At 27.8% G+C, this 121,896-nt stretch overlaps 1 protein-coding gene and 1 long non-coding RNA gene across 2 annotated transcripts; both read right to left on the bottom strand.

The window, feature by feature from the left end:
- Positions 1-211: 211 nt before the first annotated feature.
- Positions 212-55,641, bottom strand: LOC123296041 (LIM/homeobox protein Lhx2-like). Its single transcript, XM_044877502.1, has 3 exons — positions 55,010-55,641; positions 23,103-23,317; positions 212-436 (listed from the first exon to the last, which is right to left on the bottom strand). Exons 1-3 carry the CDS (start codon positions 55,635-55,637, stop codon positions 212-214), a joined length of 1,068 nt encoding a protein of 355 aa, XP_044733437.1. The 5' UTR covers positions 55,638-55,641.
- Positions 55,642-60,547: 4,906 nt separating this feature from the next.
- Positions 60,548-68,157, bottom strand: LOC123296716. Its single transcript, XR_006535192.1, has 3 exons — positions 68,144-68,157; positions 67,581-67,586; positions 60,548-60,604 (listed from the first exon to the last, which is right to left on the bottom strand). It is a non-coding gene; the product is annotated as an uncharacterized LOC123296716 (long non-coding RNA).
- Between the last annotated feature and the right edge of the window lie 53,739 nt (positions 68,158-121,896).

Here is a 121,896-nt window from a genome sequence, read left to right as displayed (position 1 = left end):
ACTTTTTTCTATCACTTTATAAAATTTTGTCTATAAGATTTTTATTCTTAGTTTTTTTTTTTTAAAGAACTTATTAATTAAAGCACTTGGAATAGTAAATTTAAATATTTTTTGTTTTTTTTTTCGTCTTTAAAAAAATTCTTTTAAAAATATATAAATAAATTAAAAAAGTATATTATTATATTGATATAAATTTGTTGTTGTCACTTTTTTAAGTACAATCTAACGAATTAGGACTTCCTGGACCTAATAAAAATTGTGGACTATGTGGTGGTAATGATTGAATACTGCCTGTTAATGAACCAGGTCCACCATGTGGATATAAATCTAAATCATTTATACCACCAGATTCAGACCCAGAACATTTATCACCCGATTTACCTTCTTGTTTTTGCATCATACGACGCCATTTCGCTCGTGCATTTTGAAACCATACCTGTAACCAAAAAAATATTTGTATTAACAATTTAAAAGAAGAGTAGAAAATTAAATTTATCGCGATTCGAAATATATCGTCTCGTTTTTCCGAAGTAAACTTTATCACATAGTTTTTGCTCGACTTGTGATAAGGTGTACCTTGGACAAATGAAATAATAAACTTTAATTCGGGAAAAAAAAAACGTGATATCATTTAAAAATAATGTATTATGGAGTAGATTTTTAATAGGGAATACAAAATTCTACGAGCAAGCAAACGAAGTTAAGGTTGGTAACACTCAATCAGGCCAGAGTGGACATATCCCCATCCTTGATTCTGAATGGATAAAAAAAATTTACACATTAAAATGGTATGAATTTATTTTTTCGACTTTTTATGAATCTTTTATATAAAAAGTTTTTTTTTTTTAAATAAAAATTAAGATAATAATCGTATCGATATTAAAACAATAGTATTAAGAATATGATAGCAATAATAAAAATTTTCCAAGAAATCAAAACAGAAATCAAAATTTTATGTTGTATAATACATTATATATTAAATTATTGATTGGTATCACTTTACTTTAACATAAAAAAACTCCATGAAGCAGAGGAAAAAAATGAAAACCAAATAAAACAACGAAATATCTTCCGTATATCTTGGTTGTCATGGAAATCACTCATACAGGGTTAAACAATAAGAATTATATATCTAGAATGTTGCTTGTATATATAAATGTACAAAGGTTAGAAATGCGCAGAAGCCATATTGTATTTTACCCATGAACTACGTAAGTTTATATCACCACCCACACAAATAAGGAAAATTTACTACACGTACAGGCATTTACATAAAAGGAAGTCATATTTATAGGTTGATTCAAAAGATATGCGATAAAGAAAGAAAGATATGATCATGATAGACCAGAAGATTTTGACGCATTCAGGTATCTCATTTTACCAACTCGGCCTCGATGGGAGTAGTTCGAACTAAAATTTTGTAACGCCAGAAATGATTGACATATGGAGAGCAAATTGCATAAAATTGACCTAAGGATGTAATAAGGTAACATTGCCCGTTTTAGAAGTTTTTTCCAGTCAAATTTATGAACATGGATATCAACATGTCCGAAAATATGCTGAAAATGCCTAGAAATCAGTAATTTGATTTTTCGCCAGCCACCAATTAGCTCTCGATTTAAAACCATCATACCCGTTGATTTTTTGTCAGTTGTTCAAAGTATCTAAGTTATATTTATCGCTTGCCTTCAAACAATAAATATTTTAATTTAAAAAACATTTTAAAACACTCTATATATTTTTACCTAGAAAGTATAGGAGAAGGAATCGTTAAAATATACGAAAACATAAACTTAATACTACTCAACAATACTATCTTAACAATAAAAAACCCCAGAGGCAAATCTGAAAATATTTTCCGTCAATATTAAATTTCCTTTTAGTCAAATAGAATATAGGATAGATTACAAATATCTATATATAACGAAAATGTTTAAGATGTTTTTTTTTTTAATATTATCATGACGTCTCACAAATATGATAATGCAAAGATTTATTTCTTGTAAAAGTTGTTAACGATTAAGTGTCTCAAGCGTGGTTTTAAACGTAATAAATTAAGAACTTTGATTTCTATCCATAATCCATAACTTTAGTCTCTCTATCTAAGTTAAAAATACGTTTCCTAAATTTTTTCCTTTATGAGAAATTTTTTCCTGGAAAACATTCTCATAATATACGATTTTTAATGAGATGTCTTTGTCATCAAATATACTTAAATGATTTAATTTTAGTTCTTCGAGTTTCTCGAATTTGTAGATCGTATTATAATAAGAGAGATTTGTAAACATACATCATTTTTAAATTGAATAAAATTCCGAGTTTTCTTACAAAAACACCACGACGTTGTTTTAATCTAAATTATATTAACATGAACTTCTTGCACAATAGAGAAGTTATATGATTTTTTATTTAATTTTTTGTTTTGAAAGTTTACTAAAAATTACTAAGAAAAATTAAAAAAAAACAATTTTTTTATATTGATTTTTCATGTAATTTTAAACTTGAAACTGGTTTTGGAAAACTATAAATTCAAACGCCAGTGATGTCAACACATCGTTTTACAACGCCACCGTACGAAGAAATAATAAAATAACATGTAGAATGATATATGGTTTATCGAATTAAACGTAATTTTCCATAGAAACAAACTGAAAATGTAAATTAGTCGTGATTCCGATTGTCTCAATGCCTTTTCGGGTGTTAATACTCCACTGCCGTTTTTTTTTTATTCAAAAATATAACTCTGTTTTATTAATAATTAATAAAAAAATGAAATTATCAATTATAAAGATAAAAATTACTTAAATATATTCGATGATTACTGTTTCATTTATGCAGTGAACTTGGTAGAGTTTATCAGAGATATTTCATTCCTTGTTTCGAATTGGAAGCAAGAAAATCAGGAAATCTAATCTATCAGCAACTTATTGCTTACATCAAACCCTTTCAATCAAACCCTCTAGCAGGTGATGAATGTTTTAAACAAAGACAACTAACCACGTTTCACTTAACTCAAAAAACAAAGTATTTTTTTTCAAACCAAGCAAAAATTACAAAATTACTAATTGATGTGCGTGTATTTAATTTATTTTCATGTTTTAAAATGAACAACAACAAATTTTTCTAAATGGGTTTATACTTTTTGAAACAAGTTGGCCAATGATCATGTGAGATTTGATTATTATATTATTTCTCGTCCGGTGTTTTTGTTTGATATAATTATTATTATAAATCTAATATGGTAGATGAGAAAAACATAATTATATTTATAAACAAAATTCTAAGAAAATTAATGTGTGTATATTTGAAACATCACGCTTCATCAAATAGTATTTTAAACTTCCTTGTACATGTATTTTGAGGAAGTATTATAAAAGTTAAAAATTTTCAGTGAAAGTAGGTTTTCAAAGAAAATATTCTTTTTTAATATTAACCGATTGTGATGAGTTTCGGTGTGCCATCTGTACGAACGTAATGGATTATTTATTAAATACCAAAAAATGTTTTATAACTGTTGTCACGAGATTGAACAGGATTGGTATTCGCTGTCGTTACGAAATTATTCAAGAAAGAGTTAAGACAATTTAATTTGTTTAACCATATAAAGCCTTATCTAAAGTCTACGATTGTTTATAGATTTTATACTACCATACATCTATTTGGCTGAAATTAGCGACAGTTTCCTAAATCACCCTTCATCAACTGTAATATTTACAAATATTAAACAATATTTTTGTGATATCAACAATTTTAGTGCATAAATAGGGGCAAATATCATTTAGACGGGTTATTGAAATCGTTTTAATTAACATAAAAAAGATACTAGTAATCGAAACCGTGTCTCTGGGATTCATGTCAAGAGCACTAGGCATATTGTGTGATTTTTACACCTCAATGAATTTTTATTTTGAACATTAACTTATTTAATATTTTTGGTTAACTAAATACCATCAAATAATCTGATATACTTTCCAAAAACCGGTAAATTTTAGTGTAACACTTATATTCTTTGATGTGGCTCGTCCAAAAATCCATGAACCGTAACTTTCTGTTGCGTGGTAAATAAGCTCCGAGTCGATATGGAGCATTTTCTCTCATAGGGCATATATATGGCAGTGACGCTCGACATTTATTTGTTATCGTACAAGGAAGTCACGTGGTGTAGCATCAGATATTTTTATTATTGATAACGTACCTTATAATTATATTAATTTTTTCAATTATATAAATAATAACTTATTTTTATATAAACTGCTACATTTTTGTGTTAATAATGATGATTCTGAAATAAATTTAGTGTATTCTCTACATTTCTCATCTCTGAGAAATGTACTTTATAAAGTCTAAGACTGTTAAATAGTAAATTACCATTGTTTTCAAGAAAATTCCATAACAACGCATATATGTTCTAGAAATGTTAGCTTGAAGAGATATACAGAAAATAATTTAAGTTGCACATCTAATTATGTTTATAAAAATAAATCAAATTTTTAAATAAACCCAGAAAGGTGAAACTTATGGTTTTTGGACTTACATTACCGCCTTCTTATTTTCATCAGGAATAAAGATATTATAAAAAGTAAAAATTAGAAAACCAAAAATTATTTTTTACAAATTAAAATTAAAAAAAAAAACAAAAAAAAAACAGTTTTAAAATCTAAATGATTAATTGTTTTTTCGAACATTATACCTGTCAACTTGAAAATTTTAATTTCAAAATTTATTACACTGTGTATATATAAATCAAAAATAAAATTTCTATATATTTTTTTTTAATTTCATTTTAAAATCAACATTGTTTGTCACCAAAAATATTTAAAAATCGGACATTTTGTCAAATATTATGTCAAATATTGAATGAAAAATATGCAGTTAAAAATATATTAATCATTATGTTTTATAAATATTCAAAAAAGAATTAATTTCTTTTTAAACGATTAGTAAATACATTAATATTAGAATTTTGTAATCAGATTTCAAAATTAATTATTTATTTATTTTAAAGTTTTTTTTTTTTTTGAGCTTATCAATTTTTTTAATTTTAATACTAAAAGTTTTACAATTTGGATTTGGATTTTTTTTGTTTCGTTTGATACGAATGCCAATTTAATGAGGAGTTTTATTAGCTATGTTTCAACTTCGAGTTTAGAGGCTTCTGGCTCTTAATTCACTCCCATTTACGAAATAAAATCTTTTTGGATAAAATATCTGCCATTTCTATGGTAACATCGTATTGAACAATCCTGTACATATACAGTTTCCATGTATATTGTGTAAAATTTATATTTATTTTGTCAATTTAAAAGAGTGTTATTATTGTATACACTTTCAAAGATAAGTGACATACACATTCACCACACTTAGTTTAAGTAACCAATGTTAAGTGTTATATGTATAGCAGTATATAAATAATGGTGTTGAATAATTCCTGTGGTATGCCTGCTGTTCTGCTACGTCTTAGAAAATAAGATACAGGAAACTAATTTGCGCCCTCACGGGCAAACAGTGATGTTAACGAAAAAATGTTTCAAACAAAAGTTGTTTATTTGATAAGGAACATTTTCTACATTTAAACTTTTGTTCTATCTCTAACGGTTTACAAGATGGATCCTACGGACCCAAGACCCAATTGACCTATGATGCTCATTTACGAACTCGATCTCACTTTTTACGTCCTGAGTACGCTGTAAAATTTTCAGCTCGATATCTTTTTTCGTTTTTGAGTTATCGTATCCACAGACGGACGGACGGACGGACGGACAACCGGAAATGGACTAATTAAGTGATTCTATGAACACCTATACCAAAATTTTGTGGGTAGCATTAATATTTTAAAGCGTTACAAACTTGGGACTAAACTTAGTATACCTTGCATATTACATATATGCATGGTATAATAATAACAAATGATTTCTAGGCGTATGGGTTTCTAGTTAGATTTTTCGACAAGTCTTCCTCCTCGTTTTATATTTAATACTGTACCTAGACTATAGGTATATATTTTAATGTATATCTACTATGGAAATTATAATGCATAAATGGTGCATGGTTTTCGTGAACATCAGTGAAGTCACGATATATATGTTAAGTTTGTTTGCATTCATATTATAATAGTGTACGCTATACATTGTACAATAAATATTTATGCACATACATGGATTGTATACCACAAATACTCTCTCTTTGTCATTAAAATTGCACCATTAAAAGCGTTCTAAGTGTTACTACTATAGCATTATGCATGAAGAATGTGCTTAGAATATTTCAATTGGTACGATTTTAAGGACATAGAGTGTACCTTTTATTTGTACCGAGAGTTTCACGCGACTTAAATTGAAATCACTTTTAGCTATTTACACAAAAAGATATCATAAAAAACTCTACTTAAGGCAAGTTTAGACTTGTCGTTGAAATTATTTGTACTTTATTTTCTATTTTGATGATGAATTTTGTTTTAACTTTAAAACTAAAATTTTCCGATATTTGCCTTGGTTTTCGAAATATCGAAAGCTAAATAGCTAAACAAAATTTTCAATTTTTATATTTTGAAAATTAATCCAAATATAGAAAAATATTATTCTTACTTTTCGTCTTATATTGCCAAGTTACAACATAATTCACCCTTGAAATTGAAAAAAAACAATATTTTTTTAAACTTGTGTCCCCACTATTAATTAATCGGGTACAACGACTTTTTTTGTTTTCAATAGTTTATGAAATTTCAACTTTAATTTAAAAAGTTTTTTTTTTTTTTAAATTTCCACCCATAGTAGCCTATGTCCTTTCTCAAGCTCTAGATCTATCTCTGTAGGAAATATCATTTAAATCGGCTCATTAGTTTAAGCGTGATTGCGTAACAGACAGAAAGGCAGAGTTATTTTTGGATTTATAATATTAGAAAGGATTAAATTGCATGTGTACATATTTCGAACATCTTCTTAATATTTATTCATTCATTCTCAGAAATAGTTATCTGATTTAATAATAATGAAATGGTTTCGCAATTATAGCTAAAATCTGGATATTTATTTTATGCAACGACGCTTAATAAAACAGTTCTAAAAATATACCAATGGAAAATATAATGAATAACATTTTTCCACGAAAATACATTTCCACGCATTATATTTATAAAAATAAACCAAGTACACTTTGAAGTTTTTTTTGTATATTTATATATATTATAAAAATCAAAGGAATAGACGGAACACGAAACAAAAAATAAAATGTTGGAAAAAAATGTATGCTTCTATTGAAAATTACAGAAAAAAAAATCTTTCAATTCGACCACTTTCATATAATATAATGATATAATACAAAATGGCGTATACCCTGTATGCTTCTGGTATTATTTTATTTGATGTATCTTTGAACATTTTATAACAAAGTGGCTATCAAAAATAACTAGTGTTTTCAATGAAATTTTGAATTCTACATAAAAACGAATAAGAACTTTAAGTAATCAAAAATATACTGAATATATTCTAAAATGCAAAAAAAACTATGCGTAAAAGCTTGAGACGCTCCAAATTATCCATGGTATTTCAAATTGAGTGCCTTCAGCTATTCACATAGTCAGGTGTGCGTGACTCAAAATAGAAATAATTATTTTCTACTTTTTAGTACAGTGAGAGTTTGTCCTTTAAAAAGTATATTGTTTAGTTAATTTATATTTAAATACAAAACAACCATATTCGCACCGTTCGTGAGTTTTATTGGAGGCGTTTGCATGGTAACGATACACTACTTTATTTATGGAATTGTATGGATGCATATATAATTGTATGGATTACATTTATGACTTACATTGAAAATTTAATATTATTGTCCTACAAATTTAAATAAATAATTATAATAATTTACTACTGAAAAATAATATTTGTGCAATTTGATTTCTTATTTTCACAATTTTTAATGCATTAAGTTTAACTAATTTGTGTTTTTCAATAATTTTAATTTGGCATTTTCTATAACATTAACATGTAAAGAATTGAAAATTAGTCATAACAGCCTCGTTTATCGCCAAAATTTTTCACTGGAAGGGCTGGCAACAATTTTATTGTCCCTACCATGACTACGAATAAGTTTCTTTATACGACTTTTTAAACTAATGAAAACTTATAGTCTGGGAGCTCATTAGTATACATTGTAATTAATACATAAACTTCTCGAATTAGAAAATTAAATAATCTTACTTAGACGAACAAGGTTTAAGCAACAATGAATCATGTAGACAATTTTTATTATGTATCGAAAGTATCTCGTTCATAATATAGAAAAGAAACAAAAGCTAAAGTTAATGAAGTTAATAAGTTTAAGTTAATAAGTCCATTTTTGTGAACCATGGTGTCTAAACACACAGACAGAGATATATTCTTTTTCTTTGAGAGAAAAGAAACTGAATTATATTATTTGGGGTTGTTGTACAGAACAAGGAATATAAGGATTAAAATTTTTCAACCGATAAAATATTATAGATATGTACATGGACGTTTGAGAATGACAAGGAAACTTGAAACATTGGTGACGTTTCGAATGATCGTTTTCTATGTTATAGATGTTGTGTAATTGGACGTCGGTTTTTATTTTATGGGGGAGACAGATTATCATTTATTTTATTTTAATACATTTTTCTCTGTCTAAAAATATAAATATATATTCGAGAATTTTCTTATGCATTTGTTTTTCTTTCATATTATTTGAAGCTATATTTTATAGGGTTTAAACTTATTACGAAGGACTTAAAAAATAAACTTTATGTATGTTTATACCATGTATATATGAAATATACATAGTATATTAAGTTTAGTCCCAAGTTTATAACGCATGAAAATATTGATGCTAAGAAAAAAATTTTGGTATAGGTGTTTATAGAATCACCTAATTAGTCAATTTTCGGTTGTTTGTCTGTCCGTCTGTCATCACGAATACTCAAAAACGAAAAGAGATATCAAGCTGAAATTTTTCGTAAATGAGCAACATAGGTCAATTGGGTCTTGGGTCCGTAGGACCCATCTTGTAAATCGTAAGAGATAGAACAATAGTTAAAATGTAAAACTTCTTATAAAAAAATAAACAACTTTTGTTTATCAAACATTTTTTCGTAAACATCACTGTTTACCCGTGAGAGCGCTTATAGGCGCAAATTGTATAGTATGTATTATATGGGAATATCAGATATATATGTGTGACATGTATGTATGTGTGAGGTGGCAGAGAAATCAACACTGTCTATACATGGTATTTCAACAATTAACTCTGTCAATTGTTTGTTTTCACTTGTTTTTACTTAAATCTTGGTATTCATTGAAATTATAATTAATAGTTTCTTTACCAATGTAAACTTTTTTCTTCAGAAGGTTTTAATATCTTCTTATAAATATTTATCCACAAGTTAGTTAAAACTTAAATTAGAACTTTAGTCCTCGTTTCTCGTACACTTCTGACTGGTGTTCTACCCATTCCAAATGTTATCGAGATCTTAGAGGCAATAAACAGGATGCCTGAAATCGTGGGAATAAACAACAAATAAATTCCATACAAAATCTAAAAGGAAAAGTCATTTGACGTTTTTCGATCTGATATACCGAGTTTAGGTAAGAAGCAAAGTTATCCTTTTGGTAAGTTTAATACTTACAGAAAATTTTATATATAAAGTTATAGAATATAAAGTTTGAATTATAGTAAATTTCATTCTCCAAAAATTTGATTATTATAAAAAATTAAATTTTTCTATCCATTAATTGTCAAAGGTGCTTCTGTTTGGTCCTGTGATTCAAGGACATCCTGTGTATTACATAAAAGAGCTAGTGCATACTATACTGTATTCAAAAATCACCTTGTAAACGGTAAGAAATACATCGCGTACACTGATGATTTGGTATAGAGACAGATACTATAGTATGTATGTTAGCACAAGTAATATATCAGAATTTTATAGGGCTACCCGCCAGAAGTATTGGGGTTATCACTAACCAGTATATACCTGACGCCCATACTGAATTGACTCGTCTGCCATTACTATTTTTATTGTTAATATTCCCTCAATACAGTAAAAAGTATGCTCCATAAAGTATACTCAACGAACAATGCCACATTCTGAATAAAAATTATTGATATCCCATGATTATAAAACTGCATGTCTCAATAAAGTATATCCTTTATCAAAAATAAGTTTCGACTCAATCGAAAATTTTGTTTATAATATGGTGTGATTATTATCAATTTGTAAAGTTCATTCAACTAACAAGTTAAAAAATTATGGTATAATTTGTAAAAATAAAAACCACAAAATTGCGAAATCTTATAAAACATTTATTGTATTTTTGTATTTAAAAAATAATAAAGGGAGACAGAACTAAAACGACATTTATTAATTACTGCTTTTGATCTAATTTATTTAAAGATATTTGGTATAAAAGATACGAACATTTCAAATGTGACATAGTGAAATTTCAAAATACGGAGTGTGATATACAGAATAATATTGTGTAAGAATATTAATAAAAGAAATATATTTATACAATTTAAAAAACTCCCGACAAATGTTATTTATTCCTTGTAGACCGATTTTTGGAAACTTAGCTATAACATGTTCTCAATTAGGGCGGTTTGACCGTTTAGGGGCTACGATGCCACTGAAAACACATAGATGCGCAGACAAACACTTTAAACTTATAACACTCCTTCTTAAATCATTATCAAAGTGATGGCCAAGGACATCAGATGAGATGAAAAGGATACTTAGAGGCCTACCAGTTTTTGGGACATTTTAATTGAAATTAAAATATTTGAGTTTGTTCTTTTGAATTATTGTTTTGAATTACCTAATTATTTTACCATTTCACTTTTCACAATAAATTGAGCCAGGTTTATTTGACCATTCATTTCCATAGTAATTATATTTATATGTTAAAACTTTACGTCATGCCCTTTCCAAACTGAATCGTTTTTGAAGATCATTGCCAATTTTATTAGTTTTTTCGAGAACGGAACTCTAAGCTCGCACTTCCTTTAAATAACCTTTCAAATGAAACCAATAGGCAAACACACAGACACACACATAGCGGTAAAACTTAGACCATCCCTTTTTTTAATTCGTGGGCTAAGAAAGCCTACTTTTGAAGTCATTTATTAAATTTACAAAATTGATTAAGACTTAGTCCAACTTTCATATTCAAAAAAAAATCAAGCCTTTAATCAAAAAATGCCTGGTGCTCTTATAACTTCAATAAAATAAATGATGTCCAAATCAGAGGGCCGAACCATTTTTTAGCCTGTATATTGGCCTATTACTTTCATCAGGTGAACCAATTTTCAAAAGAGAACATTAAATCTACAAAATTTACGGTATCAAATTCAATAATATACACTTTGTATTTAGAATTATAAATGAATAAAATCCTTAAAATTTTTTCGTTACGTATTAAAAACATATTCAAATGTTGAATACAAATTGTTAAAGATCAGTTCTCAGATGAGAAACTTAGTGGTTGGCGTTTAGTTTTTAAGTTGATACATATATAGATGAATAAATAAATTGACTATAATATATTTAAGTCAAAATTAAATTTACATCATTTATTTTAAATAACTTACTAAATACAATTTGACTTTTCATTTTAAATACATCATATATTTTACAACAACAATTTTCAATTCATGCATGCATGGAAATATTTTAAATCGTTCAAATTAAAAATGTTTTCTTTGTAGTTTTCAAATTTAATATTTACGGTAATATTTTATATTAGTGTTTTGTCATATACATAACATGCTTAGAAATATTATTATACCATGTATATGAAATATACCAAGTTATACTAAGTTTAGTCCCAAGTTTGTAACGCTTAAAAATATTGATGCTATGAACAAAATTTTGGTATAGGTGTTCATAAAATCACCTAATTAGTCCATTTCCGGTTATCTGTCTGTCTGTCGTCTGTCCATCTGTCAACACGATAACTCAAAAACGAAAAGAGATATAAAGCTGAAATTTTTATAGCGTGCTGTGGACGTAAAAAATGAGATTGAGTTCGTAAATGAGCAACAATGGTCAATTAAGTCTTCGGTCCGTAGGGCCTATTTTGTAAGCCGTTAGAGATAGAACAGAAGTTTAAATATAAATGTTCCTTGTAGAAAAATAAACAACTGCTGCTTGAAATATTTTTTCGTAAGCATCACTGTTTACCCATGGGAGCGCAAATTATGGGCAAATTGTATAGTATGTATTATATGGGAATATCAGATATATATGTGTGACATGTATGTATGTGTGATGTGACAGAGTAATCAACACTGTCTATACATGATATTTCAACAATTAACTCAGTCAATTGTTTGTTTTCACTTATTCTTAAGTTAATTTTCATGGATAACCTGAGTGTTTCAACATGAACTATGCTAAAATACACACAAAAAATAAGAATTTTATGGATATGTCACATAAAAACAGATTTTTTCTTAAAAGTTTGTCATCCTTTATCTAGGAAACGAAGCGTTTGCGGACTTGATAATTATTATCATATTAATGTATTCAGAGTTTGAATTGTAAGGCTATGAAGGATTAAATTGATGCTGTGTTTGATTGCAAGCTGAAAATGGTATTATTATCTTCATATGGTCCTTAATGCGTGTAATACGAATTTGTCCAATTTCAGGAGGTGTGCATTAATTTTGGAAGCACAATAAATGCGAAATTTGAAGGAGGTATGCAATTTTTTACAAATTACAAAAATACTATGCATAAAAAAAATGTAATGTCGTGTCCAGTTTTGTTCTTCGACTTTCTAGCTTCAAAATTGACCGAAATATGTCAATTTTTAAATGGTACAATGCTCATTCAATTTTGCTCATTCAATCAAATGAAAAATGATCCACCTTGCAAACCGTTAGAGAACAAAAGTTTAAGTTATTCGTTATATAAAAATAATCAATTTTGCTAGAGAAATTTGATCTTAAACATCACTGTTTACTCATATAAGCGCCAATTAGGAAAAAACTTTGGTGCCAATTTTCTCCAAAACTATAAAATATAGAGACTTGTAAATTTGCAGGTAACTTCAACGATCAGCGGTCTTGTAAAAAATTCTAAAAGAAGAAAACAAATTCTGGAAATTTTCTTGTTCCAAAATTGCCCAAATAAGTTTTTTAATAGTTTTCAAAAAGAAACTTTATGAAACAATTTTATTAAATAAGCGTCTTGGTACTATTTTCAACACAACTTTGAATGCAACTAAAACAGAAACGTAATATTAAGTCGCGTAAGGTACTGTCATAATAAAATAACAATTATTATTATCCAAAAAAAGCAACTTATCGATCCCTTAAAGTTCACGTCTTCTTTTAAATCGATTATTTTGTCATTCAAAAAACCAGAACCTTTAATCGGTTGATATTAGTCACAAGATAATAACAAGAAAAAAACTAAATATAGCATGTTATTCAACCAATTTAGTCACACATTAAATTTTTTTTGATCAAAAATTATATGAAATATTAAAAAGTAAATATGCCCGCTTTGTATAAGGAAGTCATGTACACACACATACATGAATTACCTATTGCTTATTATTTACTATGGCAAATTTTTTGTTAATGGATTACCGTGTGCGGCATAACTTCTGAAGACAAATCAACCATACGGCGATGGCGATGACAGTCTATAGAATATAAAAATTTTGTCTTTAATAAAATTCATGAAACATTAACAAAAAAAAAAAAAAAAAAACAAGCCAAACAAATTCAAATAAAACTAGTTATATTACTTTCTTCAAAGATGTTAATTGCAAAAATGGCAATGACCTAACAATACAATTCAAACATTACTTCATAAAAAAATGTCATCATGGCGTCATGTTCGCATCTTTACAATAATCATTCAGTAAAAATCATTTATATAATTAACATTTATGTTCGATGATTTCTGTCTTATGTCTCATTTTTCATGTTTGGTCAAAAAAGCATGTGTATAGGTAAAAGTAGAATTTTACTTTTTTTTTTTAAACTAATTTCATATTGCCTACTTAAATAGAACTACTATAAGATAGTTGTACGTTAAAATATTTCAATCATTATTTATTCCTTTTAAGAGATAAACTTTCATTAAATTTTACTCTAAAAAAACATTAATTAATAAAAAATTCTCTAATATTTTTTTACTCTAATATACTCATGCTCCCAAAGTTGTATGTCTACGTTTAGAATTTCTGCTTTGAAAGATTTATACTTTAAAATAATTTTACTTTCAACTAAATTTGATTTTAAAGAAAATCCTCCAAATTTTAACCTTTTGAGCTCAACTTAAAATTTACTCATCTCCCATTTTTTGTGTTCTTTCCATTGAAAGTAGAATTATTTAAAAAGCATTCATCACAAAAAGGAGAAATACTAAACACTATAAATCTTTGAGAGAATATTTTTTTTTTGGGTAGAAAAATGTTAAAGTTAGTTGTTTAGTAGTACTTTTTAGGAGTATAATTTAACTATAGTATATTTCTTGAAAAGCAGAAATATATTTAACGTAGAACTACTTAAAAATAGTTTTATTTGAGTAGTAAAATTGAGCATTTTTCCGCGATTATAATATCCTTGACTTTATAAAAAAATTGAAGCATTTTCGTCGAAAATGATTAGTGTCGCCTGTCTGTCGTATATGTATAGAAAACGAAGATTTTAATTTTTGTCTCCGCAGCATCATTTGAGTCGAATATTAAATACAGAGAATGTATTAATTAGGTTTGCATTTTAACCTAAATGAAATACTTCGGCAACCTAACAATAAGCTAAACTTTTTTTTTAATGATTAGTCAAATTTTTATTAATTAATATATTTAAGATCGAGATCAATTACCTGCAAGCACATAAAAGGTACAAGTCTATGATATAAATTTTTTTTAATAGTGTGATTGTGTTATTCAACAGGTTTCAACTAGTACACTTAATATTGATGAACATAAAACAATTGACGACACAAACAGTTGAATATTAAAAACAAAATGCTGTTTTGTTTTATAATCGAAAAACAAGTTCGTCAAGAAGATGTTAGTCAGTCATCAAGTTTTACTAAAGTTGTTTTTAAAAACGGAATGACATCGACGAGAATTTATTTTCAAAAAGAAAAAAAAAACGAAGAAGTTAAAATAAAATAAAATGAAAAAAAAACCAGTGAAATTAATTCAACGAATAACAACGATTAATAACAATAAAATATTCTCCGTTATATTGTGATAGTAATTATATAAGAAAACACGCTGCACATCGTGTGTGCGTTTGTGTGTGTGTTGTAATATGTGGATTGTCTCCTTGAACGATTGATCCACACATTTACACGCATAAAAACACATAAACAATTCCATTGTTGTTATTTGATTCGTTCATTTCAGCAGCATACAAGATGGAATTTTAAATGGTCTATTATCATTATTGTTTGTTTCTGACTTTGCTGTGCGTTTGTTTGCTGAACGTTTTGTTCAAAACATGATGTTTCTTCTAAAATGTCCACATTGAAGAATGTTGTAATACCATGAAAAGGGAAAATAGAGTCCTAATTCAATTCTATAGACGTGGTACACCCACTCAATCTCTGAATGATCTCAAAAAATGCAGACGTATTAAGAATCAATGAAAAGACATTAGTACGGTAATATATACCTAATAGCATTACATAATTGGAAAATATAATAGGGGATAATCCTGATGTCGAATTATGTCGAAATATTACCCATAAAAAAGTAAAACTAGACTTGATACCATGACAAAATTTGAAAGTGAAATTAAAATTGATTAAAAAACGAAGAAGTCATAAGCATTTACATTCAAGGAATGTCCATCTTCTTTTAACAAAACAAAATATGTAATCCCTATGTCGATATCCACGGACTAGTATGTATCTTTCTCTTTTTTTAGTTGGGAATTTTAAACGTAAGAAAATAAAGATTTTTAAAAATCAACTCCACTTTTCTGCACGTCCAGTAAGAATTTTTCACCTAAAGTGGTAAAAAAATTTAATGTGGTCCCTTATTCGAAAAAAAAATTTCTTTGGTGGAGGTCATGGAAAGATAAAAAGTTTTTAGTTTTAGGTAATACATAAGTAGGAAATTACGAAAGGATTGATTTTACATGATGATTAAATCATACACAATAATTTCAATTGTAGATAATTTTAATAAATTAGTTTTCTAATAATTATTCACAAATATAAATAAAATACAATGTGAAAAAGCGTGGGGTGTTCTTTACGTGTATTATTGTTATTAGTTATTGTTTATAACAATTAAGTTGACGACGCATTAATATGTGACCTGTCATCTGGTAGTAATTATAGTATATGTCCATGGCAATAGCATACAAAATATAAGTCATTATTACCATACATTATGTCAACAAGTCTGACTAGCCACATACTATGACGTCACGTCAGTTTTAAAATATGAATTTCCGTTTCGTAAATTTAAATTTCTCCCACTGAATTAGTACTTTTATTAATGAATTTTAAGGAATTAAAAAGATATTAATTACTAAAATAATGGTTTAGTTCAAACGACCAGCCAATAAAATTACAGAAAAAAAATATTTGAACCAAATTTAAATTTCATGAATGAATATTCCCTATTGTTGAAGATCTGATCTGATTGAATTGTTATAGTCTGTATTATAAACACTTACTACTTCCTGGTACGAAATAAAGGAAAAAGTTTTCCATGAATTTATCGTTTACGCCACTATTTGTTTTACACCATTTGAGGTTGGTTCAAAAATTTACTCAACAGCTTATATTGCAAAAAAAAATATCATTCAAAAACAATGCCTTGCTCTAAAACTTATAATCAAAAATTTACTTTGATCTACAGTAATTAGTTAAAAAATTATCGTTCTACAAAATAAAGATTATACTTGCTAAGCAATAATACCGTAATTGTGAGCCATACGGCTATTTGATAGATGATTCGTATTTATAAGATGCAGCTATAAGAATTGCATGAAGATAAAAAAGAGGCAAACGATTCATTGGCATTAAAATTACAACATTCATATGAAATTCAAAAAGATGATCTTTCATGAAAAATAAATGATCAACAAAAGACAAAGAATAAAATAACAGATGCACATTTCATACATAATACATTTTATATAACAAATTTTTCAATTATTAATTAATTGCTGCGTAATAGTTTTTTGTTTACAATTTCAAGTATTTAATACAGATGTTTCTGCATTTTTAAAGAAGAAAAATTTACCTACAGCACTTTTTGGCTGAGCAAAACTTTTTAAAAATCTTCTACAAATGACATATTTAAATATTCTTCAATCCCTAGAAAATCCTTTTTTTATAAATCATCATTCGTGCGATTACTCAGCTAGTTAGAAAATGATTGAGCGTTTTTTGATCCTTTCGTACCAAAAATTTAATTTCAGAAAAGATGTATCTATTTGATATCTCATATAACAAGAAAATAAGCTGAAATTGGTGGATACCGATAGATAAAAATTGCATTTTTCCTTAATTTTTTTTCAATCCTTGATTTTGCAATTGATCCCGTTATTTCACTTTTTATGTCAGCGCTTTAACAATTAAATGCTGTCAGTGTGGGTTAGAAATGTGTCCTTGCGCATTTTTCTACAAAGTAACAAATTTATTGTGGATAACACTGTGTCAGTACCGTTGTGAACCCATAGTGTGTACTCTATTGAGGGAATAGTAACATTATCAATAATTATGGCGGACGAGTCAATGCAGAATGGACGTCAGTTCCATACTGGTTGGCAATGTCCACAATACTTCTGGTAGATAGTTCTATTCAATACTGTAATATTATTTATGTAAACGCAGATACTATAGGTTCTGTCCCGGTTCCATACTAGCATTGTAAACAAAAAACATTAAAAACTACCCCCAAAATCACTTTTTTGAAAATATTTCGAAATATATAAAGATATGGAAAATTTAAATAAATAATGTGGACATCAAAACTTTCGTTATAATCATTTCTAATCACTTTTGACGTAAAAAAAATTTTGCTATATTATTTTTTTTTATATCTTCGTATGTTTTCGAGACATTTTCAAAAAAATGATTTTGGGAATAATTTTAATCTTTTTCTGCCCCTTAATAGAATTCAATTCTATGGTAACCTAAATCTGAACAACTCAAATTACCGATAATTGAGTTGCAACAACTTGTTTATTTAAAATATTGTCGACACGAAAAAAATGCAGGGAGATTGAAAAGTTGAACTTTAAGACAAAATTTCTTTATATTTTTCTGCATACATAAATTCTTAGAAACAACATAAACAACAGGTTTTTTGCCTATTAGCGTGTAAATGACAATGACATTTTTTTTAAAATTATATTAATTTATGACGTAATAATAGCTTTATAAATTGGGCAGGTACTATAATTTTATGTTATTCAAAAATGACACACAAAAACGTAAATATTCAACAAAAATGGCCGTACATAAATGGAAATACATTTTTTGTTTTGTCAAAAAATAAAAAATAAAAAATTTAAATGCATATATATACAAGGCAACAACACACAACCAGCCAAACTTATAGCCAGCAACAATTCAACAATAACTTTAGAGAAATCGGCTGTCGATGACAATAAAACAAAAACAAAAAACCAGAAGCGAAATTTTAAAATGTACAATACAAAAAAAAAAGCAAAAAATAAAACAATAACAGCTCCAAACAAAAGCTGTTTTAGTTGATTCAGCCATTCCGTTGTTCATTTGTTCTCATATATGTGTATTCGTTTTTTTTTTGTTGCTGTTTTGTTTTGTTTTATTATTATTATTTGGGTTTTTTTTTGTGTATAATTTTTAGTGTTTCATATTTTGTATTCTTCGTTTCCATTTGTTTTGTTGCATGTCACTAATAAATTCCCGTCTTGTAAAAATGGCGAATTCTATTGTGTGCAGTTTTTTATATAATTTTTTTTCAGTTCTAGTATGTTATTTGGAAAAAATATGCAAAAATAATTCAAACTTGCATATTTTGTGTCGAATCACCTCGGGGAAAAACATTTTTATGTCATTGAATCACTTAAGGCTATTCGACCACTACTGTCATACCTTCTATAAATATATAACTGTGAAATGTAACAATCATATCAGACCCAAGTTAATGATTCAAATTTTTGGAGGTTGAAGGATGTTTATAACAAAAAGTAATGATTCGGACAAGTTGGTTTCAAATTCAATTTTCGGAATTTTTGGAATGAATATAAAGGCTTCATTTTTTCGACATTTTAATTGAGATCGTTTTTAAAATTAATATATAGACCATTTGGTCCTAAGTCATTAAAAATTCCTTCTCTATTAAAAAAAAAAAGAAGATAATTCTTACATTTACTACCACAAAATGTTTTAATTAATTATAATAATAATGCATACGAGTAAGACACTGACAACCAAAAATACGAGTAAGTCAGAGAGACAACATTTTTTCTACCTATCTCATTACTATAAAAGAAAATGAGATAGGTAGAAGAGTCGTATACCCGTCTCACTTCCTTCCCTATGAGCAGTGCTGACTTGGATAAAGAGACACACAATAAAGTTTATGGCACACAATAAAGTTATAACAATGGTTCCGTAGATACCTTATCAATTTTTCAAGAATATTTTTTTTTCACAAAATAGACTTTTGAAATCATTTAACAACGTAAAAATTTCTTACAATTTTAAATGTCTAGATGTCAATGGGTTAACAAGTTATTCATTGAAAAATTATGGGAACACGGAATATTTGAATAACTCGAATAATGATTTTGCGTAATTGGTTTAACAAGATACCTTCTCGGAGGAATCGACTTTCTTTTTTTATCTTTGGTAGTTTTTTAAAATTTCCTGTGCTTGAGAAAATGTAGGAAACCTAGAAATCTTTGATAACACATTTATGATATTAGATCTCATAAAACATCAGATCGCAACATTGAAACGGACTTCCGGTAGATATCATCTATTTGTAGTGAAAAAAAAAACTTTTCTATTTGCACAATTTTCAAATAATGAAGAACGTTCTAGAATTACATGATGAAGAATATAATTCGAAAAGAAAAAAATAAAACATAATATACAAGAAAATTTTATGAAATTGATGTTTAAACAACACGTAGAAAACTAGAAAAATTTATAATAGAATCTTGCTAAAACAACACTCTACAACGTACACAGAACAGTACCTTAGGTATATGTAGTACGAACACTCCATGTTGAAAATATTTTTCTATATAAAAAGGCGTAATTCTGGAATATACACTTAGAAAACTGAATAGGTTGTCAGATACGATGTATACGATATAGTGAGAAATAAAAAAGAATATATTGGGTGTCTAAAAAAAAATTTTACAGGCAAATCTAATCCAAAAAATTGAAATTCATGTAATAAAATCAGTATTTTCGTATAAAATCAAAGATCTTTTCAGGTAGGTTTTCGGTCTGACGTTTTTATAAAGATATTTCCGCTTAGAATGAACAAAATGCTACTTATTAATATAACATTGAATAAGTTGTAAGGTTATATAAATTAGATAATTTTAAGGTTTTAATAAATAATCAATATTTTCACGAATTAAAATAAAATTTTTATGGATTAAATATCTGAATGCATGTCTACATATGAAAGTTAAATTTTTCAAATTACCTTTCACCTACTTCCGGACGTCTGAAGAAACTAGAATTAACAAACGCATCTTGAACATTCCAGAATAAAGGTTCAAGATTGCGTGTTAAAATTAAAAAAAGTTTAAAACATATCTAAGAAAACAAAGAAGTGAAAAATAGTATAGATGTTCATTAAATCACCTAATTAGTCCATTTTCGGTTGTCTATCCGTCCGTCCGTCCATCCGCCTGTGAAGACGATAACTCAAAAACAAAAAAAGATATCAAGCTGAAAGTTACAGCGTACTCAGGACGTAAAAAGTGTGGTCGAGTTTGTAAATGAGCAACATAGGTCAATTGGATCTTGAGTCTGGAGGACCCATTTTGTAAGCCGTTAGAGATAGAACAAAAGTTTATATGTTCCTTATAAAAAAATAAACAATTTTGTTTGAAACATTTTTTCGTAAACATCACCGTTTACCCATGAGGGTGCAAATTAGGCGCAAATTGTATAGTATGTATTATGTAATGTGATAAGAGTCATCAACACTGTCTATACATGGTTTTTCAACAATTAACTCAGTCAATTGTTTGTTTTCACTTTTTAACATTGAATCTCACATAACAATTAATAATATCTTAATAAATCTTGCATTTAAGTTTGTTTTGAAGCTTATTTTCTTTGCAAATTAAAAGCTTAAAACAGAATTGTTTATCTTTCGTAAATTTATTTGTTAAACACCCTGTATATACATTTCCCCTATTTGCTTAGTACTATATACAATTTCTTAACAAACTCTTCACTCGTTTTTTTAAATAAAAATGTAGGTTTAGTACAGCACTACCGAGTTTTACGCTATTCTATTTTTTTTACTCTGCACGTTTCCATATAGAATTTCTACTATTATGAAAACGTGCCGTATTTGCAGTGAGCATAACCAAACCAAAGCACAACCAACCCCCCTTTATAGTATTAGATTCTATAATGCTTTTGAGTAGAAATTTGTTCTTCGTTCAACATTAACACACCACCATTAGACTCACCCCTTTTCATAATAAAATTGAAAAACAAACACGTGTCCAGTCAAGTGAGAGATTTTAATAGTCCTCCCAGCTATAATATAAAAACGTATATAAAATTTTCTTTGTTTGAACTTATTTTTCACAGAGAGCAATTTTCAATATTCGTTCATTTTTTCCTCTTTATTTTTTGAGTACAGTTTATTTCATAGAGTATGTCATCAGAATTGAGGGTAAGGTTTTTAAATCATCTTTTCAAAACAAAAATATCAGAAAAATTATTTGTTAACTTCCCAGTGGGATAGTTATTGTAATGGGTCCGATTTTGCAAATTGAAAATTTAGACATATCTCCACGTTTCAAGGCCTTTAGAGTTGAATAGTATGGTTTCTAAATGGATGTCCGTGTGTGCACATGTATGTATCTATGTATGTATGTTCGGATTCAATTTTCGTCTCGCATATCTCGAAAACAAAGGATGATATTGGCATGGAACCAGTTTTATTTAACGGATAATTATGTAACTTGTCCACTGGGAAGTTAGTCGTGTGAACCTTTCGGGTCGCACCCAGACCGCTTTTTTTTTATAGGAACGACATTAGCATTTTCTATGAAAAAACGAATTCGTTTCAGGAACTGTTGCTTGTGAATAACAAAATTTGTTGTATTTAAACAAATTTTAGGGAGGAGCAAAAAGCCATTGGATATTTTTTGGAATAAACAGCTTGGTGTTTTTTAGTTAGCTGAACAATTGGTTCTAGTTATGGTTCTCTATAACCCTTAACAAATAAAATCTGAAAAGCGAAACATATAAACAAATTAGATGGTGACAAATTCGGGTGTCTCATTTTTGCACTTCTGGAGGGCACTAAAAAGTACTTCAGAATTGTCATTAAAATTATTTATTTCTCTACCTATGATTTAATGATGTTGGATTCTAGCATAGAATTCATTAAATGAAAATGACAGAGTCGAGTCGTACATGGCCAAAAGAATTACTGGATTGAAGAAAACACATTTGCTTCGCTGTTGATTCAACTTGTTACTTAATTCAAGAAAATAAGTGTATAAGATAAGAGTTTTGAATCAACTAGCTATACGATCTCAAAATGTAGGCCATGGGTAATTCAAACAAGCTTTTCAAGAAAAACTTGAAAGGTGGTATCTTTAATGTGATAAACTATAAAACATTTTTTTTCGATGCAAGCAAGTACTTATACATATACTTAATATTAAAAAAATCAGACTTTAAAATAAAATATATACATATTTATTTGGCTGCTGCTAAAAAACCACTTTTAAATTTGCATATTCATCTAATCTTATTGTTTATTTTATTGTTAAACAGTAAAATTTTTGCTAAACATATTTCAGCATTTTAAATTTTTATATTATTTATACAAAAAAAAAAAAATCATAAACAATAGGCACAATTTTAATAATAATAAAACAAAAATAAATAAAATACTTACTTGTAAAACTCTTTTGGGAAGACCAGTCTTTTGTGAGAGTTGTTTTAAATCTTTGGCATCAGGATTATGGTTAACCGCAAAATACGATTTCATTGTTCGTAACTGATGATGTTTAAACGATGTACGCATACGTTTTGTTCGTGAACTAGAACCATGCATACCAGGTGTACCGGGTGATCGACCAAACGGCATATCCAAATAATCTGAATTAATATCTGAAAATTAAAAAGAAAATATTCTTAATATTTCCGTTAAGTATAGAATTCATATTACGTCGAGTTGCAGTAGGTCCTTAGTTCGTATACCGGAACAATGAGTATTCTTATAATTCAATATTACTAATAATAAAAATGAAGATATTTTTAAAGTGTGTCCTCACATGAACGCCTATTGAAATCTTTTATTGTTTAATAAACAATATTTACCGCCCACAAAGATCATAAAAATTAATTAATTATTAATTTTTAATATGAATATTCATTTAAATAAATACAAAAAACATAATTTAATTTATTTATTTAATTCCAAAAATTTTTTTTCCTTTTTTTGCTTTTTTTTTTAATAAATAATGGCTTTAGTTTAAAATTTAAAATACTAATAATTTCCAATAAAAATATTAAGAAACTATAGAGGAGCCCTGTAAAAATCTTTTATCTGAAATTCAATTCAATTTAAAATTTTCGAATTATCTAATTTTCCCAAGAATTGCTAACAGCAATATTTAAAAAAATGCAAATTATTAAAAATGCTCCCAAATTTTTTTGTTGATACCAAAGTTGATTTCAATTTAGGCGCCCGTTAAAATACAATAAAAAGCGGTCTAGGTGCGACCCGCAAGGTCCGCACGACTAACTTCCCAGTGGAAAGGATACAAAATTTTCAAATGTCTTATCTTCTTTTTTTTAATTTGTTTTCCCTTTTTCCGGTTACCCCCCAGCGGGGGCCTCGCCCCCTGCATCCGTCAGGGGCTTCACCTCTTGCCACCTCAGCAGGAGGTTTTCCAGCTGCACCCCCTATGACGTAGGTATAACTATAGGTATAAATGATAAGTGATAATAGTAACAATTATACAATTTTTCATTCGGTACAAAAAACGGCTTGACCGATTTTGTTCAAAACCTAGGTCTGAGTTACATAATTATGCGTTAAATGAGACTGGTTCCATGCCAATATCATCATTTGTTTTCGAGATATGCGAGACAAAAATTGAAGCCGAACATATATACATACATACATACATGTGCACACACGGGTATCTTTTTAAAAACCATACTATTCGATTCTAAAGGTCTTGAAACGTGGAGATATGTCTAAATTTTCAATTTGCAAAATCGGACCCATATCAATAACTATCCCACTGGGAAGTTAATAATGCAAAATTGGAAAAGTTTCAAACTCATATTTTGATATTTATAATCGTCCAGACTGAAACGAGCAAATATCAGACAAAGAGTAAGTACGTATGTGGTAGACATCAAGTAATCGCTTAGACGAATAAGGCTCAAATCTTGCTTGTGAAACGGAGCGTTTAATAAATCATTGTGAAATATTTTTCAAATAAATAGAATCATTACTGCATAAATATAAAACGAACGCTTTTAGATCATAAGGATTAATGGAAGTAAAAATTATACTTCACACCAAAACCAATTATAGCAACGATAAGCTGATAAAATGAACAAATTTTTATTGTATTTTGAAGGCTAAGAAAAACTACAATATTTTTAAAGAGAGTGCGAACAAATTATGACGAAACTTCTTGTCTTGGTAAATTCACAAATCAGGATGTGAGTTTTTAGTAAACGATTGTGCATCAAAATTTGCAATACTTTATTGTCAAATTACCACAAATGCTTTGAATAGTGTGGGAATACCGAAGAATATGATTTTAATCCGATTTCCTCTATTTTTAATTCGTACAATGCCTACTACTTCTTATAATAAAATTTTTGTAGAACCTACATATTAAATATTAATTAAATATTAAAATAATTATTATTTAATTAATTATATTTTATCTGTTTTATTAAACAATTTTAATCAAATTTATTATTATATTTAACTGTTAGGTTTAAGTCAAGATTAATATCAAAGTGGTTTTTTTTAATCGTAAAGATTGTTATCTTGATACAGAAAATTTTTTTAAATGCATCAGTCGTTCTTTTTATGAGTGATTTGGGTATTTCTTATAAATATTTAAGGATATATCCACGGTAGAAATTATGTAAAATAAATTACAGCAATTTTAATATTTAATATAATATTACGTAACTTGTAAACAAATACTCGTCACATGATGTGTTAGATTGTCGTTTTAGCATGGGCACTAAGAGCGTTGTAAGGTGGAAGTAAACGATGGGAATAACAAGAGGTTAGGAGTAAAATAATAGGTCTCTGCCAAGTCTCAATCTTTATCTCCCAAAAAACAAATGAAACTTGTTAAAGTGTGTAAAATCTGCTCATTTGCATATTTTGCGTATCAAAGTTTTTCTAATTAGTACTCTACAATGTAGGTTCTTATATTTCAGTCATAGACATGGCGGTAGTTACCTTTTTTCATGATGAAGATAATTTCCTCGAAGTATTTCGAGAGGATGGATGAACTTTGGTTAACACTATATTACATGTGATAAAAAAAATGTTAAATGAACTAATTCCTTGATACCAAAAAATTGTTTTGTTTCTTTATTTATTTCTATATTTCTATATTTCAAATGTTTTATTTTTATTAAAACAAAGCATACTTTTTTCACGTTGGTTCTGTGCACATAGTTTGATGAGTTTCTCAGCAGTATTTGTAATCGTTTATTAAAGTTTAATATTTGGATTTGTATTCTTGGAAGAATTATATTTGGTATCTATTATTTTGCAATAATTCACTAATAGCGGCATCGTTATATTGTAGGTATCGTAAATCATTTCAATTTCATATTAAAATATTTGACATAATTTACTAACATATCCAAGCAAGGAAACATTTATCAACAAATAATAAACGTTTAATTCATATTTAAATTAACTTTGCTCCATTTCGTCTTGATTGACTATTTATAGTAAAATTAATCAATATAAAATTTATATGATTCATAATTTAATATTGATTAGAAATTAAATTTACGCAATGAGACATTAAATAACCAGAAAATTATGTTATGAACATACAAAATTTGGTTATTTTTATGCATGTATTGTGGCGTTAAGTCTTAATCGCTTAGCTGGTTTTTATTCATTATTAACATTTTTTTAAAATTTATTTAATATTTATTTATTTTTATTTATTTATTTATTTATTTGATTTGCCAATAAATGGCTTATCACTCTTTACATGATAATAAATAATAAACATAAGTGCTTTTACAAAATTCAAAATAACAACATATTATTGCTTCAATAGCACAGAAATTTAACAAAAAGACAGAAAATAAAAAGATACTGTGTTTACTACTACTTTTCTCCTTGATTAGCTCATAAATTTGCTTTACGCTTTTTGATGATTAAATCCAAGTAATCGCATATCGCCCTTATATCCTCTTTACTGTTAACCTCCAGCATAGCCATCGCATTTTCGTATCCTCTTTGACTGATTCCCTCCCTCTCTTTTCCCTCAGTTCCTTGGCAGTGCTCAATCATGTGCCTTATGGATTCAATGCCCCATCCACATAAAACGCAAATTTTTTCTCCGTTAGTGTTTATTCTTCTGTTCTCCCAACCGAACCTATACATTCTGAAGTTTGCGAGCATTCTTCTTTCGCTTCTATTTGCTATGTCGATGTACATTGCGCCTCTATCATAATGGTTTAACATCATGAAAAATTCCAAAGAATTTTTTGTTTTGGCTTCTGCTAAGGTGTTCACTAGGCATAAATCTCTTACTTTACTTTTAATTAATTTTTGAACTCTTTTGTAGCTCCCTTCTTGCATTTCATTTAAATTAAGGCCCAGTTCACAAAGTTTAGCCTTAATTATGCTGTCCCATTCCCCCTGCATGCAACTTTTTTGTAATGCTTTATTTGAAAATGCTACTCTAAAGTAAAAGTTGATTGAATGTTGCAGCACAAATCCTTCAATGGGCATTACACCTAATTCTAAATCTATTGCGCAATTAGGGGTTGATTTAGATACTCCGAGAAGCTCTTTGTAGAAGTTGTAGGTAAAAGAAACCAACTCTTTTGAACAACCTTCAATTCCCCAAACCTCTCTTCCATATGTCAGGATCGGTGTGATAATAGAGTTGAACATTTTTAATATCAAGCTTACTGGAAACTGTTCATATTTGTATATAAACTTTCTTAAAATCATGAGTGCTCTACTGGCTTTTGTTATCATCTCGTTTTGGTGTAATTTCCAACTGCCATTGTATGATATCATTACTCCTAAATATTGGAAGCTTGAGACATTCTCTATTAAGTTGCCATTGATCCTAAAAACTTCGTTCCGATTATACTTCCTTCCCTGACAAACTCTAAGCACTTTTGTTTTTTTACGTTGATGGTCATTTCCCAAGTAACGCAGTAGTTTTCTATTGCTGCTAAGGACCTCTTCATTCCCCCAATAGATTGTGAGAATAAAGCTACATCATCGGCATACAGCAATATCTTCACTTCTTGGCCTTTTATGCATGGAGAAAATGTTTCAAAGTTGTCAAGGCAATCTGGTAAATCGTTTATAAACAGAATAAATAAGATGGCAGAAAGCTCACATCCTTGCCGGAGACCTTTATATGTTTTAAAGGTTTCTGTAGCAAAAAATCTATCTATGCGCACACAACATGTAGTTTCCTTATAAATTGATTTCAATATGCTTATCATATGCGTTGACATTTTTAGTTTTGATAGCTTGTTCCATAAAATGTTTCTGTCAATTTTATCAAACGCTTTTTCGAAATCAATGAAGGCGCAATATAGCTTATTTCTTTTAGTCTTTAGTGTTTTATTGATCAGTGTTTTGATGACAAGTAAATTATCCATAGCCTCAAACCCACCTCTGAAACCAGCTTGGAATTTACTAATGATGTTTTCGTTTTCAGCCCATTCCTTTATTCTTATCGATAGAATTTTTGTATAAATTTTACTTAAACTAGGTGTTAAGGTTATACCTCTGTAATTATCAGGGTTATGTATTTCTCCTTTTCCTTTATATATATTGCAGATTACAAAACAAGATTACTTAACATATTTAATAACTATGTTAAAAATTAATAATTTTATACTTTATTACCAATTAATCTACTTAAATTAAAATATCTCATTAATTTTTACTTGTTTTCGAACAAATGTCGTTCCTGTTAAATTTTCTTGGATTTTCATAAATAGTACAAATTTTCATGTGTAATATTATTGAATTTTATCCATATGTAAGATTAGTCATGTGGCAGCTAAATCTAAAGTACCTCAAGGGTCGCACTAGACCTTACCCACGACTTCTTTTAAATTTTATTTACTTCGAAAATAAATTCTTAAAATACTACTGAAAAATTAATCATTTGGTTCAAGTAAATGAATCAAACAAGTTCGTTTTCTTGGCTGTTGATATTCTCTAAGAAAACATTTACTTTGCCAATTTAATATTATATGTTAACTAATTTTTTTTTTACAGAACAAAATAAAAGAGCAAAAAAATTTATAAATATACATTCAAAGAAAATAAACGGTTATTGATAACTATTATCATAATTTTAGGTGTGGTGGCATTTCATGAAATAAAAAAAATAAGCCAAACAGAAGACATTTCTAAAACTATCTATATGTTTTAAATACATAAATAATTATGTAAATCTTTTTATTTTTTTAAATAATAATAATAGTAATAATATTATCTTGTCAAAAATAAACATAAATTATTGTATTATCAGTATTGTACATACTTTATTATATTAAAGTAGCACTACTCGACTATAATGCCACTGGTTTTTTTTATAACTATTTTTTGTCTCTTGAATAAATACATATAAAATATACTAGGAGTTGCAAAATTGTTTCATAGTTTAAGAAGATGATGAAACCAAGATCAGAAATTAGCTTTGAGTGAATGTAATCGATCTACCAATATTTTGAAATACCATAGAGGAAAAAATAAAGCAATACATTCAACAGAGAACATTCATGTTTGATTTTTTTTTCTCGAAAGTTAACTAAAAATTACTAAGAAAATTTAAACAAACAAATTTTTTAAATTTTTTTTTTCATGTAATTTCACAATTGAAAATGATTTTTTTAAACTATAATTTCAAACGCCAGTGACGTCAACACATCGTTTTTAGCAACGCCACCGCACGAAGAAACGATAAAATAACATGTAGAATGATAAATGGTTTGTTTCTAAATTTGCTGCCATTATATTATAACGTAATTTTCCATAGAAACAAGCTAATAGTGAATGATCAACATTTAATTTAAAAATGTGTCTCAATAAGGGACACAGCAATAAATTTACTATTAATTATCCAAGTAATTATGGTTTGTATAACCTATCATTTTATGGTACGTCATATTCAGGATTGCTGCTTCAATTATGTTTACATGGTTACTTGTTATGTATGAAATAATAAATCCAATAGTAAAATCCATACTTTTAAATTAGTTTTGTTATTTCGCGATACTTTGGATTTTTAGAAACAGATATTATCAGCTATTATATTCGCATTTCTAAAAAATAATGGAACGCAATTTTGCAGCACCCGATACTAACGTTATAATCTATATCAATATGTTAAAAAAAATTAAAAATTTGTTATTATTTATTTATAAATCAATATGATAACATCGGTAATAAACATTTCCTCAATGGTGTTGTGTCAATTTCTAAATGATATATATTGAAGTTTATTTTTAAATTAATTCATACAAGATTTTAAAACAAATTTAAATACAGTATAATTACTTTAATGTTGTGGAATCTGACTTCATCCAACCTCTTTCTATAAGTTTATATGAACCAAAAAAAAAACTGGGACAACATTTTAACTCATTAAAAATTCACTCATTTTTGCAATTTTCTCACAGATCTCACAGAGAGATTTCCAGGAGAGAGAGAGTGAAAAATATCATCTTCGACGTATTTTTGGACGATAAATCTAAAGGTGGTCTTGAATTTGACCTTGAACATAGCTTCATGGCTACAGCGAACCAAAAATCGATTTTCAAATGGGAACTCTCATTTTTTATTTCATATTTGAAAAAAACCAAAAATTTTACGCAAAATATGATCTTGACCATGACCTTGACCATGATATTCAAGGTCTTTCCAAGGTCCAAATTATTTTTTTAATGGTAACTCCTGCATAGCCACCATATCTGACATATTTTTCAACAAGGAATCCAATGCTGAGCTTCGATTTGACCTTGAACAGAACCTTAAAGCTATAGCGAAAATATGTCTTTGACCATGACCTTCAAGGTCATTCTGAGGTCAAAAATCGTATTTATTTGGAAACTCTAAGGCAAGGGAGATAATCATGGCTAATAAGAGCAAGGAAATATCACGGCTAAATTAACTGGGTGTTTCCATACTTGCTTTTATTTATTATTTCCCTACCTTTACAAGTCCTTCATTGTAGCAATTGGTATCAAGATTATTCCGATACACCAATTCCTCTGATACTTTCATATTCAAAGGAACCATACTATAAATTTGTAAATTCAAACGAATTTAACATTATGATTACGTGATATCCACCATCCACCATCATTTACAATATACGGAGTAAGCTATTCCATGAAAACTTTTTTTTTCAAATTCAGTAGGTTACATAGGCTGCCCATGAAGGACGCACTTGGGCTATAGCCCATTGTGATACCATGTATGTGTCTTACCACCCATCATGAATTCACCTCCTTCATGCATATACCATACACTACACCAGCCCATCACAACTATTAATTAAATTAATTTTTTGCTACGGCGGGAATCGAACCCGCTACCAAAAGCATACCGCGGTTACGCCTTAACCAACTGTGCTAATAGGGTTCAAATTCAGTAGCATGTATCAAATTTAATTCACACTATTACTATAAAAGTAAGTAGGTATTTATTGCACAATATATCCACTTACATACCATTTTCTCATAAACAATGGTATGTATAAATTAAATTAAATATTCTTATTATTTATGTAAATAAATAAAAAATAAAACTTACATGGTAGATTAAATATTCACAGATTTCAAATAAAGATAAGATCCTTTAAATATGTTATCCTCATAACAACAAAATATGATTCTACCTATCTATCATTTTAAATTACGCATATAATTAAAATATATATACACATTTATACAGGTGAGTTCATAACAAATACGCATTCCAAACTTTTGTGTTCCAAAAAGGAATACTTTTAATTAATTTAAATTTTTTAATCCTGTTTAAGAAATATACAACGTGTTCTGTTATTGACTGCAGAAACCTAGCTTCCGAAATAAGCTCATCATTGCTTTTCCAAATCTAAGGCCTCATTTGGGAGATACGGGTATGGCGGAAATTGATACATTTGTTCATTAAGATAAAATGATTTGTTTTTTAATCACTCTACTTTGTTTGAATTTAAAGAAATTATTTGCTACGTTTTACTTCAGCTAGATACAAAAGCATGTTTTACAGTTTTTTAACTACTATTGATTTATATGATGGAATCTTATCTGCGCTTCCACCAGAATTATTTATCTTACAAAGTCATCGGCTCTTGATAAGTGTGTGAAGATTTCGTTACATAGATACATAGGAACATACCAAGCTAATAAAAGTGTGTTAAAAGTGTAGTTTTTTTTATCGTTTATAAAATTTTAATATCACTTTATGCATTGTAGATATTATAATACAGGGTTGTTCAAGTAGAAATAATCACGTAAATAAAAGACATTTTGTTAATAAAAATTTATTAGGTAGTTCTGCACCTCTCTCATTTAGGTGGTAACATCTTGTTGAACATAAATTAACAGTAATTATGTAGGCAATCTACATACAAAACTTTTTATCAAAGACGTATCGTATCTGAATTTATCGTATCAAATCATTTTATAACATGAAAAGTCAAAAGAAAAGCTGTTTCGATTAGCTTGATCTTTGATTTAGCTGGATAAACTTTTTTAAGTTTATTTGAATATTAGCCTCTTCTTGAATTTATTTTAGATAAACCCTACCTAATTGACTAGTCTATAATTTAATAAACACAATTTTTGTGTTTAATAAATGTTGATTTTTTGTATTATTTTTTTACTGTAAAAATGTATGTTTTATGTGAAACGAATTCATGTGAAAAAACGTAAAAACCGCTACATAATATAATATTTGTATATAAATGAGTGGATAATATTTTGTTGTTTGTATTTTAATAATAATAATATACAGTATCATTATAAATTTTCTTGTTGATCCACTGTACAATGAACGCTGGCTTTTTATATATCAAAACTAGAATCTTGAACGAAATCAATGTTTTTTTTTTAATGTAAAAATATTTTAAACTTCCCAGTAGGTATAGGAAGTTATTGTAATGGTTCCGATTTTTGAAATAGAAATTTTCAACATATCTATACGTTTCTTGGTCGGAACAAGTTATTGATACCAATTTGGAACAAGTATGTACGCGCAAACACGTACATTCGTGATCATTGTTTTCGTGTACGATATAATGATATCGACTTCGTTGAGGGGCATATTAAAGATGGAAGCATATTAACGGCAAGAAGATCCGAAAATAATTTCATAAGATTCGGTCGAGTCGTTTCGAGCCGGTCGAGTTTTTTATTTTTATAGCTCTTTATTAAGCCTACTGGTAAGTTATTCGTGTAGACATTAAGATTCGCACCAGACAAATCCTTTTTCTTTTTCAAAACAAATTCATTTTTGAATAAAACCCTTCCGTAGGTTCACATAGGATTGACTAGAGTGCAAGTGGCTCCAAAATAGCCTTCTATTCATAACTAATTGGTCCGTAATATATATCGCATCTATTTACATACCATTTGATCATCACTTGAACAAAATCGATTCCTATAAGGAGCATTGCACTTAGAATTACAATGTTGATGGAAGCATCATAAAAACCATTGTCAAGAAATTTGTTAGATGACAAGTGGAGAACTTTAAGATATTTGACAACTCCTTTTTCAGTAGTTTTTTTGGTGGTTTGAATAAATTCTGGTAGAAGCAATGGGAAAAGATCCTTTATTTGTAATATCGTTAATATAACAGTTAATTTAATAAAATATTTAAAAATAATTGCAAAAAAAAATTCCAAACGAAAAAATTGTATCATAGATTTTTTAACTTGATTTCCCCATAATCATATACAAAATATTTATTATATTCTAGTAAAATTGTTTACGTGTGTATTATCTTTCATAAAGATCACACTCACCACTATATTCACTGACTATTCAATGCCCATCGTATTGTTTTATACACAAATATGTGTAACGTGAGTGTTAAATAATAACTGCTGGCCAAGTTTAACCTTCGTCCGGTCGTATCAAGTTATAAAGCATACAACCTCAATGAAAATACAAATTCCTTTTTAATACACGATGGGAAATTGTTTATAATACAGTCAAACCTGAGTTCGAGAGAACTGGGTATGCGAGAAAACTCTACAAGTGAGAATATTTCTCAAGCCCTGGACTTTGAGACTCAAAAACCTCTCTGTTGCCCGTACCTCTTCTATAAGCGACAAGCCAACGTTTGCTATGTATGGCAATAAATTATGCTTTACTTTGTTTATAACTAAATATTTTGAATACTATTAATAGACCTCTTTAAGTGAGGCAGACCTCTCCTTCATGTTCATTAGGTAGCTTCAACTCTCTCTCAACCAAGTTTTACTGTACAGGATTATTATATTCTTTATTATTAATTGCTTATGCTTAATTTATGTTAGTTCGATTATTTAGGACACTGCTTTATGAAACACTAACAATTTCTCACTCGCTTTCCTGGGCAATTTCTACTTTAAACATAAAGATTACTATCGCTATAGCCTTCACTATCTTTTTGTAAATAATTTCATGGATTATTGAGGCGAAATCCTAATTATTAAACGTAATGAAATAAACGTAACTTAGTTATTTCTTATTTTACCGGAATAATATTCCGTATAAGACACATATTTCAATTGAAACTTTATCAATACAACATTGAAACATTCTGTAGTTCGAATTAAAACATTTTTTGATCATCTTACAGGAACCAAAAACATTTTATGAAGTAATTTAATGAGTGCAGGATTGAATAACTTTACACATTCCCAAATGTTTTTACAATTAAAATTTAGCATAATGTAGGAATATTGAAATAGTCCGAGAAAATTAGATGAAGTCTCCTACATCTATTTACAAATCTCTAGGGTATTTTTGGTGCCAGAAAGAAGATTATTGAATTGAATAGAAATATGATATTTTTATTACGCATTGTTACGCATAATTCATGCAACAAGTAATGCAAGGTTACTTCAACATATTCCAACGGTTTGTTGTTGACATATTACCTTGATAATAGTAAAACATTGATAAGATAAGATATTTTATTTAGATTGGTACCTATATTAAATACTATTTTGTGATAAACTTACGGTACTTTTATGTGAGGCAGACAGCAAACCTTATAACAAAAAAGGAAGAGGTTATCAATTCGACTGTATTTTTTTATGTGTGCTACCTCAGAAATTTCGACTGGGTGAACCAATTTTGGTGATTTTTTTTATCTATTTGAAAGCTGGTGCTTTCCGTGTGGTCCCATTTTATAAAAAAAAAAACATAAAAACTGTAAATTTACACGACTAGATGACAGTATGCACGACAAGAGGACGAATAACTCGGCCAACCGATTTCGATCATTCTTTTTTTAGCGATAAATTAGTAAGTGTACTTAGTTAGATTCACTTAAAATCACAAAATAAAAAAACTTTTAACAAAAAGAAAACCGACTTCGAAATAAAAACTTTTCCAAAAAATATTAATTTGCACTAAAACAGCCAAACTAATGTAGCAAACTGTTCTGTCAGACTCCTATAAAAATAATAACTAACTATATATTATCGTTATTTTTTTACGTTTCAGTGCATATTAATTTGTTTTCGAAAAGTTTTTCTTTTGAAGTCGGTTTTCTTTTTGTTAATTTTTTTTTTTTTGTACAAATGGATTTGGATTATTTTACAGTATGAGCATTCAGAAACAAATTAAGGAGTCGTTATTTTAATCTTCCGTATAGCCGAGAAAATCAACTAACACTACATGTTTACTAATAATAAATAAATTATAAAATGCTTATTCCTGCTGAATCAATAATATTAAATTATTTTCTATGAGAAAAATGCATTTAAACCAATTAAGGAAATTACAATTATTTTGATATTTAAGATAAATTTAACCTAATCTAACACAATTTTGAAAACTAGTTAAGCCTTAAATTCAGTCAGGTGGGATCTACGTTATGGTACCTTTGAAAGGATACGTCATGTTCGTGAAAAACCACTTGATAAACATAGTATTGCCAATTTATGTTTCAAACTTCAACTCATATTAATGCTAAATTGCTGAAGTACCTATATTTGATTCCGAACTGCTAAAGCGATTCTGACTTTTGAGATTCACAGTATGATAAATAGACTGAGTTAAAAGTGAAAAAATTTTGATATTTACTTACATGAGAGCACCTTGGAGTCAAACCCTTAAATAGAGAACAACATATAATCAGGTTTAAAGCTGAATTGAATTCAAAAGTAATTATAAAACATCTAGGGAATTAAAATTAACTATTTTTTTCATTTTCTCTCAATTATATACATTTTTTTTTCAATTAATTACGGTAAATCTTTATTCAAAATAGAAGAATGCGTCACCGTTTAGATTGAAGTTTGCGTTATGTGTTACCAATTTCAATTAGGTAACACACCATTACTTGCTGATATATCGAGAATCAGGAGTCTAAACTACACAAACTTTTACCAAAATTTTGTTCACAACATTAATATTTTTAAGCGTTACAAACTTAGGACTAAACTTAGTATACATTGGTATATTTCATATACATGGTATAAAAAACAAACAAAGTAATTGCTAAAAATATAAGCAATTATGTAAATTAATAGCCCATTACCAACACGTTTGTACATCCATAATATATTAATATACATATGCAAACCATAAAACGTAAAATGTACATTTATTGTTATAATATTTAATATATATTTTTATCGTATCATAGAGAAGATACATTTATTTTTGCAAATGGAAAAATTAAAATAATTTTCTCATAAATTAAAATAACACATTATGATATATATATGTTTAGTAATGGTATAAACCATACTACATGAAAAATCGTAATTTATGAATTAACTGTATATATTATAATATAATACATTTTGATTATTAATTGTACTTTGCCAAGTTTTCATTGATCATGACATTGCTCAAACTTCCAATTAGTTTCCATTAAAATTCTGAAACGTTTGCTTTTTAACTTCCCAAAGAAAGTGATGTGGCCGTTTTTGAAAATTTCCACTTTTACATATTTCCGCGGTGTCAAGGTCGCAATATCCGAATCAACACATTTCAATGTGATTTTTGTGTGTGTGTGCGTATGTGCGTATGTGCGTATGTTCGTTCGGATTTTTGTGCTTCGATTATCTCGCGAACCATGAGTTATACCATTAACACGTGATTGGGCTTATTCAACGCGTAATCCCGTATTTAAAAATTGAAAGAATTTCTAATTCTGATTTCAGCAGAATTAGTTGAGCTGTTTTTTAATAGTAATAAAAAAACTGAATCAACATAATCTGAAAAGTGGATAAAACACATCATTTATCTATGGAGATAATGATCGTTACAGCATAAGCTGAAGTACATGTTCGAAGAATAATCTTTGAAGGATAACAAGACCTTTTTTTAATGGAAGTTAGTCGTGTAGTTCAATTTTGGAGTGAATTACTTAAATTTTCGAATTTTTGCCGCATTTTTGGCCTTTGGCCACACTGTGAAAATACTTACGAAGAAAGATGAGAGTGAGATAGTTCACTTCAGCTAACATTGGCAAGTTAACGCGGAGAGGATACTCCTTGAAAATGTAGACACTCAGGAAGCCAAACATTATGCCAAAATGTCGGATGCCCTGTTGTATGCGATATAAAGGCTAGGATATTTCAAACTTGTGTCTAATGAAAGCAAAGCAGCGATTTCTATTTTGACCGTGCCACATTTTGTACTTACTGTACCTACACATTGTATTTCATACAGGGACTGAATATTTATTTATATTTATCAAACAGTTGTATCTTCACTTGAAAGTATGAACGTTAAAAAAAAGTACCTACATTAAAAAAATATAACTATGTACATTATAATTTTATGCACTGCACAGATTAAGATATAGAAATGTATTATTCCATAAAAGAAATTTTCTCAATGATCCAATGGGTGGAGTTGCAAATTAAATACAATTTTGTTCAATGGTTAATTTAATTATATTTACTCGAAAAGATATGTTTTTATTTTTTATCCTCTTTCACAGATCTACTTCAAAGTTTTTTTTGTCATCTTTTAAATAAAAAATTTCTTCTAAGACTGTAAAAGTTTAAGAGGCCTCATTTTCTGGCTGCAGTCAAGAGACTGAAAAATATTTAAGCATTAGCTAAAATGAATTGAAAATGTTAGCTAAAAATAACTAAAAAGTGATCCAAATTGAGTTTCCCATGTTTGCAACTCTATAAATTAGAATGCTGTGAATACTTTTGCTTGTTTCTAACTTAACATGTTAGTTTTTAACATTCCATTTAGCACACTGTTCAATAAAACAGAATCCTCAAATGGTTCACTAATATCAAATAACAATTCTGTAAGAGCAGAGTACAGATAATAATATTTCACGGGTCAATTTAATCGCTATAAAGAGCGAACAATTCGCTTCATTGTATACAAGTTCGAGCAAATTATGGAAAATTTAAGCCTATTGAACCAAGAACACGCCATTGGATTTATTTTTTTTGGGTTTTCTTAAGAGCTGCGTTTCGATCAACAAACTTGCAACATAGAAAATTACTTCTAACAGATAAACTGCTTCGGAAGGAGCAGAGGCGGCCATTTGATTGACATCTGATATTTAAAACAATATAAAGAATGGCTCATCAAATTGAAAGGTAATTTGAATTTTTCCTCTTTTGAACTACGGATTTTAGACAATAATTTAGGAAATACGCCAGGTAAGTAATTTATTTATTGATTGAATATTTTCTTTAGTATATATTGCAAAAAATGTTATTAAAACCATAAAAAAAAATCATAAACGTAGCATTATTAGATGCAAACTTGATATTCGCACACAAATAATTTTTTAATTTCACATTAAATTTATTTTTACATTATAGCTTATCTGATAAGAAAACATTCTTGAAATTCATGTAGATAATGAACAACAACAACAAAATTTAGTTTTTTTCAAAATATTTATTTATTATTTACATGCCATATTAATCAGTCTCTCTTCATTCAAAAATTAAAATCGGTACTTTTGATATTTTGTTATTTGAACTGATTACATTTCAAAAATAATCAATTTTTCGCATTAAAAAATTCCACAGATGAAATGGTGTATGATAGTCCTAATAGGTAAGTATACAAATATTTAGAAATAACAAATAGTTTAAAACTAATTTCATGCATTTCGAGTAGGTAGTTATGAAATCACTTAGTTTCCAAATAGCAATACCTTAAGTTATGTAACATTATGGCTCATGCTTAGGGTTATACTATATGTGTATTTAACATCTTTTCCGCTGATAATTTCAATTATCAGTACCCTCAATTATTTTCAAGAGCTGAGTGCACCTCCTTCATGCATATACCATGCACTACACCAGCCCATCAATATTATTATTTAAATTGGTTGTGAAGGCAAAAATCGAACCCACTACCGTAAGCATACTGCGAACGGAATTACAATCAAATGTTTTTTTGAATTTTATCTTTTGAGAATTAACGAAAGTTCGAATAATAAAACTTCAGTCATACACCATTAATAAAACTATTTTTAATAATTTGTTGTAATATAGTAAGTACTACAAAGACCAAATATAAATTCAATGAATAAAATGTTTGAAACAACAGACATTTGACAATAGAAAAGAATTTTGTTCGGTCGAACTTGTGTGTGTTTCCGATAAAGTATCTGGTTAAAAGCAATTCTCAAACAACTAAATCCAATTTTTTTTCTATGATCGAAATTGCGTTGCTTACAAACTAAAGATTATATTTCAGCTACCCATCGTATATTATACAAACGCATAGTTTAATAAATGACATAAAGTTTTAAATATTTCTTAGATGACTTATTTTGGTACGGAAGACTGAATACCCATCGCAAAATAAAATAATTATGCTACAATAATAATTGAAACCATGAAAATGTAATATGTTGCGGTAAATTTAAACAAAAATATAAAATATTTTAATTAAATTATAAAAATTGTACATTTAAAAAAAAAATCAAATCAATTTTTTAAATGTTGTTTTTGTTTTTGTTTTTTTTTTTTTTTGTTTGTTATACCAATATTTTTTATTTTAAAAACAAACTTAAAATACTTTTATTTAGCTTTAAATTTTATTTTATTTAAAAAAAAATTCACTCTCACTGTTGTATTGTGTGAAAAGATTGATTAAATAAGATTTAAGACCGGATTTTAAATTTAATTTACAAATTCTGACTGCCTGAAACCAATTTATTTAACAGAGATAATATAAAATTTAAAACAATATATATTTATATTCGAACTACACAAGAGTACTTAAGTAACATGCAAATCTTGATTAAAGTCTATGTCAAATACGATTTTTGGGGCTATTGTATTTTTAATAGGTCACCGTCAGGTCAAAAAGAGTTTCAATGTAAAGATTACATATGAGTCTTTCTTCAGTTTATAAGGTATGTATATTATTGTATTATCGTAGGTAAGTTTTTGACAAAAGTATAAAATCGAGACTTGGGCCATCTTTGTAGGCAAAATTATTGGACTCAATTGTTAAGCTGACATAGTTGAAAAACATAACAAGTAACCCAATTTTATATATTTCTCAATTAAATTTCGGTTTTTACGTATTTCGGCTATCAAGTATGAATTAGGTAATCGTAATTACTCTTATTGTGTTTCTTACTCGTTGCTAATTTGGTGGGGGGACTGCACATTGATATTTTCACGTACCTACAATTTATACTGTCCTAAGCATCTGTCAATTTGTAATGTCAGGTGTCTAGTGCTTGGCCAATGCGCAAGATCCTTATTCGCTTATGATATTCGAGAATTTTTTTGACGTATAAATTTTGTCAATATTACTCATTGATTTGAAAAAAATTAGTTTAAACAATATCCAACCGGGTTACCCACCAGCAACCTGCACTTTTAGGTTCCGGAGAATGATTTCAACGAGATCCTGGAAAAATTTTCCATGCGAAAATTAATCATGCTCAATGGCGAATTTTACCGGGACTATAAAGCCGGATATTTAAATCTAAATATCGGTCCAAAACAAATTTCTTAAAATTATAAAATGGAGATCAATTAAAGACAAAGGTATACTGCTAAGAAAAGGTTACAAAAATAGTTTAGAATTGAAAAAGTATTCGACCATATATATATATATATATATATATATATATATATATATATATATATATATATATATATATATATATATATATTTTTTTTTTTTTTCTTTAAATATTGTGTTTAATATATTTTTTTTCTTCACCTTTCGGTTTTTATTTGTTTTTAGTAAGAACGCTGTAGCGCTTGTTAATTCACAATGATTCAGTTCAACTAACTAATAATGAACACATGTAATGAACACATGGACGGTACACACGTAACTGCACTAATGCTATTGTATCTGCAGCATAAGTAAGAAGTCGCTGGACCGTGAGAATATGTCATTTAAAACAAAGAACGATTATTATTATTATTATTACCTGTGTTAGTGTATCAGTTTGTGGTGAGGTATCTTTTTTAAAGAAATATGTATAGATATATTATTAAATAGTTTAGCAAGGATTCCGTAACGGTTTATGGGAGACTATTTTACTAAACCGCACCCTAAAATACCTTAATCGCTCCAACTGAATGTATTTGGGACGTTTCTGTGAACACGTAATTCTCTCACAAATGTGGTTTCTCTTTCAGAGAATTCCGATTTAATTATTGAAAATCTTATGAGATTTTCTAGGTTAATCGCTTCCAGTTCAGTAGCAGCATCAATATCGTTTTTGAGTTAGGGTTAATAGGAAACCTTTTGACATAGGATACAAAAAATTAATTGTACCATCAAAAACTTCAATAGCAGCATCTTGTAAACCGAACGTTGTGATGTTGATGGGAGGTATCTACATGACAAAGCGTATTTATAAATTTTACCTGTTCATAAGTTAGTTTGAAGTGAAATGTGGTTCAAAACTCAAAACTTTTCCCATTTGATTTTGCCTTAATAAAGAAGCTTTGTCGATAATTCATTAAAAATAATATTGGAAAAACATCTCAACTGCAATCATACCGGTTCGACAGTAAAAGTGCAAATGTAGTGTTTTTAACATCCGGCGTAAAAGGTTCAATGTTTTGACATGTTTGTAGCCAGTTATTAAAAATATTTTATTCGTCAAAATTTAATCAAATTATTCATTAGAATTAAATATTCAAATCCATCAGAAGCAAAACTTATAACTGAATCTACTTTATCATTTTTCTGTATTGCCTGCCCACTTGGTTACTAATTTTTTTTTTTAAACTATCCAATATTGTTAATATTAGAATGTTTATTAGAAAGAGTCATCAAATGAATGAATCGGTTGTCGGTTAAATTTTAAAATCCTTATCTACCGACTAAAATAAATATATCAGCTAATAAAACTACCAATACTTAAAAAAATATCATTTCTAGTTGTTTTTATTTTTTTGTTATGTTTTGTCCAATAGATATATCAATTTTATCATTCTCACAATAATATTTGACAAATTAAGTGGTATACATTATATTTAGTGTATACCGGGTGTTTCTGAGGATAAAGTAAAAAAAATCGAATATATATTTAAAGAAATTATGATTTTTTAAAGATATTCTACATGACGGTTTTTTCGGTCTTATTCATTACTGCTTTAATGGTGTCAGCGATTAGAAACTATTGATTGATCGATATAATCAACAGCACAGAAAGGTTAAATTTATTTATAACAACGTAGCTGAAAAACGTATGGATCGATATCAGGCCCAAGGTTGAAGATTAACAGCTTTACTAAGCTCCTTAACCGTGCTCGATCGATGGGGGCTAGATAAAAATAAAGTATCCAGTACCTATCCGACACTTTTTTATAGTTTACTGTTTTGAAATATTAATATTAAGTAGCCGTGATCTGGCCGCAAAGGTGCAACTTTCTTACAAATCACTCCTTATACAAAAGGTCATCACGTCAAAACCGATCCACGTCAATAGATTCTTTTAATTTTTTTAAAAATTGAAATTAAAAATTCGTACATAGTAGGGAAAATAACACAGTCCGTATCAGGTGTCCCCCGACACCTATCGTTTTGTTTTTAATTTTCGTTGGAAGCGGTTGGTGAAGTGCATATTTGAATTACTTTTTTTTTCCACTAAGCGGACAAACGAAAACAAAACACAAACTCGTCGCTTGAATAAAGCAAAACTGAAATTTTTACATACTTTTTGAAGGCTTTCAATGTAATGGCCAGTACAGTTTCAGTGTTGTTTTTGTTTTTCAGGTTTTAGAAAACATAAATACAGCATGAACTGTCAGCAACAACTGTCCGTTTAATGCAAAACCGGCATTATGTTGATATCATATTTTGATAATTTCCTTTCATAATAAAAGTATAATTAACTTCATCACCAAACAAATGTTAGTCAAATTCATCCTTTTAAGATTTCCCCATCAAACTTTAGAAACTGTATGCATTAAAATCTACCTTTAGCAGTGAAATCGGTTCCTTGCTCCACAATCGTGCCAAAATTGATAATTTTCAAGAGAGTCTGGGCTATGATGTGTTTAATTCTTAGACATTTTCTTTTGTGATACCACAAGTAAATTGTTAAATTAACGTTAATGATACTATAGACTTGATTAACATTAAAATTTATGTTAGACAAAGAGGACATGAAAATAAAAAAGGAATACTTAAATTTCCGGTGTAAATAAATTTCAAATAATTTTTTTTTTTTGCACAATAAAAAATAAAATATATTTGCTAATTTATATAAATAAATATAAGTATCCTGATACCTACATTTTATTATTAGAGTTTTTACTTCAAGACATAATAATTTATTATATTTTTCATGATTTAAAAGAAACAATAAATATTCTTAGATAATTTATATCACCTGCAGTTTTTTGTAGTACTATGAACATAAAATCAATTTCAAGTTTGTCATCGTTGTTCGTAAACAGGTAAATAAATGTATTGTACAATATATATATCGTTTGGTTTTATAAAGGTTTGCTATATAAATTGTTTTTTGTCAGGAGATATATTGGCTTGTTATGAAATATGTGGGTTGTATTCAAATGGTATATTTATATTATAGTATATTGCTAAATTATATGTCGATTTAGCCATACAGAATGTTTTAATACACATTCAAATAATTAAAAATTATTTAACTGATCGAAAATATTTGATTTGTTTTAACAAATTTTATTTTATTTTAGATTTATTTCTGGTTTATTTAAACTGAAGTGTACATTTTTTTCTATACCTAACTGGAAAAGTCATTTTAAATTGTAAGCACACTCACGGATAAATAGAACTTTAGAATTTCTTTTATGGTTGCAATTCTGATAGGCTTAAAACATCCTTTCCATTCTTCATAAAACTAACATACACTACTGAACAGGGAAATATTAAAAATAACTTTTATAAATTATTGACAAGTTTAATTTTTACTACAATTTTTCAGAATTACCTAATATTCAATAGTATATAAGTTCAAGGCAACCAGTTTTACGATAAAATAGTAAAAAGAATTGACTTGAAAAAATCCACAAATTTCAACACGTTTTTTTTTCTGTATTTTGTGAACATAAATTGACAAAAATGCATATTTTTTGGAATTTCTGACTTACTTTAGTTTGTTATTTGTTTGTTATCATTTTCTTCTAACTAGATAAATATTTTCATTTTTCAGAATTTCACAATATTAACATAAATTAATTACAACAGCTTTCATGATGTTTTTTTCCCTTAAATGAAAAGTAATTTAACAGAGCTGACAATAAGTCTCAAAAAATTATAAAAAAAAGCAAAGAACATTATGAAGTTGCTACGCCCTAGATCGAATAACTATTACCCAGGCTTGAATTTTTTTCTTTGTTTCGATTTATTTAAATGGTTGATGGTTAAATTATGGAATATAATCAGCTTTTGGTGGAAGCGCAAGGAATGATAGTTGAAAATCATATGTAGTTTAAAAAAATATTATTTCTAGTATCTGTAGTTTCAACAAGATTTCTTCCGTCAGTGTCGACTTTTATTTGACCTGCAGTGGTCTGTGATACCATTCTTTGAAAAATAAATTTTTAATATTCAAATATAATATCGCAAATATAATAAATAGTTATTTATCGACTTACTAGTTGACGGTACATGCTTCTTAGAATATAGATGATTCAGGTTTAAGATGTTTTTATAATTATTAAAGATAATGAAAAGGGCAAATGTGGAATAAAAATTTTCACCAAATTTTGTTTCATAACTCCCAACAAATTTCAGTTCATCCAATTGTCTCGGATTCCCCGAGCTGTTAGAACTGGGGATTTCTTGTACACACTGTATATATATTATGTATATGAAAAATAAAATAAAAACTTTATCTAAATGTACATAGATAAAACAAAGACAAATATATTCCATTCAGTGGCGACTTTGTTTATCTTTATTATTGAAAAAATAATATATAAATAAACAGCATACAACACTTATTTTTAAAACTATACATCATCACCAATCCCTTATTTCTTCTCAGTGATCAACACTTTGTTCGTTCATTCGTTTTTTTTTAATAGATTCTTCGTAGGCATAAAGAAGCGACTCTTCTTTACCATACAATTTTATATAAAAAGTATCTACTAGTGTTATAATGTAGATATTTTGTATATCAGTTTGTAATAACTACTGAATTTATAAAATTGTTATTTCATTCATAGAATTATTATTAGTTGGTATTACATAGGAATACAGAGCTATCACAGACATGCAAGGTAAATCTTTAAGAGAATTATATGCAAGTGAATGAAGTTCATTTACAAAACTTAACAAGGAAAATTTACGATATTTAAAAAACCCCGAAAATTTTTTAGTACAGAACCCTTAACTCTCACTTCAAACATATCTAAGAATACTCTTCATAAAATTACCGTTTTCCTTAAAGCTTTTTCTATTCTGCACCAATTTTGAAAATCATCGCTAAATTTTCTAATTTTTTCGAGTATGGAACCCTAAACTCGCATGTGAATAGCTATGAACACTTTCTATTAAATTACCTTTCAAACAAAACCAAAAAAATCAAATCCGGTTCATCCGTTTAGGCACGACGATGCCACAGACAGACACACACACATATTGACACACACACATAGCGGCCAAACTTATAAAACCCTTTTTTTTTAGTTCGGAGGTCAAAAACAGCCAGGTGCTACAAATTATAAGAACTAATCTAGAGTCGGGGTAAAGTTGGTTCAGTCATTTTCCAAAGGTTCAAGATTTATGAGGTTGTTTAAGTCTTAATTTTTATAGCCAGGGATTTTCAGTAAAACCGAAAAACTTTATTTGCATCACATGCTTAAAATTGAATATTTGTTGAAGATGATAGTCAAATATGTAGGACAGAATTTGCGACAATTTAAAAATTGCAATTTGTAGATATTCGAACAATCTGGTCTTTGGATTATAAGAAAAGTTTGTCTTTTACATTTGTTTGCCATTTGTGTAGGTGAATAAACGCCTTCAATCGATATTGATCAATTTTACGCGAATATTTCGTAGATTAAAAAGTTTTTAAACATGATCTTAGCAACAGCTTTTCGAATTTCTGACCTTTTTGCCACTATGTAGTTTTGTTACACACTTGAAAAAACATCATTATAATTGATGTGTCAGTATATAGTCACTTGAAACCGTAATTAGACAAACTGGTTCAGCCACAATATTAGCTATTTTGATAAATGTTTCAATTTATCCGAAAATAGGCAGAAACATACTAACTTTAACATCTTTTAATAGTAAGTATTAAAATTTTCTAAAAACACTCTCCGTTTAACTAGTTGTGTATGAGTAACAATTATCTTTGCTAGCTTGATAGACGTTGCGCTACATTTAAGGCTACTAATACATTTTTTAAGATGTTCTCTTAAAATAAAAAGTACTTTACTTATCTTTATTGAAGAGATAAAAAATAAATAATACTTAAAAACACGCTTTTATAAAATGGGTTAAAAACAAAAATAATTATTAGTTACTTATTTGTACAGAAGCTCTTTATTTTATAACAAACTTTTATTTAACTCGCTATGTATGAATTTATGTCTAGAACTATGTTTATTCTTGTTTTCGGGTCGATAAATTAATTAGAATTGGGTAAAAAGCAAATAAATTATTGACAAAAAGATTTTATCATATTTTGAATAACGCGTCATTAAATTTTTACACCCCTGTACTCAAAATATTTGTTCTCATAGACAAAAAATAGGTAGATGATTTAATTATACCACATTTATTATATCTTAAAACATTTTTAATTCAAGGAAAATGATATAATCGAAAATCTTTCGATATAATAAAGTAATTTTTTTTTTCAAAATAAATTATCCTTTGTAAAAATAATTAAGATATTTAATAATAAATAATCAGAAAAAAACTTGAGAATATATTCATCTCTAATAAAATAATAAAGAAATAAATCGATTAACTTTTGGTGTGAATTACTCTCATCTTCATCAACAACAAAAATATTATGTTTAGGGCACTAATAAACAAATTTTTTATTGCCTTTTTTCCTTTTTTTTTACCTTTATTTCAAACGTAATTTTTTTGGTCTATCATAAACATTTTAATTTTTTTTTTTTTGGTGTCTACAATAAAATTAACAATCGAAAGATGATGTATCTCATAAGTGTCTATTTTTGTTTATGTTATCTCATGCATCAACCATTGTGCGTCCTCAATAAAGATTTCGCTAGATAGGTCAAAAATATCATATATTTACACCGAACTTAGTTTTGAAGTTTTAAGAAGATCAAATAATAACGAAAAGTGAAGAGGTGGCTTTTAGTAAAACAGTCTTTGTATGAGTGGGAAAATTATATATATTACTCTGCGTGCAGGAAAAACGCAAGTATAACTACAATAACTGTGACCCGGAAATTTTCGATACCGATACAGTAGCTTCAGTCCTTTATCCTAAATTGAAAACCGAATATAACAATACTAATCATTTATAATAAATATATAATGAAATTATTAAATTTTCGATCTCTTAGGATATGAGTATTAATCAATAGATAATACTTTCTTATAAAACCCCTAACAGCTTTGCCAATACAAATTTCTTCCTTTAAAATTTCTTTTTTTGTATTAGTTGTTGCCGGCTAGTTTTTACTCTTGGCTTTGGTTGACTTTTTATATAATTAAAACACATTTTCATAGGCGTATAATAAATTAGGCCTTCTGAATTCGAACTTATTTTTTAAATATTCAATTATATATCAAAATTTGGTAAGTTGTATTATAATCACACCACTTTTTTAAGGGTAGTAGGATCTCTTCACACAATAAAGATTTATTTAGGACGCTCTGTTTCTCAAACAAGAGAATAAACAAAATACACATAAGAGGGCCACGCGTTCTATATTTTTATAACACTTGACTATAAACCCAACACTATTCAACAGGATAATAAAAATCTCAACAAGGATGAATCTCTTTATATTATATAAAAATAACAACAAAAAACATCTCTTGAACATTTAATAACAAACAAATATTTATATTAACAAACAAGGATATAAAATATTTTATACACTATATTTTATATATCTTATTCATTTTATATATTCCATGTTGTTATACTTGTTGTATAAAATAAACAAAAAAAAATTACGACTACATATGGATAATAAAATCATTATATTTATTAGGAGTTATATCCAAGCTTTCAAAATGGATTATGCCGACAAATATTGAAAAAAAAGTATATAATGAAAAATATAATAAATTACATAATAGATGATATAAAGAAAAAAAAAAGATTTTATAAAAAATTATTGGTAGGATATGAACCTCTTTTTTCAGTGAATTTCCTTTTAAACAAAAATGAACTGTTGAAACTGTACCGACGATGGAACTTTGCAAAAATTTCTTTAAATGCCCACCGATATTACCGACTTGGTTACTGATGCCAAAAATAAATTGTTTGAAAATATGGCCGAAGGGTCTAAAAAGCTCTTGGTCGCACTACTAAGAGATTGAAACAAATTGATACTAGGATATTATTCTTCACAAAATAGTAAACAATTTTTGTCGAGTACCGTCAAATTAATAAATTCGACGAAAATTAAAAAACAGCATTGCATTCGACTTCAGCTGAAATTATTAACTTTGCAGACCAATGTTTTAAATAAAAGTAGTTTGTTATTTTATACACAATAACGTTCTAGAGGTTAGGTAACGATTTTATTTTTGAATATCCTTAAAATTAAATTTACTTAGTTTATGCAGCACCTGTGTGACGAAGGTTTTTTATTATATATGGCGCTAGTTTTAAATTCAAAAACTTTTTTTTTTATATACCTACAAATTTTTATTGTAACACTATTGACGTTTGATTCCATTCTAAGAAAAGGGTTGAAAACAACCAATTTAACCAGTTTTATTTAAAGAAAAAAAAATTTTGAGCTTTTATGATGGGAATTTAAATTTTATATATACAAAGATATGCCGAATGCTAGTCAATTCATATCTCAATCCCGTCTTGAAGGTTGTATAAGTGGTGTTACTCACTACATTTACAATTGAATGTACCATGTTATTATCAGTTAAGTACATAAATTAAGTGACAATTTTATATGGAACTCACATTGTAAGAAGTACAGTATTTTATTTTTGTTTTAAATCTGGGACATGTTTTTTTGTTTCAATGAAATGATTGATCATCGAACTGTATACGCTTGGACAGTTTTACTAAAGGTGATCGAATTGTAGCGTTCCGTACCTATATTCTATATAACAATTACTTCAGAATTAATAACTGAAGTATTTTTTATACTCTATTTTGTAACTCCGAAATATGGTACAAAAGGATTCATTTCAGATGATGAGCAGTTAAATAGTGACCAAAATTTTACAAATTCTGGAACAAAATTAGACTAATTTTAAATTTTTTTCATTTATTTCTCTTTTGGAGTCAATAAATCCTGTGAAACGAAATTCTTTTTGTGTGTTTATTGGTGACAAATATGTTGCGTTAAACAAATTTTATTTTTGGACTTGATTAAACACAACCACTCCAGGCACTTTTTCTCATGATGTCATAGAAATTATGCTTAACCTACAAGGCTTGATATTTTATTAATATTATGATATAATACTTTTTAAAAAAAAGCTGTAACTAAGCATCATTGGTTCCTTTTGTATTCGACCACTTAATCGATTCCAATTTCGTTTTAAATAATATTATTAATATGTTGAAATCAATAGTGTTGATTATCGATTATACGTACATACACACAAACTAATAAAGACAGATGATGAAAGAGGAAATTCATATACGAAAGAATAAATAAATAAATAAATTATATCTTTTAAAAGAAGAAAATGTCAAAATGTCATCTTTTTTATATAGAATAGTGAATCATAAAAAATGACAAACGTGATTCGTTTTCGATATCTTATATATACCAATATTAATGTACAATCTTTCATTGTGTATTTTTGTTCTTATTTTAACATTTGACATTTGTATAATATTACATTTTTTAGTACATATACTCGAAAATTATATTCGATTATAATGGATATTGTAGTAATATCATATGTGTACATAGAAAGTTAAACTAAAACAATTCTTTGAATCCAATTTGATCGTGCGCTTAATTTCAGAGTGAATATCGATAAGACAAGCTCCCTTCAGCTAGAAAGCTAAGTGAATTCATGGTAATATTCGCACCGTGTGTGAGTTTTATTTGAGGCGTTTTCATAGTAACGATACCCTACTTTAATAATAGAATTGTTTGGATGCATATAAAATTGTATGGATTGCATTTATGACTTACATTGAAAATTTAATATTATTGTCTCACAAATTTAAATAAATAATTATGATAATTTAGATTTGAAAAATAAGATTTGTGCAATTTGATTTCTAATTTTCACAATTTTTAATGCATTAAGTTTAATTAATTAGTGTTTTTCAATAATTTTAATTTGACATTTTTATAACTTTAACATGTAAAGAATTCCAAATTAGTCATAACTGCCTCCTTTATCGCCTAAATTTTTCACTGGAAGCGCTGGCATCGATTTTATCGATCGAAGCGATTTCATCGATTTATTGTCCCAACCATGACTACGCACACAACGAATAAACTGTTCTAAGAATTTCAAAAAAAGTGTTGAAAATTCACGGATCAAATAACAATTACTTACACATTCTGTACATACACGTATATGTATCAACAATAAAACAACTAGAATAAAACAAAGTATTCAACGTACATATTAGTGTCGTCCGGCGAACACAAGTGAACAGATATGTTTATTCATATATGCAGCATTGAATGCTTTGCATAAGTTAATAGTAAAGGTATATAAGTTTGTACATGTGATTTAAGTATTTAATCAAACGTGAAATGTTGATTTTAATCGATTTTGACATTGTACTCGATGTTGTAAATGATCGAATTATTTGATATCACATTACATTTTATCTACTCTTTAGATATTTATATTAAACCTATATGTTAAAAAACAAAATTATTACAGTTCAACCGCGATATATCAATTTTTTTTTATTCATAGATAAATACTTTGTGGGAATATTATTGAAAACTATATTTCCATGATCAGAGAACTCAATCAAAACTTTAATTTTAAGGCTAAACTTTATCGCATATTACTCAATACTAATGGAATATTCTTTAAATACATGTCTTATTATTAAAATTAATTTCCCTGCGCCAACACAATTTTAAATAGTTCTATGGACTCAGTACGGAAATCCCTTGCATTTTTATTATAAATAAGCAAGTAAGGATGTTTTCTTGTTTGTTTGTTACGCTTTCACGTAAAAACTATTAAATGTATATAAAATAATAATGAAATGGTTGAACAGATGTCCATAAATTGTATCTCCTTCACTCTGTTTGTTTCATATCATTTTATTTACTTTTTAATTATCTTTGCCAGTTATTTAAGGAGAAAACGCGGGTAAAGCCATTGTTAATAAATGTAAAATCTTGACTCCGATCACCATGGAAGCCAATTAAGTTTCCGTTTATTGAAAAACAAATTACAAAAGCTACACAAGAGACCTTTTCATCGATTTGCTTTTGTTTCGGACAGTTATCAAAAAACTATTCAACCTAAGAAAATTAAATATATATTATATTATTAGATATGTCTTTACTTGATTGAAAACAGTCCGAAACAAAAAAAGAATCGTTAAGTAAATGAAAAGCCCTATAAAAGATGTTTATTTCACGATGAAAGATTTCTCTCTTCTTTTGAGATCAGTAAATAAATTATAATACGAGGCCAAAATACGCCAAAAGTAAAAAGGAGTACTTTTTAAGAAGCATGAATCCACTATTTGAAATAATGCCCAGTATTTATAATGCACGAGGAAAGATTCAGCTCCTCTATTAGATTTAAATATATTTTTTGTTCTATTTCTAGTTTGAAAACTAATCAGAAAATTGTAGTATGAACTGGGTATATGTATTTTGAATTAATTTAAGATTCAATTTATAAGAAATGAACTATAATTTCATTCATACAATAACTAAACAAATAAAAATAAAAAAACCACACAAATGCCAAAAGTAAAGTTATAATAAAACATTGTAAAGTTGTCATTACTTAATTTCAAAGTATATACTTCACAATATGTATATTTGTGAATATAAGTTGCTGGCTGCTTGCTTATACCTTGCTTGCTGGCCGCCCCTTGAGGCGGTATTAATATGTGGGCGACTGACTAGATCACAAAACCTATCTTTACTAATACAAATGCTTGTGGACTCAGAGTTTGTTTTGCTCTACGTATTTTTACCTATATATATAAATATAACCTAATACTTATAGCCTTAACTTTAAAAACTCTCTAGGTATTATCAATAACAAGAATCGTGAGAACTGACTTTTGAAAAAAAAAAAACAAGATAGTTACAATCAAACATGTCATGTTTATGTTTTAATAATAATGTCATTTGATAGATATACAACAGACAGACAGACATGTTATCTCTTATTGTCTATAATACTTTACTATTATTTATACCTGTCTATATAGGTATTATATATTATTTTATTATATATATGCTTGTATATATTTGATATAAAATATATATTTTAGTTTGTTATATCTACGTATTTCATGCAAGGTCGACAATTAATCAAATTATTGAGAGTAATAATAATAACTACAGTTATCATAGTCAACATTGTGCATGCATATTTTGAAATTATTGTTAAAAACGACATTCCTATCTCTCAGGAACTCTTAGGAGTACCATAAATTATATTCCTGCATCGTCAGCTCAGGTGCCCTGGTTTTTCCAAAAACTATGAAAATGTCCTGGCTTTGACAGAACGAGATTTTTGCGGGAGAAACCTTATGAATTGGAACCAGAGATATGCCTCATAAAAACCACAACATCGATGTTTTTCCGTCAATTTCACAATTTCTTTTTTATTTCTCGGCACAACGTCAATTTCGAAGAAATTTTTTTTATGTAGTCCGAATGGAGCGATCCGATTGATTGTAAACAATTTACAAAATATCTACGCGAAAGAGTATTATATTGATCGACCCAACTTTGCGTTTAGTATAATTTTAAATAATTTTAACATATATATTATATAGTTGACACTTTATATTGCTATTATAAACGAATAACGAACTAGAATCGCTATCTTTTTTGTGACTTCGATTCTGATCCGACGTAAATGACAAAAATGCCATACTTAACGATAGAGGCTAGTATATTAACAGTTTGCCAAGCCTTTTGTTTCCAGCATTCTCCCAAGACTTAGCCAGATTTTTCTTATATTTTAGATATATTCATTTTAATTTTTTTACTTAAAAACGCGCTATATTCAAATATTATATTTTAAGGTCAGATGTTATGCCCATTTTAAAATTCTTAAAGTTTAAGATCTGTATTAAGTCGTTAATACAGATGAATGGTCTTCATTACTCTTAACAAATTTTAAGTAAGGGATTTTTCTGTAGATGACTTTAACTTAAATTAGGCCATGAATGATTTTTTAAGTTGCAGTTCCTCCAAAAGTATTTGAAAAAATGTTATAATGAAAAAATTTTTAACTCGTTAAATTTTTTTGTGGGTTTAAAACCAGTGTTCAAATAAAGATAAACGTTTCTGTGGCGTGTATTTTGCATTTTCTGAAAGGAATATACTTTGACAAAACACATTATTTTAGTAAAGATAATTTTCTATAAATGATGGAAGAACCTTTAAGGAAGAGATAATAGTTTTTTTTTAAACTATAAAACTCAATCGTGAGAATTTCATTTATGCTTGAATTTTTATAATTTCGATTAAAAAAAAATGTAGATCTAAATAAACAAACCGGATGAATAAATAAGTAAATAAGATTGCGGGTGGTGTGATCTCTTTTGTGTGATGAGTTGATCACGTGGTGTGCACCCAACTGTGTAGTCAACACGTAATGATCAACATCCCGGTAATAGTTTTTCAATTTACCACAATATACCTATATATATTTTGACCACAAAGGCATCAGGTGAGACACGCGCGGTTCCCATAACACATTTACTATATACACCTACAATTATAAATACTTTTTTTTATATTTATTTCATTCATTTTTAAATTAAAGTTTAAAAAAACAAATGTTGATTTTATGAGCGCAAAAAAAAGCATATTGTTTTTGGTTGAATGCTTGAATAATTTTTATTTGATCAATATTTTCACTTTTATTTATGAAGTGGATAAGATTATAATGGGTAAAAAAACTTTTGTTTTAAGGTGTAGAAAAGATAAATTCAAATTTGAGTTACCATATCAATCAAATTTGATGGATCTTAATTTCATATTCGTTGATCACAGAAAGAATGAAATAATTTTAAACTGAAAAAAATAATTTTTTTTATGTTTATTTTTTATTTAAATGAAGAAGAATATAAAATGTACAGGTGGTTCCGTAAAAAAACGGGGGTGCCGTATTTTTAATTGCATTCAGATAAAAATTCTTGAATGTGTTTAATAAACCTATAAAGTTCTCTTTCAGAACGTTAAATGTTTTTCACAGGTTTAAAATTGATGAAAATCCGTAATAATCAAATAAAAGCAGACAATCGAATATAAAATACAAAACATGATGTCTTTTTGAGAACCAAACAAACTGATTTTTGGCATTATTGTTCAATTATCTTCCTGTATAAATGTTTCCTAAACGAATGTCTAAAATTTAAGCTTGAAAGAGCCTCAACTAAAATTGTGGCTGAATGCAACAAATAACTCCTGTAGAAGTTTCAACATTAAGTTCTCATTTTTATCTTTGTAAAGATGAGTAGTCAAAATAGAACCTGGTCAGTCAGATAAAATTATACTGAATTAAAATTATAAATCGAATAACCTTATCTAAAAAAATACACAACTAACTCACCTAAATTAGCAGTCATTGATTCTATATCCTTAGGTTTCCGTTTTCGTGGTCGACCTTTTTGCCGTGGTGTACTTGTAGGTGCACCATTATAAAATGAAGGAACTTTATTTGTATCACCCATTGACCCGGGTGGAGGTGGTTGTGATGTTAACTGTGGACTTGGTGAAATATGCGGATGGTGTACACTACTTCCTCCACCAGGTGACATATTATGATGAAAATCACTAGGTGATGGAAATGATGGTGGATAATGATGTAAACCACCACTTCCTGGGGGAGGTGGAACTGTATTTGGATGTATTACAGAGGACGGTGATTGCCCTGGAATTAAAACACCGTGTGGTTGGCATCCACCGATTGGTCCTCCAGACGATGATGGTGGTAGTAGTCCACCTCCTCGAATTTGTGATACTATTCCACCAGGTGATGAAGATTCATGATGGGATGACATTTCATAATGTAGTCGACATAAAACAGCCGCATCACGCATACCAAAATGATCACCTTTTGTTAATGGTGCATTACATATTTCACATGTGAAACAATGTACATGGAAGACCAAATCACGCGCCCGCATTACTAGTTCTGTGGATAATATTGATGCTTGACAACGAGCACAACGTTTCATCCCAAATAATCTGAAACAAAACAAAAACATATTAAAGAATGTTTACTAATCATATTAATTTGAATCTTGAATGAGTAAATTTTTTTGGGACTACCGAATTCAACTAAACCCAACTCAATAACAAAGAATTTTAAGTTCAAATTATAGGTGGTCATGAATCTACCCTTAACAGATTATGTTAGATCTTGGATATTAAAACAATCTATAGCGATCATCAGCCACCAATAATTAGCGAAATGCCGAAAAAAATGGGGCTATTGCTTTTGTACTCTAAAATTTATTGCAGCAATATAAGACAGTCCTTTTCTTCTTTTCTAAATCCTAATAAAAAAGGAGAAGTTTAGTTTGAAGTAGTCTACTCATCTACTGGCTCTGTACCTGTAAATCGAACAATGAGAATCAAGCGCAAAACGAGACCCAGATTTTTTATTTATTTTTAAATCCTTGGCTAATTAGGATGATTCTTTAGTTTTTTTTCTTACTATGTAATTTTCTGATATTCATAAAAATATAGAAGCGCGCATTGTGTTAGACTAAATATTGAAGTACCTTGCCCAATTCGAAGTATGAATCTTAAATTACTTAACTGTTCTTACAGTAAACAGTTCCGACACGTCCGAAAAGTTTATACGGAAATTTTTTTTGAATAAAATATGAAAGGTTTAAAATTGCAATATTTACCCCTCAAAACACCAATCTTTTAAAAATATCAATCGTCACTACTAAATGAAACTACAGTATCATATAAAACTAAAAAAACACAATTTCCCTGAGCCTAATTAAATATAAATTCTAAATTAGGTATCTTAAATTACCCATTTGAAGTAAAAAAAAAAAAAAATCTTTTAACATATCCATGTTAACAAATAAAATATTAAATAAACAAAACCGTTTACTTTGTCGAATAATCCAAAATAATAATTAACTGACTGTATATACCGTTGCTTTCGTTTGTTACAAAAATAAATATTTTTTAATTTACAGCATAGAGAAAAAGAAGTCTCGACTTAGGTAGACACATAAAGTAAAAAAATATGAATAGAAACAGACCACCAGAATTTTAATAATAATAAAGATCATAATACAGAAAACTATTGGTTGTATCGTTAGCATATGAACAAAAAAAAAAAAAAAGTTTCAAATTTAACGTTATCTCTTTTAAATCGCTAATGAGGTTCATTAGACATAAAAATCAACAAGTCAACAGTAATGTCTCCATCAACAGAGACTACCGTCGAAAGTGAAGACAACATACATATTTATAAAAATATGTATTCAGAAAAATGAATTGTGGGTCGGCCTATTTTTGACTGTCAAAAAATTTATCTTTTAATGTTGTATTCGACGTATAAAGTGTATGAAGTTTAAGAGATTATTTCACTTACACCAAATTTTCAATCAATTTCAAAAGACAGTTCACTCATTTTAAGCAATTGATTTCGATCAAAATTTTGTAAATTTGGAATTCTAATTAGTTGATTCTAGATAATAAATCTACACAGGCACTTACAGCTCACTTATGTTTGGCCTAATATTGTAACTTGTGAAGGAAAGTGATTTTTTTTTTAAATATTGTTTGTTTAAGTGTATTTCCTCGAAAATTTTAGACTATTTTACTTTTTTTGATGCAAAGGTACACTTCCAGTGGTGTCTTTCGTACCAAATAAATTTTAATTTGCTATGTGTGCTTTTTTGAGAAAGTGCGACGTCAGATTGCATTGATAAAGACAGAGTAAAGAAGAGGAACGAAAAATTTTAATCCATTCGAAAATTAGAAGGCACAAAATTAAGTAAAAAAGGGATGTGTCTTTGATAATTTCAAGCTCGCTGAAGTTGATCAAAATAAATCAGCAATTCAATTGATTTTTATAATCACTTATTTATTTTCACTTATGAGCAAGAAATTTAAATCATTTTTCAGATTTGTCCAGAAAATAAAACAAGTAAAATAAGATGAAAGAAAAAGTTAAAGAACCTCTAAAATTTGATTTAGAATTGTTTGTACGTTCGTAGCTGAGAAAATAAATCAGCAGTTAAATTGAATTAAAAAAAAAAAAAAAATTAATTTCTTTACTAAACCAGTTGTCATATACTTTAACCAAACGTGTTTTTTGTACTTGAAATATATCGCATGTGTGTTACGGAATAGGTTTCAAATTTTACAAAAAAAAAACTGCTAAAATTATAATTTGTAGAATATTAAAATACGTGTGATATTTTAAGAAGGTAAATAAAAATTTACCATACTTATGGCGTTATGAACATATATAACGTAAAAATATTATTTAATGTTCTGTATTAATTGCAATCTAATTAACAATGCGTTGACTGATTTACATGGATAATGTTTTTGTGTAGTTGGAGACTTGCTGAATTCTAACAAAAATATTTATTTCAACACTTGGATCATGTAAAACAACATTTGGTGTTTTGATATTTATTTTTGTTTTTAATGATTTTTTTTTCTGGTAATAATTTTTAATTAGGAAAACATATCGTACATGTTACATTGGTTTTAAATTTAAAAATTTATTTTTAATAGTCATTTATTGAGGTATAATAGGATTTCACTTAGGCTTAGGTTTAAGTAAAGGCGATCATACTTTGATATTAACTGTGATGCTGGCTCTTTTTTCTATATCATAAAGAAATATTGTATGAAAGTTTATAAGATTATAAGCAAGCAATAAAGTGTTTTCAATAAAAAATCATGAGCTATTACAGTTTATAGGTTAGGTTAGGTTAGGTTAGGTTAGGTTATATTGGCTGTCCACTAAGGACACACTTGGGCTATAGAGCTCAGTGTTATACCATATGTGTTTTACCACCTTTCCGCTGATAATTGCATTTATCAGCTCCTCAATTTCAGAGGCTGAGTGCATAGACCATGTACCACACCAGCCCATCACAACTATTAATTAAATAAATTTTGTTGCCACAGCGGGCAACCCTAAGCATACCGCGGACGGAATTGGCTTGCTTTAACCAACTGAGCTATTAGGGCGATATTATAGTTTATAAGAATTTTGTAGATATCATTGATTTTAAACCTTAATGCGTAAACTTAGAAGAAAAGATCAAATTTTCAAAATTAAAAACTAATTTCAAGTAGTCTTAATAAAAAGACTGTTGAGCTGTGATCATATTTTTGCATTAATGCCACGTAATTACCTTTCAAATAGAGCCAATTTCCTGGATATTAAAAACATTTGTGTGTGTTTTATATCAATTTAAAGTTGAAACCTCTACAACCCGACTAGAAATTTTCACGTGCTCCCACTTGGGACCCAACTTGGTTGCCCAATTGGGACCCCAAATTGGGCTGTAACGCAGAAACTTATTTGGGGCCCGGTGGGGCTATCCCAATTGGTTCCCAATTGGGCAGTCCCTATAGGTTCCCGAATGTGCAAGCCCTATGGGTTCCCAATCGAATAATCCCGGTCTGTTCCCGCTTAATTTACCTTATTGTAAATCATTTACCCCTTGTTAATCAATACAATCATGATGTAGCCTATAGCTTCAAATTAAAAATAAACTGGAAATTACCAAGCAATTTTTTTTATTTATAAATTTATAAAAATACAATAGATCCAGTCAATAGAATTATCATTTTTTTAAACGAAGAAGACGATGGCCATCCCAATCTCGAGCACCTTGTATCACTGCTGTCATTGCCTTCAAAATTTCTTTATCGTCTAGTGGGTTTTCGGGACTGGAAGCTAGTTTTTTAATAATGACATCTATAATAATTTAAAAAAAAATTATTAACGAAAGAACTATTTTTTTTAATAATTACAATATAACTTGTGATCGAAATTTTTACCTTGTATACTTGAATAAAAACTAGTGCGGAGTTGTTTGACGACATCTTCTGATTCGTAGACGTCCAAGTTCACATTTTACATAACCTCAATCTCCAATTGACATTTTCAATTACTCTCATAAAATGTTCGTTACACATATGTCAAAATAATAAAATTCAATTAAACGTAAATGCACTTAAAAAAATTTATGATATATGTATGATGCTGAATTTTTATAAATTAAAATACCAAAAAAAAAATTATAAAAAATCACTTTTTTTTTCACTTTTATTTGTTAATCACAAGTGTTTTTATTATGACAAATAAAAAACTTCTCGTAGCGCCATCTGGTTAAATGTTTTAAATAAATAAAACGCGGAAAATTCAAAAATGAACAACTGATACTTTTGATGCAAATAGAAGGGAAATAGGAATAACAGAATAATATTAAGAGAAAAAAATAGATTATGTAAAAAACGAAAAGTTTATAAATACTCAAAGTACAGAGTTAAAAGTGAAGTAAAGCGTTTTGCATTAAAACTGATTTAGGGAAATTATTTTTTTCTAAATTTATAACTATTTACTTACTATAAAAAAATAACAAAAAAAATTAATTGAAAAATTATGATTGTTTTTAATAAAGTAGGAAATTTTTTAAATCAATTAACTGTACTAAGATTAAGAACATATATATTTGCTTTATTCAAAGCAGTCAAATTTTTCAAAATCCGGTAAAAATAGAGTAAAGATTATTTAATTTTTACATCGGGCTATCCCAACGTGTTCCCAACCAGGTCCCACTCAAACAATTAAACCACGTGTTTATCATTTAATTTAATTTGGGCTTTCCCAATAAGTTACCAAATAGGCCCCAGTTGGGAAAAACTATTTAAAATCGCCGTTTTTTACATTGGGCTATCCCAAATGGTTCCCAATTGGATCCCAATTGGGATAGACCTATTTTAATTTAATTTGGGCTTTCCCAATAAGTTACCAAATAGGCCCCAGTTGGGAAAAACTATTATAAAATCACCTATTTTTACATTGGGCTATCCCAAAAGGTTCCCAATCGGATCCCGATTGGGATAGACCTATTGGGACATGCCCCAACAAATCCCAAGCGGGCCCCAATATAAGTACTGGGACAATTTCTAGTCGGGAAGTCTTTGTTCAGATCCATACATTCTTTGTAGGGGTTAATTTTTGTGAATAATATTAACAGTTTGACAGTTTTAAAAAAAAATCATTGCCTTGCATGATTTGTAGCTTTATAAACTTATAAATTATCTATGAAAAGTTTCTGCATCATATTTCGAAAAAAACGTACTTGAATTTCGGATTTAACAGAAAAAATACACCAAAAAACCATTGATCGTTTTTGTGGACCTCAATCGGTCACGAAAATCAGCCCACTGGCCGAATAAATTCTTTGAAAACACAAAATCAAACAAACAATACGAATAAAATTAAGATTTTATAAATGCAAAACTGCATTATTTTTTTGTATGAAATAAAACGAATAATAATTAATTACTTAAAAATATTTTGTTACACTTTAAAATTTCTAGAGTATATTATAAGCATAAAAACCTCTTGTGGATTTAAGGGCGTTATATCAAACACACCCGTACAAATAAACATTACCACAAAATAAAAGAATTGTAAAATATTTGAAGACCAAAATAATAAAAAATTAAATACCGAGAAAAATACACAGTTTGATATTGTAAACCTCCTTAGTAAACAGTAAATGGTTTTAAAAACAAAATCGCATTCACATAAATATGTATGGATAAGGCGATTATAACGCAAACCAAATTGTGAATTATACAGAAAACCCTTTTTCAAAAGTATGTATATACGAATGTAACTATATAGGGTAGAAAGTAGTACGTAGAGTCAAGTGTTATTTGAATTTTTTTGTAGTTTTCGGCTACGATTTATTAGACAGCATTTATATTGAAATGGGAGGTATTTTTTGAGAATTCTGAAACTGACAACTGAATAGTGATTGTCAATCTTGTTCAGACTTCGAATAAATTAAAAATAATAATATTTTTGCCAAAAAGTTTTGTAAATTATTCTCAACATAAATCGTTGGTTAATGGTGAGCTAGTTCTTAGACCATAATTTAGTTTTAAACATAACAATTAATTTTGAGAAGGTAAAGTTTTAAATACGTTAACTAGTGTACCTTCAATATAAAAACTATGCTTGAGTTATTTTACCGGGGCCAACTACAAGGAATCTTCAAAAAAACAGTCATGAGGAATTACAGTGCAATTCGCACCGTGCGTGAGTTTTTTTGGAGGCGTTTCCATGGTAACGATACACTACTTTAATTATAGAATTGTATGGATGCATATATAATAGTATGGATTGCATTTATGACTTACATTGAAAATTTAATAGTATTGTCTCACAAATTTAAATAAATAATTATAATAATTTGAAAAATAATACTTGAGCAATTTGATTTCTTATTTTCATAATTTTTATTGCATTAAGTTTAATTAATTAGTGTTTCAATAATTTTAATTTGACATTTTTCTATAACATTAACATGTAAAGAACTGCAAATTAGTCATAACAGTGTCCTTTATTTTTCACTGGAAGCCCTGGCATCGATTTTATTGTCTCTACCATGACTACGCACACAGCGAATAAAAGGAGACACGTTTTCTATTATGATATTTTAATTTATGGTCTTAAAAACACAAACATGTAAATACTGATTCTAGGTACTACGTCTTACCCTATTATATATAACATCATGCCTAAGGGTGCAATGCACATCGAGTTTGGTTTTCTATTGGGATTAAACCATATTATTTAAATCTGGACCTTTTTTGAAATTGTAAAGACATGTATGATACATGCTTAGAAACACCCAGAATTATTTCATACAAAAAGATTTTATGTACATAATAATTGATATAGGTTTATATTGTTTATTTTTGTAATAATAGATTTTGTTTTATTTCCTTTACTTAAGAACCAACCTCTATATATTTGTAACATATTAATTACCGATTCTTTTATTATATTCTACTTGAAATCAGAAGGTTTGGAACTAAAATATCTTATGATGATAAATAAAATATTTTATTACTAAACTTCATTGCTGCATAAGTTATATAAACCAGAATGAATCGATAAGGAGGGTAGGCATAATCGTACTCTATAGAATCGGCGTATCAATCAGATTTTCCTTTTTAGGAATTTTGATTATTGATTTTTCTTTATTTTCCCTAGCAACAAATTATTTATATTTAATTATATTATTAATATTTTCACTGTTTATTAAAATGCATCAAAAAATACCATTTTGGCATTATTTGTCATCTAAAATGACAGTCTGGCTTTTAACAAACTTTTATTCGCTTGGTATTTATCTATATATCTATGTATCTACGTAACAGAACTTTTTAGCGCGATTTTCACCCATTTTAAAACGTTGGATTAAATCAAAAATTTGCACACAGTACAATAATTAGGTAATTTTGTACGATTATCCTGATCAAGATATTCAGGATTAACGATTTTATAACAGAAAATAATTCATGTAATTCTGGTGGAAGCGCAGTTAACATTCCATAATATTAATAAATAATAGTTGAAAAAACGAATAAAAACGAAAATAATCGCTTTCCTAGCTTGCTGAACTAAAAAGTAAAAAATAAGTTATGCGTTGAAAAACTAAAAACATGCCTTTTTTAATCTAGCTTAGCTAAAAAGCACAAAATAATTATTGTATTTCTATGATAAGTTAAAAAGAAAAAGTGAAACAAACAATTGACTGAGTTAATTGTTGAAGCACCATGCATAGACAGTACAATTGACTGAGTTAATTGTTGAAGTACCATGCATAGACAGTGTTGGTGACGCAATCGTTTGTTTTTTGATGTCACGTAAACAAAGAAAGATATCCACTCTGAAATAGCCACACACACATAACTGATATTCCCATATTAATACATATTATAAAATTTGCACCTAATTACCACCCTCGTGGGTAAACAGTGATGTTTACAAAAAAATGTTTCAAATAAAAGTTGTTTATTTTTTTTTAAGGAACATTTTTTACACTAAAACTTTTGTTCTATCTCTAGCGGTTTACAAAATGGGCCCTACGGATCCAAAACCCAATTGACCTATATTGCTCATTTACGAACTCGACCTCACTTTTTCCTTGAAACCTCTTTTCGTTTTTGAGTTATCGTGCTTACGGACAGACGGACAGACGGACAGACAAGCGGGAACTACGTCTAATCAGGTGATTCTATGAACACATATACCAAAATTTTTTTCGTAGCATCAATATTTTCAAGCGTTACAAACTTGGGACTAAACTAAATATACTATTATCGTAAAAAAGCGTATTGTAAAAGTCAATGTTGCAAACGAATATTAGATCAATATTATTATGGATGCTTTTTCCAAGACTAGGCAATAATAATGACCGGTAGTAACAACCAGCACTTAAGTAATTCTACTTAATTTGATGAATAAATTTTAGAATTTCTCTCTAAATCATGGATGAATGAATTTTTTATCTTTAGAAACTTTGTGTTGGAAATACGCTACTAATATATTTTTCCCATGAAATTATTGAACAAAAATCAAAAACTGGATTTCAACCCATATTATAATATTTAAATTATTTTTTAAATATAATGATTGATTTCACAAAATGGATGTATGGACAATATCCAAGTAAATTTAAATATTTAAATTTTTTTGTTACAAAAATGCAATGAACTATAATAAATACAAACATTTCAATGGTAATGCATGTGCACAAAACAAAAAGTCCCTCTTGTAACTCTACAATAATGTGGTTTTATAAATAATATAAATCTATAACTGTTTATAAATATATTAACAAATGTATTTAAACAACAACAATTGTCATATAAAGCCCATTTGTACATTTTTAAATAAAATAAATAGTAATAATAATAATATGTATATAATATTATTGTTATATTATATAACAGCAGGGTGTCTTGTTTATACATCAGGAGTACTTGGAGTTTTTACTATTATGAAGTGCTTACCTTAGCATAGGTATTATTATTGTACAGACATGTTTTTAAAATCTCTACCAACTGAAATAAGTTTTTGTGTTTCATAACTATGTATATGGAAGCATTTTATTCGACATGCAATGCCATCTTTACAGTTTCGAAAAGAGATTTAGTTACATCAAAGAATCAAATCATCTTTTTTTGAACTTTGTTTTCCTTTCTAATAATTGATGTATTCTTAAAGAAAACTCTATAAAAGAATGATTAGTAAACTGATGAAAATTTGTAGTGCAAGAGCTACATTTACTAAGCGAATTTCCTCAGAGATTGGAAAAAATTACACATTTTTCTTTAAATAAAATATTTCATTTTTAATTTTTTGCTTAAAACTGATAAAAAAATACCAAAGTATTCAAAATTCAAAACTTTGTCTTTTGCGCAAACCAGTATGGTACTTACACCTAATTTTCTGTTTTCCGTAAATTCGTAACTCAGATTCTCACTCAACATGTTCTCAATCTCTTACATGAGAAATTTTTCCGGCAGACAAATTCGAAATGCATAGTGCAAAAGAAAAAATATCGCATAAATTTATTTAGTCTAGTCATTTGATAGTTAAACCTGGAAACTTTTCCGAGAATTTTGAAAGTATGTAATTTTATAGATTTTGTACTCAATCTCTTACATGGAAAATTTTCCCGGCAGACAAATTCGAAATGCATAGTGCAAAAGAAAAAATATCACATAAATTTATTCAGTCTAGTCATTTGGTAGTTAAACCTGGAAACTTTTCCGAGAATTTTGAAAATATGTAATTTTATAGATTTTGAAGTGCTCTTTTCAAATTTCCACTTTGTTACGTCGTATCTTTGCGGCTCCCACTACCATATTTCCTTTCCGAGTCATTTAACGAGGAAAATATCTATAAAAAATTTAATTAGAAACTAATACACCTCCTACAATTTATGTACGGGAATTTGTTCCATAAAATCAACAGTTTCGGGGTCGCCGCAAAGTGCTATTTATTATGCGTTTCGCGGGGTAACTAGTAAGCGGTGCGTTTTTTTTATGTGTTTTTATCCTTTTTCCATAACTTCAGCTACCTCGCCATCAATTAGTAGATTTTCGCAAATAAAACAGTTTCCTATATAAGAAGCCATGGCTCAATAAACTTATTAATCTATTGAGTTCTGCCGACAGGCAATTTTGTTAACAATTATAATTTTTAAAATTCGAAAAGAGCACCTCAATATCTGTAAAATCACCTATTTTCAAAACTCAAGAAAAACTTTCCAGATAACCCCTTTTTTGAAAGAAATAAATTTTCAAGAGAATAAATTATGAATTTGCCTTCAGATATTTAAACGTTTGTAAGTGCTCGCAAGTTCCATTACGAAGGAGAGAATATAAGTTTATCTTCAATTTTCGTGCGGGAAAGTATGTTTGTGTGTGAGAATAGAATAAGTGATTTTTCATTTCTATCATACAAAAATAATTGCGTTACTTTCCATCGCGAGAGAAGGTGAATGAAATATTTTAAAGTACTAATTCGATCTTGTAGAAATTTTGATTGTAAGGCAGATAGAGTACAGCTAAATGTGTTAAAAAGGAGATACGATATACTTTCAGGTACGTTCAATTATTTTTATCAGTAGTATACATGCTCTTCTAACGTGTTTCACAGTAAAAACACAATTCAAGTACATATTTACAAACAAAAAACAAAAACAAAATAGGTAAGTATTTTTGTACTTAGTGTACTTATGTGTAGCTTGAAGCAGCTCAGCCAGCAGTAGTTATACTTTGTGTTACGTTTTAAAAATAAACCTAGTTTTTTTTTTTTTTTGTTCAAACAAAAACAGTTACATTTATTTTAAATAAAATTAAAAAAAAAATAGTAGAGTATATAATTTTTAAAATATATTTTATAAAATGCAAAAAATCTCCTGCTGTTTTCACTTTGAGAATTATTACAATTTTGTGTGTGTAGGTTTTATATTTCCCATTGAATTTGTGTTTGAATTCATATTATATTAGATATTTTATTATAATTATGGTTTTTGTTGAATATCCGATGCTCTAAGGGGCTGTACGTATACTCAGGCAAAAGAGAATGAAAACTCAGATCAAACATTAAACCAGATAGGAAATACATAGACGTTCTAACAGTATAAAATACCATTATAAAAAATATGAAACTGACCTAAGATGGGATTGAATATACAATTTAATGCAATTATAGTTTAAGAAAAACAAAAAGAAAACCGACTTAAAAACAAACCTATTCCAAAACAAATTAAAATGCACTAAAAAGTAAAAAATAACGATAATATAATGTAGTTACAAATATTGTTATTTTTGTAGTCGGTGTCAGCCAAGGAAACAACTGTGATAGAACAGTTTGCTACATTAACTTGGCTGACACCGACTCCAAAAATGACAATAATTGTAACTACATTATAATTTGTATATTAATTTGTTTTGGAATAGTTTTGTTTTTGAAGTCGGTTTTCTTTTTGTTAAAGTAAAAGTTTTTTCATTTTTTTTCTAGTGAATCTGAAGTACACTAGCTAATTTCTCACTAAAAAAAGAATCGAAATCGAAATCGGTTGGCGTGATATTGAGTTATTCGTTGATTTGTCGCGCACATACTTAATGAAAATTTAAGACTTATATGGTTTTCTCATGGATGCCATTTTCAGGACTGAACCAAATTGAAATGGGACCACACGAGAATCACCAGCTTTCAGTTGAAAGTTGACCCAGTCGAAAGTTCTGAGGTAACAAACATTAAAAAAAAATACAGTCGAATTGAGAATCTCCTCCTTTTTTGTTTGAAACCAGTTAAAAATTAGTTAACCTGCCAAAACTAGTAATTTTTAGGTAAAAAACTCAAGTTGGCACAAAGAATCCGATATTTGATTAATATGGTAGATTGGAAAAAATTTTATTTCTGAATTTCTTTGATTAGAGGGTGCGATAATTTTAATGTTAGCAAATTAAATTCATATATGCTCATTACTCAAAATTCTATGAAAAATATGATTTTTACTTTTATTTTAAGAAATTAGATTTTTCCTATTTTTACGTATTCATACTAATCGAACTACATGGTGCTACGACTTCCAGCTACTTCCTCCTTCTTGCCAAATAAACTATGATATGACTATTGAAAATATTCCTTGGAATAAAACTATTTCGTACGAGTTTTGTTGAAAATTATTTTAAAGTTTCTATTTGCAAATAAACTGGGAAATAATATTACGATGAAAACGTTGGGAAATTATTAAACTGTAAGTTTAAAAAAAATAGTTTAGTAAAATGTAGGTACGTTTTAAAAAATAATCTTTATTTAACAAAATGGAGATTAAATTTAAATAAACTAATGATCAACCAAAAATAAACACTGGAAGCGCTCAGATTCAAATGTTTACAGTAAACATTTTGAAAAAAGCTGTAAATGATGTATTGATTTTTAACGGGTTTCATCTAATATTAAAATATTATTAAGTTGTTCTACTTGTTGACTGACTAGCACAATGTTCTTTACAAAGAAAATTTAAAATTTTGTTAGATTTTTTTTGTTTTATTTCCGTTTATTTATGTTTTTTTGGTAATCATAAAATCTCAAGCTAACTGCGTTCTTCGAGAATTAGATAAATCTTTTAACCACTGACTGATTTATATGAAACGATAGTATATATATGATCTTCAAAATGAATTTTAATACAAAAAGGCGGATATAACGTACTAAATTGACAGTGGGAGACGGAGCCATTATGTCTAGGTTTGTACTTATTGCTTAAGATTAAAACTTATTGATGATTAAAATGAAATATTAGGAGTGTTAACAAATTGACAAATTAAATTTACAAAATTTGATTTGAAACATATCTAAGAACACTATCCATTAAATCGCCTTTTTCCTTAAAACAAAATTCGCAATTGAAAAATAACTAAGAATACTCTCCATTAAATTACCTTTCAAACAAAACCAAACATATCAAAATCAGTTCATCCGTTTGGCGCTACGATGCCATAGACAGACAGAAAAACACAAATAGCTGGCAAATTTATAACGTGCCTTTTTTTTAGTTCGTGGGTTAAAAACGACTGAACGTAACTTTTCTTTTGTTTTCGAAAATCGAGAAAAAATAATATAAATATCTTAAGCCATTTTTTCTTATTTTTCAATTCGAATAACAACAATTATTAATTTATTGATAATCGCCAAAAAATAAGATTGTTACACATTGGAAGTCTATAAATATTGGTTTACATTATAGACTAGTCGTTTTGGAACATTTTCCATTTGGTATAAAATGGAAAAAGGTAAAAATTAAACTTAAAAATGCTGTAGGTATGTTGAATCAATATTTTATTTTATTGTGCTCATTACGTTGAACATTATAAAAAGGTAAAATCTTCTGAATTATAATTAAAAAAACGCACTTGAAATTTTGTATTTCTATAAAAACTATTTCGTTTTGGAAACTATATAAAACATTTTCAATGAAATAAATGATAATAGATAATTTGAATGAAATAATAGATAATTTCAGTCGAACTTTTACGAAATTGACAGAACTGCTAAAACTAAAAATAAATTCCGGAAATGTTCTAATCTATACATTTGCGACTGCTATGTGATATCATAAAAAGTATAACAAATTAAAACGGAAATAAAACTTACAAATTTATATAAAAAAAAAAAGCTTCGTTATAGATAAATTGGATATGATGATCCTATATAATGTATAATTTTGATATAATCTGTATAATATATAAATTTTAACATATGTTGTCAATATCTATTGTAACAGCATCATAGTACTAAAAATCATATGTTTATTGAAATATATATTTAATCATAGGGCGTTATTATTATTTTAGTCAAGTACCAAAAGTATGTGTGTAAAATCTACCCCAATTCTTTACATATCTATTCTTGTTTTTATAAATAGTATATACCGATTATTATCTCTGATATTACAATTATTGTTATTGTCTATTCAACCGAGGTCAATAATGTGGGTAATGTATAATTTGTCTAATCCATATAATTGAATAAGTTAACTCAAAGAATTTGCCTCAGCATTTCGACTATAGTAGCTCACCCATTCACCGCCCACTTCTTTACTCCTTAATAATGAAAAAACGGAATTAATCAATTTGCATGCTTAGGGCGAAAAGAAAAATTTTTAAAAGATTTTATGGTACGATTGCAGACAACGTTTTTGAGAGGACTGAATTTGCCTTTAAGTCATTCGTATTTGAGAGCGGTTGTCTTCTTTAACGCTGGAACTAAATCATATTAAAACTACAGCCAGCCTAAAATATTATTTTTAAATAATTAGTAGAATGATATCTAGCGCGGTGTTAACAATCATATAGTACATAATAATTTATATTGCTTAAAAGGAATGAAAATAATTTTAAAATAATTTTCTTAAAAAATTGAAAATATGTTAAATTTTTGCAATAACTTACAGTAAAAACAAACACTCTCAGGTGTTAGTATTTAATTTCGATCTAATTTGAATTAGAAAAGAAGTATAAAGAAACTTATCTGATGCACGGTGGTCCATATTAGTCTATCCACCCAACTATCTCCACTGGAAATTTCTCAACAATAGTTATAGTGGGCTCAGCCCGTAAAGAATGGCTTATAGTTCATAAATAAGCAACACTGGTCAATAGGGTATTGGATTCATTTTACCCAACTTATAAACCGTAAGAGATGGAACAAAAGTTTAAATTTAAAAAATGTTCCTTGTAAAAAATAGACAATTTTTGTTTCAAACATTTTTTGGATAACATAGCGAGAGCGCTAATTAAATCAGAACAAAAGTGGGCCGTGTTAATGTATGAACCTTGACCTTGAAGATTAAGTTCAAGATCGAAATAAAGATCGAACTATGTTTTGTTAAAAGGAGATGAGTAACCTTTGAATTCAATCTTTGATTTTTTATAACTTCTTCGTTTTTTAATCAATTTTAATTTCACTTTCAAATTTTTGCATGGCATCAAGTCTAGTTTTACATTTTTATGAGTAAACTAGCCTATTCGATATTAGGATTATCCCATAGTGTTCATACATGCTTTCGGATATTTGAGCACCTTCGCCGGATCGTTGCGGGATATTCTATCCACTATTTTTCAATTTCAAGTGAAAAACTATTATATGTATACTACAATTATTAATAACCATATAAATATTTCTCGTATTATACAAATATTGTTTAGGTACCCCAAAATTATTTTATTAAATATAATAAATCGGAAACATATTTCAATTCTATTACGATATTATCTTTTATTATTTGTAACTAAACACAAAAAATAAAAATAAAAAGATAATTGATCCATGATAAAATCAATTTTATATATGTCAAAACATATTAACAACCCCTTGTTTATTTAACCAAAAAACTGTTTTATACTTTTTATTATTATTATTTATGATTATCAGTGAAATGAAGTATCATATTTATATCAACATTAGATTATTATCGCTTATCAGTTACCCACTTGTTTTATAAATAAAAATTACGTAGGGCAGAATGCATAATTCAAGGTGTAGAGCAGGCATGGACAAATGTGACTTACAGAAGACCCTCAGACTCCTAACTTAACATACTATTAAGACAGTTGCAACCTAGAATAGTTGAATACCCGTTTCGCTTCCTCCTATATGAGCAGTACGGACTTGGATAAAGAGACACACAATAAAGTTATAACAAACAACTCACCCATTACTGCTCTACACCAGGCATGTGCGAGCTATTTTAAGTCAAAGTCAGCCTTGTTATAACTTTATTGTGTGTCATAAACTTTATTGTGTGTCTTTTTATCCAAGTCCGCATTGCTCATAGAGGAGGAAGCGAGACGGGTATGCGACTCTTCTACCTATCTCAGTTTCTCTAATAGTAATGAGAAAGGTAGAAAAAAAGTGTTGTCTATCTGTCTTACTCGCATTTTTGGTTGTCTCTGATAAGGCTGTCACTGTCTTACTCGTATTTTAGATACAGAAGTTTGAGGGACTTCTCTAAGCCACGTTTGCCCATGCCTAGTGTAGAGCAAATTTTACTGAAAAATGGACAGTTTGTTTACATCATTTTTACATTCTGGACATTTAAAATTATTTTGAAAGTTACAAAAGATAATTTTTTTTTCACTTTCAATACAAACCTGTAAAGATAATCATTTTAACCTTATGAAAACATATAGTGTGTTGTTTGTTCTGTTTTAAGAGCTTTTCTTAGCTCGAAAAATTACATTCCACAAAAAAAAAAATTATTTCCCCAACAAATTACTGTAAGATATTTTTGAATTTTTTGTTTGACATAAAGGAGTAAAAAACTTTAATCTATTAAAGAGCCAGATATAATTTATCTTCTTAATCCCATATATGTGAATAATAGCTTTAATTACCTGCTACAGTCACGTATATAAGCAACCTAAAATAACGCGAGGCAAAACCACAACAACAAAAAAGGAACTATTTCTTACAGTTTTTTAGTCTAGTTCAGTTAGATTGATCTTCTTTTTGTACTTATTTTCTGTATGCAATTTTATACGAATTTTCCCTAAATTTAAAATTGACTGACAAATTAATAGTATAGCTTACACATACGCATAATTATTGTGACTAAACACATTTTTCATAAAAAACTGAAATTAATCTTCCCCGACTTGCACGCAGTATGTAAGGAAATATCTTTTTTGGCGTAGGCGTATTAATGTCACATTTATTTTTTTAATTATTTCTTTGAAATATTACTGATAATATTATTTTAAATAATATAATCTTTGTATAATTATCATTGAACCTTGAAATAATTGAATTTAGGATAAATTAAAATGTACCAAAACAATTGCATCTTATTAGCAAATATATTATATAAGACCGTGAGCCAACAATAAAAATTCCAAATTTCTATATAGTGCCTTTTGATAGATTTATGTGTATGATAGATAGTTTTTTCACTTAGAAAACTGAACTGCTCAAAAAAGTGTTTGAATTTCGTTAAGAGATGTTGTGCAGAGTTAACTCATTACTTTTAAGTGCTCTTTACAAACTTTTATTTAACTTGCAATGTTTGAATGTATGTATGTACGTTTGTTTGTTTGTTCAGGTCAGATCTTAAAACTGCATTTTAAAGCAGTTATCCTCAACCGATTGAGTTCAAATTTGACATGTTAGTTCAGTTCCGATGACAATGCATTTTAGAAATACGTTCCTTATCACGCGTTTGGCGTAAGGAGGATCTGAAATATTAATTCCCCAAAAAGGACATGATCCTGTAGTTAAGACACTCGCTTTAATTTAAAGACTTTCTCGATTTACTTTTGGAAACATAAAATTTTCTTTATCTGGCCATATTTTGGGTAATTTTAGTACTTACAGAGAAATTCACGTTCCAAGTTTTAGAATACAAAATTTTAATTTTGTATTTTAGAATGTTAATTTATCAAAAGAACATTTTTCGCAAATTTTAAATCTTTATACATAGTAATTTCGTTTTAAAATAAAAAATTAAATCTTAATTTTCTAGAACTTCGTACGTTAGTCTCTCAAAGCTTGAAAATTTTTCGAACTGGAATTTCGAGTGGCACCTTCAGATTTACGGCCACCTCCGATAATGAATATATTAGATCATTGACCTTAAAATCAAATTAACAATATTAAAATCTTTAACCTGCTATCAATGAATATGTTATTAAGTAGTTCGATAGTTAACAAAATAATAACCACTAACAGTACAATGCCAGATATACCACGTGTCTCAAAATTTCATTTCATAACTTTATTATAAACTAAATAAATAAGACTTGTGAGCATTTATTATCATTGATTAACACACTTTTTGTGATTATTGTGTTCATAAGCCTAAAAAATTCAAAGTTTTACAAGTTGTCCAGAATTTTTTATAGAATACAGGATACAAATATAGGCCTCGTGAAAGAAACTACCCACAATAATTTTCTGAAATAATAATAAACAAAAACCGTGTCTAAGCACAGACCAGTGAAATAATAAAATATCAATAATAATTTACTTTATTTTTATTTATAAGTAATTTTATTACAGGTATGATATTCAAGCCAAGCGGTATATTTTTAGACCTTGAGACCTATTTACCCCGACTTTTCAATATCAGTAGACAGCACAATATGCTTGAAAAAGAAGAGCAAGTCATGATATTTGATAAAGGATTAAGAAAGATGGACTGGAAAAAACAGGCTAAGTAATATATAAGATCCTCCTTTGTACTTAATAGCATATAATAATAATTTAAAAATCTTTAAGAAAAGTTTGCTTGGTTTTCCAAACAAAGCAAATAAAGCAAAAATAAGGATTTACTTTTATAAGCTACAACTAAGAACTTTCTTTCAGAGTTGAATATACAATAGTTTTTCAATAATTTAAATATAAAACACAATTATTTCTAAGCCATTCGATTATGAACCAAATCACGAAATTTCATCGAACAACCGGTCCAGAATGCGAGATGACAATCAACTTTCTTGTTCTAGACCATAATTTGAAACACTTTGTTCATAAAAATTCTAAATAGATTATTTTTATATAATTGTCTTACACTTCTGACATACGAACAAATAATTCATATAAATAAATAAACCGTGTTCTACAAAATATTATGTGGATTACCACAAGCTTGCAGGTATTTTATTTTATATAATAATATCAAATTTTATGAATATATAAAACAGGGGTGTGAAAAATAATCATAAAATAAATGATACGTGAATACTTACATACGAATTTGACTTTGGCTTCATTTAACGACACGGAACTAATGACACAATACATTTATAATTGAACTATAAAATTTATAATAAGTGACAATGTGTATATTGAGTCACTGAATATGCACTGAGTTGTAGAATTTTCATTTTATAAATGTTCTATGTGTATATGCAACAAAATACCTATTATTATCAAAAATGGCTTCTGTAATGCTGACTGGCCTTGGACATTTTTTGATTATCGGAAATCAATGATAAAAACTATTTTGAAATTTTTAAGTTATGCTATTGGATCTTATTTTTATATTTAAGGTATTGTAAACCTACAGTATTGTAAAAAAGTTTATGTTTATTGAACGGTTAATACATATAAACCAAGTATATGCTTTGCAGTTAAATAATGAGTTATTTTTGGCTATAAAATACCACGCAACTACAAAAATATATATTACCTATATTGTGTGCAAGTGATGCTTATAAATTTGATAATATAGATATCGCTCTTCAATCATCAATACTCTAACTATAGTCGTCTCTGTTCGTCAAATGATGGATCTTCGATGAACTCTGATTTAGTTACCTAAATTAAAATTTTGTTTTTATATCATCAGCAACCTTATATTTTTATGGTATTATTATAAACAACAAGATTGTCCAAATATTTAAGATAGCTTTTTATCATACTCTCTAGATTTGTTGATATAGAAATATTCAATTGAAAAGGAAAAATTATATGTATCATTATTTTTTCAGCCAACTCTGAACGATAAAATAATAATAAAAAGCCCGATGACCAAGGAATTTTTTGTAATTTTTGGATACTTTGTTAATCAAAAAATATATTTATAAAGTTTTATAGAAATTCCTAGTATTATTCAATCCTTGCATATCTCCTTAATAGAAATTTCTGACTATTCAATTTCTATCACCACAATATTTTATAGTTTATACTCAAATGTTAATTACACAGAGTTGTTCAATTGGATGTCACCACGTTAATGGCAGACATTTCGTCCAAATAGTCTGATGACACTAGATAAGCTTGCAACGGCTATCCAGATTGAGAACACTTAGACGGCTGTCCAGATTGGGTACACTGTACCAGAATGGTACACAAACAAAAGTCATCTCAAGGTCTTAAGGTGCATACTTCTTAATGATTGTTAATGACACTAAACAAATTTGAAAAGTAAATATAGGAATCAGAAAGGTTAACTGGACACTAGAGATGAGTTTCTGCAATGCAACACCCTTTTTTGAATAAAACCTAATTTGAAATCACCTGAAGGGCGATCCGAAAAATCACGTATTCTTAGGATAATCTTTAAATTAGATATTATATGCATTCTCATTAATGCCCTTTATAATAAGATACATTTTTTAATACCCATAACGATGTTAAATTTATAGATTTGAGCTGTTAAAGTTTGCGCTTTTAGCATATAGAAAATCCTACATTGAAGTGTTTTTAAAGGTATGTACCTACGTACCTAAGTGTTTTTAAGGTATGCTTACTACGTAATAAGCCTGATTTTCTTAAGATTAATTTGAAAAACTAATGTTCATTACTTAAAAGCATGATAAATGTTTTCTTACATAGAAAACTGTAGCAAGCGGTACTCATTTTCCCATCCACTACATTTAAAGTTATGAAACGAATGGCATTTGTGATAAGAAAATAAGTATTTTTTCTATAATAGATTTTCTCTAAATATTTAGGCATCAATATTCCAAAAACTATGGTAATTGTTAATATCGAAAAAAACTTTTTCTTAATTTTCGTTTTATTTCCCAAGTTCGAACGGTATCCACACTTAAAATTTGAAACGTAAATATCCAATACTTTCATACACTATTTTTTTTTGGGAACGTCCTTAAGTTTTTAAAGTTATTCTCATGCGTTACATTTCTAAACGTGGGTATCAATCAATTGTTTGAGTTGACTGTATTGTACAATCCTACATGTTATAAAATATATTTTTTTATTACAAGAACATATTATTTGAATTTGACTGTAGGTATGGCATGTAGATGTACCTACCTATGTGTTTGGTGTAATTTGATATGTTACTAATTCATTCATATAGAGAAAGAGTATAATATCACATTTATCTCTTCACAACTTTGGTACGAGATGATAAAGATACTATGTAAATGCGAAACCCGTTAAATTATTCAATGACAATACAATACTAATCGTATTGTACAAAGCATGTCGAGAGTAATTAGTATTCAAAAATCATTAATAATCCATCTCATTTGACAATTAGATGAGTATTTTTCGAGATATATCCCAAAGCGTCTTGAAATAAAAGCTTTGCATGCAGGATTTTAGCGACAGATCGAGAATCTTTGATAAGCAATTGAAAAATTGAAAGAAATTGGAAAATTGTGATAATTAGTTATATTCCGATTTGAATTAAAATCCTTTTCGACAATTCCAACAATATAAAATTCGAACATTTTTGATGGTTGAAAGAGTAGTTTATAAGAGGTCCCCTAAAACTGTATAAGAGTATTGGTATCCTGAACAAATTTCTTCTGTCGACTATCCAGGAACTTCGCCATTCATTCGCGTGTTTTTCAAAATATCTCCAGAATAAAAAATACTCATCCTTGAGCAGAGATTAACCATTAGGTAGAGTAGGCACCTACCCTACTGTATTGGCTAAGAACAACACGCATGCACAAACGAATTTAAAATAATAATAAAACTAAAAATCGTAATTTTTAAACTGTCTATCACGTGACCTAAAACGTGGGCAATCCCTGATGTGATGTCATATCGGTATGAACCATAGACCATCAGTTAGTTCAGTGTAGACAGCTGTGTATAATATATTCATAGATAATAAATATTTATATTTATTATAATTAGTTGTCTATGAATATATCTGTCAAACTTATCTGTGTTGTTTCGGATAATGATACCGGTATTACGCCACCAAATTGGATGCCCGCGTTTTTGACAGTTTAAAATTTAATTTAAGTTTTTGGCAAGAAAGCGTGTTTATTTTTCCGAAATAAATTTTTTGTGGCTTTTTATTAGCAAAATCAATATTTTGAAGTACTTTTTCAAGTATAGTAGAATACCCTATTATTCATTATTTAATTACAAATTTTTTGGTAAAGTTCACATTGCTCTCATTATAAATTTTTCTGGATTTGCGTTTGAATACGTTGCACATGGAACATACAATAAAATTATGTCCATGATACCAATTTTATACTCACACAGATAGAATTTAATAAAAATTTTTTGTATGTTTGTGGACACTTGTTTTAATACTTAATGTCTACATGTTCCTAAGTATAAAATATAAAAATGATATTCTGTACGATGTACGACAGATGATATATATGTAATAAATATAAAACATGAACGATGTATGTTTTGTACCAAAGGTTTGAGGTAAGAAAAGGTGTTAAATCTTTATAATAATCTTAAATGTTTAACAAATCAATCAATCAAAAAGATTCATTTCTTTAATTTCAAGATTTAAAAAAAAAAAAAGTGATATTTTATATAAATTCAAATAATTTAATTTGTTTTTTGTTATGTATTTATGACAAAAAAGTGACACATAAAAAATTTTTAATTTGGAAACTTTGAAACAAGGAAAGTATCATGGCATTGAGAAAAAGTTAGCAGATCCTACGAAGTTACTTTATTAGGAATTACCGGCTACTGTATAATTCGTACAATTCTTTCTGTACGGAAAAATCAAGAACCCAATTAACCAATGGTGTTCATTTAAGAAGGTGACCTCTCTTTTTATGTCCTGAACACGAGAAAAAATTTCAGTTTGGTATCTTTTTTCGTTTTTGAGTTACCTTGTCGACAGATAGACGGACAGACGGACAACCGAAAATGGACTAAATAGGTGATATTATGAACAACTTTACCAAAAATTTATTCGTAGCATCAATATTTTTAAGCGTTACAAACTTGGGACTAAACTAAGTAGACCTTTATATATTTCAAATATAAGTATATGCAAAATTTCAACTAAATCGGAAACTAGGAAGTGGTCTTTATTAAACTTTCAAGATTTGATTACAAACAACGGTCAGGTGAAAACTCGTATAAATAACCCAGTCTTTTAATGGTCTAATCATTTCATAGACTGAGCGGTTAAGTATAAAACTGGATATTTAGAGGACCCAACTTTGATATTTGCGTAATGTATAATTTTTTACGTCTCTCCCCTACTTATTTGAATAAAAGTGCAAGCTCTTCTGGGGGCAGAAACGAGAAAATGTGACGTGTTTACACGTCATCTTATGGTATATTATTATAAAGTTGCAGATATCTATGCTATAATGATTGTCGTATCCTCGTATCCGTATTCGAATTTCTTAACACATTCATTATAGACGAATGCTTCCGGAAGTTGTAATCACATTGAACAATAAATCGAGTTCACTTACTGATGACAAAAGTGAGTATTTATTATAGTTATTATATGTATTAGTACAATTGAAAAATAATATTATTTGAACTGGTCAAGAATGAATTTAACTAATTTACCAAGAATTCCGTTAAACTGGAAATAAAATGTACTATGGTTGAAACTTTTGTAGCGCCTATTACTTTGTTTCCATCATAAAAGTTCCACTCTTATTGTGCGCAATTCGAACATAAAGAAATTAATTACATCCTACAATTCCTTTTATCAATTCTTACTGGCGTTTGTTTTCAAAATGATCTATTTTCAGTAGGACTTTTTTTAAACAATTTTGTAGGCTTTTGGAAAAGCATAAGCACTACGACTTAGATAATTACTATTAAATATTTGTTCATATTTCCAGTTAAGAATCTTACAACAAATGCCTTAGAGTAGATCCCGCAATTATTTGTTTGAATGAATTTTTTTGAATACGGCATGCTAAATCTCTTAAAATATTGTTTATTTATAAATAAACAGAAAATAAAAAAACAAATTACATATAAATAATGGATTGAAATAATGTTTTAAAAAATATGATATATTGCAAAAGTTTATATTTATAATATACCTATAACAAAATATATTTACCGGATGGTCCTGTAGGCCTTTTAACTTAAAAAGAACTTCAATTTTTAACAAAATACTATTCAGATCTGTTATAACAAAAAATAAATTGTATATAAATAGATTTATCTATCTAGTTATCCCTGTAATGCCTATCGCTTATTTACAGACACCTGAGGTATAAGACGCATTTTCTTCTTGTTAGACTGAGCCCACTAATGATGGCTGATTATTCATACACATTGTCACGTTGAACACGTTTTGTATAAAGACAAATTCAATTTTGCACTGGTAATAATACTATTTTGTTGCCATTAAAAAAAACATTAAAATGAAAAGTCTGAAAACATAATAAAGCTGTTGTCTATTAGCACATATTGAATAGACATTGCGTACACTAAACGTTTTTATACAAAACCTATTATTCAATCATTTCATAGTAAGAAGAAATTTTGTCAAAAATCGTTAACACTACTTTTTTAACCCCCCAACCAAAAAAAGGGGTGTTATGCGGTTCATCGTAGCTCCTTAATGATGAACCAATTTAGAAAAGGTAATTTAATGGGGAATGATTTTAGCTATGTTTCAAGGAGAGTTTAGGATTCCCTAAACGAAACATCTAAAAAAAAATAGGCGATGATCCTCAAAGTCGGGTCAGTTTGGAGAAGACTCTAAGGAAAAAGGTAATTTAATAGAGAGTGTTCTAAGATACGTTTCAAGTGCGAGTTTAGGGTTCCGTACCCGAAAATTTTCTCGGGGGTTATTTAAATTTAGTAAATTTTACTTACATACATTTTATCGTAATTTAATTCATATCAATTTTTGCAGGTCCACCCAGTATGTAAATATTTTAAAATATCAAAATGTTCTATAAATCATAAAAATATATATTTTATTTGTTATGAAGGTATGCAAATTAGTTTCTCAATTATTTATAAATAATACAATAATAATTATTATTGTTATTCTGTTGTATTATTATAACTATATAGCATATAAAAAGGATATACAGCTGATTATAATGTCATATATTTTTACAAAAATGATTCATATCTTGCTACGTAATTATAATTTTGTTAAAACCACTCTAAGTTGAACCAGTGTTGAACCATTCTAAGTGTTATTACTATAACAATCCCTTTGATGAGTACACTAAGAACGTGATTTACACTTGCAAATAAGCAATGATTGTAGAAAACATTTTTACATATGTAGCTATTTAATTTTACAATTTAACTTAATACTTTAATCCTTCTTCGCGGAGATTTACATACATAACAATCATTATATTATATAATTTTATTAGGACAACTTATTCAAAGATGGTAACTATATAAAGTAAGTGAGTCAAGCAGGGCTTAAGTAAAACACTATTCAATTTTATATTGTCCATAAAATTATTTAATTGCTTTTTTTATAAACAGAAATTAAATTTGAATGCAATAATAAATTATTGTGATTGGTATAAACGTAAACTTCTATCTGGGACTGCCACATTTCATGATTTGATCGGTGAACTCGAAAAACCATGGAGTTTCTCTCGACTGCCGATATCAACATAAATACTCCAGAGTTCAGTAAAAATTATCTTCCAAATGGATTAAAAAGTTCGGAGTATACAATACGGAGTATGGTGTATTGTGTACACCTCATTCGAACACTTGACTGATTCTGATTTGTGTAATAAAATTTGTTTCATAATAGGAGATTTTAAAATAGATAATATTTTGTTACTTATATTTTTATACCATGCATATATGTAATATTCTAGGTATACTAAGTTTAGTCCCAAGTTTGTAGCGCTTAAAAAATATTGATGCTATGAACAAAATTTTGGTATAGGTGTTTATAAAATCACCTAATTAGTCCATTTTCGTTTGTCTGTCCGTCTGTCTGCCAACACGATAACTCAAAAACGAAAAAATATATCAAGCTGAAATTTTTACAGCGTATTCAGGACGTAAAAGGTAAGGTCGAGTTCGTAAATGAGCAACATAGGTCAATTGGGTCTTGACCTATGTGTCCGTAGGACCCATCTTGTAAACCGTTAGAGATCAAAAGTTGGGCGTAAATTGTATAGTATGTAATGGGAATATCAGTTATGTATGTGTGACGTGTATGTATGTGTAATGTGATAGAGCAATCAACAATGGCTATGCATGGTATTTCAACAATTAACTCAGTCAATCGTTAGTTTTCACTTGTTTTTAAAATATTTTGTTAAACAAATAAAATTAATCGGAATATTTATGACGTATAATTAGTTATACAGAGAGATTTAAAAAGAAATTTCCAGCTAATTTTTTCAAAAACAGATTGGATTATAAAACGATTCAAGTCTTCTTATTTTGTGGGGGGGGATGAAAGAAATGTGATTAGTTTTACTTCCCGAGCGTGTCTTACGTGTTAAACGTTGCCCCAATTTTGTTTTTTTTTTTTTTTTTAATGAAGCTGTAGGTATATTTTTTGAAGCGGATTCTGATTCTTTGCATCAAAAAATCAACTTATGTTTGTAAATTTTTTTTTCTTGACCTCAGTTTTCGATGTTTGACTTTAAGGCTAAGAACTATAAAAATAGGGAACGAATTTTGTAGACAATAATTACTTGTTTTTCGATAAAAAATAAGAATCTATAAAAAAAACTTTCAACTAAAAATACCTGAAATTGAGTGTCCAAAATTGAGGTTTAGGAAAATAAATTTTGACACATAAGTTGATTTGTTAATGTAAAGAATAACAATCTGCTACGAAAATAGGATTTCTCATTTAAAAAAACAAAGTTTACCATCGTTTGACCTAAAAGGCTTACCCAGGAAGAACGTCCAAGGAAGGTAAAACTAGAAACATTATTTTTATTTTCTCCAAAAATTAGAAAACTTGGATTTACCGTTTCTTGGATATCGCCATACGTTTTTAAAAAAAAACTGGAAATTTTTTAAATATCACCCTGTAAACATATTTCATAAAATTATTAAATCATAAACTATAATAATTTAGTAAGTCATCTCTCTGATTTAATATTTTTATTTCCTTAATGAAATATTTATAATACCTTTGCAACAAACCAAAAAAAATATTAATTAAAAATAAAATACTATACCATATTATGGAAATAGTTATAATAATAAATTAATTGAAAATATGGTATATATATGTATAACGCCCTTTTGTACATATAAACTACCACCTTATGCTAACAAATAACGTAATATTTCTTTTACCTGTTACACTTCTCCAAGATTTATTTGTAATTTATGCAATACTATTTTATTTATAAAATTTATTAGTATTTTTGTTGTATTTTTAATATCCACGCTAGAAATCCTTTTGTTTTTTGTTATTTTTTATGAAAAACCTTCTAGTTAGTATACCGTAACTGAATTCAAGCTGTACTGTGCTTTGGATTTATATACAAGCACGGTGCAGTTAATCATGTGGGGAAAATGTTTTAAAAATTATCAATGTAGAATTTTAAATCATTTACTCTTCCAACAACTTGCACATTTTTTATCAATAAATTCTTACACAGCTTTTAGGCAGTAAACCCTTAGTGAAATTTACATGCCATCTAAAGTGTCTTAGTTTTGGAAATCGAGTTTTTATTATAAAATTTTTTTCTTTGAGTTTAGGATGGGGAGAATTTTTAAGAAAAAAAGAATTCAACCCCTTCAACTATAATAAAATTTTTACAAATTATTTTTGGGAGGTTGGCAGGAAAGAAAAATTGCCTATCACGAACAGAACTCTGGAATTGTTTTGTTTCATTAAGATTATGGTCTATGGGAAAAAAGCTATTAATAACAAGTGATTTCAATGAACTTAGCAAGGAACCGTCTCGATTTATCTAGGTTAAAACTACTTCATCTTGTTCTTCATTACCAAACTTAAACCGTCTTATATATTTTAATACAGAAGAACCCTTGAAGGCTTAAAATTGTTTCAAACTTAATCATTTAGTTTTTTTTTTTTTCAATTTTAACATTTTATTTTATGATGATATAAGGAAAATAATTAAAATGCAAATGATTTTTTTCATAAAAGTATATTATTTATTTTTATAAAAATAAATATACCAATATTTTTTATTACTTCTAATATTTCCGTCTTTTCATATTTTATAATTAATAGCTTCTTTTACAGTTTTCTAACATTTATTACGAATTGTCTTGCTTGATTTAAGACAAATATCTATGCTTTACAATTTGAAATTTGTTTTTCCATTTTTTTATTTATTTTTTAAATAGTTTTATTCTTAAGGTTTTTTCCTGAATTATTCGCTTTATCTTCTGCTGCCTCTATTTCAAAAACGGTTCAACGAATAAAAAATAAAGTTATACTTTTTGTAGAAAATTTTATCCTCTACAACTTTTATAATAAATGCTTATTCGATTGAATGCAAAAGAAGCGAGATATTGACAAAAAACTGATTTATGCGAACTTTGACCTTGAATATCTAAGAACGCGCAAGCGTGACCATATGTGACTTTTGAGATAACATTTTTAGTATCAAAATAACGGTTTATATAAAAATTCAGTTTATTCCGTTAGATAAGGAGGTGAAACCATAAGATAATTGGAGTAATTTCAATACAAAGCATCTAACAGTAAGCAAGATGAAACAAACGGATAATATGACTAAAGGGATGGAGCCCTGCTGCTCACACGATTTTTTTAAATAATTTTTATTATACATGGCAGTTTCATTGGAGATAAATATTTATGTGTGTATTTTTATAAAAGTTCATGAACTTTGTCATGCGCACCACCTCATTAAAATTACTTTAATTAATAAATATTTAAAACAAATAATTATTATAATGAATGTCATTATAGTAAAAATTTTTTTTTCTATTTCATTTAAAAATTATTGAATTTATTTATTTATATGATTATTTTCTTTAAATAATTTTTTTTGCAAGATTTTAATTAGAATCATTATTATTTATTATGTATAGGAATAAATGTGCTAGTTGATAATAAATAATTTTAAATCAATAATAATTTTAATTTTTAAATTTTTTTTTATATTTATAATTAATTAAATAACACTTTATTTAAGATTTATTGGAATTATCAAAATCAATTAATAATTATTGAAAATAATGTATTTTATTTACTAGTTTTTTTAAAAAAATTATTTAAATGACTCAAATCTGTTATCGTTTAGAAATATGTAATTTTATCCAAAATATGAGTTTGACTGGCGCCTGTTTGATAACAGCTACTTTAATAAAATAGGGTGTTATAAAATCTTGAAGAGGTTGTGCAGATTTTATATCCGATTTGAATCAATTTTATTTATTATCAATCTATATTCAGAAAATTTATTAGATCAAGCCTTTAAAAAAAAATGGTATAGCAGAAATTCTTTGGCTCTTTCAAGTATAAAACACTTAAAATAAAAATAGTTTTGACTGAAGATTGCCCATTTTTTGCGTTCATAGATGTTGCATAGCACAGGAATTCAATAAAAAACTCATGTTCGCAGCTGAGATTTTTTTATGGTGAAAAATACACGCATGTACCTATTATAACGTTATATTTTTATAAAAGAACAAAATAAATTTTTCCAACCTAATGTATAAATTTTGCAACAAAAATTTTTCCAAGCATGGCCTGTGACAAATACGAGATATTTTTAGCCCCCACTGTTATATAATATTTACGACCATTTTGTCACTTGTAACCTTTATGCCAACACTAATTTCTTCCATAGAATTTATTTTAGTAAAAATTGTAGAAACGACAAAATCCGTGACTGTTTCGAAAAATGGATAGTGAATTTTTCGATAGTTTAAACAAGCGAATATTTTTCCTTATTTTAGTCGAATTTGATGATTGCAAGCACAAATGTTACATATAAATTCAAAAATTGTGTCACAAACACACATGAATTATAATTTATAAAAGATAAATCATTATTGATTGAAAAATTATTATTATTTTCGTGATATTATTTTTAATAAAATAATAACACTTACATATATTTATGTTAATAAAATTAATATTAAATGAAAAAAAAGTACTTGAGCAGGTGATGGTTTTATAATATCAATCACCATATGGTTCAGTGGTTTAATTTCCGTCTTAAATATACACATATTTTTAAAACTATAATTTCAGACAGAGTGTAGTGTTTGTCAGACAGAGTGTTATTGTAACTCAAAAAAGTTTATTTCAAGACGGCTGGACTTTTGATATTTGTTTTTGAAGTGAAAACTTCTATAGGTTCGTTAGACAATCTGAGATATATTATAATCGTGAAAGTTTATGAGAATGGATGTCTGGATGTATATTACTCTTTCAAGCAAAAATTACTGAACGGATTTGCATGAAATTTTGGACCACAAATAGTCTACAGCCTGGATTAGTACTTAGCTTTTTATCTCGATAATATGTTCCGTGGGACAATTATTGCAAATTTTGTTTGGTACTTACTACTCCACAATAGCTAAAAAATACCTATAAAAAGGTATATTATCAGCGAGTACCATGGGCTAAATTTTATTAAGGTTCCGCACCAAAATGAGGTCGAGGATACTAAGAGCTATAACACAATAGTCTTTGCATGCATTTGTGTGATATTTCATCTATAAGTGATTTTCTCTAAATCTTTAAGCATTAAAATTTCATAAACTATGGTATATATTGAACAATTTTATTCTTAATTTTAAATGATGTTAACAGCAAGTACGGAAATCAACGATTATTTTTTTGCAGATATACTGACATAGATAAAAATTTCTGTGCGCACGTAATTCATAGATTCCTGATTACTTACCGTAGGACAGTTTGTGCTGGCTAGAAGTGCAAAAGGAAGGACAGTGCAAATTACACAACTATGGTAAAGTGTATCGCTCTATTTTAATCCGATTATACACTTGCCGTCAATACGAAACAATATGTACCTATTTTAAATTGCTTGTTTTTCTAACCGACTTAAAAGATGCAGATTTTGATATGTTTTTCTAACAATTTTTACATTGGTGTTTATTTTTTATGCATTAACACATCACTGAAAATCTGTCAGAATATGGTACTGAATCAGATATAAGCCAAAAACTTTTATTTTCGTGGCCGTCGCTTTCAGTGTATTTAACATAGTTTACCGCGACATTGTACCTGAAAAAATGTAGGGGATTTTTTTATGATTGAGCCTTGCAATTTCTCTTTCTACTACCAAAGAACTTAACAACATATTAAAGAAGCTAAGAAATGAATTTTGAATTCCGTTCTATTGAGATGAGTTTCACCAACCCAAATTCAATAAAATGCTCACTGGTGATTAGTAGCTTCGTCGGCGCTAACTATATCCCTTGGCTTAATACGCCAGTCAAATCCTAAATTAAAATCGCAAAGTGCGATGTAAAGCTACTTTTTTAGTATGTTATTTGAATTTGCACAAGAAAAAGACATACTAAATTCTTCAATACTTAATATATTCCGAGAAATGAATCACTATATTTCAAGCAAGTACATTTTTACAGACGGTGTATTATTATTTTTACTTTTATTAAAAAGTTTTTTTATTGTTATAATTTTTGTTAGATTTTTATTTTTTTATTTAATAATAGCTTTACACATCATATTAAATTAATTGAATTTATGTTAATTTAAAAAATATTTATTATTTATATCATAATAATAACATGTGATTAGAATACTGATAACAATCTAGATTATGGATTACGTCTTTTAAATTAAGGTTAGATTATAACATAAATATGATTACTGACTTGTATATAGATAGGTATGTTACTTACCATTATTGTTTTATTAAGTTAAGTGCGGTAATTTTTATAAAAATATTACTTTATACTGGCATAAATTTTATTAAAAACATATTTATTATTATTCTCTTGCAATGTTATATTTTTAGTTGTTTCCTTTTTATATGTTGTGATATATTTATAAAAGTATTAACGCACTGTTTCTTTCTTCTTCTTTTTTTTTCTTTTTTGTGAATCCACATTTTTGCAACCATAAATTATGTGTAATGTATATTTATCTATTTACAGGAAATCACAATTTCATTTTCAAATTGTGTAGTTTTTTTTCACCAAAACTATTTTAGTAATTTGTAATCCCACCAAAAACATTCCGTAAAAAACTAGCCAAGTCTCGATGGAACTGCTTGTTTATCTCTAAAAAGTAATGAAATCTAGACAAAGTCGTGCCAAGTCTAAGGTTCCTTACTGCGATTTCTTTATTATTATAGTTAATGTTGTGTGACTTGGCCGTTGAAGGGTACATAAGGGTACAAAACCAGGTGCTCCATGACACCATTGCACCAATCTGAGACCACGTCAACCACGGCCAAGTCACACAACATTAACTATAATAATAAAGAAAACACAGTAAGGAACCTTAGACTTGGCACGACTTTGTCTAGATTTCATTACTTTCTAGAGATAAACAAGTAGTTCCATCGAGACTTGGCTAGTTTTTTACAGAATGTTTTTGGTGTGATTTTACTTCTTTTTGTAGAAACTAGGACATATTGAGTTAAAACTTTTCCATCTAAAATGATATAAACTTTGGCATGAAATATTATAAAATTTGTGGGCTACGGATGACATTTCGCTAATATCATCAATATATGACATAAATTGTTATAAAATAGTCATGCAAATAATTACAAAAATTTATGATGTCTCATTGATACACAACTTGTTTAATTTAAATTTAAAGTTATTTCAATTTAAAGAGAACACCTTTTACAATTGGTAATTTAATTTATAAGTGTTTAACTTTTCTATTATGAAATGGGATGGGTCTGGTGCGACCCTTGAGGTCCACACGATTAACTTCAAAGTATACTAAAGAATTATAAAAAAAAACTCCACCGACCCGAAACCACTTGACCGAGTGTAACGAAATTACACACATATTTCATTTCCAAATTGGTTTAATGCCTTGCCCCAACCATGAAACGTAACGATGTGTTGAAAATTTGGCTTTCGAAAATCGGCCCAATTACAATAACTTCTTGTACTGGAAATTAATAATTGTATATTTTGGAACAGCAATAAAAAATTTTATGAATTACTCGCCAAAGCGAGAGCTAGAAATAAAATTACTTCAATTCATGTTTTATTTAAATTTTAATCAGATTAGTTCTGACATTGCAGACAATGTTTCTTGCAACGATATTTTGTCTATTAACGGTCTCAATCGGTCTCATCAGCTATTTGTTGTACAAAAATCGTTCAAAAAATGAATATTTCATCTAGCAAGAGAAGTTTTGAATAATTTTCAAATTGCAGAGCATAAAATTTCACTTTTAGCTTGGTCAAAATTCAATTAAATCAAAAGATAAAATTGGAATATTTTTGTTTCTTGTTCAAAGTTTTAAATACAGATAACACAACAAGCATACGTTTAGATACACGTAGCAAGCGCTTAATGTGTTGTTTTTAAGCCGTACGTACATTAAATACACAGATAAAAAGTAATATAATCTATAAACATTAAAAGAAATTTTAAGAAAAAATTGTTCTACGTACAAAGCGCTTTAGGCTACAAATAAAACAAAAATAATTTGTTAACGTGTGTAGTATGCAGTTATTATCTTTATACAGGCCTTTAACGATCAAAACACGAAAATCCTCATTAAGAAAAATAATCAACCACGAGATGTACTGCTGTTTCGTATGGCTTCCGCTTCTTTCGTTGAAAATTTTGCTATTATTGCGATCGACTTACAGCACAGTGCATTGGAAGAAAAGTAAAGTCATACAATCGTCAATGTCTCAAGAATTAATGGAAAGAATGCCCTTAAGTTTCAACCACATTGTTTAAGGTTTTACTCTCACAAAATTAAATGAATATGCAGTTAGAGTCGTCATCTACCTTTCTTTCTCGCTTGAACTTTTCAAACTAATATATTTGTAAAATTGATTTTACTAATTAAAGCTACATTCATTTTTTACGCAATATTCTTGCCATTTTTAACCTAGGTTTAAAACAACTTGACGTGGTTTTCTTCTTCGCATGGGTTATTTTCGGCTTTTGATCCTAAAATGTATTTATTTAAATATACTATATTTTAAACCATATAGATATATTTTATTGTCGTATTAAAATACACATAAATTTTGATTTACAATGTTTTTCTATCGATAATAACTCATATTTTTTAATGTTGTATATATATATATATATAGAACGGAAAATATTTATATGCTTTGTATGGATAAAACGGAATGTCTATCTAAAATGCTTTACTTAATTTCTTACTAACAGCTACCCACCTGCTTCGATGTTTAGCTTCGGCTACTATTAACCAGGACTGTTAATAGTAACAGATAGATCGCGCTTTTCTCTGGGAAATCCACACTAATTTAACTGTTGAGGCGACGTCACGCATTCGTAGCTTGTGACCATAAACCAGATATGTCTCCACCATCGCGTGCTAGTCGACCCTCAAGTGAGCCAGACTGATACTTGGCGAGCATTGCCTCGGTTGGATCTTCTCCGATACGACGTCTTACTACACGTTTCAAGCAGGACTAGGCCGTTTCCCTTACAATGGTGTCCTTGCAGATCAGCAGTCTAAATGCGTGTACTACAGTGCTTACGTCCGCGAAATAGGACAACGTTAAAAGATTTGCGAAACCCTGGTAAGATAGAATGTATAGAATTTCAGGAGAGCAACGCTAGGGTAGGTTCATCCATTTCTTGGCTAGCCTTTTGATCGTCTTGTCTGCGTCAGTCAAAGGTCCTTTGGCAACATTGACGCCTCGCAGAATAAAGTGTAGTGAAAGTGTAAAGTGTAGAGAAAAGATGAACATATTTGTGGCTTCCAATTTTTGCCAGGGTGCGAGAAGAGTATCGTGTACCTTCTGGACGTTCTCCTTGATGACCCGAATGACATCAAGGGAGGTTTGGGCTACATGGAAGCCCGTTGGTCCATCGAGATGTTGATACTCTTCTTCGTCTTTTAAAACCGTCAGTCCTCCTCCTTGGATGGAAAATTTTCCTCTATAGTAAACGGAATCCGTGGACATACTGTATAGTGTATAGTAAACTCTTTTATGTTCAAACAGTATTGGGCAAATAGCTAGCCACAGAATATGTACATTATTTAAAAAATATATTTTATTACTTGCTCATAAATATTTATTGACATTTTGTATTTAAATGGATTTAAAAATTAAAATCATATTTTATGTATGCTATATATTTATGTATGAAGATGAAAAATATGTTGGGCTAATGAAAATATGTCTTCAGATAATAATTTTTCTGACAGATTTTTCAATGTAATAAGCCTACGAATTATTTTCAAATTTTTTCCTGAAACTTTTGCATAATCATTAAAAGAAATCTGTGTGTAAACAACCGAGTGTAAGCTTTGCATGTCATACAAAAAGAATTTCAATTTCTATAAAAAAAAAACGTTTTATGGTTTTTGCTTCAAAATTTGAAACAACTTACTCTTTTTTTAATTTCTTACTACGTCAGCTTTATAAAATTATTTTAGAGCAATGTTTATCAATGTTTACTTTTGAACCCAGCGAAGCGCGTGGGTATCACTCTAGTAATAAATAAAATAAAATGCGTTGCAAACACAATACAGTTACCTATGAAAAAATGATCATTCGATTGATAACATAGAAATGCGAATTATTAAGAATACAATTGAAAGTGATACATTCACAGACTAGCAAAAACGTTTGAGATTCAAAAATATTTTTCTAATGAAATAACATCTTTTGTATTTTTACAAGAAACACGCATCACAATAATTTTCTGATATTATCTTTCTGTGTTTATCATTAACACTATACTAATTTGTTATCTTTATTTACTAATTAACTATTATGTGTGAAATAAATATACTTTTATATTAATTTTTATAAACCTGTTGAAACATCGACGATGCGCTTTTTGCTGTCACGTTATTATGGTCGTCTTGATATTAAGGTAGTTCTTTCCTTACACCAATATAAAATTATTGGAGTATTACTCATTCTATACGTATATACATAGCTATGTAACTTCACTGCATGCAACTTGGTATTTAACTGCTTACTCTAGCGTACACTACTTCAATCAAATACAATACAATTAATACACACGTACATTAATTTTATTTTTTATGATTCTAAATATAAAATTCTTTCGAATATTAAATGATTGCCATTTTTACACGGTTCCTCCATGCTACATGTCTTGAAAATGTTAATTGCAATTATCTCAAGGCGCGGTAAATTTTAACAGCGGATGTATTAGGCTTTTAATTACTTATATTAAAAGTATTGGAGATTTCTAAAAGAATTTGCTTAAATGATCCAACTATCTTAATAGAATATTATACCGTATATTTGAAACAAGTTATGATGTCGTAACAAGAGAATTGTTATTTTCGAATCGTTCTTGATGGCCTTGGCGTTTTCCCATACCTTTAGCGAATTGTCATTTCTAGACGAAAAGTACAAAATTGTGAATTTTTTCAAAATAAAAATATTTTTGTATTTTTTGATCAGTTTTAAGCAAAAGAAGTACTCCCTAGACGCTTAGTTTTCGAACTAAAAATTCTCGAAAAATTAAAAAGGCAATATTCGATTTTAAGAAAAATGTGTAATTTTTTCAATCCTTGAGGGAATTTGCTTAGCTAACGCAGCTCTTGTGCTATTTTTGATAATTTCATCAGAGCGCTTCATTGTGAAGACTTAACAATGTTTGTGTTTAGGTTATCCAAATAAAAATTAGGTATATTACAAAATGAAAATTTTTGATTTATTCAAACTTGAAAAGGTTGTACAGTTGACGAGGAATATTCAAGAAAATGCCATTATGTTACGTAATGTGAAATATTCATGATCATGTGAATATAATATATTTCATGAAAAACTAATTTTTTTTTCCTTTTCAGTTTATTAATAATAATAAATTTACATATTTATTGTTTAAATTGTTTGTATACTTTGTTTCTTTGTTAGTTAAAGTTTTGTACTAAATAGTTCAATATAATATGGCTCTACGTGGAGGAATTTATCGAATCATTACGTGATGGAATGTAATGAAGAAAAAATTGTTTTTCTAGGTTTGATATATGTTAATTTTATCATTATTCGATAATTAAATACTTAATATGATTAAAATTAATGATGGAATCCATGTTGATTCAAATCTGGTAATTTAACTAAGATTATAACAGGCAAGTTTCTTGTGTATACCAAAATTAGAAACATTTTTCACACTTTCCAATAAATAATCATAATCATTCTAAAATAAACCACTCATGTTATTTTGGACATTAGCTTAGCTAGTATTTAATACTGTAATCAAAGGTGAATTAGCTTTTGAATTAAACGCAATTTTTTTCTCTTTGTAAATATAGCTCTAATGTGCGTTGAAATTGGCATTCATGTCATAAGATGTATGCCACCCGAAGAATTGTTAAAATAAAAATTCGGTGCATCTTAGACCTTGGACTAAATTATACGATTTTCCTAAAATGAGAATAGTTGCTCCAATAACTACTAGGTAAATACTTTGCAAAAAATTCTTACACGATTTTCCATGACGACGAAAATTTCTTTGAAAACTCACCTGTAAATAAAAAAAAAAAAGATAGTAAATGCATATACTCATAAATTTTATTTAATCGAATTATAAATATATTTGTGTCAAAGACATCGCCGGGAAGTCATTGTTTTTACTTTTGAATGAATATTTCGTTTTAAATATTTAAGAAACGTATATGAAATAATATAGAACAGGCGTTTATCAGCATACATACGCGGTTCGAAAAGCTTTTCACCGCCGCCGCAGGCTTTCATTTGATAATTGTTAATTTTTTTTTATATTATAAAGATAATTGAACAAAAAGTGCAAAAATCGGTTTGTGCAACAATAAGCTAAAGAAAATGTTCAATGAATGTCTACTTGAAAATTGCAATTTTCTTTAATTTTCAAGTTGGACACTATGGACCAATTTATTCAGTACAAAATGATTATTGTTTGAAACTGTCCCCTTTCAAGAATAAAAAAAAAAAAAACAAGAAAAAAAACCGTTCACTTATAGCCTGCATGAACGATTTAAATTTTCGGGTCGCGTAAGAAAGAATCGTCTCACAAAAAAATTATATTTGGACAAAAAATTTGTTAGGCTCAACATAATTATGGTCTATCTACACATTACAACACCTTTACCAAAATTTTGTTGGTAGCATCAATATTTTTAAGCGTTACAAACTTGGGACTAAACTTATACCTAAAATTGGGACTAAACTTAATACCTTGGGAATAAACGTATACCTTGATATATTTCATATACATAGTATAATAATAAGCTGTTAAAAATCAGCTTAAATTTTAGAGGTAAAAATAACAACGATTACGTAGAAAATTTTCATACAAAATTTATGTGTTAATAATTTCTTTTGAAGATACAACATAAATTTGTATCCGATTTTTAAAAAACATTAAACAAAATAAAAAGAACATAGTAATGTGTAGATAAAAAAAATTCCTTAAGTTAAGTTATTCGTCATCCACACTCACAAGATAATATGAAACACATATGAAATGTCATAAATTAAATTACTTCACTCTATGTTTGTTTTTATGATGTGATATTTTTATACAGTCTCAGTCTATCTGTCTGTTTGTTTGTTTGTTTGTCCTCTTATTATTATTATTATTATTATTATTTGAAATGATAGAAAGTGAATAATCAAGAAGAAGATTAAGATGTAGTGGTGCAAAAGGCTCGAAAATTCGAACATAATTTATCATAGAGGACAAACGTTCGTAATCTCTATCCTTCTATAAGTATTCTAAATGTGAAAGTGAGTTTGTTTGTTTGTTTGTTTTTTACGATTTTACTTAAAAACTGCTGAATGGATTTTAGCGAAACCTTAAAATAATATAGCTCATACATCAGATAAACACACGAGCTATAAATTATAAAGGTATTAAGCAAGCATAAATTAAGGATTTCTGTTAAAAGGGTGAACGACCAGGGTTTTCTGATATACTCAGTGCACCATGATTATTTATACTTTTCACCATACTTTTTCCTGTATAAAACAATATCTATACCTACTTCGAGTGTTAAGGACAAGGGTTAAGTAGAGCAAGGGAGGTGAAGGCTTTAACGCGGTGCCTTTTACCCCCAGCAAAAAGAAGGTGTCATGCTAGTATTGAGAAGAAGGCATCTAGCATTGTGTAAAAATAACTTAGAGATATACAGCTGCTTTGCGATGAAAAAAATCCTAATTTTACAGTAAAAGTGTTTTCAGTGAAAAATTTTCGCAATTGACAATAAGGTCAATAATTATTCAATTAATTTTACTTGGTCTCAATATTTTTGTTTTTGAAATCTATCCAGAGAGGAAATTTATAAATTTGAGTTGTGTTATTTGCCTCAACATTCACGGTTATTTTTAGTTGTGATAATAAAGCTAAATTTATTAATCGCTTATCGCGTGCTCGGCGGATAGGGGATTGATGAAGAAAAAGTATCCGGCACCAACCGAGCAACTTATATTTTATAGTTTATTATCTTGAAATATTAATAGAATTCTTATTGAGGCCGTGGACCTATTGTTAAGGTACTCGCCCTTGAACATTTGCACATTATTTATTCAATCTGGTGGCAACAAGATTTTGGTTTCTTGAGTATTTAAGGTATACAATTCAAATAAATAAATCTCATTCTTCGTATATTGCACACAGAATCTGGTTTTTTACAGAAAAAAAAGTCCTAAGTGTATTTGATTTGTACGCATATATATTTTTGTAACTCATACGCAACTATATACTAGTTTAAAGTGCTTCCCCAGTTACACATACACTAACTCACGACTAAAGTCATAATCATAGCAGTAAGAAACAAAAAAAATATGTCTACATAGATTTATGATGATAATTCAAAACATACGTAACATACATACAAATAGAATTATACATTTTCAAATAAAATCAACAGATACATAACTTTTATATTTTACGTTTTCTAATAATACTTTTTTTTATATATACCTTTCCTATGAACGATTTTCTTAAAGAGATATACTATAAGCAACTACAATCGATGAAAGACATTTTACACTTAAAGATATGACAGCATATAGCTTCATGAATTCTTCGTGTTTTTTTATATCATCCCAGGAAAAATTGTAAAAAAATAATCCTTCTAATTTAAAAACATACGAAAAACGTGTGAATTTAACGACTTGTTATGCGTTTTGAAAAAATTGGACTAAAATGTTTTATGAAGATATTTCTCCAGTTATCTTGGTTAAAACGGTGTCCATAGTTAAGTGAAATATTTATGATTGTTTTTTACTGCGATTTGTACTTTTAACCATTTGAAAACTATTTGAATTCCTCTTAAGTGAAGATAATTTCAGCGATATAGTTGCTATCAAAACATTCTTCACAATTTAATGTTTCAATTCGTTGTTTTTGAAAAAAAAAAATTGTAAAAACCGTCTTCGAGATATATAGGAGAGTATCTATTTTTTAAATACTCGGTATATACCTCCAGAATGTTCATTATGCACATTTTGATTGTGAATATCTCATTTCACAAACTGTGAAAAAATTTTCTTTTTATACCCTGGATATATGAAATATATATCAAGGTATATTACTAATTTTAGTTCTAAGTTTGTAACGTTAAGCAATTTTGATGCTACGAGCAAAATTTTGGAATACTTGTTCATAAAATCCCCTACCCTGGTGGAACAAATATTTAAAAAAAGAATAAGTCTTAGGAAACTCTGAAAAAGTCTTAGAAACTTTAAAAAAGTATTAAGAACTCTGAATAACTCTGAATTAGACTAGTCCGAAAATGTTGAGAAATTCAAAGTTCCTAAGACTTTTTCAGAATTTCTTATTCTTTCTTCAAATATTTTTTCCACCAGGGTAATTAGTATATTTTCGGCTGTCCGCCCGTCAATATGATAACTCTAAGACGAAAGGAGATATCAACCTGAAACTTTTATAGCATGCTCATGACGTAAAAATTGAGATTGAGTTCGTAAATGAATAGCAAAGTGACTATCTTTCTTTATTTACATGACGTAAAACAACAACAGATTGCGTAATCAACAGCCTCTATACATGGTATTTCAACAATTCATTCAGTCAACTGTTTGTTTTCACTTGTATTTTATATTAAATACGCAATACTTTTATGAATCTTATATTTTAATTTTATTGAATTAATAAAAAAAGCTATATCATGATCGAACTGCCTTAAAAACCCAATAACAATCAGTTTTGGATCATTTCTATTGCTCTATAAGTTATTGATTCAAAACATAATGCTAGTGATCCTAAAATTTTCTTCCATCCTTAAAAACCAGCAAATCTCTTATTTATACTGTTATTGTTTATAAATTTTACAATAATTTTCTATACATAAAAATTCAAATAGATTGCTTGAGGTACACATACACTAAGTTATGTAGGAGTGATATGTGAAGGTTACAACGACAAATATAATAAAAACATAAAATATTTTTTAAAGCATTTTGAAAAAGAGTTGTCTTGCTTTCTACATTACAAAACGGACACAGAAAACCAAAACACAAAACGTTGTCATAGCATACATATAAAATGTAATAAAATTAACTTGATCTAACATTATACGAACAACATTATAAATCATTTTGGTCATCTTACATTCAAAAGTACCAATTAAACATTACAGCGAAGACAAAATTTTGACATTGTCTTTTTCCATTTTTGTTTTCATATTTGTTTATTACTCAGGATCAAATAGAATACAAAACGAACAAGTGAAAATAAACAATTGACTGAGTTAATTGCTGAAATACATTGAATAGAAAGTGTTGAATGTCAGTGCTTGCATTATTTTTGTAATTGATTAAGAAAGTTTAAAAAACCAACACAATTATGAAGGCCTTTCGGCTGCCATTTATTCAGTTTTCTAAAATTTCGAAAATTTCAGTTCTTCAAGAATGTTTTACAAGATAACTTCTTAAAGCCACAGCTGCAAATTGTCAACTCCCTATATTTTCTAGTTTTGGAGACTAATCTATATATATAAGAATGGAGCTGACTGATCGATCAACGTACAGCTGAAACTACTGGGTCTAGAAGCCTGAAATTTTGCACACACGTTCCTTAAGTAACGCAGTAAGAAGGGAATTTTTTGAAATGAATTCCCTAAGATTCACAAAAGAAGTTCATAGACAAATATAGATCAACGTATGTTATAATGTTATCAAGGTTTTTTTTAATATAAAATATTTACAATATTCAAAAATAATCGAAATTGGGAAAATCGAGAAAAACGGGAAAAAAATTTTATTTTGGAATTTGATGAAACTCGGTGGGTGGGGTAATTTTGATCCAAAAAGTATAAAAATCCGGTTTTTAAGGGACCCCTTTGAAAAAATCGAGAAAAACAGAAAAAACAATTTTGTTATGGGATTTAATGAAACTCATTGGATGGGGAAATTTTGATCCAAAAAGTATAATCAAGTTAATTTAATGATTGGACCTATAAAAAGTTACTATATCAGCAAGTATCATGGGCAAAACTTCATTTATGAACCAATTTTTCATACTTTGCCAATGTTGTTTTACTTCTCCTGTCATTCTAGTTATATTCCAATATAACCTAAAAAAATTCATAGAAAGTTGAGCTTGGTGGCAGTTTCAATCTTAATTTATCCAACTGTTATGTCATCGCTAGTGGTGTAGATATTTGTTAAATGATAAAAATTTGCCGCTGGAAAAAAGAAACTGCTATATTGGCATTTTTATTGGAACTTGCTATATTGGCATTTTTAAAATATATGGGTTTCATGCATTTCAACAACACTGAGAGAGAGCTTCATGACTTCAGCCATAACTTTTAAATATCCATGCAAATTTTCTATCATTTTGTCCATGTAAAAATGTTTGACATATACATATTACATACTATATTATTCCGTACTTGTGCACTTAATAATAGGTATAAAGGTATGTATATTGTATAAAGATATAATATTATTATATGTATATTATGTTTCATGTAAAATTATCTTATACCACCTATAAATATTTATGAGAAACAGTAGCTATATCAAGATATTTTCTAACATTACATCGTTACATATTACAATTTTTAAGTGATATATACCTATAATTGTATTATAACACCGATAACTGTAAGACTCACAGACACCGAGTGTATATTACGTAATTGAATCAAGTTTTAAATTGTTTTTTGATAAAGAAACTTTATGCATATATTATTTATTAACTAATATTTCATATAAAATCAATGGCTTTTATCATATAATCCGATTAATAATTGCTTAAATTCTGGGATTAATATTTAGCTTGACAGTTTTATGACAAATAATATTTAAAAAAATTAGATAATTTATAATATTTTTTAATTTAAGACGACACTCATTTTAAAATTGTTTTGGTTTTTATCTAAATGTATACAGGATAGGTCATGCTACTCATATATTCATTTACTAGCACTTCCTCTTTAAAATTTTCATTTTTCACTCCATCTTCACCATCAATTCGTATATTTCTAATTTGGAATGCATTTTAGAATTGTATCATATGTAAAAATTTCAAGTCAATACGATGGGATATCGAAAATAAGAATTGCACAATAAATGTATTATTAAATTCAATTTTTACTTTATTTTGTCTGATCAAGGACTAAACAATGAAATGGAGTTTTTGATTGGATTGAGAAACCTATCTCAGATTAATGGATTATTTATAGAGCCAATAAAAAGTGTACACTCATTTCAAAATAACCCACCAAACAGTATATGTAACATATGCACTAAAATTTGTGATGTCATAATAATAATGTTGAATATTTATTGGTTTTTCAAAGAAAAGGTAATACAATGCTACCATTTCCAGTCAAAATAGTTTGGTATCTATGGCAATACAAAGGCTATAGCCAATTTCGTAGTTCGTAATTTTTTATTTAATCTCAACGAGAGCTAATCTAGATGTCTCGATATCGTGACAGCCGATCGTTTTATGGCAAATAGATTTTTATTTTTGGAGCGAAGTTTCTTGGAGCTGACTGGTAACTTGCCATGGTGAGTTAACCTGTCATTGACAGAGTTTTATAAAATTAACAGCTTTTTAATTTAGTTTATAATAATATATTCGGATAAAAAGACATTTTGTCCAAAAGGATATTTTTTGCCAATGTATAGGTTTTAAAATATTTGGCTATTACTTCTGGCGCCTACCATAAGATTGTGTATGTTACCTAATTCTTGACACTTCTTTTTAATGTCCAAAATCAAAATGAAAAACCTCATTTCAGGATATAATATTAAAACAAATAAAATCCAAAATTTAAATGCATAACCACAACATAAAAACATAATAATAAACATTATTTTTGAAAATAGTAAAAATGTTACCTAGTTAATCATTCTGTCACTTGTAAAAAAAATTTATGTAAAAGTAGTAATATAATACTTTATGATATAGTAAATGTACCGTATGTTTTATATAAAATAAGACGATGTCATATTTTTCTCTTTTTAACCCTCAAGTGGATGCATGAACGGACCTTAAACCAAAATGGAAAAACAAATAGGTTCCGGGATTTACTCTGAGTGACGAGAAGGGAGTTTCAAGCTGAACCACACAATAATTTAACTCCATTCATCAGATAGTCAGACCGCCCCCAAAACGAGGAATAACTCTAGAATTCGAAACAATAAAATTTCAACTAATACCACTATTGGTTGAATGCACAGGCAGTCAAGAATCGAGCGAATCGAGAAGACTGGTCATTTAGCTCCTTGTTACTAAAATGGGATATATCTCTCCCCTAAACAAACCATAACCTTCCTGGGGTGACAAAAGCATAGTCAAAACAAAAAATTGAAAGAATGGATGGTACAAAAGTCCCTACGCTCACGGATAAACACTCAGGGTCAAGACTTAAGAACACCTCTGCTTGGACATTGTAAGTTCAATAAGTGTATGTATACAAAATCGATCTCACAGAGAATCTGCTTTGGAGATTTTGACATAGACAGGAGGAATTAGAAGTACACATCTTGTGTGAAGCTTTTAAACAGTTTCTCTTAAACAGCATCATCACTTGAGATGAACTAACCAACATTTAAGTGAAAAATAAATTGTTGCTCAGAAATAATCTAACGTTTAGTAAAATTATAATTCTGGAGAACTTTTGAAGTAAAGGAGGTAAGATAAAAAGAACTGTTAGCATTACAAAATATTTGTTAAGAGTTATTCCTAACTTAAATCTAGTTTATTCAAACCTAAAGTGCGTCTCCATTTCAAAAAGTATGGTTGATTCGACCATAACGCAATCGTTTGAAGGTTAAATAAAATTAAAAAAATTCTTGATAAAACATTTAACATTTTTATATAAAATAATATTTATGTAGTAAAAATTTTATTTTATTAAATGTGTACATTTTTATTTTTATTATTATACTTCTTTTACTTCTACTTATATTAACTTCATAGAGAGATGATATCTTAATAAGAATATTATCTTTATACAAACAACTATATCATCTTAAACTAAATATGACACCCAGTAGAATTAATGTTACATTAACTACAAAAGGATTTGAAAATATTTCAGGAGGAATATGGTAATACATAAAATATAATACACAATATCATTTTCAATCAAATAAATTCTAAATTGAATAAATTGTGGAGGTGGAACCTCCGTTAGAAACGAAGTTCCTTAACAAGCTGTACAGCAACAAATGTAAACGTTCAATAGATACATATAGATAATATTTTCAATCTGTAGTGTCAAGTAGGCAGAATTCCAAGACGCACATAATTATAGTACACGAGTTTTGTCATTTTTGTACTATTTACATCGTAAACTAGTTATGCATATCCATAACTAGCTTCATACCCGACCGCATCACTGGACTTAAAAGTAAAAAACACCGCTTTATACCCTACACCTCTCTTGATCTCATTTATCCCCATTCCATAACATTCGAAGGGACTGTTTTAAATTGCCAAAATATATGCAATTTCCAATTTTTTAAATTGTATAATAGTCATAATTCATTGAGTATATTAGAAAAGATGGCTTTGACTTGTTTGAGATTTATCATTTAAATTTTTACAGTAATCTTTACTTTATGGTTTAAAATTATGACAATAGATGAGAGCAGTAAAATCTCATATTAAATTAAATTTTGTTAATTTTTTTTATATACTTTTTTAATTATAGCTCATGTGTTATTCTGATGTATGAGCCATATTATTGTTCAGTATCATTGAAAACCATTCATTAGTTTTTCCATGAAAGCGTATAAAACAAATAAACAAACAAACAAACAAACATTCTTACTTTCACATTTATAATATATAGGGATTAGTAATTTATATATAATATTTGTCATGAGTATTTGTTATTACGGAGCGAAACTTGGAAAATATGTATCTACCATTGTTTCTTTCATACTCAATTTTTAGTTAACTCTCAGTACCTATGTGAAAATTTTATGAGAATTACGTATTACGTAATATAAGTTATTGTTTAAAGTTGAAATAAACCAAAAATTTTTAATACATTTTTTAAGAAAAATTTATTGATAATGACCTTTGACAATGTCTTTGGTGTATTTTATTTTTTAAATGTACCTAAAAAATTTATTATCTGTTACTTTCTTGCCAAATAGCTGTTGTAAGAAAAATAATAAATATAATTATGCACGTGAATTGCGTGAGAAAGTAATTGAAAAAATATTTTCACAAAATTGTGACAAGTGAAAATTTCTGTTCTTAAATACTTTGGTAAAAACTGGAAATAGATAGTTGTTGTTGGATAGATAATTATTGTTAGTTTTTTAACAATAATTAGTTTTTAACATTTTGTCCCTAATGTTCATGAAAAATAGTGCAAATTGGGCGAAAATACGATTTATTTTGGGTATTAATTATTTTCAAAAAATATATATTTTTTTATTGTTTTTCATATTTAACTCTATGTTAAGAGTTGACATTTAACTCTTTGTTAAGAGTTGACATTTAACTAACTCCGTGTTAGAATTGATTAGAAAAACCCAAATCAGAAATGTGTTGTATAAAAAAATTCATTTCAAAGTTATAACACCCCGTGTTTTAGGAACTAACATGCATGCAAGTCAGGACCCAAATTGAGCATATGGACCCTGAGCTGATGGAGGAACAGATTACAATAGTAATATTTTCTGCCTTCCTTATTGAGTGTTATTCAATCCTCAATGAACATGTTACCAAGCCAACAAACATTTTTTTATTTATTTTAGCCCTTCTTTGAAGTTTTTGACAGACTGAAAATGATGTTGGAAATAGACAGACCTTCTCAGAATCACGTTAGAAATGATTCAGAAATACACATATACCTGCTTTCTTAAACGACTCAAGATTTATCGACAATTAAATTTAATTACAGAAATAATGGAAAAAAATCCATATCCTAAATTTTGATAATCCACAGGTAATTATTACTTTCATCTTCAATTAATATTTTCAACTAAACAAAATTTTAATTAATTTATATTTTAAATTTTGAAGAACCGTTGTGTGGGCCAACCATGATCCATCCCATTCTCTTCTATACATGTATAACTACGTTCAGTAGTTATTGTAATACCCATAATATTTATAATTTATTTATAAATTTTATTATTCCTTTATATGAAAATTAAAAATGTTGTCACAATTAAAATATCCCACGGTTTTCTTGAAATCTAATACAAAACATACCTACAAAAAAAATTTATATACATATGAAATGATATTCCAACAGACTCCTGCAGTTTATTTTACGACTTGAAAAATACTAGAAGAAACACAATATTAAATTATTTAAAAATAAAATAAACAAACCGTGTTGGATATGACCTAAGCTAAGACTAATAGCTTTCTTACCAAAAAAACTATTGTATCCATTAATAAAATTACTTAGTTTTAATTACGAATATAAAAATAGTTGAATAAGCTCCAAAGGCAGGAATCGATTCATTAGAGTTTACCTTCTAGAAATGCGTAAACTAAAACATGTTAATATTTTCATGGTTCAAGAGAATTCTTAGGTGGGAAAATAATGATTTTCTTGAATCAAGTGTTACTATCATTGGCTAAAGAATTATTCACTTGTAAGAACACCAATTCTCGAAGGAAATGGAGCTATTGCTTTTGTACTGATGATAGCATTTTGAAAAAATTTCTTCAAATGTTCATCGACCCTACCTAATAGATGTAAGAATTAATGATCATCGTTAAAATTTATATATAAATATGTATATATGCATGTATGTATAGTATGTAAGCTTTCCAGCGGTTGCCATTTAAGTTCAATTTGAATAAAATCAAGAAGGGTTTTATTATTTGAAAGGTCAAGTTCGTTAATGAGAAAAATCGACAGATTAACAAGGGTGTGCGCACAGAATAAAATTTTGAATTACTTGAAAATAAAAAATATTTTTGTATTTTTTGATTAGTATTTTAGGAGCAATTTTTTGCTATATAAGTTTTTTTTTCAAATGTTTATATTTGGCGCTAGCTAGTTTATGGTCATTAAGATAATGTAGAGAGGTTCAAGATTAAGACGTTAAACTGTTGTAAAATTAACTAACTACAATTTTGCTAACGGTAAATATTTCCAAGTTTTACAAACACTATCAGATTAAATTTCAAATCGAATAATTTTATTCACAAGTTAATGAAACATTTTTTTTTCAACTTTCGTGATGAAAACAATAATTATTTATCAAAAACTTAATATTAATAAAAAATTTTTATATAAAAAAAATTGTCTAATATTATCTTTGTCTTAAGTATTATTAAATTATGTATTTTAAATGCTACTGTAAATTAACATAAACATTGTATGTTACGTCCTTTTCTATAATTGTTTTGACATTCAATGGTATATTTTTTTTATACAATATTAAATTTTTGTAGTTTTTTTTTTTTTGTGTTCTGTCCACATAACAGAACAACATAAAGTCATAAAAAATATAAACATTTCCAGAAATTTTCAAAAAAACATTTATTGTTTTTATGATTAATATATTGACTATTTTTGTGTACACTTTTTATTTAAAAAAAATATTTATGTTAAAATAAATGTCATTCTAAATGTAAAAAAATTTATTTATGATTTATAAAAATTTGTGGTTTTATCATTACGTGAATTTTACACTCGATTATACCAAAAAAAAAGTACGAAACTATTATTACAGTCATTTGAAACAGTTAATTTCATGAGCCTCGGAAAACAAGGGAAACTTTGTATAAACTTATACTGTTCGACGAGTAGAAATAAGTAACAATAAATTTCCACCAAAAACGGGGTAGGAATATAATCATTTTTTGACTTTCCCGATTAAATTTGATAGTAAATTTTTTTTTTTTTTTTTTGTTTGTTTTTTTTTTTTTAAGTTGAGTAGTTGTTTTTTGTAGCAGACACCTTAAAAAAACCATTTGTTTAAATCATTTTTTTCCAATATTGTAGAAAAACATATTTTCGGATATATTTGTTTTTTTTTATCAAGAAGAATCTGTAAAAAAATTTGCTGTGTACCAATTTTCTTGCTGGAAACATTTAACTTAAACATTTCTTGAAGCAAATCATGTCAAAGTTGTGACCTTGCTTAGATGCTTTCTCGTTTATTTTTATTTGTATTCCGTTTTATAAAGCATAAAACTTCTTAAAAATGCTCCTGTGCAATATAAAGAAACAATTTAAATTACAAAATTCAAGCAAAGCTAATGTTTCTGAGATTCATAGTTTTCTCAAAGGAGCACTTAAATCAATTTCTCCACTATCTCTATATATGTTCTCTAATTTCAGGAGGGTCAGCTGTTTTTAATTCAAAACAAGTCGAGTGCTAAGTTAGTACAAATAATTTTTGTAAGCGGTTTTTTAATGAAGCAATACCAGTATAAATTGTATAAGAAACTAAAAAAAGTTTTATTAGTTTTTTAATATTCTTTGAAGGGCGAAAATATATAATAAATTATCAAATAAGAATTTTGTTAACAATTTAATGTTTTTTAATCAGCTTAATATGTGAAACCATTTGCATATATAAATTAAAAGGTGTTTTAAAATAAAAATATATCAAATATAAATTTCCGCTGAATGGATAGTTTTAAAATCGCGCCAAATTTTCCCAAAACTTTCAAACCGTATACAAAGCTTAAGTGGCAAAGTGTAAATTGCACTCGAGTAAAAAGGTCTTCAAACAGCCATTGATAATATATTTACTAAGGAACATTGTTAATTATTTCAGTGAGTTAGAGCCGAACTAATGCTGTTATTCGCAGTTTTCTTTCGAGTGCGGATTATTACCGCAACAAGTTTGACATATCTATGAATTATCTTTTCCTAAATTAGTTAATTACTAAATTTATCTTTGCGAATGTTCCAAAGAGAAAATTAATAGGAATCACAGAATTTGCATTTCAGTATGGAGGTCACGTTCGTTGTGAAATATTTTTTTGATCTCCGAAATAAAAAAGAGGTGTTATAAGTTTGACCGCTATGTGTGTGTGTGTCTATCTGTGCTATGTTTCAAGTGCGAGCTTAGGTTTCCGTACCCGAAAAAAATAAAAATTGGCGATGATTTTCAAAATCGATTCAGTTTGAAAAAGGCATGACATATAATTTTAACATATAAATATATAAATAATTACTATGGAAATGAATGGTCAAATAAACCTGGTTCAATTTATTTCGAAAAGTGAAATGGTAAAATAATTAGGTAATTCAAAAGAACAAAGTCAACTCAAATATTTCAAAATATTTCCAAAAATTTTGTCCCAAAAAATGATTGACCTCTACGTATCCTTTTCATGTCTTGATCATCACTTTGATATTGATTTAAGAAGGAGTGTTTTAGAAGTTTAAAGTGTTCATCTGTGCGTCTATGTGTTTCTCAGTGCCATCGTAGCCTCTAAAATGTCGAACTGACTAGATTAAGAACATTTTATAGATTAAGTTTCCAAAAATCGGTTAACAAGGAATAAATCGCATTTGTCGGGTGCTTTTTAAATTTTGTAAATTTCACTTGTTTTATTTGAAATTACAGTTTTAAAATAATTATTAAGTATAATCATTATTATTACTTGTATTATGATAACAAATATACATATAAATAAATAAAATTAAATGATCCAAATCTACCATTTTGATTTTTTCTATTTGATAGCAATACACATAAAGTTGACTGTCATCATTTTCAAAATGAAAGAATTATATAAATATAATATATTATTCAGTTTGTTTGTTTGTGTTTGTTTGCAGATACCTACTACTATTACAGAGAAGAAAGAATTGAATCGGTGACTTGTCATAAACAATAGGACATTGTTTTATTTTCAATACTATACACACAATAATGTAATAGAGTAGGACAAATATATATATTGTCATATTAAATAATGAAACAAAGAAGATATACGGATTTAAATATATGAAAAACAAAAATATACAAGAAAAATTTAAACAAACAAAATGAAAGTACAAAATGGTTTTAAACAAAAATATATTTTGTGATTTAGTTAAAAATTTGTTAAAATCAAACGTTTTATAATAAACTAGCAAATATCCGCTCGCTTTATAACACTACCGTGTTATGGCCCTCACTTCCCTTAATCTCAATTATCCTCCCTTTTGTTCACAATTTTATAGATTTTAATTTTTTGGTGCCGAACTTCACATGGTTGTTGCCACAACGTTTATCAGACATATCCACCAAATTTATCCCAATTGTTCGTCGCATGATACAATTTCTTTACGAATATACATTGAGATTATTTGTGTGCCGTACAACAAATAAGAAAGTGTATGGAAAAAGTATGCGCCGTCTCCCACTATTGGTACAATAGTTAGGTTTATTAGTTTCCCATTGATAATCACCCAACTCTGCTCCCATTTTTAAAAATTGACATAGAAAAATTTATAAAAGTAAGAAAATTACAACAACAAAAAATACACACTACCTACTATAGGGATATTTTTTGAGGATGTATGGATGTATCAAACCAACTGGAGCTGTTTACCCATAGGTATATTTAAATATAGATCATTGGAATCTGTGCTCTGAACTCTCCAAAATTCATGGACCACTAGGCGACAATTTCGTGGTTTCATAAAGACAAGCCTGGAACATTTTTTTTTTGAAAAATTCTCGAAATGTGGCATTTACTTTTTAAGTTCTCAAAAAATTTCATGAAAATGCAACTTGCTTTGGAATGTTAAATGCTGTAAATACTAGGTACTTTGTTGACACAAAATAATTTTTGTGTTTATTAATCAATTACCTTCTTACCATTGAATTTTCTCACAAAACAACCACGCGTTAGTTGTTTTTTCAAAAATCCATGACCATAATAACTTAAGACAGTGATGCTTCGATCACGTTCGAACAGGACAGTTTTTATTAACCACCCAGTACTATTACTTATTTTACAAATAAAAATGTGCGCGCGTAGATTGTTTCAATTCAGTTGTGTCATTTGGCACAAGACATGATAAATGTATTCTCTACCATTTCTTATTCAACTGACTATAATATTCACTCGGCTATACATATATTCTTTCTATTATAAAATGTCGTCTCGATTTTTTTTCCACTTGTGATATGTCTTGGATGGATGGTTGTACTTGGCTTGGATGTATGAATACATGTTTGTCATGATACATGCAAATTATTTGCATATGAAAAATCTAAATTGCATCACAAAATTAGTTTTATTTTTTTATGTAAAACGTTTACAAACTATTTAAATAGTTATAAATCCAAAAATTGCATTCGGTTTTATAAAGATTCGAGTCCAAGACTGTCTGTTTACTTTTAAAAGATTTTATCAACGAATATGTTTTAATATTAAAAAATTTATCAGGCGCTTAATCAGACATCTTAATACAGGCTCTTAAGAAATTTAGTTTTCACCAAGTGAATTCATCTGCAAATCTACGATTATATATTTTCTTATTGATATAAATCTTTAGAAATGAATGAAAAATCCTTGGAAACAAAAATTTGTGATATTTAAGTGATATTCAAATTTCCAATAACTGTTCAAATAAAATAATTCTAGCTTTACCATTTGTTATCGCAAAAACATACTCTAATATCATAAATACACAATTTTCTGCATTTAATACAAAAGATCAAGTTTATGGGAATAAATCATCTTTCTGACACTTAGAAAACGTAAATGAAAATTACTGAAAAGGGCCCGAAATGTTTTTTGAAGAAATTGTAATAATTGATACGAGTGGCGACCAAATCAATGTACCTACTCTTTTTTCAGTCTAAAAACTAGTCTATAATATTTTGGATTTAAGGTAACTAAAAAGCTAAGACCTTAAATATAAAATTTATTGTAAGTTATAATTGATTTATTTCAATAATTTGATTCAATAATGTCACGACGACTCCTGAATAAAAAAGAAATTAAGCAGACAGCTTTTTGATACAGATTAAAATAATAAATTAATTTTTTTGAAATTACGAATTAATTTTACAAAAACTGGATTGTATAACAAATTCAATTTTTTCATATACTTATAAATAAAATGCAATTTTTGATTATAATTTAATTCGTTATTAAAAACTCGTGACTTAAATTTTAAAATCTGCTTTTTTATTTTCATTTAAAAAGTGCACTGAACTTAATAAACAAAAAATTAACATTTAAAATATTGCATGTAAGTAAATGTATACAAGTATGTTTATGTGTATAAGTAAAGCAAGTCGTGGTGAATACTGCGTTTGGGCACCAAACCGAAAACTGACCGATTCTATGAATTGCTCTTTTCATTAATCGATCATAATAAAATTAAAGAGACACTACAAAATTTTTGATAAGGTAAGAAGTAGTAGTTAAAGCTCAATGTTCTTTAAATCATTCTGTAGTTTTTTTTAGCAAGTCTATTTCATCAGAAAGGGTAGGCTGAAGAAATTTATCATTTGAGGATTGCTTAAAGTAGTAGTTGTGTACACACACATACTGCGGTCAGTCATATATTCTATCGAAACCGTTATGATTTCCGTGACATTTAAATGAATTTACTAAAGTTGAAAATTGTTATACAGTTTGTATATAGATTTAAATAGCAGTTATGACTGTCACTCATTTAAATGTTAGAACAGCAGTGGTCAGTCAGCCCTAATGTATGTACCGAAAATATGAAGGTATCATAATAATTTCGATTTGGATTTTCGAGATCAATGCAAAAACTTTCTAACAGGACGTGAATAAAATGAATGAATGTTTCGCGTTACTTGTAGCTGCCTATAATCGTTATCGCTTTATTTAAGTATTTTTAATCTTTTATAAAATTATTATAAATAATTCATAAATTCAATAAATAATATCAGATTAATATTTAATTATTTTATAATTGAATACCAGTCAAAGTTACAACTTGTATTCATTAGATGATGTTAATTGATTTTTAGGTAAGTTTTTAGATCAAATTCAGTTTAAAATGAAATACTTTCAAGTTCACTTGTCGCAATTTTTTTTTGATCATTAAACAGGAAACATAATGTATATAAAAGCTACTGGAATATAATATAAAAGCTACTGAAATAAATTAGTTTAGAAAAAAATTCTTTTCGATACTTATTTGACAGCTTTCAACATTATAAATTTTATACTTTTAATATTATTTGTAAACATAAATTAACAACAAACAAATTAAAAATCAAATATTTACTAGTTTTTTTAATTTATACAAAATCAAGTTGAAAATTAATTTTTTACTTTTGAATATACCGCGTGTATGCTTGAATATTGTTATATTGATATTATTAAGTTTCAATGAGAATGTTGAACGCCGGAAAAGGTTGAAGCCAGGTTAAAATCCAAGGCCGAACGAAAGCTTTCTTAGTTATCCGTACCACTACTGACTTTTTTTGAGGTGTAAAAACATTGGAAATGGTTTAGCCCCTTAACTACTGACACTGTTTCTCTAGAAAGCTACTAGTGGTACTTCTGTGTACTGACGATTTGAATTATTTGTATAACTTTAACGATATTTTCTTCTTCATATTTTTTGCGGTTCTTTAAAGTTTCATGCATTATTATACGGGTTATGATTCAAAATCTTGAAAAAATCTGCAATAAGAAACATATTTATACCAATTGAAACTCAGTTCCTGTTAAATTAATAATACTGGACTGAAAAGTACCACTAAGGGGTTTTAAACACTTTGATGTAGATACCAAACCAAGATAGAAATTGTAAATATCATATTGAAATCGCAGGAACTGGATTTGAAAAAAATCAAGTTATTTTTTTCTTATATTAAACTACAAACGATGCAATGAATTGTAGTGAGCCTAATTCATTTGTAGTATCATATTTAAATAACTGGATTTTTTCAAATCCAGTTCCTTCGACCTTGAAAATTATTGTTTTCATCACTACATTAAACTACAAACAATTTAGAGCAGATCTGAGTACTTTTAATTACCGATTCATAATTATTTATCATCCTGGCTCTAAATTATGGATTTTCAAAGGTAAATATCTTTACTACAAACGAATAAGGCTCACTACAATCCATTGCATCGTTTGTAGATTGATATTATAAAAAAATACTTCATTTTTTTCAAATCCAGTTCCAGCGTGATGGAGCTTAGATAAAGTCTTTCATGCAAGGTCTGTCTTAGACATAATATGTTGTTTTGTTTTGAATGGAAACAATATGAACGATATTTCTGTAAAATATTTCAAATATTTCCTTTTTTTTAAATAACTACTTGCACTTTGCCTAGTCTTGCGAATAGCTAGCTCAACGTCATATTAGCAATAAATTAAAATACACTCGATACACTATGTATATAAAATTTATTCATTGAGTAGCCAGTAGCTAGATCTATGTTAAGCAGATGTATGCCATATCTAAATGTACTCTATTAATGATTTATTATCAAGATAATATTATTTTTATATTAAAAATAATAAAATGAAGTTTATATATATATATAGGTATAATAATATTATACTATTTTTAATGATTTTTTTTTTCAATAAAATTATACATAAAAATAAGTTTACGAGAAATGTCACTCTAAAATTAGATTTATATATTATAATGAAACTTGAAATATTTTGTATAAAATAAAAAACTAAAACTAAACGGAAATTTTGTAATCTTCATCAATTAAAATATTATTCCTTGTTTGTATCATAATATGAAGGTACAAATTTCTAATGAATTTTTTAATTTCTGATAGCAAGATACTGTTTTGACCTCGAAAAAGTAAACAAATTTTCTAGAATAAATCATCAGATTATTTTTCCTTCTTATATTTACCAATTACCATTATTAATAAAACTTTTATTCCTAACAAAGATTATAGAAAAAAATTTCCTTTCTATAGATTTAATATTTAAGGCAATATACAATTTCGATTTATTGCAGATTTTTCATCAACTATTACAATAAAGTGGAAACATTTATAATGAAGAATGTTCCTTCTTATATTTACCAGTTAACATTAGTAATAAAAAATTTAATGCTAAGCAAGATTAAAGAAAAAATTGCTAAACTATTACCATAAAATGGAAATATTTATAATGAAAAACCTGAAAAACTTATTAAATTATTGTATTCTCGGTCCTTGATAAGCGTGCGAAATTTTAAATTGGATGAAAATTACGTTTAAATATTCCGTTACAGAGATACATATCAAATTTTGCTTAACTTCAGTGATCGGGTGAGAACCATTGTTTTCAATGTGGTATGTATGAAGCGTAAGTGGTCGAACGGTCTGAAGCTATAAAGTATAACCGTTTGTCTACTTAGACTTAGGTTACGGCTTCGAATTGCGGCAGCGGCAGTGTGAGAAATTATAATTAATGGGGCGGTAGAATTGATCACATTGTCGTCGCTTGAATAAGAACGAAGTAACCGATTCCACCCACATCATAAATGTAATTGTATATTTGAATGTAGTTTAATAAATAAAGATTAACAAATAATGATGCGGGTGGCCTCTGTTAGAGGCGTTTATTTCCAGAGAAATGGAGATTGAACCATATTATTATTATAGCACACCACCAAGGTAATAAATACGTCTTAAAATAGGTCATATTTTATTCGAATAATTTTAAAGAAAAATTTCTATGTTTGACATTGAGTCATCGAAAACTTTGCTTAGAATAGTCATTCTATTTTGAATTATTATAATGTATTATTAGATTGATTGTTCTATGTTCATCAATGGCATCACATTATTAGATTTCTCCATTGTTAAAGTATGCTATGCTTACAGAGAAATTACTTTTATGTTTAATTTGGTTGACCATATATCAGTTTTGGTTATCTGGGAAAGCGGTGGCGTTATTTATTAACAGTCATATAACGGGAACACATAAAACACAGTTTACAGGTTTGCACATACAGACAAAATATTATATTAGGGATATTACATAACGTCTTCGCAGAAATCTTGGTTTTAGTGTAAGATTATTTACGATGATTTTAGAATATTTGTAGTGTAATAAATTGAATTATCCAAAAAGCAAATTTGTAAAATATAAATAAATTTATCAGTAAATATTATTATAATTTACTTATTCAAAAAATTTTTGATCTGCTTTCTAAGGACCTTATCCGCCATAACTTTTATGTATATTAATTACATGATAATTTTTGTATGTGTATATTAGATTTAAAAAAAATTATTTTACCATTAATTAATTCACATATAGGCAGGACCACCAACAAATAATTGAATATTGACATGTATAGAGAAGAATTTTAAATTAGTAGAATTTTAATTTTTTTTGATTATTTTTGAAGATTTAAATTTGAAAAAAAAGGTAACTTACATACTACGTAGGTTGAATAAATTTGTTATTTTAATTACAACTTCCTTACCTGTAAAAAAAAAACAGAAAAAAATTAATATTCGATATTAAAAATGTGATAATTTTAAATGAACATATTAACCATTTTTTTAATTAGGCTAGTGTTATAATCATTATTAGAATCGTGTATTTTTTAATATATTCTTGACAAGTTTAATTTTTTAATATGTGACTGAAATTTGATAAATTAATTAAGGGTATTATATTTTGAGTGTACATATACATGTAGGTACGTACACATGCACATTTTTTTGGAACTCTCGGTAGCTTAAAAAGTTTTAGGATTATAACAAATCAGATGCCACAAGATTTGTTTTAATTACGTATTTAGAGCCGTGATGCTAAGATACCTAAATTACAACTATTAAACAGTGAGAGAAACAGAAAATTTATTTTCTATGCACAAATAACTAGTGTCTGAATAAGAGATCTTCCCAAAATAATTGAACAAAATTTTGAAAATATTAATATGATATGTGCATCTGTTCAATTTCAGAATACTTTGCCTGATATTTTGCTTAAAAATCTTCTTTTAAAAATCGTCTACATTTGATACAATAATAAAATAAAAAAACTTTTAACAAAAAAAAACCTTCAAAAAAAACAATTTAAAAACAAATTAATATGCACTAAAAAGTAAAAACTAACGAAAATAAAATTTAGTTACAATTAATGTTATTTTTGGAGTCGGTGTCAGCCAAGGAAACATCACTGGCAGAACAGTTTGCTACATTAACTTGGCTGATACCGACTTCAAAAATAACAATAATTGTAACTACATTATATTTTCGTTATTTTTTACTTTTAAGGGCATATTAAGTTGTTTTTAAACTGTTTTTTTTTTAAGTCGGCTTTTTTTTGTTAAAAGTTTTTTTTATTTTATGATTTTTAGTGAATCTGAAGAACATTAACTAATTTATCACTAAAAAAAGAATCATCGAAATCGGTTGACGTGATACTAACATATTCGTCCGTTTGTCGCGCATATACTTAATGCAAATTTAAGATTTATATGGTTTTCACATGGATTCCATCGTCAGAACTGAACCAAATTGAAATGGGACCACACGGGAAGCACGACCTTTCAAATAGATAAATCAGATCAACCAGTCAAAAGTTCTGAGGTAACAAACATAAAAGAAAATACAGTCCAATTAAGAACCTCTTTCTTTTTTGTTTGAAGTCGGTTAAAAAAAACTTTAAATCAAAATAAAAAGATTTTTCTAAAGAATGTTTTCTAAGAAGATTTCGCAACAAAAATAAATTATTTTTATCAACAAATAGGTCCAATAGAACAACTGTTATTGATTATAAAATGGGAATTTTGAATTCAAATCTTGTCAAACCTACTCTTAGTTCGGAAAAACTGTTTACAAAAAATTATTATATTTAAATGTTAATTTGGATAAATTAATTTTTTTTGATAAGTTGTTGATTCGATGAAGATTATATGCCGACACACCATACGTCACTGAGTTTCGATAAAATCTTGGTTTAAATTTACAAAATTTTTAAATACAATATCAAATATCATTTCCGGTCATTCGCAATAGGTTGTGAGATGTTATTTAAAATTTAATTTAAAATTATTCCAACTTTAACGAAACAAACTTGAGCGAATACTCATTGACTCACTAATAAATTAAGAGAATTTAAAGGTAGGTATTTTAATGATATATTCTCCTCTTTTACATATTATTTTTATTTTTCAACATTCCATGAGAACAAATTAAATCTCAAATATCTATAGAAGAAATTGAATTATATTTCAAATAAATATGAGAATAAAATTCAAATATTTTCGTACTTTAACTCGCGTAGGGATTTTTTGTCACATTTCTTAAACGTTATATTTTAGTATTTATTAAAATTACTTTGTTATAAATAAAATCGTTGAAGTAATTCTTATGAAAGTAATCAATTATTCAAACAAAAACTTCCTAATTTGTTCACAAATTCTGTTTTTTTTTACACCTTTCCATGATTTTTTCAAATTTTGTTTGGAAAACATGACATAAAATTTCATGTTTTTGAAGATCTGTCATGTTTTTGAAGATCTCTGTTTGGCGAATTGCCCAAGGAAATGGAGCTATTGCTTTTGTACTGATGGAGGAATTTTGGAAAAATTTCTTCAAATGTCTTATACGTTTAAGTGTCTGTAAACTTTCCAGCGGTCGCAATTTAAGTCCGATTTGAATAAAATTTGGTATCAAGAAGGGTTACCGAGAAACAAGGAGTAGGGAGCAAGGTACAAAATTTTCATTTTTGTATTTTTTGATCAGTTTTAAGCAAAAAAGTACTCGTGTTCGATTTTTAGAAAATGTGTTATTTTTTCAATCTCTGAGGGAATTCGTTTAGCTAACGCAGCTCCTGCGTTACGGATTTTTTTAAATTTAATGTGAATAAATAAAATTACTTAGATATTTGTTTTATTCTAAATAACCAGGGAGGTCCCGTAGTCGTTTTACGATCATGATTAAATTAAATTCCCGATCGGGCATTTAAGCTAAGACCCTTCCATAAACAAACTTCATTCTGATTGGACTGTATCTGTTTCTCTGGCATTTAAATCGGGCAAGTTGTATAGAAACTGCGCGGAATAGTTTCTAACAGGGAAGTTGAAAAAATTATTAAAAAATGAATTACTATCAAATTATATTTTTTCGGAAAATTTACTTATTTTTTTATGTTTTTTAATCGGTTTAAAACACCTAAATATTTGAAAAAAAAAATGTATCTAAAGAAATAATACATTTTTTAAAATAGGGTAGATTTGATTTATCAGATATAATTCTCATAAATTATAAATTTTTATATTAATATGTTTTGGTGAATAATTTATAATTACAGGTTCATACGTTTAATATTATGCAAAACAAAAATATGTTATGATAATGCACATTTTAGGTGTTATTATGACAGTCTTGGCGTATGTTTCATTCAAAATTATTCAAGGTTAAAAATACATTTGCAAGATAAAAGAATAAATAATCTCTATATATATTATAAATGCGAAAGTAAGCATGTTTGTTTGTTTGTCTGTTACGCTTTCACGCTTAAACTAGCGAATGGTTTTTAATGAAACTATACAGCAATATAGCTGATATATCAGAATAACACATGAGAAATAATTTATAACGATACATTAATTTAAAAAAAAAAATTCAAAATTAATTTAATTTGACATTACCATAAATTACTGATTTCTGTGAAAGTAGTCATTTGACATTACTATAAATTACAGATTTCTGTAAAAATAATCAATATAAAATATTTCACGGGCATCTTTTCTGATATACTCAATGAATAATTACGAATATTATTATACATTTAAATAAATAGAAATACCATTATTTCTAGTGTTATAGAAAGGGGATAAGCGAGAGCAATTTTTATCAATCTTTACTTTTAAATCCAGCGAAGCGGGTGGGTATCACTCTAGTTTTTAATAAAATTCTAGTTAATTCCGTATTGTTATTATGTTACTGTATACATATAATGCAATTTTTTGATAGATTGTGCAAAATTTTATTATTTAAGATTCTTTGTGTGTTATAATTTTAAACTTGAATTAATACTTCCTTCCTGTTTTAATATAATGCAATGATATTATCTAAGTACATTTTATAATACATATTGTGTACGTTTTAAACGAGCTACATTTATCAAAATGCATAATGTCTATTATAATTTTTATGAAATGTTCATAATGACGCAGATAGAAATATTTGATTCAGTTGAAAGTAAAATTAAACACTTGAAAGATTGGGGAGATAGATTATACCACTAAAGTATGAAAATGATTACGGGCCTATGGGCACCATAGAACCATCGCTAGGGTTGATTGAGGCGTTGAGTTTGAGTGACACGAAATGATACATTGTATATACGAAAAAGATTTGTGCTTAGTATATTTTGTCTTAAATCAATCAAGACAAGCCACGTCTGAACAATGCTTCTAAATTATCAAAATTTGCATAATTTAAGTAATCTAAGAGCTATAGGTAATTTCTGTGAGGCATATGAAGTAAAATGGCAATAAGCCAATACAGTATCATTTACCTTCGATTATAAGTGAATATGTAATTTAGAAAAGGACACATTTCTAAAAATTTAAAATGTTCAGGAATTGAAAAAATTGATTATTTTTCAACATTTTCGTGACCTTTTCGAAATTGTTTCTGTACAGACGATGACGTATATAGTAGAATTAATACCAGAGATGTGCTGTTCTCGCTGATAATGGTTGTAGGCAAGCATTTACATGACATTGGTATAAAAAAACGTATTTGACAAAATATCCGACATGTCTCCTTCTCGAAATTGCATATTCAAGTAGAATAAATGCAAAATACAAATTTAAATGATAAAGATCACGACAAGCCATAATGTATCTCAAATTTAAAATAAAGGGATTTGTTCAGTAAGACAACTTATATATTTTTACCCGACTGCCAAGAAGTGGTTGCATTTTTCGCACGTTTCTTGTATGTATTTTTGTATATGTATATAAATCGCGTTTTAATGCTTTAGTAAATATATCGTTAGCGTACACCTTTACAAAGTATATTTATTGATGAACCTGTAGATAAATAATATTCCAAATAAAAATATAATTTATGCATTTTAAAATACTGCATTAAATAAAAAATTAAAATTCGGATACCATATTATCAACAAATTATCAAGAAAAAAAAAACATACATCTTGAAATAATAATAATTAGCGATCAACCATTCACAACGTAACGAAAATTTTAATATTACAACTAACATTTATATAAAAAGCGTAACAAAAAATTGCAACGGAAATTAATATTGCAATTTAATTATTTATTATAAATTATTATTTACGAATAAAAATTATTAATGTTAACAGCAAAAAACCAGATATTTATTATATGTGTAATTTTTTTTTGCCTTTCCGGATGCGAAACCATGACCGATTACATTTTAATGATTTTGCCAAAAAAATTATAGAGTTAGTACTTTTTTATAACTCGCCCTCCCCTCTATGACGTATAAGTAAGTATAATGTACGCACTGTAGGCGTTATTATTAGGGCGGAAATTGGTTCAAAAAAATTGGTTTTCATTTAGTGTGAAAGCCTCTTGTACGCACATTCACTTCCTGGTATACATATATTGTGATTTCGTGAGTACACGCATTTATACAAAACAAGATAGTGTTTGTGATATTTTAGAAGTTAATGACAATTTTTTCATGATAATTACTATCGCAATAAATGTTAAACATACGCCAACACCTGATTCATATCCATATTATCATTTTTAACCGACTTCAAAAAAGGAGGAGGTTCTCAATTTGACTGTTTTCTTAACCGACTTCAAACAAAAATAGGAGGAGGTTCTCAATTCGACTGTTTTTTTAACCGACTTCAAACAAAACGCAGGAAATTCTCAATTATGGTCTTTTTTTATGTTTGTTCCCTCAGAACTTTTGACTTGGTGAACCGCTTTGATGATTTGTCCACCACAATTCGACAAATAACTTTTTGTAGTTGATTTTTTTTTGCTGAAAGTTTTTTTTTCTAGAAGAGTATCCAATTTGAATGTATTTACTAACAACATAGTAAGTATAAAAATACGGTTACTGAAAATGATTCTATAACTAGGGAAAAAGTTCGTTGTAAGAGTAAAAGTAACATTCTGAATATTTTTCCAAAAACACTTTTCTAAATACATTGGAAGAATTTTGTAACCATAATAACGCCTTGTCTATTTGTCATTTGCTCACAATCGCTTTTGAGGACCTGCCAGAACGGTAAAAGAGTTGAATATATACCTTATATTATACGTTTTTGATTGAATTAGGTCACTCAAGACTCTAGGTCATTCAAGATTTTCGGGCGAATCACATTTAAACTGAAAAATGCCATTGAAGCATTGAAGCAAACATGTTAGAAAATTACAATAACTATAATGACGTCAGTTAAACCTGGCTTAAATTATTTGCCTAATATTATTTTTCGAGCATTTGATAGTAACGCTACTTCTTAGTACATTTATATAATGTGCTTACTTCCCTTCGCCTTGTTTGATTTAACTACTATTTTTACTCAGAAGATATGTTAAAATTTGCAAATTTCACTAATTTAAAATGCTTTTAACTTTTGCGAGCTGTGAAAATAATATGGAAAATTAATGTTTTAGTCCAGGAAAAAATAATGGATATTTTCAAAATAATTGTGAAAGCCGCTTCTACAAGCGCACTGAATAGAGTTGAGACTATGTATTTAAAAAAAAAATCCAAATTTATTTAGATTTATTTTAACAGCCAAGAATTTTCCTTATAATTTAACGATAAATAAAGACAAAATCACTTTTAACAATTGTAAATTCTCACCATGTTACAATACAACGATATTTAAAAATTAGAATAATTGCAAAAACAACAATTCGCACCTGAACTAATTTAATTCTAACATAAAATTAATATAATAATATATGATTAAAAAGTATATTATTTACTAGGGCGTTATTTCATTTGTTTATTAGCGAATGAAATTGTTGATATGTGTTATTTTATTGTCCCACTGTTGTCACATAATGAACAGTTGAAATGTACACAATATAATTATGTTTTTGTTTACCTTTATGTAGGTACTATTAATATACAGTGTGTTTATGGTGTAATTACTTATTGAAATATTTATAAAACAAATTTCAAGTCCTTTCAACGTGCCTGCACGAAATCGACACTAATTTGTATGTTAGACGGAAATTTTGATACTATTTTAAGGGTTTTTTCTCTTTAAGAAACGTTTAGAACTTAGCAGCCATCAACTCGATGTCTGATACCTAGTTTAATTAATAAAAGTTGAGTAAAAAATTAATTATTTTGCTACTTGCAATGTATTGAACTTAGGAGATTTATCTAGATTTTGTCTCGTATTTCAACCAAAATCGAAGGCAACCTATTTTCCTGTAAATAACCTTAGAAGGTAGTATATTTAGAAGGTAGTATATTTCTATCTAGAAGGTAGTATATTTAGAAGGGTATTTACAGGTAAATATAGGTTGCATTCAATTTGGTTGAAATACGAGACAAAATCGATAAAAATGTTGGTTTTGCGTGAAGTCCTGCGGGAAGAAAAAATAAAAATTAAATATTTGTAAGCTTCAGAATTATGGTAATTGATTCGAAAAATCGTGTTAAAAAATAATATTTTTACAAATATAAGTATGTACAAATCGTTTTGCACTGTTTTAAATTAGCAAAAAAAAACAAGTTACAATTAATAATAAATAATTTGCAGGTTTTAAATTTAAAAAAATAAATTTAAAATTAGATATAAGTTATTTAAGTAGAATAAATGTACGTACAAAATGTTTAATCGGATTAATTTAAAGAAAAATTAATAGTACTTAAATAAATTTACAAGCTAAAAAAATAAAACAAATATATCTTTCATATTATTTAATAAATTTTAAAAAACCACATATAATAAATATAATGTATTTATTTCTATTCGTATGGTTTGTTAAACATGTTTCGCTGTAAATTAATTTTTAAATAACAATTATTTTGAATTATGATTTCAAATGTTTAATTTGGATTTTAGAAATAAAATAATAATAGAAATAATATCATGCTACCTTTGTCAAAATAACAAACTGCAAAAATTATGTCTAATATAAGGCAGGCATGGGCAAACGTGGCTTAGAGAAGCCCCTCAGATTTTGTATCTAAAATACGACTAAGACAGTGACCATTTAACCAGTGACAACCAAAAATACGAGTAAGGCAGTGAGACAACATTTTTTTTCTACCTATCTCATTACAATAAGAGAAACTGAGATAGGTAGAAGAGTCCATGAGCCTAAGTTCAAAAAATTTTTTGTAGTCATCATCAGTATGCATTTGTTCAGCATTATTATTTTCTTAAGAGATACGATATTCGTTGTGAAAGAAAACAAATAAGCCAAACGTTGCTATATTGATTGAGATTAAATTGCTATATTTTTTGATTGAAGTTTAGGACTTCGCAATTTCACAACAACATTATGTACAAATAAATCATTTGCCAAGGATATTTTCACATAAAATAGGTACATATATTTCATAACGAAATATATATAATTTTTAAAATAATCACTATAATTATTAAATTAAATAAAAATAAATTTTTTTTTTATTTGTGCATGTACACATAGTAATTTTTTCCTATAAGTTTAGAAATTATTTAATTAATTCCAAATATTGCAAAAAAAAACTAAAAATTTGTATTTATTTAAGCATGCATTTTTTAATGATTTGAGCTTCATAAATTTAGGTTAATTTGTAAACATTGCTATAGGCGATATTGATAGTTATTATACGACAAAAAAATCAAAGAGAAATGATATCAATAAGTGAAAACAAACAAATGAATGAGTTAATTGTTGAAATATCACTTTTGGCTCTTACCAATTTTTTTTTCCTGTAGAAAAGTCCCAAGTCTATCGTAACAATGGCAAACATTTTTAAATGGCCTTGTAAATGGTTTTTCTTTAAGAATTATCGAATTTTGAACTGAAAAAACTTGTTTATGAGATATTAAAACAATTTACCACGGAGCTTCGCGGTAGGCGTATGCCAAAAAATTTCAATTTTTCTTTTACTCGCTAGCATAAGCATTATTTTACTAGCTAGATATTGTTAAACCTACAAAATCAAACCTTAGTTTCAATATTCGCGTGTTGGTTCACTTTGAACCAGTTGATTTATAATTTCTTATCAAACGACGAAAAGTCGTCTCGTATTGATG

The sequence above is a fragment of the Chrysoperla carnea genome, chromosome 3 (genome assembly GCF_905475395.1).
Source record: "Chrysoperla carnea chromosome 3, inChrCarn1.1, whole genome shotgun sequence".
Classification (NCBI taxonomy): Eukaryota; Metazoa; Arthropoda; class Insecta; order Neuroptera; family Chrysopidae; genus Chrysoperla; species Chrysoperla carnea.
Note: the sequence above shows the minus strand (reverse complement) of the source record. Positions and strands in the feature narration are given on the sequence as shown.

Bases quoted from the DNA above. Each gene is read 5' to 3' on its own strand.
- LOC123296041 (XM_044877502.1), bottom strand. From the start codon at position 55,637: ATGAAACGTTGTGCTCGTTGTCAAGCATCAATATTATCCACAGAACTA. The intron at 23,318-55,009 runs GTGAGTTAGTTG...TTTAATTTTCAG, and splicing joins ATCAATGACTGCTAATTTAG to ATATTAATTCAGATTATTTG. The intron at 437-23,102 runs GTAAGTATTTTA...TTTTGGTTACAG, and splicing joins TTCCCAAAAGAGTTTTACAA to GTATGGTTTCAAAATGCACG.